The sequence below is a fragment of the Pezoporus flaviventris genome, unplaced genomic scaffold, assembly GCF_033815535.1.
Source record: "Pezoporus flaviventris isolate CSIRO_AGI_PZ_B2104156 unplaced genomic scaffold, CSIRO_AGI_Pfla_v1 ptg000097l, whole genome shotgun sequence".
Lineage (NCBI taxonomy): Eukaryota > Metazoa > Chordata > Aves > Psittaciformes > Psittacidae > Pezoporus > Pezoporus flaviventris.
Window position 1 is genome coordinate 7378360 of NW_026892645.1, and position 125517 is coordinate 7503876.

At 44.4% G+C, this 125517-nt stretch overlaps 1 protein-coding gene across 1 annotated transcript; it reads left to right on the top strand.

The window, feature by feature from the left end:
* Window positions 1–6567: 6567 nt before the first annotated feature.
* BRINP1 (BMP/retinoic acid inducible neural specific 1) lies at window positions 6568–93128 on the top strand. The gene is made up of 8 exons (XM_061476480.1): window positions 6568–6855; window positions 33539–33806; window positions 66155–66345; window positions 71452–71621; window positions 72922–73027; window positions 79004–79240; window positions 84726–84948; window positions 91448–93128. The coding sequence occupies exons 2-8, from the start codon at window positions 33589–33591 to the stop codon at window positions 92586–92588; spliced, it is 2286 nt and encodes a 761-aa protein (XP_061332464.1). The 5' UTR covers window positions 6568–6855; window positions 33539–33588; the 3' UTR covers window positions 92589–93128.
* The last annotated feature ends 32389 nt before the right edge of the window (window positions 93129–125517 follow it).

Sequence of the window (125517 nt, forward strand, 5' to 3'; positions counted from 1 at the left end):
CAGAACAAGTAGCAGTCTTTGCTTTGGGAAGCATCCAAATAAAATAAACAAAATGGAGTTTTTATGCACACTCTTTAACATGCTGCTTGGAAACTGTGGCATAAAAGCTACATTTACACCGTCTAGCAGCTGTGTTTCACGCTACATGCGAAGAGCCTGGTGTTAAGCACCTGCACAAGGTATGCTATGGCTTGTTCTTAGTTTACCCAACTGTGTTTCTAGAAACTGATTGAACTTTCCTGCTCTGACCACTAACCAAAATAGCACGAGAGGCTGTTTAGGCAGAGTTTTTGTAAAGCATTTTGGTGTGTACCTCTCGAGTGTAGCTTCTGAAAATCGATTGCATCAACTTTTTCTTAACAAGATGAAAAGTCAGTATTGTATGTGAGAAATAACGTTGCTCAAGGCATGTGGTTACTGCATGGTAACAATAACCCCACTTCTCAGGGTGCCGGTATGCACCAGCTATCAACCTTGTGACTCACTGCATACCTGAGGCAAAGTGCAGTTATCTCAGAGTAGCAGCATGCTCTAAAACATGTCATTCCTTAGTGCTTCAAATTCAAATTTTCTCCCAAATAAATAATAAATGACACCCAGGGGGAAAGGAGGAAGGAGGGGGAATCACTTACTCTTCTTCCTATATTCAATACTTACTAGATAGACTGTTTTGTCCAAAGATAATGATGATAGTCCATTCTGACCTAGACTACTGATGATAAAAAAGTGCAGTGTGGTTGTACGAATCTGTTGTAACATGCCAGACTCCCTTCCCTGGTGATTTGGATCCTTGGGATCAAGAAAATGGAATTTAACCTCTTTGTTGTGTGGCAGATAGCCAAGTGGCTTGAGCATTAGTTATAATGCAAAGAGAATAAGACAGAACCATCCCTTCCAGAAGCTGAAAAAATTTGCTCTTACAATTACAATACATCAGCATCAGTTTAACAGTCATGCAGTCAGATGTGCATACATGTTATGAATTGATTTGATGCTGGGGGTGGTACGGTTATTCTGTACCAACGTCTGATCATGCAGCCTTAGCACAGTCCTGTTGATGTGCACTGGCTTCTCTTGGGTAAATCAGAAAAGAAGCACTGACCCTCTAACTCTCATGGACATGCTTCAGAATTAGTTTAGACTATGGATGCCAGTGGCTATCTGCCTCCTCCAGCAACCCCTGTTAAAAGACTGAGATCTTTCTCATGCCTGCTTTGCAAACATCAGGAGCTTAGCAGTGCCCCTTGCTTTACCATCTCCTTTGCAATGAACAGTTTTAGGGCTCTGGGAGTTATGAAGCAGACTTAAGGACATAGATATGTTGGAGTGAGAAATAAGGGGGGAAAAAGCTCAACTGAACATTTTAGTCCCCTCATTTGACTGCGTGGGTTTCAACTACCAACACCTTTTTGAGTGGTCTGAAGTGCTGAGTGATTGCAGATAGAAGCAGAGAGAGGCTTGAAGCCTTCTGTGCAGTGTACAGCTCATGATGGGTTGGGAGTTACAGGTGGTTCCCCTTTGAAAGCCTTAGTCCAAGTTGAGAAGGAAACTGAGCTGCAGATGATGAATACTGGTACCAGACAATAGTAACAATAGTGAATATGAAAGATCGCTAATAAAGCAGTTGGATTTGTGCCGAAGATGGGAAAATCGGCAGATACAGATTCATTTGGTTGACTTTTGTGCACCTCGGCAAGCTCTAGAGGAAAATATTCAATTCCTTTAGCTTCATCCCTCTCAAAGTAAGGAATTCAGTCTAAGTTGCTGATTTTGTTCCCTTGAGAGTCAACATACAGTGAATTTCAGAAGGAAATTCATCCCATATCAAAGGAGTGTTTTATGTAACAGGAAGATGACTCTTGTAGAGTTAAAATTACCCTTTTCTGTTAACTGGAGAGGGTATTTAGACAAATACCTGAAGCCCAGCGCCTGGACAGTTCTAATTCCCCATTAATTCAATGGATCACATAATTTTGCATTAGTTAGCCTTGGTCAGGACCCTTCACATCAATGACAGTTGGAAGCAACCTTCTAAGCTGCTAAACAGTAGTTCTCACTGTTCTTTCTTCCTAGTACATTTTCCTACAGCTGACCTCATAGTGACTGTTCTCATCCTCAATGAGACACAAACCACTATTACTCCTTTGTCACAAGACATCTGCTTCCTACCCAGGACAAGTGGGAAAAAAACTTAAAAAGGTAATTGGAAAGCTAAATCTCAGGAGATTGAAAATCCCATTCTGCAATCCCCAAAAACTCACAGCGCTCAGAACAAGTATCCTGAGTGCTTAGTACAGCTCACGCTCAATTTTGAAGTTGTGGCATTTCCTCCTTTATTGGTTTGATGCTGGAAGGAATTTATATCAAAAGATAAACTTGGGATATGTCAATTGAGGAGCAGTGCAAAGATGGAGAAGCACTTCCTTGGAAAGTTTAGTGAGTTCAAAGCCTTTCAGGCTTCCAGAGCTGCACTGAGGATGATTCAGTTTAATGCAGAGGAACAAGCTATCAGAAACTCCTGTCAGATATAAAAGCCAAAACCATTCCCAACTGTTTCTTCCCACTCTGCTGGGACCTGCCAATGTTTTTGCTTAGCTTGGCAGGGGGTTCCAGCCTTCCCTCCAGCCCCTACTCAATCCTTGACTCTTGCATTGCGGATGGTGGAAACAGTTTCTGCTAGCTCCTTGCCTCTTAGCCCTGATGCTTAAGCCCACTCCCACACTTCTTCCCATCATCCATCAAAACAGCCTGGCATTTTCCTGGCCACACAGCCCTTTTTATCACCCATCCTGCCTTGTGAACAGTAAGACACCCATGTTTTAAGGGATACCAGCAGTAAATGAATACAGTTAGTGTTTAGGAGGTGGATATCTCTGCAACCAATGCAAAGCACAACCTAAATGAGATCACTACTTACTGTGATATTGTTTGCAGAGGAGAAAAGGGAAATACATTTCACAAGAGACTGGGAGAGCTCCAGAATATCAATACAATGTTCACAAAGCAAGTTTAATCCATTTGTAGCCTGTGATAAACAGTGAAGTCTACGAAACCTTGACAAGAATACATTCTGCCCCCTCAAGGAGGGCAACACAACAGGATATGTGGAAAGAAAAAGTTTGCTGGTAGTGTAACAAGAACTCAGGGTAGGGCCATCAGCTCATGGGACTCTAAAGCGAGTTTTTGCAGCTGTATCACAAACATAAGTGAAGCATTTACTGTATGTAGTTGGCACTCTTTTTGCACTAGATAATGGCACTTTGTGCTGCCCTGTCTGGGATGGAGTCAATGGAGTCAATGTCTTTTATAGAAGCTCACATGGTTTTGTGTTCTAGATGTGTGACCAAAACAATGTTGTTAACATGCTGGTGCTCAGCTGTTGCTGAACGGTGTTGGCCCAGCATTGAGGTCGTCTGCTTCTCACCCTGCTCCTCCAGTACATAGACTGGGGGATATGCAGGTGGTTGGGAGGGGATGTGACCAGGTGGATGACCTGAGCTAACCAAAGAGATATTCCATGCCATATAACAACATGCTCTGAAATAAAATGGTAAAAGGGGGAATTTTAGTTTGGTTAGCCATATTTTGCTTGGGAACCAGCTTGATATTGATCTAACTATGGAAGATGATGAGTGATTACCTTTGCATCACTTGCTTTTTCTTTCTCATCTTCTAGTGCTCCTTCAGTTATTAACATTTTTTTCCCCTTGCCCTTTTTTCCCTTTTTCCCCTTTTACTCACCCTTTCCTCTTCCCCCATGGGGAGTGAGCGACTCTGCAGTGTCTAGTTGAATACTGTAGTTAATTCACACCCACAACACATTTGGAGTACATGGTGAAAACCCATTTTGCTCATCTTTGTGGCAGCTGTTATATGAAAAAACATGAACACTGTTTTCTGCTTTCTAGATCTGTTTCATGTGATGTCTTCCAGAACTTCTCCTAGACAGTCCAAATTACTGTTTTCCTATCCTTGTCACAACCGTAATATTGGGGGGCCTCATGCTTGCAATTGGTAGACTCTTTTTATACCACGTGCATTGTGATTTTCTGCTCTTCGTATCTTCCTGTGATTGACTAGCTTCTATTTATTTCATGGGAAGAATATTATAGCTTGGAAAAATCGAAGCATTGCTTTTAAGACAACTGTTGAAAGAAGAGGAAAAGATAGTGAGGATTTGACATGCTAAAACTGTTAATAGCTTAAAGTCCTTACTGGAAGAAGAAATAGAAATTCTTGTTCAATGGAGCTTTGCTGATTTGGGCTGAAGATCCAGGTTTTGTTCATTGCAGGGAGAAGGAGAGTTGCAATACCCAAGACTAAAGAGAGACCACTGAAAAGAGAAAATTACTGAAGTGAAATAATTTTGTTTTTTAAAATGACATCCAGAAACCTTATCTTTGACACATAAGAACAGACACACAGTTAAATATGCTGTAACCTGCTTAGGTTTCCAAAGCAGCAAATTAAACCAGTGGACTATGCAGTGAGTGTCCATTCAGATGAGCAAAGCTCATTGAACACAACAATACTGTAAAAGAACATGTTGAATACTCAATGCACCAAATAATCCTCTTTTGATACAGAGACAGTAAAAGCTGTTGGGAGAGGAAGCGATAGTGTATGTATGAAATGGGGGAATAGAGAGAAAACATTCTGGGACAGGAAAATGATGAGCAGAACTACTCTTTGCTTTGTTTTGTGTTTTCCCCTTGTATTTTTATATTGATAGCAACTATTATTTCCAGGCAAGATACTGGTCCTAAAGTTTGTTGACTCTGAACAAGAAGAAGGTGTTACTTTGTAGAGAATATTTGAGTTGTTTTCTAGGGTCATGAAACCTTTGGGTGCCTGAAGAGCATTGTATCACCTGTTTTCTCTCATTCCCTCTTCATAGGGAGTATGAAATATCAGGCTGGGTGGTGCTAAGTCCTGCTGGACCCGATCACACAAGGGCCTTCTTGGATGTAGTGAGGAAAGACACCCAGTACAGTTGCATTAGTTGAATCAATAAATCCTGGCTAAGTCCAGAGCTTGCTCATGGAGCCTTTGCTTTGATTTCAGACAGCCTCATATAGGATGGAAAGATTCCTCTTCCATTTTTGGCAAATGCCACAAGCACTAATGGAGCAACACACTAGTGATAACCCCAAACACCATTTATATGTTTAAACAAGTGAAAAGTGCTTGTTTGTGTTTTGCATAAGATCTGATCCTTCAATCTTCTCTGCCATGGTGTAAGCCGTTCCTTTGTGGCCTTGTACCAGGGGAATCTATGAGAATCACTTCAGCCTTTCATTTAAGCCAGTGTGACAGAATCAGGGGTGGCTTTACCAGCAAAGGTGCTTTGTGGCTGACTAGTCACTTGGAAAAAAGTAAAACTACTTTGGGTATACTGTAACTGCAATAAACTAAGCTACAGCCCTGTTGGTATAGCTTGGAGTCCGACCAAACTTCTAATTCTTCTTTGGAAAGATTTGCTGAAGATTTAGCATAAGACAATGTTCTGTAGTTGCAGAGAGAAGGACGTAGTGTCCTTGCAGGCCAGGGAATGGAGATGAAAGGAAGGGTGCCTCCTGTTGCCCTCCTTGCCACCCCTGAAGAAGGTGGTGGATTTTTTTCCCTCTGTCAGCACAGCCAGTGCCTGACTTGTCCGAGGGGTCCTTGACTTGAAGCCTCACACAGTGGCAGGAGCTGTGAAGTGCTCTGCCTACGTTGGGTGGCCTTTACTGAGCTGCTGAGGTTCGCCTGGGTGGGCCGTGTCCTTGAGGCATCCCCACCTCCATTCCCTATCTCAAACCTTCCCTGGGGGGCTTTTCTCACCCCTGCCGTGCAGACCCAGCCGAGCAGTCGGGACAGGAGGCTCCGGGGATCGCCCGTCCCCTCCCTGCTCCGCTCCCTGCCTGCTGCGCCCGTCACCGCCCCGCCGGGCCGCCGCTGTCCGCGGTGCTGAACCACAACCGCACTGCGCTGCTCGGGGCTGTGGGGGAAGAGGCGGCAGCTCCTTCCCCCTACCGCTGAGGGAGGCGAGACCCCCCCAGGCGAGGAGGAGACGGGGACACCTCGTTTCCCCGCAGCTCCCTGCTCGGCGGATCGGGATCCGTGAGGGGAAAATCGAAGGCGAAGAGGGAGAAATAAATATTACATGGAAGGAGCTGCCTAGAATCCAACCAGTCCCCTCCCCAAATCCGAGGGGCAGACAAGTTTAGATCCCCGTCCAGCGGCCCTTCCCGGTGTCATCCTCCCTTTCCGCGGCTCAGGCTCTGTCTGGCCGGAGCTTAAGTCCCTCCTTTTTGCTCCCCATCCCGCCCCTCCCCTAATTATGTACAAAACACTTAGAATAAGATGGCCAGGCTGGGGCTCCTCCCTGCTTCCCTCTTCCCCATTCATCCTCTCCAGACCGCTCCAAGCCCCTCCCCCGGCAGCAAGCCCAGCCTCTCGCTTCCCTCCTGGAGCCCTTTTCATTTTTATTTCTAACCCCCTCTCCATTCTCCCTGCTGCCTCTGCTCCTTCCCCCGATGGCTACGAACTGAGCAGCAGAAGAGAGGGGGGGGCGCGGGAATAAGGGAAGGGGGAAGGAAAAAAAAAAAAAAAACAAGGGAAAGAGGGGGAAGAAAAGGATTTATTTTTATTTTTTTTTGCCTCTGCCCTTAATGCCCGCGATCTGGATCAAGGAAGGGGATTTTCTGTCTGAGCATGAAAAGGACTGCTAGAGCCCCAGGATTTTCACGCCTGCATTATCAGCCCAGCACCCAGTATGCGAGCTGGACACAGAAGCTCTCCCACAAGTTCCTACCGAGCCGAATAAAACCCACGGGCGATCAGATCTCCGCCAGAGAGGGACATTAGCATCAGGTAAGGCGAGCGCTGCGGCTGCAGCCCAGCACCGGCTCCGTTCCCGACGGGCTCCCTGGTCCTGCTCGGCCGCGTTGTGTAACGGCCCCTCGGTTCCCCCGGGCCCCCGGCAGCGTGGAGTTACCGGGCAGAGGGATGCACAAGTCCGGCAGCCCGGTTAGCGAGTGTGTGCGGGAGCGCGGGGCCAAGATTCGCCGGTACCGGGAGCACCGGTTCCTACCGGGAAAGGCGCAGCCCCTGGGGGCTGGCCGCGAGTGGGGGTGAGAGGCAGCCAGGATCCATCTGTATTTCGGAGTATCGATACAGCCCGGAGCGGCTGGGGGGGACACAGGGACCCTCCCCAAGGAGATGGTGTCATCGCTGCTTAATCCGCTGCTCGGGTTTCGCGAGTGACAAAAGCAAATCGCGCACGAAAAGGGAAGTCTGGCGCCTTGGATCCCACACTGGGCGGCTCGCCTCTACTTTCGGGGGGGAGGAAGAGATGCCGCGGGTGGGGGGGGAGCGATGCCTGGGGCTGCATCTCACAGCGCAGGGGGTTGGTGCTCTCCGGCTCAGCTGCTTATGAGGCTGGTGAGGAGCGTAACTTTGCCTTTTCCAGTCCGTGGGGGAATGGGGAGCCCGGAGGGCACCTCCACGCCATTGCATCATCCCCGGGGTCCAGCGTAGCCCGGCTGTTATGATCCGGAGAGGGGAGGCTGCCGGTGTGAGTGTGTGGCTTTGAAGAGTCCTCCCGTGCATTTACTTGCGAGTAGGGAAGGGGAGGGGTTGTCACTTCCCAAATGCAGTCTTCGCTTCATGGAGAGAAGCAAGTGCTAGGAGTCTTGATGTATGGATTTAGCCTTGTGATTGACATCTGCACTAGGGAGGACAGGAGGGTCCTTCATGCTTTACCCTGGCTGCTCATCTGGGTGCATATTAATTCGTTAATGGCAGTAAAGCTGCTTTCTTAAGAGTTGTAGAGAAGTGTTTTGGGAATGGTGAGCAGGAGGTAGTGAGTGAAGGGGAGACGAGGCTTTGGTGTAAGAAATGTGAAAGGGTTATATATTTTTTTCAATTCCTTATAAAGGAAAAAGATTGATCAGATCTGCGTGTGAGTGACAGACAGACAAACCCGGGCTCTCTCCCTCCCACACACCACACAGACAAGCAGTCGCGCTGTCCCTGGCAGGCATGTACACGCTAAGCACACAGGACACATGCTGCCGAACTCGCGCAAGTCTGTCCCCCCCCCCTCACGCTTCAGCGCAGCATCTTGGTCTCGTTCTTTCACCGATTCGAGGACCTGTTCAAGCTCTGCAGTTCCCCACACTCAGACACGTATTTGACCTACACAGGAACACACTGTAGCATGCAGAAATAACCACATTGATATTCTTATGATCTGAATCAAACATTCAGATGCTCATATGAGCATACACACGCTGTCTCCTGTGCAGGTCTCTCAGTGTGTGGTTTGCTCCCCAGCATCATCCTCTCCCTCATAGTCAGTTCCAGGCATTGATTCAGGGTTTGCTTGACTCTCAAGCTCTTTGCAACTCAGCAGAAAAAGCTGCTACGTTTTGTGTGTCTTCGTCTGTTTTATGGCTCTTTGCATGTTCCCAGGACTCAGTGCTGATTTCACTACTCGAAAGGCAGGCGAGTGGCAGGCAGGGACTGGGGGCAGCGGTGGCAATCCCAAATCCATCACACCCTCTCTGATCAAGAGCTGGAGTCTGTGAGTATGGGAAGGGCTCTGCTGGAGCCACACTGCTTCTCTCTGTGTGTGAGCAAAACCACATACGCGTCTATAGCTAAAACATACAGTGCTAGGCTCTGCTTCAGTCTTACTCTGCTTCAGAGCAAAACCCTCCCATCCTCTGAGTGCCAACACCCCCGAGCCTTTGCAAGCCCCTTTGGTCAGAAACATCATCATATGTGCAGGGGGTTGTTGTCACTGGTGTTAGATGTATTTAAGTAACACCCCGCTCTGACCTTCCTCTTCTTCCTCTCTTTCTATGGGGCCTAGTGAGGAGGCTGTGCAAGGATAGAATGAGGCTAAAGTCTGCGTTAAAACTTCAGAGGAAGAATGTGTGGGGAATGGGCTTGCTGTAGGAAGAGCGTATCCCAAAAGAGGTGGTGGAGGGTGCTCTGTGTTCCCTCCTCACCTCTGCTGTTTACTATATTAAGAGTATGTGTAAGGCTGATGCTGAACCTTAAGTGAGGACGGGTCTGCCAGGAGACAATCCTCACTGCCGTCTGCATAACAGAAACGGTTCAAAGCCAAATCCTCCCGTCCTCGCTCCGGCAGAAGCCCCTCTGCCTGCCTGGGGAGCGCTGCTCGGGAAGGCGCTGCAGAAACTGGCTCCAGCCCAGACCCGCGCAGCCGTGCCTGCCTCCAGGCATGGATGTGTGTTTCCAGAGTTTATCCAAGGCTCTCAGCCTACACCCTCGATCCAGCTGACGCAGGGAAGGCAGGGAAAATTTACTTGGGGGGGGGGGGGGGGGAATAAACGGCTGAAGATGGGAAGCGAGGATGGAGAGCGCCAGCAGAGCCCGAAGCACCACGTTCGTGGATAGGGAGTAGGGGAGGGATTTCGGCACCACCACCACCCTTTCCTCCTCCACCGCGCAGCGCTGCGCTCCCGCGGAGGGAGGCGGGCGGCACCTCCCTGGCCCAGTAGGGGGCACTGTGGCTCCATGCAGCGCCGGGCGCGCAGCGGCGCGGAGCGGGACCGACTCCCCCCCGGCCCCGTGGCGCTGGAGCCAAGCGCCGAAGATAATAATAGTACGGGGGGGAGCGGTGCATAACAACGGGGCTCTCTTCTCCCAGGGGCCCAGGTGCAGCTGAATGGTCCGGGCCAGATCCTTCCCGGCCCTCTGGGGCGTGCGGGAGTGCTGAGGATCTGGCCTGGTGCACGCAGGAATCTTTTACCCGGTGATGAAATGCAGCTACTTCTGGGACAGAGCCCAGCAGCTTTTCCGTGCCAGCCAATACTACAGGGGAAGTGAAAAATCACTTCATGCATTGAAAGTGCAGAGATGAACTTAGTGAGGCAGAATATAAATTACCCAGAGTTAAGTAGCTTGTGCCTTGTGGCTTGATTTACACCATCCCTCTTGCAAAAGTATCATGAGATTTTTAACAGCCACAAGGACCTTGGTCTGTTTGCTTCCAGAGCAGCTTCCCAGAAGGAGAATATCCATGCATGCACAGAGATCTGGCTGCTAAACAGACCCATGGATTGTGGTCCTATCCTGTGAATCTTCCTCTTGCCTGGAAGATGGCTGCCACCCAGAGCAGGATCCTGAGTTACTGCATGGTGCTGAGCTGGGTCAGGGTAAGATGTGTGTGGTACCCCAGGGTGTTCTTGGATGCTGGGGAGGTTTTTCCTTGCTTGCTGTGCCACCGCACTGCCGTGGCCAGCTGACCCATGGGGACTGGAGCTGGGCTGGACAGGGCTGCAGCAGGCTTATAGCTTGTAATTGGTGTGCAGAAAGGAAATGCTATCAAGCAGAGAGGCCTGGGGAATAGGAAACTGGGTATATCTGCCGGGTTCTTGCGTCTGGAGAGAGTCAAACATGGGCAGAGAAGGACTTGACAAATGAGGTGACATTCACTGGGGTTGGGGAGTAGGTATAGGGTAGCTATGCTGACTTGACAGGCTGAGCTGTGCCGTTTCAGGGAAGAAGTGCTAGGACTAGTGAGAGGGAAGAATGGGAGAAACCGCAGAAATCAGAGGATCAGCTAATTTAGATTGAGCTGAAGATAACTTCAGAGATGCTGGACCAGATCCTAAGTGAAGATGTCATAAACTGGGTATAAACATGTAATTTTGAAAAGGAGCTAAAAGTCAGACCCAGGATTCCTCCTGTGGTTGGGTTGGGGAGTTTAATACAACATATCTAAGCCTTTGCAACCCTCTGCTCAGTGAGCTGTTTCTTTGCAGCCTTGAGGCAGGACCTGCAACAGCATCACAGGGGAGAAAGATGCTTATTTATTTTTGCTATTTGTTCTTCTGAAGTCATGTGCTCTACATCCATTTTATTGTTGCCTACAAGATGCAGCTGACAGAGCTTAGCTATGCACAGCGCTGTTGCTGTGCCTGCTGACAGGCCCCTCTGGAGCACAGTGTTGGGTGAGTACCACAGTAAGAGTGGTACCCATGGCGGTACTGATGCCTCTGCAGCTCTGGCTGTGGCATGCCTCTAAATGTAGACATAGTGTTCCCCAGTGCCCTGGACTCATATGCATGATTCTCTGCTCCTGCTTCAGGAAAACAACTAGTTGCACTGCTGATAGATCACCTCTTACACTGGCAATAGAAATAACAGTAAGTCAGAGCAGCAGCAACTGATTAGAGTAAATAATCTACAACAGCTTCAAACGGTGGCCTGCAGAGGAGGAAGGAGTGAATAGCCTTTGCCAGACTCACACTGTTGTTTCACTGTTTATTTTGGTGGTAGAAATGCTGGACAGACGTAGAAATTCAGGTGCCAGGAACACCAGTACGGCTCTCAAGCCCTAGGACAAATTCTCTCTGTGGGTTAGCAGTGGGCACTGTGCAGGGGAATATTGCCATCAGTGACATCTTTCCTCCCAGAGGTTCACAAATGACATTAAGCCAGCTCTGGGCTGACATGTACCAAGCAATGGCACAACAGCTTGCAAACCAAGCCATGCGAGCTTCTCACATGTAAGAGAAGCTCTAGAAATTACAATTTGCTCCAGGGTTTTTTGCTGGAAATCGGAACAGAATATAGGAGCAGAGGGAGCTCTCGCACTCCTATCCATCCTTCTGCACTGCCTGATTTCCAGTAGAGTAGCTCTGGTTCTTCCAATGTCTTCATGCTTGGAACCTGTCTCGCTGCTATCCTAATAGAACGTGTGCTCTTTCACCTGGTGGTTATAGAAGATAAAGCCTGAAGCCTTGTGAGAGGTTGTCTTACAGCTTGGACTTTAATATCTATGCATATTACAGCTGAAATATGTACAGTGAGTACCCATGAAAAGCTTGGAAGCACTTGCTGTAAATCATCACAGCCTGTCGAAGCCAGCAAGTTAACTGGCTTCATGGTGAGTGAGGATCTCTTTCTTAGGGTTTGATTTAGAGCATGATTTAGAACCTGGCCTCTGCTCTAGACTCTGCTGTGTCCATCATGAATTTGGATGTAGTTTTGGCCAGAAGTCCTGAGTCGGCACAACTGATCCCATTTAGCCATCTCTTTACCCTCCTGGAGCTGCGTACGATGTTGTCAGATACATTGCTAACATTGGAGACCTTTGTTGTAATTTATCCTCTGCAGTTGTGAATGCTGCCTCAACAAAGCTGCATGGAGGATGGGGAGGGTGAGCCTTAAAACCATTGCCTCATGTGGGCAGCACATTCCAGGTGTAGCTTCAGGACCAGAGGAATAAATACGAGGGACTTGTTCAATAGTTCAGAGCAATAGATAGAAAATTGCAAAGAAATTAAAACAGAGGAAGGATGGAAGGGAATGAACTGCGACCCAAGGGAAAAGGCTGATGATTCTGGGCAGGCAGAGAGAACCGGAATGAGCAGGTGGACTTGTGGGATCAGTGGAGCGGACAGCAGTGAGGCAGGTACCAGTGCTGGAGCAGTCTGCCTGCTTTCGGCATGTGACTGCTCTGCAAGCAGGTACAGATGGTGAGCGGGTAAGCAAAGCCTTTGGACATATGCTGGGTTACATATGTGGCTATGGGTCTCTCCTGGCTCACGCCACCTCTTTGCCTAGAGAATGAGGATACTAGCGTTACTGCAGACACTTCTCACACTGCTCTATGCTGGCTGAGATTTGCAGTCAAAATCAAGGGTGTGTTTCAAGCCAGCTGGGAAAGCTGAGGATGTACAAGGTGAGACTGAAGAATGCTTCAGAGATGCTGCGAAAGTCCAAGTCAAGAATGAGCAAAGGGCAGCATAATGTTTGTGCTGAAATGGTGAACAGAGATAAAGAAGCAGCAGCGAGGATACATGCAATGTAGCCTTAAGACCAGCAGCTATTTCTAGAATTGCTTATGTCATGTTGTCCAAAATCAGAGTAGCTTCTGCAAAACAACTCCAGGCTTTGCTGTTTTATGCCTGAGAATGCTGATAATGTGTTTATCTGCCATTTCCACACTCCTAAAAGAGAACTAAAGTATTAGAAAATGATGGTGGGCTGCTTTACTGTATTTTAGGCCAGCGACTAGATAAATCTAATCAGCCAGGGAAAAGGCACCAGTTAGGATTCTCCCACAATTTGTGTGATTCTGGCTTAAAATAGCCTAATAGGGGTAATATGAGTTCTCGTAAATATTTTGGTAGAATCCTTTTTGTGCATTTAGTAATGTATATTTATCAATCCTTTTATTTGCTTCTTGAGGGAAAAGAGTTAATGTTTAAAGACAGCGATCAGAACTGGATCACTGTTGCTCTGCATATCTGGTAGTGACATGGAGGAAGGAGTGATATGTTTTCATGGTGGAGCTGGATCAGGCCTTATTAAGACTGGGAAAAGCTGGGAAGGGGTCTAACCAAGAGAGCAGGACACTGAAGGGATTAGAAGGGCATGGATGAATGCAGTCGCTCCTGGGATAACCTTTAAGCTGTTTGGGGACATGCAAAGTCAGTAGCTGTATCGGGATTGTCATGTGTAATGCCACTAGGAATCTGAGATCTTGTAGGTATAACTATGTCTTTATTGAGCCTTTTTATGTTTTTAGTTTTCATACTGCTCTGCAGCAATGGAATTACTTATGAATTGTCTGCAAAAATATTTTGTTTGGGATATTTAGATCTGTTACCACATGATTTCCTTGGGTGCCTCCAACTTCCTATGGGCAGGATAAGGTGAGAACATTTCTCACCATCCATCTCTCCCCCATTTGTGACTGGGTAGGCATCAAATCACTTCTGCAGAGTATGCAATCCAGTACTTGTATATTGCTGAAAGTGTATCACATACAGGCTTGCTTTCAAACGCGTGCTCAAGTGTCGCTGGCCCGTGCTATCATGACTGCAAAGGTCCTGATCCTGCAGTCTGCATCACACAGATGAATTTTTAATTACAGTCCCATGCATATAATGAAACCTGTTTCCAGGATCAAAGTCTAAGCAACAGCAAATCTGTATATATGCTAAGTGCAGAGTGAATCATGTTTATGATCTGCCAGAGTTCAGCTGCTTTGTTCTGAAAATGCTGGTCAGGAAGGCAGAAGAAATATTCCCTGGTATATTATAAAGACTAACATATCAGAGGGAGAATCAATGGAGATTGATGGCAAATTAGATGGACACTTGAGACATTAAAAGGAAGGCTGGAAAACAGAAGTGATGTTATAATTGAACCATATTAATATATTTTGAATTGCTTTATAAATACTAACAAGTTAAATAAGGAAAGCCTGGAAATAATAGTTTAGTCTGGGAAAGCTAGGAGTAAGAAGGGACTTTTGAATTCTAATATGAAGGTTAGAATAAAAAGTGATTAGAAGTATCTTAATGCTTTGATGATACAAGAACAAGGGGACACATCAAAATTAAAGGGCACAACTTTTAAAGCAAATTAAAAGGAAATAGTCCTTTTCGTCAGTGTATAGTGAAGCTACACAATTCTCTGCTGCAGAATGTCACCAAGATGAAAGTCTAGTTGGATTTGAAGTGTAAAAGGCTACGTAACTTGGTAGCAATTAATAGCACTCACAGCTCTGCAATCTGGGACAATGGTAATCAGATCTCACACTTCAAAGCAAAAGATGACCATCTTCTGGGGTCAGGAAGGACATCTTTTCTCTGCATAGAAAGAAGATAATATGGCTGGCCAGGTAATGTGACTGGGTATGGTCGATCCTGCTAGAAGCTAAATCAGCAAGAGATTAGCAAATAGCTTTCTGTGGGTGCTGGATTAAGGTATTATGAAAAGGTTTTCATCAATGCCAGACAGAATATCAATCCAACAATCTCTTCTTCTGTGTCAACTCCCACAAAAGTAATTTCACTGATTACAGTAGATATTGAAGTAGGACATAAAATGGGTGGTTATAAGCAGCAGCAATGACCCTGAGCCACTCGTTTCAGTTTTCTCTATCAGCATTGTGATCTGCAGGACGGTGCAGAGCTCAGATGAGCCTGGAGTCTCCTTGTGCTTTATACTGTACAGTCCAGACAGAGGAAAAGAAACAAGGAATGCTGTCCATTCTGCTCAGTATCAGAGAAAGTGCAGCACAAGGCTCAGGGATCAATTCAAATTCTATTAGGGTCAGTGGAAGTATTTCAGTTTGCAGGAACAGGAGGTCTGGCTTGGCCTCAGCAGAATTGGAAAGACATCGATGGTAAGGTGATGGAACATGTTTAGAAAACAGGACATTAAATATCACAGTAGGGTATGCTGAGCACTTGGAAAATCAGCCTCCAAGGTGTTTGTAAAATGTCACCTGAAGGAATTTGACCACGCTTACATGGGAAGGATGAGACAGAGAGAAGTCCTGTGTGCATTAAATCTAGATATTTAACCAAGCTAGCCTGGTAGAAATAACAGTGGAGAGAGCTCAGTTATGGAGCCAATTAGTGTCCAATCTCCCCTCCCCACATTTGTTCCCATGCACCAGAGGGTCCCTCAGTGCCTCCCCCACGTGGAGGTCCACCTTCTTGTGCTGGGCACAGTCCTGCATCCTGTCCATGGTCTTCCACCATCACTGGGGCCTTCCTTATTGGTGGGAAGAAGGAAGAATCTGCCTTCCTCGATACTCTTTCTTTCATATCAGCCATTTTTTCCTGTTGATGAAGACACGTTTGTGTGAAGAGAGAACAGGCTGTTGTGTATAGACAGGGGTATTCAGCTTCTACAGGTGGTACTTGCTGAGAGCCACTTGTCCAGTGGCCGTAAGCATCTCCAGGTGAGCAGAGAGCAGATTCCTCTTCCATGGTGTCATCTGCACTGGGGCTGAGACGGGTAATAAAACTGAGTTTCCTTCAGAAAGGTGGGAAGGATGAAAAGCTGTTGGCTATGAGGAAAGCCTAAACAGTAGATGGAATAAAACCCTGAGAAATGTGTGACTGGTGGTGGGTGAAGGAGGGGGGAGCTGGAAGGTAGGAATACCAAGTTTACTGGCAAGGCAAGTGTGAATGCTAAGATGAATTGCTACATCAGGATGAATGATTCCTTTGCTGCTTGGGGTGCAAACAAGAGAGAGATGTGACCAGCAGGTGCAAATCTGCCGATGAGGTGTTGTGTAGGTGTGATGATTGCTGTGCTTCCAGGCTTGGCTGGAAAGGGAAAGGATGGACAGGAGAGCTTTCATTCTGCAAAAGGCATGAGAAAGATGCATGAAAAAGAAAATAACTATGAGGTAGGATTGCAGTTTACCTGCATTACTGAACGATTGATTTCTGATGAAAGGAGCAGAGAAGGGAAGGGAATAAAATTTTATAGACGGCAAGAATGGGATCAGAGCTTTAAAATGGCAGTTGTGTGTTAGTATTCTTGAAGGATTGGTTTAAATGTGACTGCAGAGACCAGTGCTAGTTCCTGATTTCCAACCATCTGCATTTGAAAGAGAAATGAACCCAGCAGACTGGCCTCAGTGAAATGCAACTGGGTTTCCCCATGAGAATCGGAATGGTCACTGCATTTCAAGTACCTGGAAGACTTAAAACACTGACAAGGCTGAAAGGTGGGGCGAGGGTTGAAAGGAAGAATGGATGACAGGAATAAGTAGATTGTAGACTAATCTGGATAATTCAGGGTTCTGTAATAAAACTGCATGGTGACAGAGAGTGAATAAAAGACTGTAGTTATATTATGGTTTACGGAGCACAGGACAGATGTCTCTCTAAGGAGGCTGTGATAAGGAGTGGAAGGTAACAGTGGACCGAGAGCAGTGGCTGTTTCGGGATGGAACAGCACTGTGTGAATAAAGCAGCACTGTAGCACGATAGTTCAATCCCAGTGCTCACTGACATATTATATATGACCTTGGGCAGGTCACTCAGGCTGATACCTTTCAGAAAAGCTTTTTAAATGCATGTGTCCCCATGCACAGGAACTGAATTTCTTGCAGTCAGTGCTGCGGTCTGAGCCCTCCAGCTCACACTGTGGATGTGAGCCACCCAGAGAACTTGGCTTCAAGTTTGGTATGAGGAAAAATGTGGGTTTTTCTTTCCTTAAGGATTTGGCAGCCTATGTCCTCAGGAAATACAGCCCCCCAAAGACTGGTGTTCAGCAGTGCTGAGTCTTTACCTTTCCAGCGCTGGGCAAAAGCAACACTGGATTTCATCCATTTCTCCTTTACCCCAACAAAATGGCTCAATGTTTAGCAATCTGGCCTGAATTCATTTCTCTTCTCATTGCCTAAGATCACTAATGAAGTTGGCCTTTTACTGGAATATGTAAGGGAAGAATATGGTAATTGTATCTTGTTTCATTCTGTTGCACACAGATATAGGGCTTTGACTTGCATAACACAAAATGAAGTGTGCAAGCGTATGTGTGCACACACACGTGTGCATTGTGCTTTAATAAGCCTGAATCAAACCTGCTGTTTCAGTGCAGCATATTAGTCTTTTTACCAACTTCAGCATTTGCAGTAAATAGCAATTAATGATAAAGCTGCTTACATTAAAAAGAAGAGCAAAAGAGGCTGATAAGTCCTTGTTACCAGTAGATTCTCCTGCAGTGCTCCTCATTACTTTGGTTTCAAGTTTGAAGCCAGAAATCTTGTCCATGGCACGTTTTTTTTCCCCTCCCTTTCTCTGCTGCTCATCCAAGGGAGCTCTTCTGTAGAGCCTTGAGACCAGTGAATTACAGTCCCCAAACCTATCGTGTCTCAGATAACAGGGACATCGTGATGCTGGGGGCATGACCCTCCCTCGGGTGCCATAATAGAGGTGGACAGAAGGCCTGCAGACAAATACACACTCTGCTGCCCTTGCACAGCATTACTGCTCTTCTGCAGACCTCCATAAATAAGATTTGAAACTGGGGAAATCAACAGGAGAGCTGAGAGACGCTCTGGATTTTATTTTTATGTGTAATTTTAAATTTCTAGGCTCTTGAAAGGATGTGAGGGCTGATTTCCAGCTCAGTAATACACTATTTTTGTAGCAAGATGCTCAGGAAGCATTTTCTGTGCCCCATGTGTGTGCGGGTTTGATGGTGCTCTATCTTCTGGGATAGCACTGAAGGACTGTGGAAGATGACAGTAAACCATTGGAGGGTTTGTGCTTGCTCATATTGCCCACAACTGATGTTAAGAAAGTAAAATACACCCAGAACTGAGTTTCTTCTTAATGGAAGCTTGTTTTCTCCTGAAGAAACCCCAAAAGCAAACTAATACAAATGCAATGCTTATGACTAAGGAATGAATGCAGGAGCCAAATTCTTTGGCAACGTAGAAACACTCAGATATTTATTTAGACTGCTGGCTTCTAGATAGGGGCCTCATTTTCATTCAATCCAGTGGATGAAGGAAGCAAAGCAGGTGATGCTTCCCTGAATACCTCTGGGACAAAGATTGCTGGTACGTGGTTGGGAGCAGGGTCCTGTGCTTGAGAGATCAGGAGCAGATGCCAGATGTTGTCTGAGGAGCAGCAGCCCTGGTACATGCTGTTCCCATCCTTGCCTGTCTGTGTCTCATCCAAAGAGCACTTTGGTGGTTTGAATCAGGGATGGCTGATTGCAGGGAGTTCTGCTTTTAATTTTGCTCAATGTCAGATGGAGTTGGACATCATATGTTCCGATTTGCTGTACGAACCTCAGGCTTGTTTGGTTACATGTTAGAAAATGAAATGAAATAAAAGGAAAGCCAGAGAAGTGAAAAGAGATAATTCAGAGAAATAGATGGTTAAAACAGATGGTGTGACTGTAGAATAAATCAGGAAAATACAGCTATTTCTAATGGAAAAAGTAAAACCAATCCCAAGATTATTTCTTGGGAACTTTTCTCTCATTTTTGATACAAGGATTTGTTCATTTATTTTTCTGTAAATCTAATTATTTCCCTGTAAGTTCTTCTTTGAATGCAGAGAGCAGAGGACTATGAAATCATCAGCTTAAACTCAGACTTTCAGCCTTGCTGTGATCCCTCATGTTGCTATGAAGATCTGACAGGCAGTTATTGTAATTCCTGGTAGGGATAGGTGAATAATCATTTTTGGTTTTGGGTTTTTTTGTCAGTCTGAAGCAAAAAAAAAGGAAGAGGGAAAAATGAATTTTAGCTTTTCAAACATAATTGACATGGGGGAAGAATGAAAAGTCTTTTATATGTGGGACTAAAAGGAAAGGAGAATAGAAAATCACTTCTAAAGTTTAAATGATGCAGAAATGCATAACTTTTTCTCATAACTGTTTTTCACTTTATTTCCTTCTAGATGCACTTTGTAAACATTTCAATCTGAAGCATTTAAGTTAAGGAATAACTCAGTCATGTACCTTGATTCTTTTGAATTTTCCCCAATCCATTTTTTGACAGTAACTATCTAACAAATTCAACCTGAATTAATAAACACTGGCAGTCAATCCCCAAGTGCTTCGCTGTGCCTAATTTAACTATGTGTTTAAAATGTCTTGCGTCTTTAGTGCCTATGATTGCAGTTTCCTTTATGCTACACCCAGTTAAAGACAATTTGTATCTCAAATAACATATACTCAAAGGGTAGAGAGCAGTGGGGGGGGAAAAAGGAGAAAGTAAAATGATTTGTCTGAGTAAACCAGTAGCAGAAGCATATAGAGAAGACTATAGTCTTGACTTGCATTCCCCTGCTCTCACTAGACTGTGGATTAATTATAAATCTTTCTCACACATAAAATTTTACTCATACTTCTGCTCCTGCACTTTCTCATTCACACCTTCAGTTCTGTGTTACTCTTAATTCAGAGTTCTTTACATTCCAGTTTTACATGCTTTCCTCTTTTCTCCTCCTCTGCTCCTCGTGTAGAAGGTTACTAATGAAGTGGCAAATGTTAATAAGGTGTCTTGGCTGCGCTCGCTGTGATGGATAAATGAGCATGGTGGGTGAAGAAGAGTAGCAAGGAGGGATGGAAGACAGTAATCTGAACTGATTTCAGACTCCAGCTGAAGGTATGCAGGAACACAGAGGAATTGGCTGCATGCTTAGAAACCCCCAATGCAATGGGAGCAGGAAGTCCAAACTGAATACATAAGCATTTCTGAAAGGTTGGGACTTGTATCCTCAGGGATACAGGGACCAAAAGGAGAGCAAAGACTTGTAAGACTGGGTGATGTGTACGTGAAGAGGAACCAGCAGATTCCTCCTCTTTGCTGTGACAGGACCTCAGATGTGGATCTCTTGCTCTTGATTTATCTGGATGAGTTTGTGCACAGGCACTAGAAGCCCCTGTGCACATCTGAGTAAACTCAGATGTGAATATGCATATTCAATCAGACAGGGGTTACGGGTGCTCTCTGCGCACTGGGCATTGCATGCTGGCAGGGATTACACCACCATCTGCTTGGTACGATGCACATCACAGGCTTGGTACCTGAATCTGGGATGTTGTTGCAACTCCTGCTGACTTCTTCAAGTCTTGCAGAATAATGTTTTTGTCACTGGAAACTCAGTTGTGTCATTAATGGACAAATCTGGACAGAAGCTATGGATTTAGTGGGGAGAGGCATTTAAGGGGCAGATAGAAGAAGCTGAAGGATCCATGCTTCAGGTTGATACCTATAGTTCCCTGAGGAACACAGACCAAGCCCATAACAGCTAGTGGGGGAAACTGTGTTGATGCCATGGGAACAAAGACGCTGTGTAGTCTGCAATCCAGGCAGGAGGAGGGAGAGAACAGAGATGTAAATTAGGAGGAAATTTCCTTGAGCTGCTTTGGTCCAAGAATATTATACCAAGAATAAAATGTGCAAGAATAGCTGTCTGTCATTGTAACAGTCACATTAGATGTGATGGATAACTTCAGGCTATGTGTTCCTGAGCACAGTAGACTCTAAATACCCTTCTTTCTTTAGAAACTCCTTCCAAACACCTTTGATTTCCCAGGGATAAGCCAGCTAGCTGTATTCCTGTTCTGCATTTGATTTTGCGCTCACAGAGTATTATTCATCTAGCTAGCTATTTATTATCTAATTCCATGGCTGCAGTTGAGGCAAGTCTGTTTATTCCTTTTCCACAGCAGTGTCTCTTTCTCCAGCAGCTCTTACTAGCTGTGAGGTGCCCTGGGGAATGTCAAAGCAGAATTAATTACTCATGACCAGCGATGGAGGTGTTTTTTTGGCTTTGGCTTTGGCCAGCTGATTGCACAAGATCTTTATGGGAGTCAGGCTGTTGAAGAAACAAATGTGACACCTGCTCTGGATTGCTTTCAGACAGAGTCACTCGGGGAGGCTGCAGAGGCATGTAGGATCTATCGAGCAGCAGGGAAAAGCTAACAATCTAGCCAAAGTCAGCAGTGTGCATGCTGGTGGAAGGGACTCCTCACTTCCTTTGGCAGGACACCATGTCAGTGAAACTGTAAACCACAGTTTAGTGTGTTCTGCTCCGTTCCCAGCCTGCAAAGGTGTGAGTCTTTCAGTGTCCATAAGAAAGTCTTCTGTGCATTCATTCTGAATGTCCTCTTTGGAGCAGGAGGAGTTGTGAAGGCATCTGACACATGCTAAACTGGAAGTCACTCCATCAGCATGCGCATGAGTGATGGCAATGCTGACCGTTCGCACAGGCTGTGCTGAAGCAGCAGTGCTTGTTTTACAAAGCGCTCTGAATTCTTCCAGACCCTCTTCTTCTCCCTTGTAGAGCCCAGTAGAGCATGTGCTGTTCTTCCTGGTCAGTGATTTCCTCCTGGCAATGGAGAAAGGTCAAGTGTCCATGCCAATTCTTCATCTGTCAGCAGCTTTCAAATCATCTAGCAATGAAGGGCTAATGATTTGCAGTGTCTGGCATGGATGGGCACTCTCTCCCTGCAGGAGCATTCCTTCTTCCTAGATAGAGTCTCTCTTGTTGCTTCAGGTGATGAAGCGTTTCCTTCAAGGATTCTTCCAAAGGGGTGATTCAGTGCTCAGCTGTCAGAGTGATGGGGTTACAGTATTAGAATGCGCTGATGACCAGGGATAAATTCAATTTTCAAGTAAATAATCCACAGTTTTCAAAACATATTATCCTCAAATATCTTCTGCCTTCAACTTGTTCCATTGTTGCCTAACACAGAAACAAATTGAGGCACTTTGCTCCTTTCCCACCCCAGAGATGAGGCCATGTGTACAGAAACATCGGCTGGGACAGAGCCATTTGTGGGGCAGGGAGGTGGAAACATCGGCTTTTAATGGAAGTCTCAGGCTCCAGCACTACTCACTATTAGCAAAAAGCTGTAATCTGTAGTGACAGCCCAGCTGGAGCAAGAGTAGCTAACCAGGCACATCTGCATGCAGAGGTGCACGTTGAAGCAGCTGCGTGGGGGATTTCACATTCCAAACTGCAGTGTCTGGTGGTGGAGGCATATCCCTTTAAGAGGAAAAGCAGACAGAAAAGCTCCCTGCTACTTCAAATAAACCTCCAAAGAGTGGGGATGCTTCTCCTTTCTGTTCCCATTGCATAAACCACTGTGCTCCCCTGCATCACCTGAATGGTGGTTGGCACTAATCCCTCTCTCCAAGGGGAGGTGGCAGACTTGCCATGGAAAGGAGCAGCCTTTGCTCCTTATTTAAACTTGGTTTTAGCCTGATGAAAGGGAGGAGAAGGGAAATGTGGTCATGCATAGCCATGCACTGCCTCTTGCTCCATGCACAGCCGTAGATCAGGGCCCTGCCTTTGTGCATGCTGTTCTCTGTATGCACATTTAGAACAGAGTCTGTCCTCTCACGTTCAGCCCTGCGAAGAGGCACCAGCAGCACACAGCACTCAGACTTCAGCACTGAGACCTGCTGCCCTCCATCTCTTATTGAACTGCAGTGAATGCACAGGAGCCGTTGGGGACATTTTCATCCATGAAATGAAGAATCAATAGAGTTGCCTCATTACAGGCTCCGCACCACTGTTCTCTCCTTCCTCCCCTTTGCCACTTGCCTTGCCCTGTTTTTCAACCCACTTTTACCACAGACTCGATGGTGTGAATTCATGGGTAGCAATTCCCCTCTGCTATGCAGAGGAGCAAAAATCTGGTTTAAAAGAAGAAAAGGAAAATCAGGTAGACTTCTTTTAACCAGCAGAGAAGTTGGTTTTCTGATCTGAGGAGGGGAGGGAAGCTGTGCTATGCAGTCATTGAGCTGACGGAGCTGCTTGGAAAATGGACATGTTTTTTCCTTGGGAAAAATCTTGCCTTCTGATTTGTGGTCGTGCTTTTAAGCTCCAGTTTGGATGAGAACCATGCTCCCACAAAGCTTTTATGGCCTGAAAATTCGAAAGCAATGCTAACTTGAGACCTTCATTATTTTCTGTTTCTGTGGTGCTGAAGAACTAGAATGCTGTAGGAAATATTTAGCATTGTTTAATGATAACACATAAATAAACAAATAACAAATATTTTCTACAAGATGCAGTATATTTGAAATATATCAATACAATACAGAATATGTAAAAATGTCAAAACAAATTAATTGAAACAACATAAAAATGTGTTTCTCTCCTCAAAATGAAACGTTCCAGTATGACTGAAATGGAGAGAATCAAAATGATTTGTTTTGACACCTTAGACATCAAAAAGTTTGTCAGAATTGACACGTTCCCATGCAACGTTTCGATTGCAAGAGAGAGGCGTTTTCCTGCTAAGAACTGTTCTGTCACAATTGTGTGACCAGCTCTACTTGCAGTCTATCTAAACAGACAAACATCACAGCCAAGACTCAAACGCTCCAGGTGGTCAGAAGATGGATTTAGCACAGAGCAGAACAGACTCAAAGAAGGAAATAAAGAAAACTCTCAGCTAGCGATGGTCTTAAACTCGGATACCAAGCTGCTTTCATGTTTGAGATGCTCAGACCTGCATGGTTTCAGCCTTTAATCCTAGCAACGACTGAGTTCCTTCAGTGTTCTAACAAATCCGTGCTGCAGGATTGGTGTGCTGATGGAAGATGCTGTTTGTGATGGTGGAATGCCAGTGCAGATCCTTAGTATCCTGTGGTATTTTTCAGTTCTTGGCATTGGTTGGGGTCTAGCTAGTACCAGTCCTCTGTGTTTGACAGATTAATATTGATAAGTATGTGATGGCTTTATTTTCCACACATCCCTCTGTCTCAGTGGAAATCCACTAGGGATTAGGCTGAAATGTAGTGTTTTGGGCAGATTGGCTCTGGGATTCAAGGCTGGTGAAAACCCCTTTGGCTTGGAGTTCTCCCACCTTCATGATACACAGATTTTAAATCTTCCCATTATATAAATGCATTTTCAGGTTAATTTGAGCTTCTAATTTAATATACTATTCCAAATTAAGAGTTAATATGCTATTTGATTATATTTTTGCAATGAGATCCAACCCAAGGCTCATTGACTTCAATAGACCTTCCAACAGAACCTGCGGCTGCAGAGCCTGCCTAAATGTGTGCTTAGAGAGGGAGACCCACGCTCAGGATTCCTGGCTTCTGTTTCAGAAGCTGCAGATAAAATGGTGTTATTACACATTCTGGCTCACATGTCTAGCCTGAGTTAAAGTGCCTGTGTGTTAATGTGTGTGTAACTTTCACTATATTGGAAGGCAGGGTGATAGAGAGACCTGGGCCCAGGTGTTTTCAGCCTCAGACCAGTGTCCTGTGCACTAAAGGAATCTGTCCTAAATACTTAAGAGATTCCCACAACACATCTCTAAGTCACTGGGCATCATCTATTAGGTAGTTGCAGGTGTATAAAGTCCATGGCAGTAACCACATATCTTCAGCCTGCAGAAGTCTGAGACCTTATGAGGACTCACCTTGTCTCTTGAGTATCCTTGCAGGGCTGTTGCTCAAGGGTCTAAAGCTGCAGGAGCCTGTGTGTCTAAATGCACAGCGAGATTCTTATGGCCATAGCAAATTCTTCATTCTCTCAGTGTGGTAAGAGAGGTGGATGAGCCCAGGGATAGAATTTGCAGTCATCAACAACTTGGGGTCTTTTTTCTTTCCCCTCTTCAACTGCTTCTGGTTCCCTTGGCTTCATCCAGCGTGAATGGTGGCAGAACCTGGTGCCCATAGGAAGCGCTCAGTTAAATGATGCTTTTCATCCTGGCAGGCAGGGCTGTCATTATCCAAGCAGCAGGAGCTGTACCAGCAGAAGCAATAGCCTGTGGATTTTAACCTGTTCTGCTCCTCCAATAAGAGCTGAGGAGCACAAAAGCCCCAGCTTAAGAGCTAAGCTCCTTTCTGAGGGGTAAGAAAACCAGGAAGATGGATCATTTGCAAGGATTGTTAGGTAACCTCAGCTTCCTAGCATACCAAAATCAACAGCATTACCTTGCCTATGGAGTGAGATTACTCTGTGTGACAGTGGTGGTGAAGTCCCTGCCCAAGAATGAATTTCAGAACAACAAAATTGTTGTAAAGAATGTTAGGTGTGGGATAACAGTTGACCTTTAGGATCAAATGTTACATTATTGCTCTTCAGGGCAGTTTTGGCATCGATTACTTTTTTCCTTCAAGCTTTCTGCTTACAGGTCCTAAATGTTGCAATGAAAGGTATTAGAAAGGCAAGTTTGGGACAGAGAATGGAACAGGCTTGAAAGCAAAAAGCAGGGTTTCTGGACTCTGACAGACCTCTTTGAACTTAGTTTTCAGATTACTCAATTCAACAATACGGAATAGTCTGATTTTTGTTTGGTTTGTTTGGTATAGTTCACAGGTATTTCTTTTTTCAAAATGCAAGAAGAGCACTAAATGAATTTGGACATTGCAGAAAGCACAAATTACAAAATAAATTTGGCTCAGTCAAAACACGCTGTTTAAGAAAACACTTCATTTTGATTTTGAATGTATAGTACTCAACATGTAATGAAAAACAAAACACAATCTTGAACCGAGCCTTTCCAAATGGAACACTCAACACATTCTGTTCCAAAGAAAAGCTGACTTTATCAAAATGCTTCTTTTTCCCCCCTTTAAATCAACAAATTTCTACCAAGTGTTCTGCCTCTGATGAATTGGCATTTTTTGACATAAAATGAGCAGTCCAAAAAAATCCTAAGCAGCTCCATGGCAAGTCCTAGCTAATTCGGGAATAGTAGCGTGAAGGTGCGTAGGAAGGGTACTGCAAGGAGATGTCGCATTGAGCTGAGACTTAAGAGATTCAGGTTGAATTCCTGAAGCAGTTAGAAAATGATCTGGGACAAGCCATTAATCAAGCCTGTGTCTCAATTCCCATTCTGCAGAATGGGAAAAACCAGCATTTCCCAATCTTTTAGAGCTGCTGCAAGGATAGAAACCTATTAACACTTATGAGATTACAGGACTTTGATATGAGGTGTATAAATACTGAGGAAGACAGAGGACAGAGCTGCATTTTTTGGTGTAATTTAAAATGAAATTATGGAGAAGTGGCTTAGCTTGGACAATAATTTAATAATAGTAGGAATAATTTCAAGTTCAGGGCAGTGTTTAATAGAAATCACTGCTCACCACCCACCATATTTTTTTTTAATAAGCAGCTCAGAAAAGTGCTATTTATCATTATTATTACCATCTATATTCATTCTATCTCTGCCACTTCACAAATGAGAGGAGTTCCTCACAAACATCTCCAAAGCTAGCTCATTATCCAGCCTCCCTATTTAGAACTCTCATTTCTGACAATAGCTATCACAATCTTGCCAACAGTAGGGCTGCTGGTGTGCTGACACCACTGCTCTGAGCCCGCTGAGCAGCATTATCTCACTGTTCCCTTGTGCTCCCCCATCTGTCCCTGGCCATCTGGTGTCCTTGGTCTTCTGATTAGACTGCAAGCTTTTGGGGGCATGGACCACCTTTCTGGTGTCTGTTTGTGCAGCACCTAGCATGATACCTGTTCCAGTCTCAGATTCAGCAGGGCTGTCTTCAGAATGTGATACTTCACCACGTAAATCAGTGTGTACATGCATAAGTTCCTTTTAATTTAATTCCCAGTTCTACTGAGCACTGTTAGATGGATCCTCTTTCTAAGCAAATCCATAAACCTAGTGCCTATGGATCCTGGATTTCAGAGTGGTGGCTTTGGCACCTTGGCTACTGGATTTATGATGAGGACTACCTGATGTTGTACCTGATGGAGGTTACAAGCCTGCTGCAGTTCTTTGGTTTCAAAGAGCCTCTCATCCTCATCAAAACAGAAACAGCAGTTTATAATTAGCTGAAGTGTGGGGACAAATGAGCTGAAAACAGGTATTTAGTTGTTACCAGTGTGATTCTCACCTCGATAGAGGCACGGAGTAAGTCAAGTTTCTGCTCAAAACCTGCTCCCTCTAGGCTACTGATTGAACTGCATTAATAACAAAGGATTTGTAGGATGTTTTTGGTTCACTGAATATTCTGACAAGTTGTGAGCACAGTGTTGACAAACTGAAAGGAAAAAAAAAGCCTTTTCTCCTCTAAATCACTTGGGGTCAAAGGAACTATTTTCATCAGTGTTCTCCCTTAAGAAGCTGGAAAGACAAACCAGAAGGAGAAAAGGGAAAAAAGTCTGATAGTTTTAAACGGAAATTTGGAAATGTTTCCCCTTGGTGCTCTCACAGCCAAAACACTGACATCTCCCAGTCGTTATTTTTTTCAGCCTGAACAATCTGGCAAAAAAGTGAGTCCAGGGGTTGTGTTGGTATTTTTGGTGAGATATTTCGTATCCTTTCTCCTTGCTTTTCCTCACCCAGAAATGTTTCAGCTGATGAGTATCCTTCAGGTCTAATCACTCAGGCATATTTTAAACTGAACTGGTTAAGAGTGAGTGGAAATGTAGGCACTGGTCAGTGGAAAATAGCCAAGGTTTGGGGAGGGATTCACCCATCACTGCCTCAAATGGAGAAATCACGCTTCCACCAAATAATAGCTTATAATCATTCAGGATTTTACAACGTTGCTTGCCAGAGACATCCAGAAAGTCAGAACCACTGCTGACTTGCAGCTCCATCTCTGACTCTAGTCAGTTATCAGCCCCTGTAGTTTGAGCTATAGAGACATGTAGATCAGAAGCAGCCAAATTCTTTTTTCCCAGAGCTCAGGTTTATCCACAGAAGTTCTTATGACTTGACAAACCTTGACAGATTTGTTTCCTGATCCTTTTCCATCCCTGTTCCCTGTTTTCCCCTGGCCCTGACACAGAAAAGATGTCCTCAGCTTGGTTGGATCGCTGACCACTGTTTCCAAAGGACAGTTAAAGCAGTTTCATGGGCAGTATCTACCTCCCAGCACTTTCATGAGCCATCTCTGAATTAGGGGCAGGACATAAATATTGTCACTCCAGTTGCACTCAGTGACCTAACACGAGTTAAATCCTAAAGGTGTAGGGCAGTAGTTACCTGTCTAGCAGGAATGTGAACGTACAGTTAACTTAAAGAAGGGGTAGTTGAATAAAATCTAGAAGAGTATCTCCCAGACTTAAAATTAAGGATGCACTTAAGCTGTTTGCTGAAATGAGGTCAGACGATTGTCACTTTGCAGGGTCGAGCTCTAAACTAATATAAGCTGTTTCATCTCTCCCTTGACACTTCAGTCTTTTACTAATTTATCAGCATCCTAAAGCAGTGTGTGAAGTTGCTGCAGAACAGAAGTGTTTCAGATACAAATAGCGATTGTTAGCCTCTTCCCTCTGGTAAATGGCAGCAGGCAGAAACCTCTCTCAACCTGCCAAGAAACAAATGTGGGACACAAGAAAGAATTATTGGTGCATGAAGCTTAAAGAGATAGGGGACTTATTTCTTTACTGCAAATAATGTGTTCAGTAATTTCTCTTTCCTGAGTCTGCATTCCTGATGGAAAGAGTTAACAACACGAGGAGGAGAAAACAGAAGGGTTATGTGCAAAATCAACTTGAATCTAATAGAAGGGATGAATGAAAGGTACAGAGGTTAGAAGAAAGGTAGAAAATCCCAGGAGGCAGAGGAGTAGTGAAGTATTCACAGCAAGTGATGGAGAGTCAGAGCTCTTACGTTCTGCCTTTCCTGTTTGTAGCAGTCATTTGGCGCTACACAACCTCCCTTGTATGAAACAGACCTTGCAGTATCATTCTGTGCAAAATCTATCATTCTGAGCTATCCCACTGTATAAAAATTACCTTTTAAGTGGCTAAGTAGACACCCAGCTCTATTCCTTTCTTCTTGTTTCAAGAAACAATGGGAGTAACAGCACTTGCCTGCCTTACTAGAGTGCTGAGAGCTTTAATTAATGTCTCTAATTCAATTTGAACTCCTTGGATAAAAGGCACTGCCTTGTGACAGAAAAGGTATTGCCTAAAATAGAATATAATTAACACAGAGATATCAATCACGGTGAAATTAAGTGTACATTCAAATACAACTTGCACTTTACAGAAAGTACTTGCCTATTTTTCCTCCAAGAACCCTTAAGACTCACAAGACAAGGAACGTTTAATGTTCCAGGCTGGATCTGTATTAGAATAAGGCCATCTTAAACCACCCAACAAAATAAAAAGGGTTGTAACAGAAACCCCTATTTGCACTGATGGATGTGCCTTTGTGATGGACGATGCTGGAAACCGACTGTAACGTGAGTCAGAATCAGTACATCTAACATTTTCTTCTCCCAGTTCTTATTTACTGTGAACTGCAGCCTATGTCTTAGCTCACCCACTGATCATGTTTATTAACAGATGTGCTAATTGCATGATCATATTTGCTGACATGAGCCAGAAGGACCCAGATGACTGCATTGCTCTGTAAGGCTCCGGAGTGGAAATGGCCTTTGTAGCTTGTATTTTTGTTATCTGCTGTATTACAAACCTTCCTGTCACCTCAAGAGGGTTTTCATTCATTGCTTATAGGGCAGGAACACCTAGTGAGCTGTGGGGGCAGCAGGACTGCCTTTTGTTAGGTGCTATAACCAGATGATGGCCTCTCCTACAAGTTTGTGGTCCAAGTAGTCAAACGTTATTGTGTTTCTATGCTGGAAAGCAAGGCAAAAAAGCATGGAAGGGCATTGCCCAAGATCATAGAAGGTGCAGAGCTGAGCAGAAACCTAGATTCCTGGATCAAAACCCAGTGTCTGGCTCTCCCAAGCCTCCCCTTTTAATGCAGAGATGGCTTTTACTTAGTCTTGGCTCTCCTACCCAAGCTGTATATACTTGGAGACATCACCTCCTTGCCCCTTTTTCCCCATCCCCTTTGCAAAATCCCCAGAACACACTGCACATCAGCTGAGCCCCATAAAGACACCTAACAAATTAATTTCAGATTCAGTCTTGTTAGGAGTTAGATTGAATGCACCTCATATAATATTGCCTTAGACGCAAAATAATCCCACTTTAGTAAGCTTTATAGCTTCCGTGGGGACCAGCCCCATGGTGTGTATTAATCTTTAATGTGAAACAACATCTCTACAGCAGCTACAGGGGGGAAAAAGATACTACTAAAAAATTAAAGTTGATGGTGTGATAGTTGTCTAGACCCAACTGTGCTCTACCATCCTTCATTGCCTCAGGCACCATTCCCTGCTCTCAGCACTGATCCAGCTTCCAGACTGGAGATGTGTCCTTTTTTGCTAGCGATCTGAAGGCATGTTCTCCCCATGTCTTAACCTGTGGTTAAGACCTATCACAACTCATATCATCCTGACACTAGCTTCAATCTAAAAGGAGAGGAAAGGGGAATGAAGACGTGCGTGGGGGGGATTAGTGAGTATCTCCTCTCTTTTATAAGTTGATATTTCCTCAGTGTGTGATGCTCTCATGTGGGAGGACACATTGGGACTTCTCTGAAACACGTTTTATTTGGTTCTTCTTATAGTTCAGTTCACACTTGCACTGCCTGGGAACTGGAGGGGAGTTATCACTCTATTTAGGTATGTGAAAGCTCCTCTCTTTGCAATAGAAATTCAATAGAAAGTGAAATGTTTAAAGCAAAACTGGTCCAGGCTGGCTGATGAAGTAAGTAGTTTTGGATGAGTTTAATGAACAGACACCCAAGCAAGTCTGGACAATGTGTACTGATAGCTATCAGAACAAATGTGCGTACCCATCTAATGGCAAATATGCTGAGTTTGCATCTGCTTACTGTGATGGGACAGTGTTGCAGATCTGCAAAGAGCAGCAAGGCAGAGAAGTAGCCTGGATGGAGAAGGAGGAATGGGTTCCTGAACTGGAATTTGGAAATCCTGAGGGTGCGATACAGCTGGGAGCATTTCCCAGTAATCACCTTGGGATCATGACCAGTGTGAGTGGAAGAAGAGATATAATGTAGTTCACTTGGAATATTCTTTATTCTTTTCAGTGTGGGAATAGAGCATATTCCTTTATCCCCAAACCCTGGGTTTGTAAGGTAAAGTAGAACCGATCCTTTCTGAGAGGAGATGGGCTGAAACACAGAGCTGCCACACTAATGGGTGCAGTAAGAGTTAGTGCTGAAGGGCACTATAAAGTACATGCCTTCAGAACAAGAACAGCCTCTTCAGTCAGGAGCTACAGGTACCATTAGTTTTAATAACAGTAATATTCTATTGGCATTTGGAAAGAAGTTCGAACAGAACTTCTGCCCAACAGAAAAAGCGAACATTCGTTGACTTTCCCATACTTAACGTTTTTCATTCCTTCATGTAATACAACAGCTGAGTGTCGTTTTTAACCAGACTTATACAACTCAGCTTTGGTAAGTGCTGCAGAGCACACTGCAGCTCCACAAACACATGCTGTGCACACGTGCAGACTCCCACACACGCACTCGGCACTTGTGCTCCCTGTCACACTCCCGGCACAGGAGACCTGGATGCTCAGAGCCATGGGCTGCAGCTCTGCTGTGCTCCTGGGAATAGATCCTGATGCAAGAGACACCCATGCCAGCAGATGGTGATGCTCTCTGGTCTACACTGCGCTGCTTACATCAGCCATCTCACATTCACATGCAGTGCTACAAGTGCACATGGCACCTCTAGCACACCTTGGTTTGGCCTCTCCTACGCTCTTAGCAAAACTTGTCATCTTTGGGGCTCGCAAACTTTTAGTTTGAGGGCTTATGGTGGACTCAGACTCAAAACCAGAATGGTTTCTGGGGATGTACAAATAATCCTGACGCTAAATTTCCTTGTAGCAGAGCTTTGCATAGCCGAACTTTTCCTGCTTCAGAGAGTAGCAACAGTCTCTCTGCACTCTATTCTGCAGAAATAGAGGGTATAACCTGTCCTGAGGACAACTTTTATCCAGGTTTTTGCTCCAGGAGTGGGGGATGCAGCCTCAAGATCTCTGTGCCTGCCCAGGTATGCCCACTGTGCTGGCACATCCTTCACCAGACTCAGCGAGGCAGCCAGATGGACAGGAGGTGGGCAGGAGGAGGAACATGTCCTGTGTATGGAGATGACTTTTTCCGAGCAGCATCAGCAACAAGCAACACAACCCAGCAAGCTGGGATGCTGCTGCAGCCAGAGTTAGGAAGTAGAAAGTGAGGGTATCCATGTCAGGCGTGGGGTGTCATCTAAGCAAGCTGCTCACCTTCCACCAATAGAGCACACGGCTTTGTTCAGAGAGGGGCATTGTGCCAACAGCATGACTGTGGAGGTGGATGATCTAATGGCTGAAACATTGCGAATAGGAGTCAGGAGATGAGGGCTCTCTTCCAGCTGTATCCGTGGCTTGCTGTGTAACCTTTGGCAAGGCATTTCACCCCTCTGTTTCCCTTCCCACTCATCATATGTCTTGTCTATTTAGCTGTTAAACACGTCGGGGAGAGGAGCTGGCTCATAGCAGGACTGGCCTCAGCCATGATTTGATGTGGGGGTGCAGTGGAACAACCACTCTCCCATCATATGAATGACAACATGTCCTGCACCAGGTGCTGTGAAGCATCCCCTTAAGCTGCCTAGTAAATCTGCACTGAATATGCAAGTTCACTGTGTCACCTTGCGGAGCCTTGATCTTGCAAAGAGCCTGGAGGTCCTCCTGTAATCGAAATAGCAACAGACCTTGTTCCCCCTCTACCAGACACACACCTCCCAAACACACAGGCAGGAAAGCAGGTTGAGGTGATTTTTCTCCTTCAGAGTTTGGCAGGATTTCATAGTCGTGTGTGTGTCTGTGTGTCCGAATGTGCTCCTCACTGGAGCCTGGGTAATTATTTTGTTTTATTTCTCTTTTTGGCAACACTTTGAAGTAAGAGCTGGGCCTTCATAGATTGCTCGGGTTGCACGGAGTATGGATTACAGATCAACAGACAGGCATGAAAGCAGAAGACACGTTTCTCTGGCATGGCATTAAAGGGACAGGAAAGGGGTAATTGTAGCCTAAGGTGCAGTCACCTTCTGCGCCCAGCTTCACTTGCCTCTGCGACACTGCAGAGAACTTCATGAGGGAAGTGATGGAAAAGCTGGGGTAAGGATGTCTCAGGTTAGGACCTGGTTATTTCAAAGGTGATATATGCTCAGGAGGTTAAAGACACCACTTAGGTACATGAATAAAACACTGCCAAATACCCTAAGCTGTAACACAGGCAGAGGGAAGTCTTTTAAAACTTGATTTTTCATGTCTGTTTTCACCCTGAGAGACAGTTGTCGAAGGATCAAAGCAATTCCCATTTTAAATTCTCTCTTTCTCTCCCTCCTCCCTCTCCCCTCCATTTCTCTCTCTCTTTCCTTCCTCCTCTTCCTTCTCTTTTTCAACAGGACTCCACAGAATGGAGCAAGAATGAGAGGAAAAAGGCAGACAGAAAAGCATGAACTGGAGGCTTGTTGAGTTCCTCTACCTCCTGTTTATATGGGACCATATACTAGTACAGCCCTCCCACCAGGACCCAGCTGCTACCAACCAACATGTCTCCAAGGAGTTTGATTGGCTTATTTCAGACAGGGGGCCTTTCCACCACTCACGGAGCTACTTATCCTTTGTGGAAAGACATCGTCAAGGATTTACAACCAGATATAAAATATACAGGTACGTTGGTTTCCTACAGCACCTGGAGCTTGGATAACTTGTTAGGTGGTGGGAACTCAGTCATTTCCATGGGCTCAAGGCTTGTAGTCAGTTTGAGACACATCATTGTCCCTGTTTCATCTGGAAGCGCTTCTTTTGTTCTTCATGGTCCTCAGCTGGCAATGAAAATTGCTTCAAAGACTCAGCATTAGCTCTGATAGGGAGATGAAGGTAATACCGTGACAAAAGGGACCAAGGGTGTGGGTGTACTTCATTTGTGATGATGGATAAGTTCATAGCCAGGTTCACAAGCATGTTTGTCAGACCAATGTACCAATGGGCAGACCCCAAGCCTCTGTAGTCATAGATGTGAACTGCCAATAGCTTAAGGTTCACATGAGTGAGAACAGACATAAAGATATCAAGACACACATCAGTATGGCAGTTCTCACACTGCTGAGAGTGATGAGCTTTAGCTATGTACTGCCTACCACAGACCTTTGCAGATTATCTCCATGTAGGAGCTGGACTTGCCCCAGAACTGTGATCTTGGTTTAAGAGACTTACAACTAAAAAACTCCAGAGGATAGGCAGAATCTGGATTTTCCTTTGCCTTCTAGGTTTTGAAGCTTTTGTTGTTGCTTGTTTCCAGCTCTTCTTGCCCACTGTGATATCCAGAAACATGCTTTTCATTTCTCATTTTAACATGAAAAGCTGGGGCGCCCATATGAGCCTCCTATTAACACAGCAAGTGCTTTGGAGTGAAGGGGAATAAGCCAGCAAATGTCATGAGATTTGTGTTAAAACCTAAAGAGACTGCAAAACCCTCATAGACATGTGCACATTTACATAATTATATAGCCCTGGTGTGTTTCAGAAAGACACTTGCAAACACAACTGTTGCAAACTAGTAGATAAGAAAGCACTAGTGAATAGCCTACTGGCAGCATGCACGCAGACACACATTGGATGATGACTGGGGGGAGCAGGGAAACCACATGTGTTTAGGCTGTGTTCCCCATGGGCAGAGAGCCAAAAGCACTTGTAGAATAAGAGTGATGTGCAAGACATCATCTATGTGTGGGGAAGAAAAATGAGATGTGCCTGTCCCATGGCCTCCAGGGAGTGCAGCATCCCCTCCCCTCGCACCAACCTGCAGAGCAAAGGCAGGTAAACATGGGTTGAAGATACTGTTCTGGCTTGTCCTCTTCATTCAAAACAGCTCAGGGGGGAAGACAGCCCCAGACCTAGATACCATGCTGCCATGCATCCACTAAGGGCATCTCACTGTCTTTGCTTGCCCAGAGGAACAGAGAAAACATGCCTTTTTCAGACAGACTTTCTTCCTATGTGTGGATATCCCCAGCTCTCCTCCTGCCCTGCCTAACACCAAACACTGTGATAGAGACTGCAAATCTCTGCCCCACACAATGCCCCTGGTAGAGGCTCTGCCCGTTGCTAAAGAGCTATTCAGCCCTGAATACCACCTCACTGGTCCACAGGGGCTGTAGTGGGAGAGAAATGCATGCAATGTATGTGTTCAGACACATCTATGAACTGTCACTGTAGGTCAGGCCAGAGATCCACCAAGCCTGGGATTCTGTCTCCAAGAATCACGGAAAAATGGGTCTGGAAGGGCCTTGAGAGGTCATTTAATCCGCGCCTCTTCCCCAAGGCAGACTCAGACATACCTGTGTCACATCTGACAGAGGCTTGTGGGCAACCTCAAAGGTTTCCCATGATGGAGAATTCACACCCAGAGCAGGGAGCCTGCACCACGGCTTTGCTGTCCCCACTTTTATAAAGGAACTAAAATGTTGTTTGTACGTGAAGCCTGTGATTTCTAGTTGTATCTGCTGTGTGGTGAGGAGCAAATTCCCCTTTAGTTTGTAGGAGGCTGGTAAGAATTTGAAGGCTTATCTTAGTTAAGGGTGACCTGAATATACAGGAAGCAGAAAGGGATCTCTTTCTCCATTTCTGTTGGATATTGCTAAAGCAGTTGTAGCATGAGGAGGAGACAATGTCCTCCTTCTTCCAACATGGAAGAAAATGGGCAGCAGCATTCTACATGCATAGGAGACACAGATGGTCACAGTGCTGGTACTTGCAAAAGAAACTGGAGATGAGACAAAGTCCAGTGGAAGGAGTTAGGAAAAGAGTTTAGAGACACAGGGGAAGACTGCAAGGGCACTTTGGGCATCTCATGGCCAAATATCATGCACTAAGCTGAGGGAGGGAGCTGGGGGCTTGGAGAAATCCAGCCACGAGTGTCATGGTTTGAGCTGCTGGGAGCTGAGTGCTTTGGAAACACTCTCTGGGGTCTATCTTCTGCTCCCACTGCAGTCAGCTGAGGAGGAGGGGAGAGCCTCATGTGCTTCAGCAGATGGAGCCAGAAAGTAGGTGGCTGCCCAGATGATGGAGGGTTGGTTGTTTCTAATACCCTACCCTGTTGGCAGAACTGGTCACTTCAAACCTGGTCCCATGCAGTTTTTGAGGGAGCGTTAAAATCAGTCTGGTTATGGTGAATTTAGTGGAGCCACAGCCAATTCCAGCAGTTGAGAGCTGGATTCAGAACATGCACCCCCTCCTCCAGAACATATCATTTTACTGAAACCCACAGGGGTAAAATCTCATTTTGTGGGATCCTTAAATTGACTTGGAGAAGCTGTAAAGCTGTGGGGATTTTGTCAACTCTTTAATTCCAACACAGAAGCTTCTTTCCTACCAAATGATGTCTCTCAATTGCTCTTTGCACTAGACTAGCCCAAGGGAGGCACATATCCTACATTAAGGATATTGCTCCTTTCCTTAGAAAAGCAGCAGATACGACACATGGGAGTTTTCTGTGTACTCTTCTCTTTCAATGTTCCTTTCCTCCCATACTTTTTTGGGGGTGGCTGGTTTGTTCTTTGTCCTTTGGTCAGACAGTTCCTTGAGGCACTTGTGATTTAGTTGAATGAGGTTTAACCTGACCACTGCTTTTCTAAGCAGCAGACCTCAAACCAGCCAGAGCAATCAAGGATTTGGAGTGGAAGTGAAATCAGGCAAGAGGACCTCACCCATTCCTAATTGAAACACTGTCATCTGTTTAGTGGTGATTTCCCCAGTGTCTTGCTGTGCCGGAGCATGGACACAACGCATTAGGGCCATGTCATTTACACTGAAAACCCATACAGATAAAGCCACTGTCAGTGCTACACAGAGCAGAAGGCAAACCACAGTATTTGTTCATTTTTACAGGTGATGTTAGAAAGGGAGCGACACCAAACTAAACATGAAACCCTCAGAACTAAAGTCCAGAAGTCTGCCAACAGCAAGCAAAGAGCCTATTTTAGTTAGCCAGGCAATTTTACATGCTGCATAAGCAGAACTGCTCTGGCACAGCAGAGCTGCCAATATCTTTTCATAGGATGCCTGAATCCAGATCTATCCAAAGGCTTATTCCCTTCTTCTGTGTATTTCATTTTAGTATATTTTAGGTTCCTTTCTCACAAAACTTAGACCACTGATTTTTCTGGTATCCTCAGTCAAGGTCTGCACTTTTCATGTGACATTATGAGGCAAGTAAAGGGAGAGATGTTTTATATGTTAAATCATGAACAGTAGGGGCAGATACAATTGCATTAAGGAAGCACATTAATCAGCATCAATTCATACTAATAAGGCTGGTTTAGGGGGGCCTCTGGCAGGAAAATGCTGCTTTGATCATTATCTGTGCACTCTGATGCTAATGCAGATAGGATGGCAGATGCTGAGAGTGGTTTGTGGGGCGTCTGAATATTCATTATCACTATCCTGGCTGTTCCTAGTCATGGGAGCCTTGGGTAGTAGGTACTGCGTGAAGGCTGGAAAACAGATGAAGCTCAGCTTGGCTTTGGGACTAGGGCACTGCTCAGCCCAGAAAACATTCCTGTTGCCACAAGACAGTAGTTAACAGCTTCAGTCCACTTCTTTGAAGTATACTGTCACGTTGTCGTTTCTTCTTTTCCCAGAAACTGATTATTTAGCTATAAGGCAAAGCAAAAGCAACAATAAACTGAGCACTTGAATACACTCTGCAGCTAGACAGGCAGAAGCACTGACACAGAGGCATTTTGCTAATGATGCTGCTCAGTTTAAGTAAGTTCTAGAAAAACAAATCTTTCATAGGAAAGAATGAGTCTTTGTTGTTCAATGTCAGAGGTAAGGCACAGGAGGCAGAGAGGGAAGAGGTGAGACGGTCTCATCCAGCTGAGCAGACAGGCTTATGGTTACACTGTCAGGGTCTATATTGTATCTGTATAGATTATGTGTATCTATAATCTATGTTATTGCCCCAGGCTGAGGTGTGGCTGTGGGTAAACTCACTTCTCTATGCCTTGGTTCCCTCCCCACTCCCTGAGAATGAGAGATGACAGCACTTGTCTGCTCTGCATTGCTGGGCAGACTTAATTAAATGTTGCAAGACGTTTGGACATAAGGGACGACAGCAATATAAAATGGATGTTTGCACAGGGCTGGAAGGGGAATGAGCAAGAAAAAAGGTGGATTTTCTATGTGTGGGAGTTTAATTCCATTTTCTGCAATGCAAGTAGGAACCAGGAAATCTGGCTCTCCGTGTAGGTTAGCAGGGAGACCCTGGAGTATAAAGAGGAGATCTGCTCACCTTGCACTTCTCCTGCAGCAGGATCATTTAGAGGCTGCCTAATTCCATGAAACTTGCAAATACACTCTGCCAAATCTGGATAAAATGAATTAACAGATTCCAAACGCAGTAGAGGATGTGACAACAAACCAGTCAGGCCTGTCCCATCCCTCCGCTTGCAGAGTGACAGGACAGAACTGATTGCTTACGTACGCTCGTTACAGTAAGGTCCCTGAATATATAAAATGGAAATACAGCTCCTGAGACAGGAAGGGTTGTGAGTATGTGAGTAACTGGATGCACAAGCTAGCTATAAATAGGTTGGAATGATGCCTAGGAGAGAAAAAAAAGCTGATTTTCCTCCCCTTAAAGGGTTGTTTTATCAGGAGGATGGTGCAGGTCTAAGGCAGGTCAGTGGAGAGGTGAGGGGTGCCTCTATGCGTAGTGGTTTTCAAGGCTTGGATGGACAAAGCCACAGTTCTGTCCACTCAAGGGCTGGTGATAGTCCTGCTTCAAGTAGAAGCTGGATTAAAGACCCTTAGGGTCTCATCTAACCAACACTTGGGTGATTTCCCTGTTTCTCCAATTCAAAGTGGACACTAAACTGTGTGCTCATAAAAGGATTGGTACTGCTGAGCGCATTCAGCCACACTGGAGGGTTTTATTTAGTCCTAGAAAACTCACAAATCGTGGTCTCTTAAAGTGTCATTCCCCTAGCAAAGAGGAAGAGAATGATCATAAAGTGAGGATCTTTGCTGTGCACGTAACACAGCCTACAAATGACTTAGAAATACATGTGCTGTTCTGCTGCTTCAGTTTTCCCTGAGAGGAAAAATAAATAATATTAAAAAAGAGGACAATCTGGTCTCACAAAACTTTCTAAGTTTTATGGCACCACAAGTTAAAAACAATGAGCCAGATTCTCTGTGACATAAAGGAAAGTTCACCAATTTACTGCCTGGAGAATCTGGGATAGCATATCCAGCATTGCCCAGGGGCTTACACAGCTCCAGGGGTTAGAAGGCTGCTTGCCCTCGCTGGCTGGGGGAATGATGAGCTGTTATTATTTGCAAGCAAAAGCCAAACCTGGCTCCTACATCCAGGCACAGGACTTGGACAATGTGGTGAGCGAACGTGAGGCTTCTATGGCTGGTTTTAGCAGCTTCTATTACAGATGTTTTGCCTTTCCTGATCAGAACTTCCAGGCAGGTTGCATGTAAACCTCTGATTTTCACAGCTGAGGAACTGATCTGGCAGAAAACTATGTTGGGGCTCTCCAGTCTGGAGAAGAGAAGCTGTGTAGAGACCTCTGAGAAGCTTCCAGTATCTGAATGGAGGTACAAGAATGTTGGAGAGAGACTGAAGATCAGGGACTGTAGTGATAGGACAAGGGGTGATGGGTTCAAATTGAAACAAGGGAAGTTCAGGCTGGATATAAGGAAGAAGTTCTTTACTGTGAGGGTGGTGAGGCATTGAAACAGATTGCCAAAAGAAGTGGCAAATACTCTATCCCTGGCAATGTTCAGGTCAGGTTGTATGGAGTCTCAGATGACATGGTTTAGTGTGAGGTGTCCCTGCCCATGGCAGGAAGCTGGAACTAGATGAGCTTAAGGTCCTTTCCAACCCTGATCATTCTATGATTCTATGACTGTGTGGATGGAAGTAGGAAGGGGACTGGTGAGACTGCTGTTTTCAGCAGCAATGTGGATTAAAGTAGTATTAAAGTGGTTGTGAAAATACACGCTAAGTTTTGGCAGGGACAAGATCTAGCAGAGCTGCTTCCACTCTTTTTTCAGCACATCACTCCACTCCTCATTGACTCTTTCTGCTGTCTCTCTATTGCATTGAATTTAATCTACTGGTCACTAGAGCTGTACAAATAATTGATTTTGTGGTTCACTGGTTGTATGGAACGAAAAATAACATTAAAAATGGGTTGATTTGAAATGGATATTTGTAAAATGGAAAAATCAAAACATTTCATTTTAGCCTCAGTGAGAAGTTTAAGCTTTGCTCCTTGTTTTCATTTTATTAATCCAGTGAAAAACCTTTTCTTTTATTGCGATTTTTAAGACATAATATCTCATCTCAAAACACAAAGTCAAGCAATGCCAGTTAAAACATGTCAGACAGGAGACATTTTGATTTTGAGTGTATTTTGTTTAGCTCTTTGCTCTTCAACTTGCTCAATCAGTTTATGTTGAAATCTGCAAGTACTCTTTCTGTCCTTGAAATAGGGAAGGAGAAAATAAAATAGGCTGAATGTCCATATTGATCACTCTGAAACTCTTTGACTTCCCTTGGGTTTGGCTTTTAGCATCTTAGAATAAAGAAGAAGTAATACTTTCCCCAACACTGCTGGGCAAGAGAGGCAGAGCCGTGGTGAGCGGTAGGATTAAGCTTTGATGTGCTTGTTCAAACTGAAGCTGGATGCTGAGATCTGGGTGCCACTGGCTGAGACAAACCGTGCTCTACATGTGCAGTCATAGCTCCTCTCTCACACACATACCCTGGCAAGTTTTCAGTCCTGTTCCAGTTATTTGGATGCCTGAAGCAACCAAAAAAGCACCGTGAAGGTTCTTCTCAAACAGCATTAAGGTGATGCTTTGCACTGGTACAAATTGATAGGCACTGTTAGGCTGTTTAATCTTTGCTTTGGCTTTTTTAGTCACGCTGGAGTTCTGCTGACAAGGTTTTCCTATTAGGTTTTTATGCTATCTGTTAAAGGGGACATCAGCTTTTATGTTTCACAGTCAGAGCAAGGCTTTTTTAGGGGAGGCAAAGCAGGAATTGAAGGACAGAGGGAGCTGAGATGAAAGGAGGCTCTTGCCTCTGTGTGGAATGAACAATGGAAAGCCGTACAGCATTGCATGGCAAGAAACAGGAAATCTCCATAGTTTACATTATGCATGTGAACGGGTGATGTACATTGGTTTGTAATCAGTAGAAGCCTTGTAAATAAATGTGTGTAAACCCAAAATTTAAATCTATTTCCATAGTGCATGTAAACAATGAAGGCTTCCAGTGTTCTCCTCAATGGAAATGTTAATCTCAAAAATGACATTACTACAAGTTTATGCAACTTTACAAGAGAGCCACAATTTACATTCCTGTCTCACCAGCTCTAACATGGCAGTTTGGCAAACACAGGCCCTTCAGTAATGGGTGTAAACCAGCCAATTCCATCACATTGCCTCTGCTTTAGCCACCACCTTCATTATTCTTGCACTTCAGGGACCAGTGTTATTACATTCCCTGCATAATGCATCTCCCTGCATAGGGGAAGCTTATAATGTATTTGCATAAGCAGAATAATGGCAGGAGTAGGGGATGACGGGGAATGGCTGAGCTATACAGTGCTTTGTCCTGGGGCTGTTGGGCTGAGCAGACAAGGAGCTTGACTTCATTGGGGCTGGAGGAGCAGCTGCTCTGACTGCATTTGGATGCAGATGGTGAGGGCTTGCAAACAGCACTGGCAGCTGCAGGACTTGACAGAAGCACACACCTCTCCTCCTCTTTGATATCCTTGAGAACAGAGGGCAAAGGAAAGGATAAATGGCACCAGCCTTTGGTATGCTCAGAGCTGCGAAGATATGAGAACAGGACATCTGGCCAAGCTTTGGGGAAGGGCAGGCCCTCATCCCAACGAGGCAGTGCAAGTAGAGAATAGCGCAGAAGCTGTAGGGAATGGTGCCGAAGCAATGCAGTTGATAAGCCTGTGGTTAGGGCTGGCTGGTTCCCCTGGAAAAAAGCATGCGCATGAGCTGTATGTCTAGAAAGGCATCTCACTGACTGGTTGCCCTGCCTGCTGACCCGGGTAAGCTCTTAGCTGGGCTGGCTGAGGGTTAGTGCAGTTCTTTAGTGCAGTTCTGCAGTTGCGTGCTCCAGCACAAAAATCCCCTTTCTGAATCCAGGATGAAATGGCTTTAAATTGAAAGAGGGTAGATCTAGATTAGACATCAGGAAGAAGCTCTTCCCTGTGAGGGTGCTGAGGCGCTGGCACAGGGTGCCCAGAGAAGCTGTGGCTGCCCCATCCCTGGCAGTGTTCAAGGCCAGGTTGGACACAGGGGCTTGGAGCAAGCTGCTCTAGTGGAAGGTGTCCCTGCCCATGGCAGGGGTTGGAGCTGGATGAGCTTTAAGGTTCCTTCCAACCCAAACCATTCCATGATTCCACGATTCTATGAAATATTTTAACCATGCTCCCAGAAGAGGCACAGGCAAATATTTTCAGTCACTGAACCTTTCCAAAGAGATCTGCATCCCGCTGGGCTGTGAAGAAGCTGTCCACACAGTCCCCTCTGGGACTTGCTTGGTGGGGAATCTTTTCCCCTCTGCATAGCACAGGGAGGGCTCTGCTCACATACCTCCCCAGGCTGCTCCCCAGCATGCTGCAGCAGCAATGACTCTGCACGTTCAGCTCTGATTTCTTCAGACCAGCAGACTGTGGTCCAGTGGCTTGGGAGCATATTTTAAAGGCTAACAAGCCGAGGAGAAGCCTTCACTGTTTTTTTTTTAGCACATTATTAATTCTGCTTTCAAATCAGGCAGATGCTTATTTCAGCAGAGAAGCTGTTGCACACACACAAAAAAGTCATCCTATTAGATGCATGGGATAATTTTGTTCTGGCACCAGTAGCACTGGGAGATGGCATGACCCCCCCTATTACAGGGGGTTTTCTATTTCTGGATCCATCTGATGTTTCCCTTGGGTTCCAGAAAGTAGTTTTTTCCCCTTTCTTTTTTGCTGATTGCCACCCACCAGCCTCTGTAAATGGAACAAGATGCATCCCACCGGGGCAGTCAGAGCCATCCGGGCTGGTTTCCTGTGTTAAACTACTAAACTGCAGGTACAGAAGCCAAGGACACCTCTGAAAAGAAACCCAGGAATCAGCTTTGTCTGCAGCAAGCAGGGAGAAGGGTTTGGGTCAGCTCTTTGTGCCAGAATCTCCTCTCCAGGTGGTGTGAAATCAAATATGCCTGCGTGGAGCCAGCAGTTCCTCTGTGTGCTGCAGCGCACGTGTGCCTGGTGAAGGAGCTGACGCAGTACGTGGGCAGCTTGGTCCATTCTCAGCATCCCCTGTAGAGAGCCCTGGGCAGTTGGTACCTTCTGTGCTTCTGGAGAACAGGATGCAGGCGCTACTTGGGCTGCCAGGTCTGAGCACTAGGGATGCTGTCACTGGTGACCAAGCCTGGCAGCTCTGTGTCTCGGGTGATCAGACCCCGTTTCATACCCTCAGGCTTCCACACAGTGACCACAAAGTATTTACAAGGAAGCTGCAGTGAGGTTTCCTTCACCAAGGAGTCATGTTTGCTGGTTAAATACACCCCATCTGATGAGAAATGCCGGGAGGGAAGGGAAGGGAGGAGATGGAAACGGATGAGAGCTGCAGGTCACGGCAGTGTTTCCATTCATCTGGGCTGCAGGCAGGTGCTGCCTCCTCCTCCTCCTCCCTCCCTGCCAGACTCCTCGCAGCTGCCTGGCTCTCAAGCCGCTCTGTTTCAACAGGACAGAGATTCCCCCATCCCCATACTCTGTGGCATGGGAAAGCCTCCAACCTGCTCCAGCGCCTGCCCTGAAAGGCGAAGCAAGCCTTGAGGTGTGACACCGGCAGCTGTGAGCAGGGCCAGGCTGGGGTGTAGCAGAGGGACGGGGTTCTCTAACGTATCTGCTATGCTTCTAAATCAAAGTCCCGCTGACAGCACAGAGCACTAAATGCCTGCCTGGGGCTCTGCTCCTACAGTCATGTGACGGCATCAGAATTTAAGCTTTAATTAAGAAACGAGTGCAGGGAGGGAGGAAAGAGTCTCTAGCTCTGATGGCTGCAAAAGAAAGCTTGGAAACATGACCCGAGTGCAACCAACATCTGCTTTAATGTGCAGACGGCTCCCAGCAGAGGGGTAAGGAGCCGGGAGAGAGAAGCCATTACATCCAATTCCCAATCAGGTCAGGCCTGCCTGTGCTTCTGCTTGCAATGAAAGAGCTTGCTTGGAGAAGGGAGAGTTTCCATTAAAGCTGTGCTGTGGCAGAATTACACCAGTTACACCAATTACACCATTACACTCTGGCTGTACATGGCTCTCATGCTGCCTTGTAGGGCTAATTTTCACACACAGCCTCTGCTTGTGGACAGCCATCATCTAGAGGTAGCAAGAGCCAGCTCCTGACTCTGTGCTCCTGCAGGCTGATCTGTAACAATGGTGTGCAGCACTTTTTAAGCAGTGACATGAAATTGCCTGCTCTGGGATTATGGCAGGAGGTGTTTTGCCTCCTTAGTCCAAACTGAAGGGACTGTTAAGACCATGCAGCATTCTACCCTTCAACACTTGCTGGCCTGAAACCCAATGCTGGGCTTTCATGTGCCCTCCTTTTCAGTAGGGGAAGGGAGCAATTGGAACAACTAGACTCCAGTCTGGGTACTCTCCATCTCTCAGAGATACATCTTTGGCATGATTCATTGGATAACTATGCTCTCAGCTAGCATACCAGGGTCTGAGGCTCAAATATGCCTGATACTGCAGCAACCTCTCATTCCCATGAATGAGTACCATGAATAGCCTGTGAAAGAGCTGTTCTCCCTATAAATTATACCTGGGATCTATCTCTGGTACTCTGACTGACTTAGTGTTAGATCTTGCAAGCATCTGGATGCTGACACCCCTTACTGGTGTGGCTGCTGATGTAGTTTCTGCCATAGAAGTGCCCTTCAGCAAGGTGCAGACTAAGGTTTCATGGACTGGCAGTGACTAACAGGTCTACTGGAGCACAGACCGGTTTAATTTCAGTAGGGGACCATCACAGTGCACTCAGGGGATTGAGCCTGGATGAAGGCACAGTCAACGATCAGTGAGGCACACTGCCCCCCAACAGCTACCTGGAGATGGAAGAAACAGCACTGTGTTGAGAAGACAAAGGTGTTTTCATTGTCTGTGCATCCCTGCCCAACATCATTTTGCTTTTCCTTCCCTTCAAACTGGTTCTTTCCCTCCCAGCAAAGGAAAACCTGCCTAGTGAGTAGTCTATGTTAAATATTTCAGTGTTAGCTTCCAGCTCTTGAGCCAAAACCTAGAAAGAACATTACTTTTTACTCCTCTCCGAATGTCTGGGGCTTTCTCTGGGGAGCACAGGCACACAGCCCAGGTAAGGCGAAGAAGAGAGCTCGGTGCACAAGGAGAACTGTGTGTTGCATGGATAGGAGCAAGCAGGAGAAAGAGGAATAAGAAAATAAGGTTGTTAGCTTCATCTCTGGTTAAAACTAAATTGTCTCCACCAGACTAACATACTCTCCCTGAATTTTGTCTGCCTCCTCTCCGTTTTCCTCCCTTTGCCCCCTTTTCATGCATAGACTGTGAAAGTCTCCGATCCCCTCCTCATTCCCATAGACTCCAGACTGTTTCTTGGGAGTATTTGATATCTGGGTTATACCAATTCAGCAGGTGAGCGTTGCCGAGTCACAGGATGAACTATATCTCAAGACTATTTAATGTCTCTTCAAAGCCCACACTTTAAAAGGCCTGTGATTATGTAAAGAGTCTCAACTCAATTTTTAAAGTAAGTTTACGGCCTTTATAATTGCAGAGGAAAACTTGATAATGTGACTCCTACATACTCAGAAAGCAGAAGGCAAAAAAAGGAAGAAGAAGGGGGAAAAAAAAACAACCCAACCCCTAAAGTTTATCAGATTTTAAAAGTCTCATGAATTTTAAAACCAATCTCTTAATTCTTTTTTGGAGCCTGACTCATGATTTTCAAACAGTTAGCAATATGGCTGTAGGGATTGTAAGGCTGGTTTGTTATCTTATTAGATAACTTACATAAAATATCCAAACCCAGAGAGACTCTGAGATTGAATATTGCACTTCAGTACACAGCTGGAGAGAATAGTGTCTTTTTCTTCTGTATAGATGCCGAGGATCTCCTCTTAATCCAGGTCTCTAGTCACTACTGCAGCATAAATATTTCCCCAAATTATATTAGTGCTAATCATATGAATGAGAATAGCCATAATATTGATCTTCATAATACTTAGGTTATTAAATTTGAGTTTGAAGGTAGTTTTGTGGGGCAATTCATAATAGTAAATCTCCTCAGCATGCATAAGCAGGGAAAGCAAGCCACAGAGCAATAGCATTGCAAACCCAGAGAGAAATATATTCTAGAGCCTTCCATCCTACCACAAGTCTGCACACTGAGCAGGCATGTGAATAAGTTAGCAATATCAGAACGGAAGTTGTGCTAATAATTTGATAATCTCAGGTGAAGTAATTGATCTGAAAGGGGAGAAAAGCCTCTGGATGTTGAAACAACTTGTTCCAATGTTTCTATGAGGTATATGCATCACCCAGGGGCATTTTATTCCTGGAGTATTTACACACACAAACTCAGGGATGCTGGTGTTTTGAAATGAAGGGGGATTACCTTCTACATACATGTTTATTGAGGCTGTCCTGTTCAATTTAAGAATCATACATACCGAAGAGGTAGGGAGGCAGCAGAGCTCACAGTGCTCATAGATGTTCACAGAGTCTCATTGGTGCCTCTGTGCAGACAAGAGGTTTGAGACTCACACAGATATTAGGGTGGCTGAAGCTTCTTGCATGGCCTATGGTGGATTAGAAGAAACCTGAGCAGACTTTTCTGTGAAATAGCTCCATAATAGGGGACAGAAAAAGCCTCCCCAGCTCATGTAGCATCTAACAAAGGAGGAACTAAGAGTGTGGAACAGGCTGAATGCTGCTACATAATAAGCTTACAGCATATTTGCCAACTATACTTGGACTTAATTTTCTCCTTCAGAACAGTCATAAATAGGTTTATTGTTTTCACTCCTGGGGACTCAGATATTTTAAAGACAGTGCTTTACCTCCCTGCATGAACACATCAGCTCCACTGGTGACCGTCTCCTATACAACTGTAGATGAGCATCTGAAGGTGAGGACTTTATATGCATTGCTGGTGTCTAATAGCTGGAATAGGAATATCTCAGCTCTCTGTCAGAGTCTTGCAAGTGTTTGTAGAACCAGGGTGGGATTTTCACTCATGGTAGTGGGTATTGTGCACCAAGAGGGGAGCAGATCTGGTAAAGTTCTACAAGGATGGAGGAAGGCAAGTGCCAAGCTGGCAAAGTCTTTGCATTTTAGGTGTAATAAAATCAGCTCAGTGAGGTAGAAGAATGTTTGCTCCAACGTAAGGTTTTGTCAAACTCTTTGATATTGTCAGTAATACAGTGTTTCAGGTGATGGATTGGATTCAACACAGTTTTGAAGTCTCAGCCTCTCTGGTCACTACTGACTATGGTGAAAAAGAGAGGTCCAAGAAATGAGCTGTTTTGACAGGAATTTGTCTAATGAAAACACTACTGGCTGTTCCAGAGTCTTCCAGCATGGGAAAAAAAAAACAAACCAGATTCTGCAGCCCTGAAAATTGCTGCAAAATGGAATAAGCACCCAGAAAACTCCAGTGACTACTGAAGAGGGAGCTCGCCCAAATGTGAGCGATTTAAGCTTTGTCTGGATACACAAAACTGAAACCCCTACCAATTACAGATGAGTTATCATCAGGTGCCACAGGGACAGTGCAAAGGGGCTGAGTAGTAAAGGATTAACCAGTGCACACAGAAGTATTGAGCAAGCCACTACTACCTCTTATTGTGCTTGTGCCAGTGAAAATTCCTTCTTTAGAAGAGAATATTCCATTTTTAAGAGCTCTCAATTTTTCATTTAAGAAAGAGACTTGGAGCAGTGTCCAATCTGTAATCAATCAGTCTGCCTTTGCAGAAAAGCTCTGAGGAAGAGCTCCTGCTCTTTGGTCCTTTATCTTCTCTGGGGACTCACAGAAATTATATTTCTCAATGGGATTAAGAGGGAGGTAGAGGGAGAACTGAAGCCAGGGCAATGCTCAACTAAACCTTATGGACTGCAGTGCTGTATGCAGTAACCTGCCGTACTAAAACTATCCCAAATCACACCGCTTCTGTCTCCAGTCAGATCAAGCAGATAAGGTTGGCCCACACTTAAAAAAGATGTTTAAGCATTTTGTGTGGGTACTTAACTGCCTAAATGCCAAATACCTGTAGATTTCAGTGGGCATTATAACATAGAATCATAGAACGCTTTGGGTTGGAAGGGACCTAAGAGATCATCTAGTTCCAAGCTTTTGAACAGGATTTCCCACAGGCCTAAATGAGGCCATCAGTAATATAACCCATGAATGTATTATCCCTGGTAATGAATCACTAGAAATACACAATGATAAAAGGAGGAATAACAGGCACAGCTCATCCAGGGGTCTCCAAGCTCTTTGCAGCCGTTACTTAAGAGTTCCTTGTGATCACTAAGGAAAAGGCTGGGTTTTGTTTGTTTGTTTCAAATGAATACATTAATCATTAGTAAAATATTATGCACTTCATCAAATCTATTAATCACTTGCTATTTGTCGAATAACAGCTCAGTCATATATTATCAGAGCGAAACATTTATAATGTGTGTATATCTAGTCATCAGATGATTTATTCAGGCTTTTGTGGACTGAGTTAGTTATTGACCAGTTTAAAGCACTGCTCCCTTGGGATGCAGGGACATGTTAGGTTGTGCTCTTGGACCATCTTTTTTGTCGTTCAGCATCTGACTCCACAGAGTCCTGTGTCTGGGTTTCCTTTTGACACTTATCTCAATAAACATAGCTAAAACTCTCTTTAGCCAATGCCAGGTCTATCTGAAGTAGGAAAATTCAACTACTAATTCAAGATCGAGCTATGATCTGAGTTCTCCATGTTCTTGTAGGACCAGTGCCTAAACCCAACACCGAGGTCCTCATCCCTTCTGAGATATCTCAACTATTTAAGTGTCTCTCCATGTCCCAGTTGCAGGAAAAGAGGTTTTAGGGATCTCGGTTCACTGCTCTGTGACAGACCACACAGTTTCGGTCTGGGAAAGAACAGAGGAGTCCTTTACCAGGTCCCTCCCAGCTCCCTCTCCCATGCCAGCAAACTGGCCTCCTTCCAGAAGTGCCTCAGCAGAGCGAAACTACGTGACTGTCACTCACTGACTGCCCTTGTCATCCGTGACCAGCATCCCAGGAGGCTGCAGCTTCTTCCATGCCTTTATAGGTGTCAAACACACAGCCTCTCCCCTGGGTTTTATTAGGGAAGCTGATGCCAAATCACCCAGCTTCCTCCTACTCGATAAAAAATGTTTATAACCCAGTAAATTCTAACATATCAGCAGCTTGTTACAGAGGGAAAAGGTCACTGGGAGAGAAAGGAAAGGAAAAAAAAAGAGTGCCCTTCCATCAGAGTCTCTGGCTGGGTGTATATGAAGGAGGCAGAGCCAGGAAAACATCTTTCGATATGATAAAGTCTCATAATAGAAAATGTTGCTGCAATACAGCCCTCGTTTCTTCAGATAAATATTTAATATAGATCACTGAAGATTAATCGAGTACAGAAAAGAGTTTTTCCTATGGCTGGTGTAAAGAAAACATCTTCTTGTTAATTTATTATGGAACCTGAAAAGAAACAAATCCTATAGAGAGAAATGCAGGGTACAGTTTCCATAGAGAATCAGTGCACCACACCAGGATTTATTTAGCGTGTGGGCAGAGGACTTCCCAGAACCAGCTGCAGCTTGGCATTCATGTGATAAAAATCCCAGTGTAGGAAGAAGCCTCACAGACTCATCCGTGTTCTGCTGATCTGATTCCTGCAGATCCCAGGGTTTCCAGGAATGGTGAGACTGTAACACCTATGGGCTATTGAGAGTGTGCTCCAGCCTGGGTGAAGGCTGTATGATGGCACTTGTACCATCCCAAGCTGCTCCTCCAGGAAAGGGCAGTCAGTTCTCTAGGAGTAAGGTGATGTTCCAAGCTTGCTGTGAGGAAAGAAGCTCCCAGTCTGATCCTGAAGGCTGCTTGCTTTGGCCAGAAGTCCCCATAAGCATCTCCCTGACAGCTTCTTCAAGGCATTGTGACCATTTCACTGTGCTCCTGACTGTATCGGGCAGCAAAGAATCCATGGTGTTGGTGTGAGATTTCCATCTCTCACAGTGCTGGGGCGTGCTTCGTCGGCTCCGTTGTGATGGGTAAATGACAGGACCTCTTTGCTACCTACAACACCGTCCACAGAAACTGTGTTCCTGACCATTTTGCAGCATTAAATAGGACAGTTACAGAGAGTAAGTCATAAATAGCAGCAGAGGCAGTATGAGGGAGAAAATAGGAGTCACAGGCAAAGGAGGAGAGAAAAAAGATCCTATTTCAGCTGAGACTGAAAGGGAACAAACAGTCGATGAGATGAAGAGCTGGATGGGGGTTCCAGATGGCCAGCCCCACTGACGTGAAGCCTCTTGCACCACCAGCATCTTGTGATCAGCTTGTGAAGGAGGGGGGACTGCTTGCTCTTAGATGAGCAGTGGATGTGGGTAGGAGAATCTGGCAGATCTGTCTGTGCTCAGGGATGGGGGAAATAGAGGAGCCCCCTCTCAAGTGCGTGTTTTAGAGACCAGAATCAGCTCTGGAGAGAGGGAGGTGGTAACATTTTCCCACCTCTCCAGCAAGCCGTGTCTTGCTGGAGACATCATCTCTACAGGTGATACTTTGTTCTGCTTGACCTTTTCCTGTGGACACCTCTCCTGTTTTGGGAATGTTCCTGTCAAACAGCCTCAAAACAGTAGTCCACATGTTCAGCTGTCCCCAGGAGAGAGGCCAAGGGGAGGAAGGTATGAGGAATCCCACCAGTCATATCCCACTCATACTGCTCTGTGCAGTGCTAGGAGGCATTCAGGAAACATAGCTAGGAAGAAGATGGAAAAAGCACGGTTTGATAAGGATAGTTGTCTTTATTTCTGTGGCATAGGCAACTCAGAGTGTCTCTTTGCTGCCATGCCTAGCTGATCTTGCAGGATACCTCTCTTTTGGGTCACATGGAAGGTGGTGGAAGGACAGAGAGGATTTAGCATCTGGTATCCCAACCCAAGGAACACCTAACTAGAAGGACTTCACAGAGTCACAGCTTCCTATCTCCCACTCTACCAGGCACAGTGTTTTGCTGTTTGAAGAATTACAGTCCCAAACCTCTAGGATAAGATGGGGAGGTCTTTTTGCAGACCACAGGCCTTCGTAACAGAACCTAAGTAACGACCGAAAACCTAAGTAATAATCCTCTAGTTCTACCACAGGCTGCAGAACTTGCTACAGGTGTGATTGAATGGCAGGCTCTAGCCTGGGGCTGTCTGGTGGAAAGACTAACAGATTTTTAATAGCTGCAGGGCTTCTTGCAGTCATCTAATACAAACCTAATCTGTGTTTAGAACATTTATTTGTGGCATGTGGCACAGATTTGGTCAGGAGAACTGCAACAGCTAAACCACCCCCAGGCTACCCCGTGGCTGATCAAGGGGCTCTTCTCTCTGCATACACCGTGACTGCACTGCAGTTTGGCCCCTGTCACCTTGGCAGGGGCTTTGCCACTCTGCTTGTCATGCTTCATATTCCTGCTGCACTGAGCCACGGATATAATCCGTGGAACACAAACATGATTTTATAATATGCTTTCTATGCAGCCAGGATAAAATGCCAAAGAGAATCAGAAGACAATCAGTCAGTGAAACTCTGCGCTGCTGATGAGAGCGCTGTTTGTGATGGTTCAGCACCCAGGAAGATTGAGGCTTTAAATGCAGCCACCACCTGCCCTTCCAAACATGGGGCAAGGAGAGATGGGCAGGCAGGGAACGAGGCTCAGGGAAGGGGGAATACCCGGTACAGCTCCTGTTCGGAATAAGCTAAAGCAGGAGCAATACCAGAGCCGCAAAAAGACACCTTAGTACGGAGCCACTGCTTCTTATACCTGGACATCAGCAAATTAGCCAGGAGCTGGGCTTTGTGAGAGGAGCAGAACAAATGGGTCTGCTGCAGAGCCAGCATTTGACATAAACATGCACTTATTGTGAAGGCCTCTGGGTGATGCTCTTGCACAGGGTCATATAATTGATTCCTCCCGCTGGAGGCAGCTTTAAGACACTTCTACCCCCCAGTATCAGGCTTGCAACAGCCCCTGCAGTGGACAAGTTGAAGTTTACTTTAGGTTCTGCATCCTGCCACAAGAATATGGTCTGTAGGATGCTAAATCTGTGCTGCTCAGCTCAATGCAGCAGCTGGGGGAGAGGAAAAAGAAAATGAGGGCTGGGAAACATGAAGAAGGAAAGGAATTCCACCAAAGAGCAGGAGAAAGAAGAAAAGTGAGTGCCTTGCTGCAGAGGGGAGTGCTAAAAAGCATTCTGCTGCTCGGAGAAGGTAGGGATGTAGCCCAGGGATAATTACGTAGCCCATGGTGAGGAGGCATGGGTTTCTTCCCCTTCTTCCTGATACTTCCTTGGGCACTGGAAGTTGTGATGTTCCCATTCAGTAGCAGGAAACAGTAGAACCAGCTCTCTACCAGACTGCACAGATATATATAGTTATTTATTTTTCTCCAGTAAGAGTTGGGGGATTCATACTCGCTTTTTTCCTGTCTCCTTTAAGTACTCCAGGCTTGAGTCATATAATTGTATAACTCACAACTTCCATTAAAAAGAAAATAAGAGTAGGCTGTCTTTTAGGATTGCAAAGAAAAGCCAGAAAATACGAGTCTTTAAATCTTAAACCCCAGAAGACAAATAAACAGCAGTGCAGATATTGTTGTTTTGTTCAGTAGATAAATATATACATATGCATGTGCTTCAAAATGCTGGGGTCCAGTTCATTATGCCTGAACAGAGGCTCAGATGTGCAATAAAACATAATCCTTCATTCAGCCATATGTGTGGCTTTCGTTAGCATAGGAGATGATGCTTTTACTTTGCCCAGTCCTCACTCCATAAAATAGATATGAAGGGAGTTCTCCTGCAGCATCTGATCCCCCCAGACTGTTTCCAGTATCTTTCCTTGGGGAGATCATGACTTTAACTTAACACATATAAAAAAGCCTACCATGAAAGAAAGCACAGACAAGAAGGGAAGAACCAGCCCCACAGACACTCCCACCCAGACTCAGCAAAGGATTCCTGAACCACGATGAAAGTGTAAAGCAGATACCTACTAAGCCAAAATGAAAACCAGAGATCTAAAAGTCCTTTTTAAGAATAACCCCCTTTACCCTCTGTTTCACTCCTTACTAAACTTAAAACCCCCTCCCCACACAGCTGAGCTCATTCTCCCCTAAATACACTTTGAATGGTGAGGTTATAAATCTCTGCAGCTGGCCCTATCTTGCCCCATAGGAGGGAGTTTTGTATTCAGGGGAAAGGGACTATGCCCTTTGTTTAGCAGCAGGACTCAGTTCCTGCCCGTAACCATAAGTTTGGGTGGAGGAGTGTAACCCTGCTTACAGCTTAGGAATCTGCTGGGCTTTGGCACTGCTTTTGCTCGTGGGGTTGGATGCTGCTTGCACTAAAGAAGGTTTTACTCTTAACTTCTTCAAGACCTGAATTTCATACCCGGACTTTAGCACGTGAGTGGATTTTACCACTTTAGTAGCTGAATTGAGTGACTTGTGCTCTGTGCATGTTGTGGGGCAGTTTTCACGTAGTACCCTTTCACTGAGCTCCCTCCAATATGCAGCAGATTTTATGCCCACAGCATATGCCCCTTTCAGCTATTTAAGATGTATTTGAGGCTTAGTTAAGAAAGGTGGCCTTTTTTTCCATAGAATCACAGAATGTATCGGGTTGGAAGGGACCTTAAAGCTCACCCAGTTCCAAACCCTTCCCATGGGCAGGGACACCTTCCACTAGAGGATATTGCTCCAAGCCCCTGTGTCCAACCTGGCCTTTTTTACACTAGAAGAGTCTCCTGGCTATGCTATATTCATAACACTGCAGGAATTCAGACAGGCACAACCTGCAGTGGTACAGATTAGCATTGCTGGAGGCCTTGGAGCTCTTCAGCCTTTTCTCCAAGACTATCTGGCATGTTCTTTGCTGAACGTGTTGAACACAACAGTCAACAATCAACACAACCTTCCCAAAGGAAGTGGTTTGCATTTCATTAAATTGATTTCAGTGTCTTTGGGGTCCTATTACCTCATAGACGATAAATGCTGGGCTGTGCAGTGGATCCTTCTCACTTTTGCTATAGGTAAGGTTCAACACCAACTGTGGCAAGGCTCTAACTCATTCCATGTTTTTCCACGGCTTGCACGTGGCTCTGGTGTCCTCTCAAAGGGTTGGGGTTTGGGAATCTATGCGTGGTGGTTTTGATGGGTGCGTACTTCTGCTCTGTGACTCTTGGGTTGTGTTTGTACATTGCCATCACCACCCTTAGCCTTACTGACTGTGATGGGGAAATGGCAGGCAGAGAGAACCCTGAGCACAGGCTAAATGGGCAGCAAATTTAGCCTTGACCCCACCATCTCCTTTAGTCCTTGCTCATGAAATGCTTTGGCCTCTGGGTTAATTTTGTCTGTGATTGTCCTTTATGCTGGATCTCTTCCTTGGAGAAGTTGTACATCTCCTGCTACCTTCAACAAGTGATAGCTTCTCTGTCTACAATGACACATTTAAAAGTGCTTTGAGAACCATGCATCAAAGTCACAACTAACAGCTAAGGGAAACGTGACTCATGACTGGGAAATTGCTAAGCATGTGCGTGAACAACCAAGTGCTTCACAAACAAACCCAGCAAACAAAAGGATTTGCAGTCACTACTCCCTGTTCCCTGGATAGGACAGGGCAAAAAGAAAGCTTTTCCTTACTGTTGCACAAAAAACATGGTTATCTTTTTATTGCAGCCCACTTTGCAACATGCAAAGAGACTGCCTTTCTTCAGGAGGTTGTGAGTTTGGATTTTACTGTAGTCTTTTTATTGCCTCCATCAAAACATGTCTGAGTTGGAAATGGCATGACTAGGAATGAAAATTAAATACATCAAACCTGATTCTTTTTGAAATGAGGGGTTTGAGCAACCAGGGAATGTTCAAGGCTTTCTCACTGCTTGTGTTCAGGGTTGGGGTTTTTTTTTTCCTAAAGCGGGCTGTAGTCTGAGGAAATGGGTCACCTTTTTCCTAGAGAAAATTTCTTCCATTTTACTGTAACTCTGAAATGGCACAGGCTTTTGGGGACAGAGTTTGGGGTTTTGTCAGTCTTGAACAAAGCACAAATGTCTCTCATTATGGATGGCTTGAATTTTGCTGCTGTTATACTCTGCAGCCTAATTATTTCAGCTCTTCACCTCTTACCTTCTGCCCTTCGACAGTAATTTCAGGCCCAGTCACCATCTGAATCCTATCCCAAGAGGGGACAGTCTCTGCATATACCAGCTGTGTATATCCCTGCTTGCTGGATGTCACTGTTAAAATAGCAGCCCTTGGTGAACGGCCTGAACCGAACAGCACAGCTTGAAAACCAAAAGGCTCTTGAGCCACAGCTCTTAAGGTAAAGGCACAGAAATGGATGAGGAAACATGAGAGGAAACCAGGTTTCTCCTAAATCAACTTGAAGGAAATGTCACAACTATAGGAATAAAGTAGAAAGTGTCAGTGTGAGAAAGGACTGGGGTTTTATGATGTCAAAACACTTTTTCTTCACTTGCATTTAGACTTCCACCATGTACTTGTGAATGCACTATTGCTTGCAGCAGCATGGGTGATAAAGCTTGCTAGTCCTCATCACATCTCCTGAGTTATTCTGAGGCTGTGACCATGTGTTGGATCTAGGTATGGCTTGAGGAGCAGGCAGTGATGGGTCTGTCCCATTGCATCTCAGCAGGCCATGATTTCCCTCCACGCTCTCTACATGCAGCCTGCATCATGCCCTTCCATCTGAAGGATATTCACTGGCAGGGCAGGTTATGGATGCCTTCACTTCACTTAACCTGGACCAAAGTCTCTCATGTGGCCTGCAGCAACAGATCCCTGATGTAAACAGGTGGCTTTGCCAACTGCTGAAGTCTTTAGGCATCCAAGCCACCCACCAGCACCAGCCTTACATGATCACTTATGTCTCCATCAGCTGAGAATGACTCAGGGGCAAGGGGATGAGTGAGATGGGACAGCTTTCCCATTTTCCCATCACTGCCTGTCCTTGCTGAGCCCGCAAGCGTGGTAGCTGTGCCCAGGTGGCTCTGCCAGGATGGCCTTGAGGGCAGAATAGGGGATAGGAGGGGCTTTGTATTTAAACATCACTTTTCTCGTTTCCTCCTGAAACCAGTGAATTTGAGCCTTTGCCAAGTGAGCAGCACAACTGACCAGAGGGAGGGTGATGTCTCCATTTCCTAAGAACAGTTCAAGTTTTGAAACATGGCTCCATGCTGTGTTGGAGGAAAGGATTGTGCTTTTGGAGTTAAAAAAGGGTAATCAAGGCTAAATTCCTGATACTTGCTCTCCCAGCATTGATAAATGCTGTGCTTCATTTGCCAGTTGAGCAGTAGCCAGGTACCCTTGCCTGTAATGTGAGAAATTAAGGTTCAAGTCCACATTTCTCACAGTTATTTCATCTGAGCTGGCTGTGAATCATGGTAAGTCAAGAGCAAAGCTTGGGGTTATAGTGTCAAGGGCTGAGGTTATCAGCTTGCTACAGCTAAAAGGCAAAAAAGCCTGTAGTCCACACACCTATATCTTCAGGAAGTAAAGCAAGTTCAAATTAATGAAATTACTTGTTCCAAATCAAGTTCTTGTTATAGCCTTTTATTTGTGCTGCTGTGTTCATACGAACACTGGTAGGCAGTGAATATAATGATGAATTTTGGGGCAGGGGTCCATGGAGTAAAGAGTGCTCACCATGACTTAGCATGGGACAGTCCTCCGCTATGAGATTTTAGGTGCACTATAAATGAAAGCCTTTCTGCTAGTCTTGCATTTTAAGCTTGCTTTTAGAAGTAACAGGTTTAAATGCTTTCATGTACTACTTACCCATAGGAAGAGGGAGTTTAAACTTCAGGAGTTTAATCCTCCAACCTACTAGAGTCCAAAACCACCAATGTGAAAAGGTCTCTCTTGGTTATCTCACCCTCTTGTATCTTACCTTCTCTTCCAACCTGTTGTTGGCTAAAAGCAATTGACTGATGTATGCCATGAGCTCTCTAGACAAGGACTCTGTGTCGAGTAAAGCAGTGCACAAGAAGGGAAATGGAAGAAGTGTGGAGAAGAGAACCTGAGATCATACAGATTATCCCAGGTTTCCTCAAAACTCTCTAAAATTCCTTCAGTGAATCATGTTGCTTATTCCATCTGTTGCTTCAAGTGTTGTTCTTTGAAAGCAGCTTCTTGACAGCTCCTTGACTTCCCAGCATCTGCGTGATCCTGAATTCTGAGTCAAACTCATAGAAATCTAAATCCAGGAGATCATGCTATGAAAATGCCAGTGCTGTTGTAATCACAACTACAGAACCCAGAATGCCTGGTTCGTAGATGTGTTTCTCTAGGCTAGCTCAGGTATTTTCATGGGGAATTGGTCTGGCTGTATCTCTTGTGATTTTTACCCTGATTCATAGTGAAGGAATGGGTGTCTCTATTGTCCGTTGCAGTGCTTGGAGCACAGGACCCTGCAGCCTGTTAGAATAGCTTCCTCAGTAGCTTAATAAACCATGTCTGGTTTAGGTAAGCTTTTAGGATGAAAACAGCAACAGGACAGAACATTTCCTCTTGCTGATAATGTTTGTTAAGCTGCAGCAGTGCTAACAATGCTGGGAGCTCTTGTAGACATGTCACTCCAGCTTCCAGCAGCTGGTATCAACCACGATGTAAATGGTAGTGGATTAGAAGTGCCTTCAGCCCAAAACTCAAACCAGCTGAAATGGTGTTAACAGTAATGGGAACCACTTAAAGCAAGTCTCCAAGGGTGGACAAGGCTCAAGTAGGCTGATGTTGGAAAGGGTGTCTCTAGAGCCTAGGGTGGGTGCTTTTTTTGCAATGAAATCTGCCCAAAGAACACTATGGGGAAAGTTGAGTGGAATAAATGTCCCACAAGTAGGTTGCATTGTAACTGAAGGGTGGGAAGAAAGGGAATTTAGCAGCTGGCTTGGGTGAAATGTGATAACAGATGAATAGATGGGAGATGAAGGTAGCTGGTGAGTTAGCACAGTAAATTCTAAACTTCAGAGTAATCTGAGGCTGCATAAACATGTAACTTGAAGATGACTGATTGGTTCAGGGGGTAGTAACCTACTCTACCACGTTTGCCTGTGATTGATCACAATGTTGCTGTGTTCAGATTTGAAGTCAGAGCTAGGAATCGTAGCCATGGCCTGGCCATGATCAAATTTAATAATAAGCAACCTTTGCAATGATCAGATTTAATGGCCTGTCTCTTAACTTGTACTTACCTGTGCTGAATCACTCTGCTTTGACTCTCTAGTAATACATTTATTCCAGCTTCATCTTTTTTTAAACAAATCAATGTTCTCAGCACCCAACAATTACATGTTGCCTCCCAAGAGAGACAAATGTAGTCCTATCCTAAGCAAGAACACAAGACTCAGAGTCACGTCTGCCTGATTGGTTTTTAATTCAGTGCTGGAACAATCTGTTTACCTGATGCTTTCAAGGGCACAGGAAATCCTCCTAACTTTGAAGTCATTTCTTATTACTTCTTGCAAACTTCAGGTCATTCTGGATCTACTACTTGTCCCCCCTCACCTTCTATGGAAATAAACCCTAGAACCCTCCAAGTTTTCAACCATAGTTCATGTTTTTAAGGAAAATATTAGAGATGAAAACTCTGTTTGTAGCAGGAAAATCCAAAGGGATGAAATTACAGCCTAGAAAAAGGGAAGTAGTGAGGTTTCAGACACCTCAGACCAACACCAAACACATGGCCAAAGCATGTAGACCAAGGGGAAGAAACCACAACAAAAGATTCATCTATTGTCCTTTGCAAGCAGTGAGGTGAAGGAGCAAGTAGTTCAAAAGCAGTGTTTTATCAGCCCTGTGATTGAGTGATCCAAACACTGATAGTCTTCTCCTTGGGTTCGGTCTTATCACAGCAAATGTCCTTATAGAAGTAAAACTGCTGCAGCCAGCACAGCATTTATCAATAGATCAATAGTCAATTTATTTATCTTATTCACCTGCCAGCTGTCATCTGCTTGCCTGTCTGCTTGCCTGCTTGTTAAGCTGAAAGCCTGACAGCATTTTGCATAAGTGATTCCTTTTTCATATTTCTCTGAAATTAGATTTCGGTGAGGGATTTTTTTTCCTCTCTCTTTTATGGCAGAGCTTCAGCCTCTAATTTGGAACTAGTTTGGATCTACGGACTGGAGTTTTCTTAAATAGATTAGGGGGGATGAGTGCCAAACCCTCACAGGAAACTAATTCTTGTAGGTCCTTTGAAAAGCTCAGCTTTGAAGACTGGCTTCTTCATGCTGGCCTAGTTAGAGAGGAGGCCAAACTGCAGAGGAAACTGCTAAAGGAATATCACACCGTTCAGCCTGGGGCTGTCTGGCATTTTGAGGGCAGACTAGAAATAAACCATCACTGACCCATCATAATCACAGATACACACCCCCCCTTACAGACACATTAAGGCAGCTCTGGCAGTAAAAGATAAGCATTATAGTGCTGTTGTCATGCTCATATCCTGCCCCGATGGTGTTGTTTGCAGAGTCAAGGGCTCACAGTAACCTGGAAGAGCTATCACCCTGAGGACTGGAGATAACTATTCCTTTGTGCAGCCTATGATCAGGACAATTGGGCTAAGAAAAAGAAAGACAAAGACTTCCAAACCAACTGCTTTGTTGTAGCAGCACCCGGAATGATTCTGGAAGACATTGGGCCAAGTTTCTGGTGTGAATACAAAACTTGCTTTTTACCTGGGCAAGGCTTAAAATCTGTTTTGCTTCACATTCATTCTAACGGCTAATAACACTTGTTTGCAGTGCACATAGGGGTGTCTGAAAATGTCTGTCTTGACGATTGTGAGATGCTTGGATGAAAAGAAGGTGCAGAGACATGCCTAGGCACATGCTCTTGTATATACACCAAACGCCAAGACAGCAAGAAGGCTCTTGGAGTTCTCTGTCTCTGGCTGGGGATCGTAGTGACAGCAGAGTCAATAATGTGTGCAATATGCCAGGTAGAGGACATTGGGATGTTTGTATCTTGTGCTGTCACTGAAGAGGGTGCTGCCTTTGGAGAGGCTCTGTCTGCTCATCACCTACGGGAGCTGTTGATGGCGTTTCAGCTGCGATCTATAAGAAAGATAAGTGCTGAACAGAAAGGAGCTGCTGCCTTTTCCTTGCCCAGTTCCCAGGGAGCGCTAGGGCTGCTGCTGTTTGCTCAGTGTGCACTGTGATTGGGATGCACTGACTGCCCTGCAGGCAGCCCATCCAGCATCAGGAGGTGCTGGGGTGTTCCAGTCAGCATGACAGCTACAGGCTTTGCTCAGTGCCATCCTATTCTGCTTTTTCCCTTTTCATACAGACTCTGTCTCGAGCATTGTTTAATGCATTTAATTTCTTTCTGGTTTCGAGTGCCAGCCCCTGAGGTCTGTGCTGAACTTGTTTGTTCACTCACATACTTTAGTTGTCTTGGCCATTTGAAAACGGGGAATTTAATTTGCTCTGATGGCCTCTCTCTTTCAGACTTCCCTCCCTGGGTAGCGATGCTCATGCCCTTGGACTCTCCTCATCTCTCTGCTGGTGCAGCAGTGGTTCTGGGTGATGCACCCATTCCAGGCTTTTGGCTTTTCCTCCCTTTTCAGTATTTTCTCCTGCTTTTTCCTGTTTCCCTGGAGGAGTCATAGTGACACTGAGACAACCCTGGTGGCCCCCTCTCTCTGATGTGTATGGCCTTGATGCAAACTATGAAGGGGCAAGCATTTTCTCAGCTATAGCCATATACAAATAAAACATCCCCTTACTGTTACAGGGAGGAAGGGCTGAAATATGCATTTCCTGAGGCAGTACTTCATCCTTATATTTCCTCTCCTTTCCCCCTTTTGGCATTAGCACCACCTACCCTTTCCAGCCATTAGAAGAGTCGACTCTTCAGTGCTTTCACCAGAAGAGAGCAGACTCTCCTCTGCTGACCTGGAATGCATTTGCCTGGGCACACTCCACATTAGTATGGGCTGTCTACACTGGCGAGACATTAGAGCATAAACATCTGCCTCTCCCCCCACTATTCAGACGTTAGGTCATAGTTTCTCCTTATCCCATCTCTGCATCAGAGATACAGACTCTTCCTCCTCCTTGCTAAGAGGTTTATCATCTCTCCAAAGCCCTTAAAAGCTTCCCCACTGGCAGACATTCAGGTCCTTGCTGGGGGTTTCCCCTGAGGGTCAGGAGACTGTTCTAATCTTAACTGTATCATGGAGTGCCATCATAATCCTGGTCAAGTTTGGCAACTTCTTCACCGGGAGAATGAGCAACAGTGCACTGTTTGTCTTTATAAGTGCCTTGAGACCTGTAGAGGCTTCACCTGTGCTTCCCAGGCAGTGGCATCAAGACTGTGGTGTCCCTGATGGCACTGAGAAGCAATGACAGTGAAATGGGGTCTGAGAGTGATTTCTGAGAGGAAAGATTTCAATGCCTTTTTAGACACAACATCCCTGAATCCAAGGCCTTGGTAAATCATCCAAAGATTCCCAGATTGAAGGAATCAGTGGAGACAAATAAGAGTGCACTTGCCAGTGCCATGAACTCAGTTTGGGCCAATAGCAGCTGCTTCTGCAGGAAATGCAATTCAGTCCCGCATTGCAAGCTAATAGAAAACCTGTTCTTGGAGGTGTTTTATCACAGACTTCAGGAGTTACAGGTTGGATCATTCCAAAGGTCAGAGCTATACAGTTCACTGCAAATATACTTCACCTTTTTTACCACCTCAGTAATGCTAAGTAATTTCACTAGACATATCCATTAATGTTGTATATTTTCTGCCACTCTCTACCACTATCTTGACCTCAGGTGCATATTCCAGCACAGAGTTCTATAGGTTGTGTGGAAGATTGCTAATATTAAAGGCTTGCTTTCAATATGCAGTCCTCTAGAACTGGGGAAGCCAAGCTTAAAGTGTATTTTTGGTCATTGATCAGGAAGCTCCACAATACCAGATCGTTTGCCTGAGCAATCCCAACCAAAGGAAGGATACGGCCAAATGTTATGCAAAACCTTGGAAAAAAGCTTGGAAAATATCACTAAATAAATTCAAATAATACATAAATTATAGGTAATGGCAACTGGCTCATGGATATTCTATGAGCAGAAGATAAACATCTAAGTTAGTTGCATAAATTATTCATCATAACGTATTTGCTCAGCTTTTCTCATCAGCTATGAAAGGCAGACATCCAAACGTTAGGAAAGTATAGCAGAACTGGGCTTTCACCTCAATGATATGCCCTAGGAGCAGGAAGCCCCAGGGAGGGGTGACATATGTAGGAAGTAAGGGGGAGCACAAGTTGTTTTAGATGTGGATTCTGCTAAAGGCTTCTCTTCTGCATGAACAGGGACTGGAATTGTCTCCTGGCACCAGGCAAGGCTGAAGATATGGCAATGATTTCTTTTGAACTCCTCCTTTTCCCTGCTGCCAGTGGTATAATCAGATGCTGTTGGACCTCATGTAAAAAAAGAACCCACTTCCCCTTTGAATACACCATTTACCATGTTTCCAGTCTCTATTCCTACCTTCTCCCATCTTCATTGTTCACTGCTTTCCTGTTTTACAGGAAGCAATAATTGTCTCTTTGCAGAGAAGCACAGATGGCATTTTTCCTATGTTTGCTAGTGATAATCTTTATGATAGGAACATGGGAATCTGTATTTATTATAAACCTTGCCTGTCTTTCAGCACTCAGATATACCTCTTCCCAGACCACTCCTTCCTTATGCGAAGAGGATTTCCTTGTATAGTTAGATCTGGGATTGTAACACAAATTGGGAATAAGAGCAACCTCTCTCTGTACTGTCAGACAGAAGCTATTTATCTTTACTTTTAAGGTTTTATCTGTCTCAAAAATCAAGTGTGGGACCCCCAAACATATCCCTTCCACACATTCTAAGTACTGGGATTGGACACTATTCTGGGATAGCAGATGAAACTCCCTATGTTCTACTCCATACAGTGAACACATTAGTGATGTACTGATTACCTGCAGACAACTTTGGAGCCAATGGGCTGTTTTCTCCACTCCTTGTAGTAAGATCCTGGTGTAAAGGTTATTTTTGGGTGGGTTTTTTGGCCTTTTTTGATGTTTTTTTTTAGTTAAAACCAGTGTTTCTGTGGATTTCAAGGTTTGACACTAATGGCTCTTTGGATGAGGAAAGAAGGGTGCTTTGTTTTGGCATTTTTACTTGCCTTACGAAAGCCTGGAAGCGACAGAGGGGGCTTTAGCTCAGGTGTAAAGAGGTATTTAAGTAACAAGCTGGCATTTTCCTATTTTAATGAATGCAGCTACTGCTGGGCAGCCTGGGGTGTTGTGGTGGGTGCAATCTAAATACATGCATAACTGCATTAAGTAAAACAACCTGATGCACACAAAGTAGGATCAACCTGGGGAGAAAAAGATCTGTTTTGGGATCCTGGCTTTGTAACTTAAAACATCTTCTAAATCTGCCTGCTTACCAGGTTCTCTACCTACAAACTGGGACTGCTGGTGCCGGGTGACACAATTTGATCAGAAATGCAACGTATTGTCAATCCTATTGAAATGGGTCAGACTGGGTGTCATGGATTAACTCACAGCACCAAAACAGGGTTGGGCAATAGCATCCCACTGAGAATACCAAGTCCAAGTGAAGGTTTCCAATTAGTTTTTTATTAATTCTTAGGTTACAGCTTGAGCTGGGTGCCTCTGAAGAGGGACCTCTACTCCAACTCATGCCTCTCATACCTGTACCACCAGCACCCCTCCCCAAGTCCAGCCACATAATATTGGTCAGTCGTCTCTCATTTTCTTATGGGCTAGCCTTCTTCTGAAGGTACTTTGTTCTCTTGGAATTGTTTCCTTGGTCCTTGCCTTCTTTATCCCACTTGTATCTGCTAAATCCAGCTGGTTCTGTGTAAGCAGCATTAATTTCCTCATAGTTTACTCTCCATCAGCTTGGGCAGCCGAAGTCTTCAGCTACTTCAGCTGCTAATGTTAAGCTACTAATGCTAAACAGGACTATTCGAGAGAATAGTTAATCTAATTTCTTCTCTAACACTGGGATAGAGTTCATTTTCCCATAGTAGCCAGTATGGGGCGATGTTTTAGTTTCGTGCTGGAAACAAAATTGCCAATCCAGCGATGTTTGTGCTGGAAACTGGTGCCAATCCCGGGATGTTTTTGTTCCTATGGAATCAGCGTTGCCAGCCCCGGGCTGCTGGGCTCCTGCTGAGCAGCGCTTGCACAGCCATTCACACAGCGCTGCTCTGCTCCTCGCACCCCATCAGGCAGCTGGGGGGGGCACAAGGGGTTGGGGGGGACGATGACACGCAGCCAGGACAGCTGATCCCAAATGACCAAAAGGGTATCCCAGACCATATGGAATCGTGCTCAGCGTATAGAGCTGGGGAAGAAGGAGAAAGGGGGGATGTTGGGAGTGATGGTGTTTGTCTTCCCAAGTCACTGTTACATATGGTAGAGCCCTGGTGTCCTGGGGATGTTGAGCACCTGCCTGACTATGGGAAGTGTGAATGGATTCCTTGGCTTGCTTTGCTTCTACTCTGTCTTTATCTCAACCCATGAGTTTTCTCGCTTTTACTCTTCTGATTCTTTCCCCCCTCCCACTGAAGGGGCAGTGAGCAAGTGACTGTGTGGGGCTCAGTTGCCAGCTGGGGTTAAACCCCAACACCTACGACTTAAAGCTTTGTCTTAAACCCGAGCTACAGGAATAAGTGAATGAAAAGTGACAGAGAAGCTTGTGACTTGATTATTTGGGAGAGAGCTTAAGATAGAGCAGGTGCATTGCAGGAGGGGAGTTATAAATAATATCCTTGCCTTTTAAGAAGGCCTTGCTCAATAGTTTTCAAATGACATTAACAGGCTTCTCACCTTTTAGGTGCTCAGCTGGTGATGTTTGAGGCCTGTCTTTTAGATCGCAGATGGGCAAGGTTTTCTCTAGGCATTTCCCTCTGTGTTGTTTCAGAATGGATACCTGCAATAAAGAGCTGCTTTTGCAAGCATCACTTTTTGCCCCCTAGTAACTCTCAGTTTAAAAGGAGGGATTTGAAAATCACTTTATTTGATTTACAAAAGGAAAGGAAGAAAACCAAAACCTCAATTTTCATCCTGGCCTCTGCTTATATCTGAATTGATCCTTTTAGGTTGTATTTCCGAATGATCTTTTGCTGTACTCCTGGTGCTGAAAGATTAAGATGCTTAGAGAAAGTGTTTCCTTTAGCTTTGCTTTGCAAAAGCATGCCATGAAGGCTTGTGGACACAGGAGTATAGCAATGATCAGATTGGGCTAGATCTGCAGTCTAACTGATAAGCTTTTCTGACCCAAACTAGGATTTACTGCTTTATGGAGAGGTTTAAGACCACAAAGTGAGTGTGGATGATAGGGCCAGCCTACTTCCTTTGCTGGAAGGGAAATGCAGCCCTTTTCCACACATCTCTGCAAACTCTGAGGCTACCTCCTCATCAGCCCAGACCCTGATCCTTAAAGTGTATTGTCATTGTGCAGTAATGTCTCTCCTTTCTCCTTCTCCTCACCCTTTCTCTTTGTCTAGCCATGTGTGTGTCCATGCGGGGATGCTCAACAGGATTGTCCCTTTCTCCCTCCTTTCCTGCCCCCGGTGGCTCTCCCTTCCCCTCCAGACTCAGAGCCTCACCCCTGTTGTGTTCCTATGTTGTCGCATAGGGAGTTTGCCCGTTGGAAGGTGAGGAACACAGCCATCGAGCGGAGGGACCTGCTCCACAATCCACTGCCCCTGATGCCTGAGTTTCAGAGGAGCATCCGTCTCCTGGGCAGGAGACCCACCACGCAGCAGTTCATCGATACCATCATCAAAAAGTACGGCACCCACATCCTCATCTCTGCCACCCTGGGAGGTAGGTGGCAACCTGGGCGGCTTCCTCACATGGGTGGTGGGGTGGTGAAGGCATTGGGCAGCACCTACAAAGCACCTTGGAGGATGGTTGGTAGCATGGAGCCAGGATGCAGCTCCAGCAGCTGAAGCCTGTCCCATGGTGGGAGCATCCCTGGAGTAGAAATAGCCTTTGCAAATGAATTCACAATGTGATGTGTGTGCATTCAGCATCTGTGGTACGTGTGCACTGGTGCTCCTCTGACAACAGCGTGTGTGTACCGGTGTGTGTCAAGATAAACTTGCTTCATTTAGCTGCGAAGCCTGTCTGTCATTCCTGCTCCTCTGTCCTTCATTTGACAATAGGATGTGTGATCCCTCTCCTTTTTCTTTCCAGAATGAACCCAAATTTAGGGGGAAAATCATCTTTTCTTGCTGGAACTGGAGGAATTTTAAACAGCTCCAGGAAGAGGGAGTTCAAGGAGTTGGGCAGGGAATGTGTGCAGCCAGAAAGGCCTGTGCTGAATACATAAGTGAGCACAGTAATGTGGGGTAGGCTCTTGAAAAAACAATAGTTGAGTAAAACTCAGTGTATGTGCAAGGACTGCAGAGAGGCTTGTGTGTGCAAGTGGAATATGTCAGTGATGACATAAGATACAGTGCTGTAGGGCCATTAACCCATGAGTGTGCACTGCTATGGGTGCTGCACGAACATTTCAAGTACTGAGTATTGAAAACTGGGTGAAAAATAGCAGCTCCTTGATAGCTGCTGCTGATTTTTCTTTATCTCTTGTGTTATTTTTGCCATTCTTTACCCCTTTGGGGTGTGTATTTAAATGCTTTTCTTTTGAGAACTGCTGTCTGTTAAGAGGGATTCTGCAGTGCAAAAGGGTCTTAGTTTTAGTACACTTTGTTGCTGTGGCTTCTTCTAATGTACCTGACCCCCAGCCTTGCCACTTTGAGAAGTTTGCAGTGAACTTTGAGGGATTTCTGGCCATCTGTCTGTTCCCAAAGCATTTTGCAGACACTGGGGTGAGACGGAGATGAGATTAGATGTGTGCATATGATTCATACACAAATTAGGTGGTAGGTAGATTGGCACAGTTCCACTGAAGTCAAATGGCCTCTCATGTGGCAAACGTCCTTCAAAGGTCCTCGGGCTGCTTTTGCAGCCCAGGCAGTCAAAAACATCCCTCCATCTGTAAGAAATGTGAGAGAAAGCAGGTTTCCATGCACTGAAGGGTACAGGTGACTGCCTGCATCAGGCCTTAATGAAGTCTGCATAAAGATAAACTGCTTTTTATTGAGGAAATCACTTTTCAGGACCATATTTTACAAGAGCCAGCCAAGTAAAGACTCCAGTAAAGCATTGAGAGTGGTTTTGTGGGTTTGCTATTCTTTCCATCGCATTCCTTTTTCTTGCCACTCGCATCCATGGAAATCTGAAAGAAGACCTTTGATAGTGAAATATATTTTTAATTTTGCCTGGCTGAGGTTGTGAATTATTCACGGGGGTTTGTTTCTTCTCCTGAGTTTTACAACACAACACTTTTAAATATGCAGAGGCTTGTAACGAGAACTGGTGGTGGAGAGGAGTGCTAAACGCTCCATCAGCCCAGAGCATGGTGAGCAATGGGAGGGGAGGGAAGAAGGATTTATCTGGGCAATGGCAGTCCCAAAGAAAATGTAGATGAAGCTGGGCATGCATTATGCAAGGAGGACACATTCTTATCACAGGCTGTGGGCTAAACACCACCACCGGGATATAAAACCAGGCATGTCCCGGCACCCTTGTTCTCCCAAGACTTTATGGCTCCTCAGAAGAGTAACAATGATTCTGCTTCGGATTACAGTGGTTTTTAATTTACCTGATGTCTTATTAGGTTGCAAAGGAGTGACAAGCACACAGGAAATTGTTCTGCTTTTAAATGCCAGCTGTTTCATGGTCCCCAGGAGGCTGGGTGATGGATCAGGCCAGCCCACCTCAATCCAGCAGCTATTTTCACACCTGGCCACATGAGGAACAGCTCTGATGCCTTTCAGCCTACAAAGCAGTCACATCCCCCTTGGGTCCAATAAAACCCAGCTCTGCTCCAGTTTAGTTCTGACAAAGGAATTGGTGAAGGGTCATTTTGAGGGCACCCATGCTCTGGGAGGAAGCACACAGAGCTGAGAGGCAATTTGCAGGGAAAGCCCTAAAGGAAAGGCAACTTTGAACATAGCATCTGCTTAATAAATGAGAAATTAAGACTTAATAATGCAGCAAAAATCTGTTAACCTCTCTTGATCTAGAGTGCTGCTTTCTCATGCACATGCTCCATGGGGATGCTGTGCTTTTCCACATCTGCACACATGCATGTGGAATAGGTTTCCAGCAATGGTATTTCTGGTCAGCACCCTTCACTCCTAGGGGCATTATTTGTCCCTCAGGAAAAGCATCAAACCTCATAGTCCTTGCTTTCCTGCTTTCTTCCTCTTACTCTCACTGGAAGGGTCCAAACACCTCAGAGAGGGGATAAAATGACAGTTTTTTTGTGGGGAAATCACTGATCTGCACTGCCCTAGAGCACAGGTTTATCCTCTCTGAGGTCAGGAGCTGTTTCAGTTGCTCATTGCTTGTTTTGTGTCGTCTAGGGACAGAAAGCAGGTGGATTTCCTGGTGATCTGAAACCAGTGGTGTTGCCTAATGTGATTCAATGCAGGATTCTTGGTTGCTCTGTTCAAGGCACCTCCAATCCCAACATTCTTCTAGCTAAAATGAACTAGTCTGGAGTGAAAAGCTTCTGATTTTTGTGCCTTGACTATTAACAAAGGTGTGACAATTTTCCAGAGAAATCTGGTATTTTCCATTTACTGGTGGGATTAGAGTTGCTGCCTGGATCCAAGAGGTTCCTCTGAGAATTGCAGCTAGGGGGGGATTATCCAGGTCTTCTCTCTCCTGTCACAGCCTTACAAAGAGGTGACAAAGCATCATTTATGTCTGCTGCATCTCCACGCTGTTAAATGCTTCTGTTACATGCAAGATACAAAACTTTGGGCTTGTTCACACAAAATCAGCCTATCTTTCCTCAAGCCTCTTAGCTAACTCCTATTCAGGCTTCCTTTTGGTGGCAAACAAGTTTTCTCATGCAGATTCACAAAGTCTGACCTTCCCTCAAATCCTCCTGTAAAAGTCACCTCAAAGCTGAAACCTGACAACACATCAACAGTGGCTGGGCATCTGGTGTGTGGTGACCGCTGTTTCTTGTGCTAATCACAGTCATCTTATTGCCTTGTGCTTTGCTGCCTGTCTGTTGTATACAGCTGTTGTCTCCTCAGATGTGTGGAGTTTAAATACTCTGGGACAGGATCTATCTTTCTGCTGTGTGTGGCTAGAACCTGATGTGACAGAGCCTTGATCCCTGCCAAGGCCTCCTCATGCTGTTCAATGTACAATGATGATAACGGTGATAAAGGAATCAAAGCGGCTCATTTTCCAGGGAAAGTGTATCTGTGAGAGGTAACAATGAGGATGCTGTTACTACAACAGCTTTGATCACAGGCAAAGGATATGATGTTATTCTAAAGAAAATATTAAAGAGAGAAAGTTTTCCATGCCAAACTTCACCACTTTAGCTCCTGTGAAGCCAATTAAAAGATTTCAACTGATCGATTCTTTTGATGAAAACTATCTTCTTTCCACCAAAAAAAAGTTCATTTTTCATCTTAAAGCCAAAGGCTCAATCCTCAGCATATCAATAGCTTGAAAAAAAAACTGAAATCCAATAAGAAATATTTTGATTTTCAGCCAGAATATTTTGGGTTTATTTTCAGGCATTTGGCTTCCAGATGAAAGCTGGAAAGTATCCAGGAAAAAAAAAACGGGGGGGGGGGGGGATTTTTTGCATGTATGCAATAAAAGAAATTATTTGGACAAATCAAACTACTTCAGCTAATAAGAATTTTGAAGAAAAGTGCTTGCTCTCTAAAAAAACACAATACGCAAAAATGCTGAAGAGCAAAACATTTCTTGGCTGAGAAAGTGGTAGAACATTATTTTCCTCTTTGACCATGCTATCATTGCCAGGGGCGATGTATTCATCAGTGGTTCATCTATCAAATGAGAACAAGTGTCATTCCTCTCATTAAGAGAGCTATGTAGAAATGGCAGAAATTTCTACCGTGGGTGTCTATTGTCTTTGTTAAAATCAAAGTCACATGTTAAGGGTGCAGGATAGGTTTCTACTCTTTTACGCCTCCTATAGTGCCAGCCTTATGTTAAGGATGAGCTGGATTTTAGTCTGGCTCATCCAGCACAGAATGAACTTTTGGCTAAACATTGCTTCTCAGCTTTATGTCCTTTTCTCATCTCTCTTGTTACATTCAGGCTTCTGCTGATGTTTAGGATGGTTGGGGCTCTTTGGTATTAGCTGTTTCACTCCCACAACAACTCCATGGTTACTGGTTCAAAATCACCTCTTGTCCCTTACCTCATAGAATACTCTTCACTCTCCACTGAAATTCCCTGAATGAGACTCTAGGAGAGGAAGAAAAGCAGAAACGGTGGTTGTTTTAAATTAGCTTTCTTATTTGTTCTTTCTTCTGATTGCTCCCCTTCACTCACTTCCTTGCCCTCATCCTTTCACATGCTCACTGGAAGCTGAAGAGTTGCATCTAGCGTTTATCCTCTATACCCACCTACATAACTGTGTCCTAGTGGCAACTTAAATCATTAGTAAATCCTTCCAGATATCAGGTCAGAGACACCTGCATAAAATTGGTCTTCTCCCATTGAGTGTGCATCATTCTAGGGGTGCTGCCCACAGAGAAAAGCATTCCTAAAGAGGGATGAGTGCTCTGAATCCTTTCCAGCAGTTGTAGTAAAGCTATGCTGGCTAACAAACATCCAGAATGTTATCTACTCGATTCAGTGGAGCTGATCTACAAGTGTGGTAGCCCTGGCCTTTCTGGATGAATAGAGAAGAAAGGTCTTGTATACTAACTACAGTGAAGTTCTGGTACTGGTGAGGAAAGGTGGATGCATTTAAAAGTGCTTTAGGTGTTGGACTTTTCTTTCTCTAGGTGCCACATGTTCCTGTTCAGCTGAACCTCCACAGCAGCCTGAAATCTCCTCCTTTTCTTTCTGCTGCAGGAGAGGAGGCCTTGACCATGTACATGGACAAAAGCCGCCTCGACAGAAAGTCAGGAAATGCTACCCAGAGCGTTGAAGCGTTGCACCAGCTTGCTTCCTCCTACTTTGTAGACCGTGATGGCACCATGAGGAGACTCCACGAGATCCAGATCTCTACCGGAGCAATCAAGGTATTGTCTCCTGCCTTGGGAAAAGAAAGAAGATTGTGTGCCCATACTAATACTGTAGGGATTTGGGCAGGACTTTGCTAGTCCAGTGTGATGTCTTTTTTGATCACAAGTTGTTTTGTTCTTGCGCTGAGTTCCTGGGTAAATTGTTCTCTTATTGACCTTACTGAAGAATTTATTTCCCTAGGGTGAGTAATAACTGGAAAGAGGAGGGGGTATTCAGTGTGATAGTTGTGTAGGATAGGAAACTTCCACTATGTGTGGTGGCGACCTCTAGAAGGGAGAGAGGGAACAGCTAATCCAGATCAGAGATGGAGCTTGGAAGGAAAAGGCAGGTCTGTGAAAGGGGCAACCACATCCGACCCAAGAGTATTCTCATCTTGCGGGTGTAAGACTGGTGAACATCTCTCAGGTGAATTTACTACAAGAAAAGATGAAAAACTCAGTGTGGCATTACTGAACGGAACGGGCTGAGACAGCTTGAGGGTTGCAGCAGGACCGAAGGGAAGCTGCTCAGAGCATACGAAATAGAGAAAATAGCTCTGCAGACAAAGGCTGCCTTCTCTGAAAGCAATCATCCTATACTGGGGAGGGATTTTATTGTTGCAGAGTTCACTCCAGGGAAGGAGATATGGATGGAGTCATCATTGTTAGCCATTTCTGAAAGGTTTCAGCTCTGTGGTGTCTCATGGCTGAGTGTGTTCCCTTTTGGGTGGGAGATTGTATTGAGATATTGAAACAGTGACAGTAGATAATCATCCTTTGTGAATTCAGGAAGGGCAGCTCTCCTCCGTGTCTGGAAACCAACAGCAACCACAACAGCAACCACCACAGCAACAGCACCGCAGGTCATCTGTGCCTCCATCAATCCTCAGCACAAGGATGGTGTGCAAATACGTTGTTGGGAGCACTAGGCACTGTAGTGGGCTGGAAATCCATCTCTGTAGCTTGCTTTCCAATAAGAGAAGCCAGGGAATAATTCCTCTACTGGCTTCTGATGTTCTCCAGTGGAGATCCTCTGTGAGAAACATCAATCTGCAGGCCCTCATTGCCAAGCCCAGAATAATATGCAGTACCATAAAGAAAGCAGACACAGTTTGCTCTGTTTTCACTTTTGAGTGAGCCAAACATGAGCTGTGTCTGTCCAATGTGGGGCGGTTTCTTTTCTGTGTTAGGGGAGATGTATTTTGGATTGCATCAGTTGCTGATAAGGAGTCACTATATTACAAGGTCTGAAACTGCCTAGGGAAGATGTGGTGCTGCAGTCAAAGGGAACACTCTCTGTTTTCTACATCCTCCATAGGTAACAGAAACTCGGACTGGCCCCCTGGGCTGTAACAGCTACGACAATCTGGACTCTGTGAGTTCTGTCCTTCTGCAAAGCACTGAGAGCAAACTCCACCTGCAAGGTAGGGCACAGGAATAAGGGAGATGGATATAGGGATGGAATGGGGGATGAAATTAGAGTGGGGGGAGAAACCTTTTTGAATAGCATTTTCAACTCCTCTGCTGTGATTGCTGCCTTCACTGTAAGTTCCTTGAAGCAAGACTGGTGGCTTCATCTGATGCTCAGCACAGCAAAGCCAGAGCTTGACAGGGACTGAGCTACAGGCACAAAGAACTGCAGGCTGGACCTACTGAAGTGCCTTTTGTCATTCAATTTTGATGGACTTATGCATATAATACATACACCAATATAAATACATGTGACCTTTTCCTTTAATGCTGAAGGGGCACTCTACCCCATCTCTCTCTGTCCCTCCCAAATTGCTGATTCGCGTGAGAGGTTTGCAGATCAGCTTTTGGGACTCTCTAATGACCATAATCTTTTGGAAAAGTCATAGAGGTTTTATTTGGATGCTAGAAGCCATGGCTTCAGTCCCAGTTGGGGAGCTGGTCCAGAAGTCAACAGATAGAGGTCATGACTGAATTAATACATACATACATGCTGGTTAGCAAGAAGTCAACTTCAGCAGAATGAGGAAATTCACTGGGTGTGTAATTTACTAAGGTTATTCCTAAGTTTTTTGACAAAATAAGGAAATGTGGGATTTAATTGCTCGTTTGCCCATCTGGTTTTATTTCTGGAATCCTTGTACTTGCACCAATTTTAATTTTTCAGATGAATGGGCTACATTACATCTTCCGCTTAGAGTATAATTTGGCAAGTGCTGTTTTAATCTTGGTTGCACAGAAAGTGGGTTTCATTTACTGAGTCATGTTGTGGATATATTGTTGTTGTTGTTGTTGTTATTCTCCTTTAAAAATAATAGGCAGGTTGTTTTCACTATTCCTGTGATTATCTAAATCATTGAGTTCTGGTTCTTACCTAATTAACAATAAGTGATTTGAGGCTTTTTATATACTGCAATGATGGCTGCTGGTAATGAAAACTGGAGCATGACACATCAGATAACTAGGTAAACAGTTAAATAAGCAGACAGCTGGGTTTATAGGCAGACAAAGTGATAAGTAGGTGAATCAATACATCCCTATCGGCTATTTGACTCTACAAAAGAAGAGAAAAAGCAAGGTGCCTGAGAGGGGGAAGGAGGTGGAGGAAGAGGGAAAAATTAGGAGATGAGGTATGTAAGGTAGATGAGGCTGTGATTTCTGATGGGAGTAGACAGAGACCTCAGGGGTCAACCACACGTTGCATAATCCAGTGAAGAGAGACCAGACCCAGCCAAGGTATACAGGGAGGAAAGTAAGAACTCCTCCTAATAGAACAAAATGACCTTTAAAGCTACACCTGAGTTTTCCACCTAATCTGAAGTGTGGTTCTTGGGATAATTACCCAGGATCCTTCCTCTGCTCTGAGAGGCCTCATTAGGAATTAGTCACAAGGCTGCAGGTAATGGATCGTGACCGAGTCTCCTCTGATCTGATTAGCAGCTGAGCATAAGCTGCTAACAGAAATCCATGTTTCTACCTTCGTGTCACTCCAGCTCTGAGGCTGGCTCAATAAAAGAGCAGCTTCTTTGTGACAGGGGGAATTTCTGTTTCTGCACTTGCTGCTGCCCAGCCCTGAGAGCTGTGGCTTCAAAGATGTGCCCTTTAGGAGATGCAATGGCCAGACCCAGAGCTAAGCTACCTTCCTGCTGCACGTAGGGCTCAGAAGGTCAGCCAGCCTGGAGATTTTGAGGGAGGACCTGGGTGTTTGCACAGTGCAGGGTGTCTGGTTCTGCACCTATGGTTACACAGACTGAAAAGCATCACTAATTTATAAACCAGTATCCACATAGACGCAGCATGTATCTGCATCTGTGTTTGGAGTATATATACAGGTGCATCACAGTATAAATATTATCACATAGTACATATCACAGTAGCTTAGGTTTCCCTTTTTCTTACCTGGAGGCAGGTCCCCTATCCCGTATGTAAGGAGGGCTGTGTGGTGATGCAGCTTCTCTGAAAGGGATGGGGGGGATCCTGTGGTGGGCCAGTATCTCCCAGGTGACTGCACTTCCTTGCACTTTGTATCCCTCTGTCCCTGCTTCCAGTGTTGCTGATGCACGAGCTGCCTGGGAAAGGAGTAAATCAGAGCATAGCAGGGGACGATGCTAACAGCTCTGCAGTGGTCTAGTGGGAAACAGGAGTTTGTTTCCTGGAAGAGTGTCCTAGGCTGAAATTTGAACATTTGAGTGGAAAAAAAAAATGCATCACTTTGAAAAGTTTGGGAAAATTAAAATTCCAGAGGTGTATCCTCTTGGACACTGTGACAGCATATGTCAATATTGCAACATGGCACTATTTCAACAAGGTAAAATCCTTCTGTGCTATTCCAAAGATTCTGACATTAAACAGGAAATAGTGCATATTAGGCAGTTACATCAAATGTGGTAATAGAATATTAAGATTTGCATTACAATTAATACTAAAGCCTTTGCCAAGATGAGCAGAGCAGTAATGACAACACAAAACAGTCCAGCTTTTCAGTGAAACAAAATGAGGAAGTAGAAAAGAAATACATTTAGACCTTTCGCTGTCAAGAGTGCTTTTGGAGTCAACATGCTCTCACCAAATGCTTCAATGAAACTGCATTTTCAACAGAGAACTCTTCTGTGGAAAATGTTTCAAATAGCTCCAATTTAGAGCTGGGGAAATTTACCTCTTTTAATGCAGGAAGCCTTTTATACACAGTCCAAAGGCAAACATCTCTCTCTAATAGTTTTTCTAGGTGAATTAAGGACACGTCCCCTTGTGAGACACTTCATGTTCTGCCTGTAGTTATCTAAGGCAAACTTATATCAAATCTGTGCTGCTCTTAATTTTTAAAGGGGAACTTCATGCTATACACGGTGGCAGAATTCCTCCTTCTGATCAATGTTACCTTAACACTTGTCACCAGCACACCTACCTTCTGCATCTCTTATCAGCTCCTGAGCCCATTCCTTATGCACCTCAGCTTGGGCTGAGGTGTTCATCCCATGAAAATGGTCCCAGTATCTCAGCCTGTAAGGTTGCCCCCCTGCTTGGCTGCTGACATGAGGTTCCTTTATCAGTAACCTTAACAAGATTTCTTCTACAAAGAAATTCCTGGCTGGAATATCTGTGAGTCATATGTGCAGCTTTAAAGTTAAGGCTTTCGCTTCGGAGTATGCACACTTGTGTCTGGATGAGCAGCTGGATTTGTGTGTCACTAGTTCCTGCTCTAAGCACATATTTGAATATATGCTGCTTGTTAAATGCTACAATTAGCTGCCTGGGTTCCAGCAGAGCTGCTTACCTGATTAAAGTTCAGTATTTATATATAAGTGTTCTTTTGAATTGGTGCTAAGTGTATGCAGGGATGATTGCCTTTTAAATCTGAGATTATTTCTTAAAGAGAAGATCCTGGAAAGGTTTCTTTAGAAACCACGAGTTTTATGGGCAAAAAGAGCATCTGCATGAGGCCTCTGTAATGCAGGATGAGCCTGTGTCATCTTTTGGAGGTTACTGGGTATTTGGTTACTGGGTCTGCATGTGCTGACATACACAATCACTGACCATTGTAATTGGCAGTGCTTTCACTGAAACTTTAGTTGCCTTTTTTTACCCCCATTCACTCCAGGAAAGACACAATTAACTCGAAAACCACTTTCATTTGTAGCTGGGACAAACAGCCTGTCAGTTTAAAATTCAAAGAGAAAACAGGGTGAGCAGAAGAACCTGTAATCATTTGGGTTTCATATTCAAAGGCTGAGGCCAGGGCAGGTTGCTCCTCTGTGAACCAGAGAGTGGAAAGACTTATTCATAGGACGTGGACCATTAATAAACAGGATCAATGCACATCAAGGAGTTCAACCCCCCTTTCTTGCGAGCTTGCAAGCTCAGTGACCACAGCAGCCTTCAGGCTCTCCAAACCCCTTTTGTAGGTCTCCATTCTCCAGCAGCCCTTCACTTTTTTTCCATCCTGAAGGAAAGTTCTTGGAGCTTGGCAGGTGGGACCATCCCTAACATCAGTGTGAAGGTGTGAAAAGGGACCACCCCTGTGCGGTGGTTGCTTCAGATAAACCCCTAAAAGAGATTGAGCTTCAGTGCTTCCTGAAGACCACAGGAGGAAAGCTGAGCTTTTTGCTGAGAAACATCTCAGGAAAGCCCAAATGACCTCAAAATGCTGATCTTATTTGACAAGTTTTGAGGTGTTCACAGGGATGCTGAGGATTAGGGTTCAGCCCCTTGCATGCTTCCTCCCTTTCACACACCACAGAAAAGGGAGCAGGATCTACGCACACGTGATGCTTCCAAATTCTGGGTTTGAAACCCCTCTGCAAGTGTCACAAATGTATTCATCTGCTGAAGGTTGTTCTGTGTTCATTCTGCTTGGTGGCTGCCACCATTCCATGCTCTGCTGCGGATTAGGTCAGACAATGGGGCAGTTGCTGCCACCAGGCATGGTACTGCCATGTGCCTCCTGTTATCACCATGTGCCCTGGCAATAGCAGGAGTGGAGAGGAAGCAGAGGTCCCTGTGCCTTCAATAGCCTCTTGATCTCCCCTGTGCTTGGTCTTCCAAAGGTTCCTTGTCAAGGCTGAGGTGTCTCTGTGGAACCAAAACAAAAGGGTAATGGGAGTCCCAAGGGCACAGCCCACTGCTTTCCTCTTGCTTGGGGTGACCATGACCCATCACAGAGATGGGCCTGAACTCCTGAAAGGAGTCACAGCCCCTTTTGCCCTTCCTGTACACTCTCATCCTCTGAATTATTGTCTTATTTTCATTCCACTCCAATGAGCTGTCAGCAACAGATACAATAATTCAGCACAATAGAAACACCAACAGATGGGTAATTGACCCGCGTGCCTTCATTACACCGGAGTTCAGTGCTGCTGCTCAAGCCATAAATTCCTATATCTGCTCTTCCAAAATCCCTGGGCCTTTTATGAGGAAGACAACTGGTCCAGGCTTCCTGTGAATGCTCTCTCAGAGTTACTGTCATCCCTGCCTCACGCACCAGAGACACTGACTGAGTCTGACAAACAGGACTCACCAGGTAGAAGAAAACAGCTGTGGATCCTCAGGGATACCTGTAGGGAGCCTGCAGACAGGGACTGGAAAAGTACAGGCCAGAAAAACAAGCACACTGCACACAGGGCAAACGCTCACACTGTTATCATGTCCTCTGATACCTGAGCAAGTGTCCACCTACACTAATGCCTGCACAGATGGATGGATACACAAACACTCAGATGGAGAAAGAGATATGGGGATAGAGCTCTCCAGTAATGTAAATCTTCAGAACACCACTGAAATCACTGGCACTAAATCCATTTGCACTTTTATAGGATTTGGCAAGTAGCCTTCCTAGCAGGGAGTAAGCTGAAAAGACTCAGGTACCCAGCTCCTGTATTTACACCTTGGGAGCTGGGCACTTAACTCTGCAAGGGCCTTTTCTAAATCCCTCCTTGTATTATTTTCCTTTCTCCTTCAGTGTGTAGTTTCCTTGTTTCTGTGGTACAAAACCTGTTTAGTCTCTCTCAAAACAGGTCAGAACAGCATAATGCTGCTCATCACTTCTGAACTAGCATTTTGTTGCAAAGTATAAAACCCCCACATATAGGAATAAAGGTGGCTTCATATTCAGCTGTTTTGTATTACACTGGGAGCCAGGACTGGGATGAAGGGGGTACACTGGGTGCTGGGGAGAGGGGAGTTACTTGTCACCCTTCTCTCACAGAGCAGATGGGCTTTACTCCTAGCTAAGTCACTCCTTGCACTGGAGACGTGCAATTTGTACCCCACCTTCCTTACTTGTGACAGCTTCAAGAGAAATATCCCAGCAGCTTTTAATTCCTCAGCATCACTTTCCCAAGCTGTTAATGAAACACATTTTGAAAGCAGAACAGGTACCTGAAATGACTTTTTTTTTCTTCTTCCCACATCCCCACCTCTCGTTTCTATGCCAGGTCTCCAGATCATCTTCCCTCAGTATTTACAGGAGAAGTTTGTCCAGTCTGCCTTGAGCTACATCATGTGCAATGGCGAAGGGGAGTACATCTGCCGGAACAGCCAGTGCGGCTGCCAGTGCGCAGAGGAGTTCCCGCAGTGCAACTGCCCCATCACTGACATCCAGATCATGGAGTACACGTTAGCAAACATGGGCAAGACCTGGACAGAAGCCTATAAAGATCTGGAGAATTCAGGTAATTGAGCATAACTCATGTTTCAAGCAAAGCATGTCAGATTACACCAGGTCAGGATCTTTTCTTCTCTCAATCTAATGCTCCAGTTTAGACAAAAAAGTAAAGGGTATTGACCCAAAAAATGTGATGTTATTCTTGAGGGAGTGCCTTTTTTCTCTATTACACACACAGGTAAAACCACGCACCACACATAATTCTATGTGTAAGTGGATACTCTCTGTGGAAGAATTTGTTTGATTAAAAATCTGATTTTTCATACCAAACCACCTCAGAATCTCTCTTTAATAGTTCTACAGAGAAACTTCCACAATATGAATGATGCAGAAATTGCTTTTCAGATTTGCATGAATGATTTATTCTGCTTTGGTGAAAGGCAATTCAGAGAGAGAGAGCATAGGCCAGATGACACCTCATTTGAGATAGAGAGGAGAAGGGAAAATTACTTCTCTCTCCTACAGTGCCAGTGTCCCCTGATGTGAACGTTTCTCTTCTCCCTCCATTTTCTCCCAGTGTGTCCTTGTGGTGTCAGAGAAGTTTGTTCCATGTTGATGCTGGCAACACCCATTGTAGGTGTGTTGTAATAGTTGGGCAGTAAGCATTCTCAAGGGTTTGAGGAGCAGCCATACCTGTGCAATTATAGCCTTTTCTTTAGCAAGTGGTCTCCTTACCCTGAAGCCACATGGGCACTAAGCAGAACTTAATCGAGAACTTATCCCTGTGCTAGCTCACACCTCTTAGTGTTAGCCAGCTACTTTCCAACCCATTTTCTTTAATGATTATGGTCATAACTGTCTAGGTCTCCATGTTAGGAAAGAAAGCTATGAGGAAGGGACCATCTAGCTCCTTTCAGTTCTTCTTCAGAAGTCTCCCAGCAGCAATTTCTTTCTTCATGTTGAAGGTCATCACAATCCCTTTAATGGTTGAAATGAAGTGGCCTATGATGTTTCCTCAATGGGCTGTTGAGGACTGCTTCATGCTTGGATATGTGAACCCTGCTGGTGTTCCTACTGTTGCACAGATTCTTATGCCCAGCTCATGCTGTCAACTAGGTGTTCATCTGAGCAAAATTAGAGTAGTAGTTAATGACGTGAGGCTGACTGCTGTCTTGGCAAGTTCCACCTCTACACTACGGGGATCCACAAGGCTGGGGCAGTTCCAGAAGCAGGTCACTAGTGGAAGAGGTCAGTGGTTTTCTGAGAGGTTCATGGATGGAGTAGGTACCCAAGAGTAAACCAGAAATGATGCTTTCAGAAGCTTCTGCTTGCTCAGTACTACGCAGATTAGGATTCCTGGCAGTAGCTAGTTCTGGCACAGGGTCTTCATGCAAGATGCTCAAGAGCCACACATGGCCACCACTCATCAAACCCCTTTACACTCCCAGGGGATCTAACCCAGACACTTAGAAGGGGAGAGCCCTATGAAGAGAGAAGACTTACAGTCCCACAGTGATTGTTTTACTGTTACATTCTGTACTTGTTGCACTCCATCTAAGCAAAGACTTAGATCTAAGCAAAGATAATTATATTCAGTCTCCTTCCCCTTGAGATTTAAACAGGGGAAGGTGTTTTTCATTTGCTGTGTTAAAGTGACACATTGCAGTGCAATTCTCTGCTGTGCTGTAGCCATATTCCATCCAGGGTTGGAGGCTTTTCAGGGCTAGATGGAGTGATTATCTTTATGTTTAAAGCTGCTGCATCTCATTCATCACTTTGTTGCATCATGCGTGAACTTATCCTTGGAGATGAAAGTGGCTACCACAAAAGACTCTAGTATTAGTATTTTGCTGCTTTTGTTTTAATAAATATTCCCAATAACTAGAGGATTTTCTTCATTATGAAGAGCAGAAAAGAAATCTCTAATGACATCTGAAGGCTTTTCCAATAAAGTGGGCTGAAAGGCACATGAGTGCTCTGAAAACAAATGCCATTTGTGCAGGAAGCTGCAGATAGCCTGAAAGATCTGTATTCTGTTTCTGATCTATGTTGGATTCCTCTATCAATTTGCAAGAATCCTGCAGGGCAAATCAAGAGGTGGTGTGATTTGGGATGGTATCTTCAAAGTCAAGAAGGCTGCAGTGAACTGATGCTGCTTTAAATCAGCTTAGGAGCTCTCGGTCCTGTGCTTCATTGCTCATGTGTAGATGGAGGAAAACAACACTACCTTATTCTTGACATTTTAGTATGGCTGGCCAAAAATTTCTGCATCAGGGCTGTGATTCTGTGTTTTAAAACAGCCTTTTGATTAAAAGTCAGGATTTGGTTTTGGCGTTTTTTGCAGTATTAATTGCTTTCTGATGGAACAGTGATTTTTTTTAACTGAAAAGACAATCAGAGGAGAAACTAAAGTTTCACTTTTGAAAGAGATGTTTGATGTGGCCGTTTCCCTGTGATGCTCTCCAGAGGCTGGACCCTCTGCCCTGTACCATCTGTGACGCTGAGTCATTGCCATGGGACTGCCTGCAGGGACAGGGTGACTCAGCACAAAGAGATGCCATGGGATTATGGGAGATGTAGTCCTGACCACCTTCAACACTTTCTGAGCAGATAACTAGAACAAACCCAAATGCAAACAGATGGATTAATTAATTGGGAAGTCTCAGGGTTAAGAATGAACTATTCCCAGAAAGGCACAAGACTTAGCACCATGCAGCCATAGTCTTGAGATAGCTCCAGAGAGAGTTCTGGAGACATGAAGAAACTATTCATTGTAGAAAGTAGTTTCCTTTTTTCACTCCCCTCTTTATAAAACCAACCCCATCCAGCTTTTCTTCTGCCAGCTTTCTTTGCTCATTTGTTCTCCCCCCAGCATTGCACTGCAGTATCAAAATGTGCACACTGCACTGAAATTTCTCCCTTACCCGTCTCTATGAAAAATGTAGCACATTCATCATCGGAGGGAAAAAGAGCTTGGTCTTTTGCACAAACAGGATTTTGAGGGAATTGATTTATAAGGGGGGGAAGTGAATGCAAGACTTTTACTGCTGAAATGTACCGCGAGTAATCAGCATGGTCAACAGAAGCAATTATACATGATGATAGTTTCAGAAGACCACTGAAGAGGAGAGAATCATTTTCTGGGAGGAGAAGGGCATTGAAAGCAGCATTGCAAAGAGAGTGAAAACCTGGGAGATGATTAAAAACAAAGTATCTCTCCATTATCTTGGGGAAAGAAAAGAGACAAGCAGATCTCCTGTGGATCTTGATAGTGCAATGATGGTGATTAGTTTTATTAGGTGCTCAGTTTCACCATGTGATGAGTATGACATGAACATCCATTTAGCATCTATGTAATGATGGTACTGACTAACACAGAGATATTCTTTGTTAGGCAGTTAAGCATGAACTGCAAGTTACTGAATAATAGGAAATCTGTTAGACAAATATCCACAAGCTTTGTATGATAGACTGTAAATTATCTAGTCTAATTTTCTTCAATACTTCTATGGATTATTTTTCTTTATTGAAAAGGTATCAGCCTTTTCAAGCTTTCATTTTCTGGCTATTGTCCTCTCTTCTGAAAATGAGATGAAGAAGTTTTAAGAAAAGATCAGGAAAGGAAGAAAAATGATGTAGATAACGTACAGGAAAAGATGGCTGCATTTCTTGTTGGATGCTTTGTGGAGTGTACAGCAGGGCTATAGTTCAACCTCCTTATAGAAGTAAGACTACCATCAGCACTACTAGATCAGGTCAGCCATGGCTCTGTTTAGCAGTCTAAAGTGTTCTTCAACATTTCTGAGCAGCACATTGCAGTGCTGCATTACCTCCAAGTGAAGAAGTTGTTCAGTAAATCATTTGAAGTGCTCAATCGGCAATCTATTGCTCCTTTTTATATCAACTGTAAGAAGAGTTTCTCTCCTTCATACGTGTAAGTAACTTTTAAGCAGTTGTAGGCTGTAATTAGGTTGCCCCTTGGCCTCTTTACCCGATTTAACAAGCGCAGCTTCTTCTGCCTGACCTTGTAGGACTTGTGGCCCTTGACCACCGCAGTAGTCCTTTGCTGTGGCCTCCCAGTTTCTCAACACCCATCTCTAATTGGGTGGCCCTAAAGCTGTCACAGAAATGCAGATGCAGCCTTAGCAATACTATGAAGAGGGGAATATTAACTTCTGCAGCCTACTGGATTTAGTCCAGTATACAGTGCTGCTTCCAGTGAGAACATAGTGTTAACCCACCTTTAGCACGGTGCCAGCCATAACCCCCAGGACCTTTCTAGCAGCTCTTATTCAACTGGTTGTTTCCAAGCCTATACTGATGCATGGGATTTTTCTCTCCTGGTTCAAAACTGTATTTACCTTTATTGCACTTCACAGGGGTTTTGTTGGTCCACTCATCACATTTCTCCAGTTCTCTTTGTGTCAAACACAGCTTTCTGGTGTCAAAAAATGGGTTATTTTCTGATGAGGAAATTGGAACTGTCTGTTTTTTCTATATGAGGATACTCCAGCCTGATAATGAGTCTAAGCAACACTACTTCTCAGTTAGGAAGGGGTGGTCATGAACAGAACCAACCTCTCTATATATTTTGTAATGAAAAAACCTCAAACAAACCCAACATAATGTGAGGGGTTTTTTGTTATCAAACAAAAGCAAACAGAACTAAAGTGATCACAAACCAACATTTAACAACACATATTTGGATCAATTATTTTTTTCCCTTTGGCTAAAATTGACACATTTAGTTCTGACCTTAGTCCTGCAAATTGCTTGATTTTATTTTCATTGTTACAGAAAACAACTCATTTAACTTCAAATGAAGTAAATGAGAAAAGAAGAACCAAATGCTCTTTTTGAAAGATGAGAAGCAGGACATTGGAACACAATCAAAACCCTTCCTCTGGGGACTTTTATAAAGCCCTTTTTTCCTCTTATTTTAACACAAAGTGATTTGACTTCAGTAACAAACATCATTTTAGGAGCAGCTAAAACACAATTTAAATGAGAACTCTTTAACTGACAATGATTACAACTCCCTGCTTTTTGCTCATAACCCCTAAACTATGATCCCATGCCCCAGGGAATTTATTCTCCTTTTTTTTTCTCCATGCGTTAAATGAATTGTTTCACTCTAATACTCTCTGGGTTTTGGTTCTCATGTAGGAGCAGCAACAGCCATGGAATTAGTGGCATTGCTGGGGAAGAATGTCAGACCAGTGAGCTAAACATAGAATGGTTTGGATTGGAAGGAACCTTAAAGCTCATCCAGCTCCAACCCCTGCCACAGGCAGGGACACCTTCCACTAGAGCAGCTTGCTCCAAGCCCCTGTGTCCAACCTGGCCTTGAACACTGCCAGGGATGGGGCAGCCACAGCTTCTCTGGGCACCCTGTGCCAGTGCCTCGGAACCCTCACAGGGAAGAGCTTCTGCCTAATGTCTGATCTTAATCTCCCCTCTGTCAGTCTAAAGTCATCCTGTTAATGAAAACCTTTGAAGCTTTGTTACAGTTCAGAAACCTTTGTATTTCTCCACATTTTTGTGTGTTCCAGATGAGTTTAAATCCTTCATGAAAAGGCTACCTAGCAACCACTTCCTGACCATTGGGAGCATCCACCAGCACTGGGGGAATGACTGGGATCTGCAGAACCGCTACAAGCTGCTGCAGAGCTCCCTGGAAGCCCAGCGCCAGAAGATCCAGCGCACTGCCCGCAAACTCTTTGGCCTCAGTGTCCGGTGTCGGCACAATCCTAACCACCAGCTGCCTAGAGAAAGGTATCTTCACCCTTCATTGGGGATGGGTGTCGTGTGAGGGGTGACTGGTGGACTCAGGCTTGTGCTTTGACCTAAACCCAACAGCCTAAGTGTTTGGGTATGGGATGTGCTAACATAGAGGTGTGAGGGGAAATATTAAAGACTGGGAGTGTGTTGAAACCTCTGGACGTGTAAGTAACCTTTATCACACACCTAAACACATTCACATCCCTTCTGTGTGGTCTTAGCTACCCAGATAAAGAACACCCACTTATTTTGTGGTATTCTGCAGGAATATTACAGGGCTAACAACAGACAGCCAAGCAGACTAAGCTGCTTTTTAAGCGGTTTTGCCTCATGTACTGCAGCCAAGCTTTAAGCCTCCATTTGCTGCTGAGATGGATATCCAGAGCACAAGATGTTTCAGCCCATTTTGGAGTTGTGCTCCTCAGTGAGTGTAGCCAGAGTGAAAGAGAAGCTTTAGTTTTCATCTGGAATAAATCGCATCTCTTCTACAAAATGCAGAGTGACCCCACAAACCTGTACTGATCAGAAGCCTACCAATCTCAGTAGATTACAGCTACAGCAACTATTGACTGGTATTGATTGATTGATTAGGCTTTGATATCTAATACTGGCCTTTTGGGGCTCGTTTCAGCCCTGACCTATAGCTCAGTTTACGTTTGCTTCTAGTCATTTTTTGGAGACTTATATCAGCAGATTTTAATAAACATCTCTTGATGTTTCTTTCTACATTGTCTGAAATAACACTGAAAGTCTTGGAATAAAGGAGTCCAAGTGCCTTTTCATCCATGTTTCTCTTGACAGGATTAGGCCAATATTGGGGGTAGGGGGGGAACTCATTTTGTATCTCCTTCATTACCTAAATTCAAGAGAAAATTAAGTTATTGACTGCTGTCCCTTGTTATCCTCCAGCTCCCCGGCCACTAAACACACTGAGCTTTCGTTTCACCACTGCGCAGCTTAGGAAACTCTTCCAGGGTTTAACATCTCTTTAATTACCAAGAAATCTCATGTTTCTGGGCAAAGACTCCATAGACTTACTAGGGATGAGGAGAAATATCTATTAAGTTTAAGAAATTAGGGGAAAAAAAACCTTTGGAAAACTTCCTAAAATAGGCCCATTCCTGCCAGCTGGCTGAGCTGCTAGAACCAAGCCAAGTGGTGGAGGAATCGCAAGCACATCCAGGCACAATTCTGAGTTGTACCACAACAACAACAAAGCGAAGCAGCAGTAAGCAAATACCCAGCCAACCATGGTGCTGCAAAACATTCAGCTAAATACATCTTTAGCATTTCTCTTCTATTTTAAAGAGTCAGCCACGCAGAAAGGCAGCCTCCATCTAATACTGCAAAATCTGGGGGAAGGAGGATGAAGTGGCTGATGGCAGCTGGGTTTTTAACTGACTGATGTGCTTGATTTGTTTAAGTCAACACCAGCAGGCATATTATCATTTCCTTTCTTATTTGTCATGCTGCATTTGTAGCAAGGCAGGGGAGCAGCTCAGTAGATATGCAGCAGAAGAGGTATACATTTCACTGTGCCTTTCACCAAAGCCTGGAAATACTCTAATTTCCTAATTGTTACTGTACAGAATGACAGATGCTTATCAAGCATGCCAGTGGCTTTGAAAGGATGGAAAGGTTCTATTTAGAGCAAGCCTTTCTCTTTTATAGCAACCTTGCATTATATATTCAAAAGCAATGGAAAAGAGAAATACAATTACTGTTGATGGTCCTCAGGGAAAGGAGGGGGTGGTGATCCCAAGAGAAAGAGTAGGGATTTTGGCAATTAGGCTGATTCTCCATGAACTTTGCAATAGCGAGGAAGGCTATGAAAATACGTATTTATAATGGCTATATTTACAAATACATGGTTTTTAACATATATACACATAAATATTCCTGCTTTTGCTTAAAAACCACCTCTTTGCAGGCAAGTTTGTTGTTTTTGTTCCAAGTCTGAAAAAGGAAGCACCCCTCAGCTGTTAAAACATCAATGTTGAATGAGTACCTACGGCTGCATTATGGATGTAAAATATAAATAACATCCAAAGAAAGGGGGGCTGCTACATGTTCTGGGCTCCAGCCAGATTGTCATTAGTTAAGAGTACATCATGCAGCTGCTGACAGTAAAAATAGCTTTTTTTTACTTCACTGTGCCACACTGAAAGCCCAAAAGTACCTCCCCAGCAGCTAGTGCTGGTTGGAAAGAGGAAGGTGAGTTTGCAAAGAACTTGCTAAATCCCTACCTTTTACTCTAGCAACTAAAAAACTAGAATCTGTCCTTCTGGCTCCAGTTTCTGATTTTTTTTTGTTTTTTTTTGTGGGGGGTTTTGTTTGTTTGGGTTCTGGTTTTGTTTTGCTATGGTTTGTTTTTCTAATGAGCTCAGACACCATCTACAACAAAGTGGTAGCTTTGCCTCAAGGGTCACCCATCAGCTTCTTTCCCTCCCCAGACCTGATTCATCCTGAAGTCAGGAGGAAATAAAATTGTTCATCACCTTTTGGTATAACCTGACACTGGCCTGCAAAACATGTCCTTTTTGGCACAACACATAGGTTTTAAATGGTGAAACAGCTCTTTGTGGTTACCTGGCTCCCCATTCCCACCATTGCCAGGGGCCTTCCCTGTGAGGGTGCTGAGGCGCTGGCACAGGGTGCCCAGAGAAGCTGTGGCTGCCCCATCCCTGGCAGTGCTCAAGGCCAGGTTGGACATAGGGGCTTGGAGCAAGCTGCTCTAGTGGAAGGTGTCCCTGCCCATGGCAGGGCATTGGAACTGGATGAGCTTTAAGGTCCTTTCCAATCCAAACCATTCTATGTGATGTTTGCATGTCTCCAGTGAGCACCAGCAAGAAAATAACAACAAAATAACTCTCAGTCACCACTTTCCCTGGATGTAGTTCTTTTTCATTTTAGTTTTGGAATGTAAGATATTAAAGCTGAATGCAAAATTGCTTGACAGTGACCTTTGAAGACTTAGTTTCCCTTTTTTTCACTTCCACATGCTCTGGTACTTTACACTTTGAACTAGCAGAGGTAGCAAATATTAGGCAAAATAACATTTGCAATGATATGAAGAGGGAGAAAGATAAACCAGTGACATTTTAATGAAAAAGAAAATAATTAAAATGTAAACCAATGGCTTCCCTGCTGCTGGCTTTTAGCTTTTGAAGTAGGTCTTTCCAGCTTCCTTCTGCCCTGACATCCCTTGGTTATATTCACATAAGCTGAGCCATCACAGGGATGTGTCTTAGGAAGTTTACCTCCTGTCAGATCGAGGGCTGTGACTGAGTCTCCATATATTCTTATCCTGCCCCAGTTACAAGACAAAATGGGATAATTTATACCACTTTTCCTCTCTCTCATTTTCTCACATTTCCCATTGTCATGTTTGTAGCCGATGCCCAGCTCTGCCCTGGATGCTGCATTTTCATTTAATTACATCCTTTATTGCTGCCATCAGCAGATGGTTGGTAGGCTCCCTTTTTTTTTTTTGTCCTACTTGTGTCTTTGCTGAGTGCTAAGACATATATATCCACCAAAAAAAAACCTCAGCCGTCTTTCTCTTGATCTCCTCCCATCCTTCCTCCACAAAGTGGACCTGGGAAAGAGGAAAATAACTGGTTTTGATTGCAAGATATCAGCTGAGATTCCCCTGTTAGTGTAAGAGAGGGATGGAACGATAGAGTTTGGTTTTTTTCCCCTCAGACAGACAGGATGTGATCAGCTGGCTCCAATTTTTATTGTGCCCCCTGAAGTCCTTGTCCCATGAACTCAATGGTATTATCAACATGTCAAACCTGTGTAAAGCATTGAGCCAGCACTGCACAAATATGCTGGGAATCCTATGCAAGAGGAAATCAGGACAGTTGAGTTCACCTGCACAGAGCTGGAATTGGGATCTGGGCATGGTGGTTGTTCAGCCTGTGTTTGGCTGTCATTTGCATATGCAGCTGTATGAGGCTGTTGGCAGCTGTATGAAAGTGGTGGCAGCACATGTACAGAAGCACAACTCTGATAATACCTCATCAAACCCATCTCAGAAACCACCCTTAGGCCTATGAGCAGCCATTGCTACCTCATCTGGAAACCCAGTCCCACAAAAAGCAACAAATGTGGCCATGGGGAGAGCTATAGATATGAGGGAAATACTGCCCTTACCTTATAGACAGGGCTAGGGATGCTAAGAAAGTACCTGATGGAGCTGGACATTTACCACCTCTCTGCCACCAGCTCTCTGGCTCAGCTCTTCATTTCCTTTGTGCTCCTGGGCTTCTCCTTGTCTTAGTATAATTTACATTGGAAGTGGGAGCTAGGGATGAAGTCTGGGGCTGTAGGAGATATTCCCTTCAAAGCAGTCTCTGATTTTCATCATTGTCATCAAGCCCAACAATGGGAAGAGGCAGCATGCAGGAACCTTGTGCTTCCCTTCAGCAGTTCCCCTAACCCAGTGACCCCAGGCAGCCTGTGTGTATATATTGGAGGGTTGCTTTGGTTTTAGTTTGTTCTCCTCTTGCTTATGCTTCTCTAGCTCCAGGCTTAGACTGCTTAGAAGTAAAGAAAGAAGCTTTCAAGGAGGTGCATGGAGGAATTGAGGTGGGTTCACAGCACCTTAGGGAGATTGAAATGTGGAATCAGGGTGCCTTGCTGAATTCAAGTGCATTTGGCACTTTCCAAACAGGAACTGTGAGGCTTCAGACAGGGTAAAAAATATTTGTATTGCTGGGAAAGTGAGAAAAAATTCACTGATGAGCAGAAGGCAGAGTCCAGCCCCCAGGGGATGGTTTGGAGGGTGCTTGTTGCTGTCAGCAATGTGTTTTGCAGACACACTGTGCTGCGCTGTCTCTCCCTGCTGAAGCAGAGCTGTCCTACAGACCAGGAAGAGCCATGTGCACTTCTAGGGACCAGGACTGTTGCTGTCTCCCTCTGCAGCAGATATTTATAGGTGTCACTGCCTTGCTACCAAGCTCCCCATCCGACTTTGTCTTTTCCATTAGCAGGAGAGCTCCTGTTAGCTGTGGATAGGGAAAAAGACCCAGGCAGCCCTGTATCACAGGAGGAATGTGAAAGTTGACTCTTCCTACATTCAAGGCTTCACAATTTTCCTGCTAATTCACTGCCTTTTTCCTCACTAATTATTTTCCTTTCACTCAGTTTCTTCCTGCCTCTTTTCATTCCTGCCTGTCCTGTCTTTCAGTTGTTGCTGCTGTTTCAGTTTCCTCCTCTATGCCTATTCCTCCTGCCTGTGGTATTTCTCTCTCATTTTTCCTCCTAGCTGCATTTCCCCCTCACCCTTTCTGCTTCTGCCCCTTGACTACTTCTTTCCTTCCAGTGCTTTCCTCTGTTTCCACTCTCATCCCCTCACTCGCTCCCTCCCCCTAATCATCTTGCTGTTCTTTGCTGCTGTATCATTTAATGCCTTCTTTGATACAGCCTACAGCTTAATGATTATTCGGAGGTCAGGCGATGCAGGTGCCATGAATTTCTCTAATCCAGCTCTGAGAGCCTCTGTCCATAATCACTCCTCCTGTTCTACAGGGACTGAATCCTAATTTGTCATTAGTCAGTCCTCTCACTGCAGCACTACCAAGAACTTCTTGCCCAGAGGAGACAATGAAGTATTCATTAGCTGGGGGGTGGTGGAGGAAAGGGAGGGAGAGGGTGGCTGAACAAGGCCTTCAGCTGAAGGCTGCTGAGAAAGGAGTCGCTGTGCTGAGATTTCCCCGGGGCAGTGGGAAGGGGGAAGAAGGGGCCACAAGGCAGCATTGCAAGGGACTTAAACAAAGGCAAACGTGGGTTACAGTGTTATTCAACAGGAGTTGTTCCAGGGCTGCAGGATGGGAGGGGAGGATGCTGATAGAGCAGTTTGGGGAGTGATGGGGCCTGAGGATGGGCAAGTATAACTGTTTTACAGAGAAGAGGTGGTCAGTTATCAGTGGACTTTTAAAAGGCAGACTGTTTTAGCAGCTTTGTCTCTATGCACCCTGACTTCCACCCTCTTTTCTGCTATTCCTGAGCTCTGCACTGTAAGCAGAGGTTACCATTGGCTTTGCCTCATCCCATTACATTGGAGAATGCAGGAATTGCCAGTGCCATGGAGGGGAGTTTTCTCCTGCTAGCCTAGGAGTTGTGCTGACCTGTGATCTCTGATAGCACCTCAGCCTCTGGCGTGGCTTTATCAGCTCTATTCCCATGGCTGAAAACTGTCACTGTAGAACTGATGAGATCCTTGGCAGGAGACTGTGCTAGTCTCAGCTCCTAGAGCAGCATGAAGAGAGAGACTTCAGTTGATCAATTCTAACTTCCAGCTATTTCTTATAGGGCTTGTGAACTCCACCAAGGAATTAAACAGCAGATGAATGATTAAATCTAGGGCATCAATGTTCCTAGAGCTCTGCTTCAGATGAATCCCTGAAAACACTGTGGTTCTAGTAAGATGCCAATAACACTCTATGAAACTCTACCATGCTAATGGCTTTCTTCTTCCTACTTGCAGGACAATACAGGAATGGCTTACACGGGTCCAGTCTCTGCTCTACTGCAATGAGAATGGGTTCTGGGGGACCTTTCTGGAAAGCCAACGGAGCTGCGTTTGCCACGGTGGCACCAGCCTGTGCCAGCGCCCCATCCCTTGCATCATCGGAGGCAACAACAGCTGTGCTATGTGCAGCCTTGCCAACATCTCTCTCTGTGGCTCATGCAACAAGGGCTATAAGCTTTACCGGGGTCGCTGCGAGCCTCAGAATGTAGACTCGGAGCGGAGCGAGCAGTTCATCAGCTTTGAGACAGACTTGGACTTCCAAGACCTAGAGCTGAAGTACCTGCTGCAGAAAATGGACTCTCGCCTGTATGTGCACACCACTTTCATCAGCAACGAGATCCGCCTGGACACCTTCTTCGACCCCAGGTGGCGCAAACGCATGTCCCTCACCTTGAAGAGCAACAAGAACCGGATGGACTTCATCCACATGGTGATCGGGATCTCCATGCGAATCTGCCAGATGCGCAACAGCAGCCTGGACCCTATGTTCTTTGTCTATGTCAACCCCTTCAGCGGGAGTCACTCCGAGGGCTGGAACATGCCCTTTGGGGAGTACGGCTACCCACGCTGGGAGAAAACCCGCCTCCAAAACAGCCAGTGCTACAACTGGACCCTGCTACTGGGCAACCGGTGGAAAACCTTTTTTGAGACTGTCCACATCTACCTACGCAGCCGGACTCGGCTGCCCTCTCTACTGCGTAATGAGACTGGCCAAGGGCCTGTGGACCTTTCTGACCCCACCAAGCGCCAGTTCTACATCAAGATCTCAGATGTGCAGGTGTATGGCTACAGCCTGCGTTTTAACGCCGACCTACTGCGCAGTGCTGTGCAGCAGGTCAACCAGTCCTACACGCAAGGCGGGCAGTTCTATTCTTCCTCCTCTGTCATGCTCTTGCTGCTGGATATTCGGGACCGAATCAATAGACTGGCACCTCCTGTGGCCCCGGGGAAGCCCCAGCTGGATCTGTTCTCTTGTATGCTCAAGCACCGCCTGAAACTCACCAACAGTGAGATCATCCGCGTGAACCATGCTCTAGACCTGTACAACACCGAGATCCTCAAACAGTCGGACCAGATGACAGCCAAACTCTGCTAACCCGGACTTTTCCATGGACATGTTGGTGATTGATCCTTTTGCTGTAAAAAAAAAAAGTACAATAAAAGAGAGAAAAAAGAAATAAAAAGAGGAAAAATTAAAAAGGAAGAGAAGTGGGGGTAAAGTAATGGGGAAACCCGAGATTTGTAAAATGTAATTAATATACAGAAGAGAAAAGAGGAAATTCTTCATTTGTTGAAAAACTAAGCCCATTCTAGCAGCTGTATAAAACTGTCAGGCATGTTTGTTATTTCTATAATCCGTCATAAAAGGGGAACACCTTACTCTCTCTTGACCTTGGGGGTGTTGCTTGCTACTCCTTAGGGGCAGCACAGTAAATAAAGGGAGGAGCAGAGGGAGGGGTAATCTTCTGTAATGAACTGTAAAGTTTTCTGCTATGCAGGTGCCAAGACAAAGAGACAAAACCAATCAAAGCAAAGAATCAAACAAGAGTTATATGTAAATGTAAAAGAGCTACCATTATTCCTATAGTGGGAGTAAATGGTGAAAGATAAAAGATATTTCTTCTGTTGAGATTTATGCCAGCTTTATGTGGAGTTATTCACACAGCCTCTGCTGAGCTTTGCTGGAGGACAGAAGGTGATGGCAGTCCTATGACAGGAACACTAATGCCTCATTGGTGAGAGGACATGTAAGAGGTGGAGGGTGGGTGCAGCTCTCAGGTGGCTTCACTTTGGGATTTCCACCTTGGAAGGCTTTTCACCAGAGGTAGTGTCTCAGCATTTGCTGAAGAATGGGATCTGGTCCCTTTGGTTACTTTGGTTCATGCCTTGCATCAGATGCTGCTGACTTCAGTGATGCCAGAGCTTAACCCATGGAGGACCAGCACCTGTAAATCTTCAGGTACTCATCTTTAAGGTATTTCAAGAGTCCCTAAACCAGAGAAAGCCAAAATCCTATGCCACTTTGACAAACCTAAAGGCAAACATACATTTGGCTTTTTGCCTCAGGTTCTGAGTTTTCCAGTAACGCTGGGAAACCTTTATCACCACAAACACCAAAGCACCAGAAAACACATTTCCAAGGAAACTTAGAGGCATTAAAAGACGCACATGTCCATTTTTTATTTGGGGAAGGAAAAATCCCTTTTACTTTCTTATGTTTCCATGGCTGTGAATGAAATCCTTGTGTCACTTACACTTTCTTTGTCTAAAAATGTAAGTCCAGAAAACAGATGAGAAAATTTTATTAAGATACCTGGAAAAGCATTAAAAGTGAGGGGTGGGAAGGAAAAGCACAATAACCAAATAGACCCTGAATCTGCAAGGATAAAGAAAATTAAAGAGAGTTATCAAACAGAGCAACTAAAATAACTAAAAGGTGGGTAAAATGTTGTGGAGTGTGTGTTTGTGTGTGTTTGGATTTAAAACAAATAATACATCAAATGGAACATTTGAATGTAGGATAATCTGAGATGGGTAATGAAGCCTGAACACAGTTGGAGGTGAGTAGTAGGGTGTTTCTCTGAATCTTACTCTGGCAGTGTTCAAAGCCAGGTTGGACAGAGCCTTGGGTGACATGGGCTGGTGTGAGGAGTCCCTGCCTGTGGCAGGGGGATTGGAACTCGATGATCTTCAAGTCCTTTCCAACCCTAACTATTCTGTGATTCTATGATCCCAGGGAAAACCATGCTTGAGCAGGATGGATAGTTCTGATCCGAAGTCCAAAACTCAGATCTGGCTTAAGACTTAACAGGTTGATTTAATTGAGATCAGGAGTCTTGTAGAAACTTCGACCTTCTTTCTTTGAGGTCTTTGGCTCCAATTCTGAGAATAGCATCAGAAAGATGGAACGAGCTAAATGCATTGTGGTGTTATTCATGTGACAGCAGGGATTTAGACAATTCAGTTTGGCTTCAGGTTTAGTTTAATTTGTGTGGTTTCAGTTGATGCTCATCCAAGTTTCCTGAGGAGGAAATGGATACCTTGAGAAAAACACACATTCACTGAAATCTTCTGCTGAACCAGCAATGGGGGCATGAAAGAAACTATCTGGGTAGGCTGTAAGAAAGCAAAAAGGAATCCTAGCCACATAAGCACACATTAGTCCTTGTCTGTCTGCCAAAAGGTGGTGAAATGCATGCATCTGTTATAACAAAAATGTTTCTAGGAACATCTATTGATTTCCATCAGTAGTAACTTTGTGTTTTCCCTAACTTGCATTGTTATCTTTCTCTACCAGTCAGTCCATGCAACAGGTTGCACTTTTCCCAGTTTGTTTGTCTGATTGATTTTCCTTTGGTTGGTCTTTGCTTTGTGCAGTAGAGGTTTGTGCTTCCCCACCAGTCAAAGAGGTTCCTTTATAGTTGCGCCATTCCTGTGTCAAGATTTCTGATAAGAGAAAAGTCACCAGCAAGAGTATGCATGGAACTTAGTTTTAAGCAAATAGTAGAGACTATTCATGGGAGATGAATGTCAGATTTGTAATTATGAGTGGAAATAATGTTCCTGACAGCTACATCTATCCAAGCAGGGAATAGAAACGTACTGTTTAATTTACATGTATGACCCAAAGAGCTGACACTGAAAAGAACTATAGTTATTGCTCTAAAAACACTGAATACTGCTTATGAGAAACCTATAGCCTAAGATGCATTCTGAATTCAATGAGATTCCTTCATGGCTGGGAACAGTGACCGTGCTAACACAAAATGAAATTAATCTGATCAATTGCTTTCCTATGAGATAAGTATAGAGCTCCCATGACTGGAAGCCAAAGAAGTTGCAATTAAATCTCAGATCTCGTGGGTAACTAGCAATACATTAGCTAAATCTTGCCCCATATCTGTGGGAATGTTAGGGATCAAATCAACTGCTCTCATATATTGTTACTAATGCTTTGGGATGATCAGCCCTGAGTATTACTGGGCTTCAGAAAGGGGGCAACACAATAAAACATAAACAAGATATTGGGTGCCAACACCACATTAAGCCCTTCCCCAGGTAAAGGAACAGTCTGTGACAGCCAGATCCAGACTCAGACCCCAAAGGTTTGTTTTAGGTTATCTGTGCAGTCAATAGAAGACGTGGAGGCATCTGGCATATTTCTTGATAACAGAAAGCTGAGATCCCCCTAGAGAGGACACACCAGTGCTATAGTGGTGTTAATGGGCTTAAAAGGAAATTATATCTAAGTCCTCCATTTGGTCAGAAAAAGATAGTTTACAGCCAGTCAGTGACTAGAATGGAGCATAATTAATAGAGGAGAATTAAGTGGAGCTCAGAGAATCCTTTCGCCAATAAACCCAGATTCACTAAACTGCATGATCAGTAGGTATTGTTATAGAGTTTAATGATAACAGAGACATTTGTACTTTGAAATATGAGTAACCATTCTCTGACTGGTACAAGACTGAAATTCAGCTTCCTCCCTCTGTACAAGGAGTTAGGGACTAATCCACAAGATTGTCCAGTTCAGCTAATACAGGAAGGTACTTGTCCCTTGCTGTAATTAGATTAAGGACTGCATGAAAGCTGGAGCTTCCAAAGAACCCAGAATAAAAAAGGAAAGCTAGATGCCAGCTGCCCCAAAGTCAAAGCATGGCAAAAGCAGCAGGTAAAGCAGAATCTACCTGCTTCTTCCCTTCAAATGCAGAAGACTTCTGGGATCAGTTTCTTCAAGTCATATGAGAGAATGCACTGGGAGCTTACTAAGAAATTGCTTTTTTTAAGTCATTCAAAATTAGACTTAGCAGCCATGTGGCAGAAAGCAAAGGACGTCAGTGAGTCTTATTAATATGCTGATGCTACAGCTTCAGAAGTGTGCAGAATGTCCATTTGGATCAGGGCTAAAAGCACAGCATGAAGTTCCCATGGAAACATGGGGAGGTAATTAATTAGCTATCACATGATGACATCAGGAAGAAGCTGGACCTCAGCAGCTTTGCCCTCCTTAGAGGCAAAGGGCTCAGCCCCAGTGACCCCCAGTCAGACCCAGAGACCCCTCCACAGCTCCAAGAACAACCATGTCCTGGAGCAGAAGTGTCTTCTTGGAGGCACAAGAAATGGATGGCCAAGTAACAAGGAAGGGGTGATGAGGGCAGAAGGCAGGAAAGTAAAGGATGGAGCCACTTTCCCTTCTTATTTCTCTCTTCCCGGGATGCCTGTTTGCTCTTGCATAAAGGAATACAAGAGATCTGTTGCTTTTTGGGCTGATGGGACTTACACCAGTAACCTCAAAGAAATCAAGATGGACCATAAGGCCCAGAATAACTCTATAATGAGTACGCATCCACTTGGGCAGGCTGCACCTCTGATTGGTGAATGCCAATGCTCCCTGGTTCCATCCTGCTCCCTAGAGATGTCTCTGGCCACACTAAGCTAGGAATGCCTGTTTCCAAAGGGAAACATGGGCAAGTGAGAGACACTTATTGGCTACTTGCCCAAGCCTCCCTCCAGCATAAGAATCTTGTAAGCAAGCTATGATGGACTTCAGCTGCCATGTACAGAATGTTCTTTTTAGCTTTTTCGCCCACTTACTAAAACACCACTCAGGAGGACATTTGGCAGATGGCATCTCCTGTGCCAGGGTGTTGCAAGATCCCTAGTCTGGCTGCTCAGCTCCCAGTGCTGAAGGAGAAATGCTGGGTGGCAATCCAAACCATGTGATGCTGTCTCCAGCTAAAGCACATTCCTTGATGAATATACCCTGGTGCTTGTCGAAAGGAAAAAGAACAAGGATTAGGGGCTGCAGTTCCTTGTCTGAAAGCAGGAACAGAGGTGGGTTGTCAGTGGGGTGTGTGTTAGGGGAGAGGCAGAAGGGAGACAGATGAGACAAGGCATAAGGAGATCATAAGGGAGACATTTCCATGTTCTTTCTACCCCACGATGTTTGAAATGATACATTGGATCTGCTGGGCCCAGTCAGATTCTAGACCTTCTTGTCCAAGATACTTTTTGTAATCCACATATCAATGAACATTGCTTCACATTTCCTTTGCAACTTCTTCCAGTAATCTTTTCGCCATAGTCTAAAACTGCTTCTCTTAATGTCACCAGGATCATTATCCTTCTGTATATTAAATAAACATGGGAAACAGTGAGGACTAAAAAGCTATATAAAAACCTTATTGGAAATTTCAGTTCTTCCTCCTGAATTTTCAACTGGCAAGAGATGGGTGTTTTGGACAAATACATTCTTCAACCAAAAATGACTTTCCTTTTGTGTAAGAAGAAAAAAACCACCAAATGGTACCAGTCTGTGCCCTTTGGATGCGCAAAACAAACCTTCTCGCATACAAGACTGGCCATATGAATCCTGATCACAAGAAACCAGAGAGCAGTGGTACCAGCTCCACACCTTCTCAAATAAATACTGACAAACATACCACCAGCCACTACAGTAAGCATGGATCTCACCATTGGAGTATCATAGAATAGCCTTTCCAGTCTGAGCTGGATTAAGTTTAGCAGGACGCATGAGATGGGATCTAGCTAGCTAAACATCTTAAATGAGCTTAGTGTTACTAAAGACATCTACAAAGTGGTCCCAGACACACCATTTTGTATCCCCATCTTTAGTGTGTATCTGCACAGCAGTGTAATCAATGGGTAGTTCCTGCTGGCCTCCAATACTTGCAATATTTGCAAGAAGGAAATGTGACCTTGTGTAGAGACCTAGAAAAAAACAGGCCATGGGTCCTTCCCCTGGAGAACCACAAAAGGTATTCCTAGAAAGAAATAATCATGGCTGGAGAACCTGTGGAGGAGTGAGATCTGGTTAGGTGACCCCGAACAGACATTGGAAGGCACAAAAGAAATTGCATTACTGACCTTACTGCTTGGGGAGGACCCCTTTCACTCCCCAAGCCCATCCCGTCTCTCATCACCCCCTCTTTTCAGTTTTGGCTCAGTAATGAACAAAACCAGCCCATGAGCTATTATATATAACACACATCCCATAAATGCAGCTTAAAATAATATTTTAATGCCACAGAAAAAGTCAACCAAAATGAACAAAGCAGCAAAACGAAATGGGAAAAGCACACAGACTCACTCTGTTTATTAGGGATGGTTTTGCCAGTGATAAATTGCTGCGAGTTGCTGTAGTTTTTTACAACACAACAGCTTCCAGTAGAAAATGTCCAACTGAATTATTTCAACTAAAATTTGAAGGGAGGCCTTAAAAAAGAGAGGTTTTAAAGTCAAGCTTTTCTGATTGAAACACATGGGATGGATACTACTTTTTGAACTATCCCTGTTTTATAATACTGTCAGTCATGTTGTAAAGAACATAGCTTTGTTTAAATAGGAAAGAAAAAACTGGGATGATTTTCCAAAGTGCTCACAGATGTCCTTGAACAGGGTGTACCAAGGGGAGCTGAAGGTCAGGAGTTCTCAGAAATGCTGCCAGGAGCAGAGGAAAGAGCACCTGGATAATGGTATGATTTTAACTTACTAGCTTGATTTATTAATAGATATCTATTCATATTTTAGTTATGAATAATTATTATAATATTTATAACTATTGATTTATCAATATATTAATCTATATTGTGACGTCTCATTTACAATCCAATTTTCATTGTGCTTGGTCCTGGGTATACATACAAATAATACAAGCTTGTCATTTAAATAGATACAATCATTTTAGGGGTAGCCTGACTTTTGTAAGTGAGAAAGGGAAGCCCAAGAAGGACAAATACTGCCTTGCTACGGCAAAACGTGCATAGGGCTGGGACCAGAGTTTGAGTCTGTATTTAGACGTTATCAATACCGTAGCCGATTTCGGTTTAAAGTATATTAAACTGAGTAAGCGATAGCAGATCAAACAGCGCTGGGTGCCCTGCTGACTCCTCCGCTCCGCTCCAGCCGCGCACACGCGGTCCCTGGGAGGCGGTCCTTTATCTTTTTCGGTTCAAGGTCCCAGCCAATCCTGTCGCCCCTCCTCACTCGGATGTTGACATGGCTCTTCCCCATTGGTTCCCTTTGTTGCAGGGGGTCTCATTACCGAGAAGTTTCGGGAAGCTCCCAGAGGCTTCGAGAAGCTTCCACTGCCAGCCTCCTCACCGCCGCAGGCCCCTCCTCTTAAGCGCTGCAACAAGACACCGCTTCGAGCCACCCAGCCCCCTTTTCTCTCTCACAATCCTGTGCAACAATGCAACTGACCTCCCCCCCATTACCTACAGAGTCAAAAGGAGTATTGTTTCCCATAGACAGCCACAGAGAGCCTCTCTCCCCCCAGACTTCTTGATGAACAAACCCCACACATTACAGACTGACCACTGTATGAAGAGAAGGCGAGACAACAGGGCAGGAATGGTTATTCCAGGTATGCTTTTATTTCCACTAACAAACACATTCTGATGTGTGAGAGTCCCACTCTCATGTGCATTAGTAATGACCTTTAGAAAGACATAAAATGACATGCTGCGATGTGGATTTTGTTTCAGAGTTGTGACATCCCAAATGCTTAGGTCAAGCCTCAAAGAACTGGCTTTGTCTGATTTGGTGCAAACAGAAGCCTCACTACAGTCCGTTGGGGTCAGGCTTCTTGACAGCATGCAGCATCTCCCTCTGAGTTGGGCTGTGGTACAGTTTAGGACTGAATCTTGTTCTGCAGTGTGATGACAGGATTACATTATACAAACGTCATGCATCCAACTGCTGAGATCTGTGTTCCAAACTTCCTTAAGACATTTAAACTCAGAGTCCTTTTAAGAATCATCCCAGGATGAGAAAGCAAAATGTGGATATTGGCTGGGTTGGATTTAAGGCACTGCTTCTGATCTTCCTGTGTTTTATAAGCAACATAATGAAGGGAGTTCACTCCTGACTTACTCGAGGATACTTGGTAACTCTCTCCATACTTTCAGTCTCTTGATATGAAAATCATGTTCATTGCTCAAAATCAACTCTGGTTGAAGACTAATGCAAAAAGGCTCAGCCTAAGGAAGGAGCTTGCTAAGGGAATGTAGATAAGAAACCCTTGCGAGTTGCTTTGAAAGTCAATAGACTTGGGTTTAAACGGATTAGTGAAGGGCTCAGTCCTGCAAGGTGCAGTGCATGATGAATTGCAGCACTGGGTGTTTGCATGGATGCATGAAAGTCAAAGGGACTGTTCAATAACAGTTAAAATCATGCCCATATATTTTTCTGGCTCGAGTTCAGAGTTCTCAATAACTGGAAATGTGTGTCAAGCTCTGGGGGGATCCCATATCTCAGGGGTCGGAAGGCCCAGGGATCCCAGTATCAAAACCCAACTTGCCAGCCCGAATCACTTTTTAAATCTCAGTGTTTGGGTTGGATTCAGCAAGCCCAGGCAGCTGTGATGGAGCATACACAGAGCCAATTCAACCAAGATGAACACTTACATTGCACCCTGGAGCACCTACATTGCTTTTTAATGAGAATTAGTATCTCTGATGCAGCACTGGGGGACCACAGTCATGCACCAAGACCACAGAGCAGTGGTTTTCTTCTGCCCTCTCTTCCCAGGAAATGCTGAACAGGAGCCATTCCTTTTGCTAGTCTACATCTATTCCCATTTACAAAATGCTTTTTTACCTCTCTGATATTCTTTATAGGATGAGCAGCATTTCCTTCAGGTCAGCATTACTTGTGTGTTTATTACAGGATTCAGTTAATAAAAATCAAGCAAATTTAGAACAAGAAATAAATTACATGGATGTGAGAAACTCGTGCTCCTAAAAGTACTGGTTTAAAACATGAAAGAGGTCAGAAATAGATGTTGAAAGAGTTGCCTATGATCACATCATTAGTCCAGGGCCAAAGCAAAGGACATACCCAGAGCATGTCAGTGGTCTTCAGAGTCTGTACCTACAGAACCAAGAGTCAACGGGGCAATTTAGGGTTTGTTGAAAGGATGAAGGGAGCTAAAGGGCCAAACCCACATGTCTATTGTGTGGCTACTTTATCCACCAATTGTAGAATAGCTCAGATTTCTCTGAAACATCAGGTATTGGCCAGAGCCAAGGTATTAAACTATTAAACTCCAGGAAACCCGATTGTGCTAACAAACCTGGCATATCCCACCTTTCTGTGCTCTCCTGTAAAGCAACAATGCCATTTCTCCCATCATTATGCATCGCATATCAATCTGGCTGTTCATGAACAGCACTGACCTGAATCTGTCACTTTACAACAGGCTTCTGCAGGATTCCAGGTTTCCTGCCATATATCTGCTTTATTATCCATGGAGGGCTGTAATAAGCTGATTAAAAAACCTTCCTTCTTTTTTTTCTCTGAAGACTTAATAGATACTTTCCTGACACCAGTTAAGTATAAAATAAACCTGAAGCTTCACCCAAAATACATTATGCAAAGAAATCTGTCACTATATAAAGCCTAAACCACACAGGGCTCCCTGTACCAACTCCTCTCTGCAGCGCCTTGGCTGCTTAAGAGGGAGTCCTGTTGTGGCAACTGTTAATTCTTTAAAAGCCTTGTGTCAAACCATCCTTTCCATGATTCAGGTGGTGCAAGACACTGTTCATCCTTAGAAATGCAGCTTTCTGGAGCAATGTTTTCATTCTGAGGAGGAAAGTTTTAAACTTAAATGGAAAATGCCATTCTTAAAGTTGAGGGTGAAAGGCTACATCCCATCATATTTCAGCTCAGAAATCTCAGGACAGCATGCTTGAAGGGGAACTCTGGTAAATGATTGAAGGAGACAAGGGCTTCTCGGATGGGTTTTGATTACTTCGTGCCAGATGAGACAGAACTGGCCAAATACTAAAATGGAAATGAAGTGTTTCAATAATTTCCCATTAAAAATGTCAACAAAAAAATTATATTTTGCTGAATTTGCATTTCTGTAAGAGAAAACTGTTCAGCTGGGGAAAAAAAAATGGTCAGCTCTAGCAGCAGAGCTGGTTATGAGAAGGGAAGTTCATCACATCTGGGCTAATGGGGTGTGAAAAATAGACACATAGACCTTTCTTACTGCTCCTGAGTGGCCTTGGAGGAAGGAGTGATCCCAAATTACTCTGTCTCCTGTCTACACAGCTGCAATCTGCTGATCCAGACAGGGCTGGGATGCTGGGGTTTGCTTCATGATCAGGCCAGTCTGAAAAAGGTGATGTCCATCACGCTTTCCATGGTTAACACTCTGTGAAGGTAATCAGCCATGATGGGAAGGTATCACACAGCACCCAGATTGGCTTTTCCCTTTATATGTATTCCTACTGTCCCAGAAAGTGATTTTGTCTGTATACATTTTCACCTCCAAGTGGTGGATATAGGAAAGGAGCTGTGTTGCAGAGAGGACCTGCTGCTTACTGCGGGCCATGTCTTCAGGATGGCTGGTGGCGATGTGAAAGAATAAAGTCTGTTCTGATAGTGGTGAAGAACTGTCCTGGATAGAGGCAACCAAACTTAGATATCTAAAATAGATGCAGCAGCAAAATACTATGTAAACTACACTAGTGTTTAAATTAGAGGGACCAAAGTGACTGCTCTAAAAGGAATCAGCTATTGTGTGTGACTGCCAGAGGATAGGACCTTGGATGAAGTGGTGGCACATATGGTCAAGCAGAACAGTGGTTTTTTTTTTTCCAAATAGAAGGCAGAATGATGATGATCATGTGCAATGTTTCAAAGCACAACTTTATCACTTAGAATCCAGCTTAAAAGGGAGAGAAAGTATTTTGAGTCTTACATCTAAGCTATTGATAGTGGCAGGGTTTTACAGCGTGCACTGCACAATCAGTGGAAAAAAAAGCCCTAGATATTTCTGTTAATAAAAGCTCGTCTTTTGAATCAGTTATCGGGTTTTTCCTCTTGTTGCAACCACTGGCCAGCACAAGCTGAATTGCAGTGTTCTTTATTAACCAGCCCTGCTTGCTCCACCTTAATTAGTGCGGACCAGTGGAGTTCAGGTGAATGAGGTGAGCATTAGATGCAATTTTGTCATTGATGTTGAAAAGACAACCATGCCTCAACTTTTCTCTCTCTAAGTACATGCCTTCCTTTTGTGAGATGATCAATAGCACATCCACTGGAGGAGGGTGAGCAAAGCACCTTTCAGAACTGATAATTGTGCAGGATCCAAATCTTTTCTAATAAAATCTTTCAAACCCTTTACAAAATTTCTGCTGAAGGCCAGCTTTCCTAGGAGACCTGTAATTATTGAGAGCAAAAGAGAGACGAGATGAGAGTTATCAACCTTTTTCACATAAATAGGACCAATTCAAGCAAGGGACATGAAAGACTGGATATGGACAATCAAATAAGAGTAGAGGAAAAAAAAGAAGTAATAATAATAAAAGAACAAGGATCAATATCTCTAAGAAGAAAAAAATCGTTTAATTTTATACAAACCATAAAGTGGACACATATTCTGTGATTTCCCAGAGGTCTTCTGGCTGGTTCTGTTTTCTTGTAAAACCCACATCTTTACACACCGCATCCACAGCTATCTTAGCAATACAAAAAGTACATGCAGACTGCAGGATATCCCCAAAGATTTATTCCCTTGATGCAGCTCTTTCTGTTCTTTTTCATGTTTCAAAGTCAAATATTTATCATTTGGCGTCTTCTGTGTTTTGCTTTGATCCTTGAAAGAAAGAAAAAACCTCTTCTCATTGCCCTCACTTTGGAAAACCATGAAGGCAAAGACAGGGAAGATGCAGTAAGACAATCAACGTAAGATAACAGATAGGAAGATGGCTCCAAAACAGTCATTTTCCCCAAATTATGGCAACAGGTCAACATATTGACACATTGAAAAGCTTGGCATTCAGGAGGGAAAAATACCAGTTCAGGCTGAGGGAGACAGTCAGAGATCTTCCCTTACCTTTGAAAGCATGTGTTTTAGATTCAGAGCTTCTGGCATAGCCTGATTGATGCTGAATCACCTTGAAGATTTGTCTCTTTCTAAGAAGAGTAGAGATCAAATGGTATGGTCAGTGCATCCCATGCTTTTGTCTGCAGCGTTAGTGGGGAATGTCTGTGGGAAGCCTTTTCTAAGTTCATCCTGATCTAAAGGTGTTTTCTTTCACCTAAATTTGCCTGGACCATTGTCCAGACTATGAAAAAAAGTGTTATTCCTGTCTCTTGCTGGCAGTGTGATATAGATAGCTGGTGAAGCTGTGGGATAGTGTGCAAAAAGAGCCAAAAGTGAAATTAAAACCCCAGTGATGCCCCTCTCACCATAGACAAACATACGCAGACTCCTCAGGCAGCTCTGCCTGTGTCTGCTATCTCCAGTATGGAGATTTGTTGCACAGGGCTCTGATGGATGGGGGCAATGCTCCTCAGGCAGCATCACTGCACACTGTTCCATGTGTGGCATCCCTTGATGATGTTTCAGACAGATGTGCATCCCCCCAGTCCCAATGTCCTCCAGCCCTTTTAGAAGTCAGCCTGTGGTTTCTTTTCACACATGCCTGCCTTTGGAGGCTCATGTCTTCCACGTAGTGTGGAGGTGAGAGGAGACCAGTCAAAAAGAAAAGGATGAAAAACAAAGCAAAGAGGGTGGCGGTGGTGGGGAAATAGCAACAACTTAGCAACAACTGAAAACCTCCTCAAATCTCCTTAGGAGGATCAGACTCTCTGAGGTACCCTCAGTGATAGCAGTAAAGACAGCAGGTGGAATAGGAAGGATAGAACTAAAACCATTACACTGAAAACTCATTTGAAAGAAGCAAAGAAAGATGGGGCTGAGCCAGGCTGCAGCTCAGCTCCTGTTACTGCTGCTGTGGTGAGCAGTGCTTATCATTCTGTGGAGTTCAGGGAGCTTTCAGGTGATTGCTCTAAAAATACCTTATCTGCAATAGTTAAAAATAGTTAAAAAAGTTTCTTCCTTTCTATTTATTGACCTCCCTTTTTATGACCTCCCATTCCCAAACATTTCCCAAGTATTTAAAAATAACAATCTGCCTTTCTTCCAGCCTAATTTGATTAGTTTATATAGCTCTGTTTAACTGGATGCATACAGAAAACAGAGACCTAAAAGAGGAGCTTTGCATTTGCTGGTTAGTGTGACACACTCAGTCTGAACAATCCTCGACCCCTGTCTCTGAATACATTTTGGGTGATTTAGATAGGACCTGCTTTCTTTGAGCTATTTCTTTGTTGTCCTGGCAGTCCACAGCCTGAGAAGTGTGCTCAGGGAAAGAGAGACTTCAGATGGAGCAGCAAACTGAAATAACTTTGTACATGGGTTAATGGCTGCATCTTATTCCTGTTAAAGCTTTTCCTTGCTGTGCCTTCTCTTGCTGTATGTATGAGCAACACTGCAAGGTGCCTGGACAATGTGCCCGGCCCCATGTCTTCTCAGATGTTGTGCAATTGTTGCCTCTCATAGCTTGAAGTGGCCATTTATTTCTTCATTTTTCATCTTCTGGCAGCAACAGGAAGCAATCTCGAACTCTTCAAAGAGAAGGGGCTTCGTATCACTGCCACTTCAGACTGAACTGACTTTTTAAGGCAACAGATACTTTCTTTAAACATTAACTTTCGTAAAGGAGAAGACTGTGTTGTGGGAATCTGCAGGTGCTGGCATGGAAGGGCGGGCTGTGCAGGATGTCTGTCCTGATTTGATTTGGAAGGACAATTTAGAATTACATTGTTCATCCTCTGCTAGAGACGGGGTATTATTTAGCAAGCAATAGCATCAAACTCAGGGGGAAATACGTACATCACAATGGATACAGATGCACTTCATTTAGTTTAGTACTTTCATGTTCCTCACTTCGTGATTGGGGACGCAGAGAACAGCAGCCACTTCGTACTGCAAGCACAGCTTTTTATAAGGACTTTGCAGTACCTTCTGCCCTATTAACACTTGCGTATTCTACTCCCAGGCTTAATTATTCATCTTATACCCAAAAGTGCAGCAATGATTAAACTGAAGAGCAGTTAGGCATTTTCAAATTGAAGTGATGCTGCAGTGCTGGAGAGATGCGTATTTCAAGGGTATGAGTTTGTCCCTCTCCACCTGCCCAGATCTCCTCTCCACTGAGCATTGCCTCAGTGTTCCTCCACTACTCAATCTTTAAAGCACCTCTCTTTGTTTCCCTCTCTCCACTCTCTCACAATTACGTCTTTAAGCTCTCTCGTGTCATTACCTTTCCCCTCTGTTGATTTGCCTCTGCAGCTGAATTCTCTCTATTGCTCTCTCCGCAGGCTTGGATAAAAGCCCATTGAAGACAACTGAGATGTTCTTACTAACTGTTGGAAGATATTATTGAAAGGAGGAAACGTTAAGTATAACAAAACTTCATTGCACTTTTCTGCTTGTGGACTGGGGATGGGTCAAGTGACCTTGTTTCCAACAGGCTTTAGTCTTTCTGACTCCAAGAAACTTGAGCAAACCATTTTTGGAAGACAAAGAAGTGCAGATTCTGGATGAAAGCACAAAATAGTCCTTTGAAGGCTACTCACCTTTCTCTGCCTTTATGAAAATAACTTGAGACAAATGCAGGTAATGGTGAAGATGGTTAATTTCTGCCAGTAAAGTTATGCTTTCAGTTGGAACTAGTCATTTAAGCCATGGAAAGAGAGGCTGTTACCTTGGGAGGATGAGTCATCCCACCCACTTTAGACACTGTACATGGGAAGAGGTGACTCATTTTCTGGAGATGCCTCCCTTTCTCCTCACAGCCTGTAGAGGAGGGCTAGATCACTGGCTTAGACATCTAAAGTTTCACATAGCTACAGCGGGTAAATTTAATCCTCACTTTGCTGAAGAAGACACAGGTATTACTGTGCTTCATGGTGAAGCACTGTGATGGACCCCAAACCACTGTTGTTCTGTGAATCCTGCAAGTGGAGCTGCCACAAGTGGGGTACAGGAGCAGCACTGAAGTAACTGCTGCCCATCAGTGGGTCAGCTCAGGTTCAGGCTGTGGCCTCGGCTGGATTCTCCTGGGAGCCAACAGTGTTGTGGGTAACTTCATCCCAGCTGAAACCAGGACAAACAGGAATACTTTTGTGTTTCCTTATACTAAGTAGAGGGTGAGCACTCAGAGTCCAGCTTGATTTCAAAACCCCCTTCTCTCTCCTTTGTTACCCCACTTGAACACTGCTCCCCATAGGCTGCGGTACATTCTTGCCACTGAGCTTCTCATCCTTAATCACTTGATTGTCTTTTGATATCTCTAGCAGGCTTGGCTTATTGTCCCTGACACCATTAGGACATCCCAAGATCCTGGGGCAGGTGGGAACTGACTACAAGACCTGGTTTCATTTTCAAATACACCTCCAGCTGGGCTAGCTAAGGCCATGCTTGCTGCTTCAGAGTGGAAGTACCCAGCCCAGCACTTCACACGCTTATTGGAGTGCAGCCAGTTCTCTGCTGAGAGAGTGTGAGAGCAGTGTTGAGATTTTTCATTTCCAGAAAAGCACATGATGGGAAAGAAGTCAGGAGTTGTTCTTGTTCTCTCTTGTAGTTTCTCCCTTGCATTTTCGTTGAGGGCTGCATCAGTACATTCATTTATAAGACTGACCCGAAGACAAATGTGCACAAGCTTTTGTTGCCTTCCTACTGCTATCTTGGAGGCAAGGCTCCAGTTTTTAACCATATGACACAGCCAGATAAGCCTTACAATAAAAAGCAAACAATGCAAGGCCAGCCCCCGGCCTCCAAGCCCTGATCTCCATTTGTTCAGCATTTTCCCAGGAGGTTGTTAAAGATACCTGTGAATAAGGTTGAATGCAGAGAGTCAACTTTGCTGAAGCAAAGAGCACAGCATTCTGGGTTATTAAACCATTTGTCTTACAGCTCTGGGGAAAAGGAGTTTGCTAGAAGAAGTCACAAATGGACTGAGTTTGCTTGTGTCAAGCCTGCTTCTCTCCATGTCACTGCACCCCCGGCTTGGCACCATTGTAGCATGAGCACCAACTTCTGGGGAGGAGAGAGCAGAGACTGAGAAACTGAAGGAAAGGGTATGTCAGTAAAGCTATTTTTGAAGCTGTCTCCGGCTCTTGTCTGCATTATCTCCACATCTCCCCTTGACAGTATTTTTTCATTGTTCATGATAGGTTGAAGGGGTTTTTTTTCAACACAGAGTTACAAGAAGAGTTAATACTGTCAAAAAATTCACTTTTAGAGTAAACTATATTCTCCATGGCATGGTAATACAATATGCTGTTAAATTCTTTCACTCAGAAGGGAATAAAGGATATTTGAGCATAAATGCATTATCCACAAGCCACAATAGCACAGCCTATCCCCCTGTGGATAATGCTATTAGTGCTACATTTCAAATTAAAAAGCATATGCTCTTCTTCTTTCAAAAACAAGGGATTGCTGCCCACTTCCTTCACTTGACTAAACCCGAAAGCTTTTAAAGTGATAAAGCAGCATTCATTTGATAAAAACAACCATCTGCATCTGATTTAGCCAAGTGTTTGCATTTAAAGACAAATTGCTGGTTAGGGAAAAATTAAATACAAGCATGAAGGTTGACTTGATTTGACCACAAATTGGTATCTACTATCCCCACCAGTACTAACCCTAATTTTGACACTAAATCCTGACCTTCAATAGCAAGTCCCGATCAAGGGTTTTTTTAATCATTTACTCACAACCCCTCAAATCAATGTGTTCCCAAACTCACTCTCTTCCTTCTCAACCCATTAGTCTGTATTAGTTAAAGTGGGTTGCTTATTAAGTTTTTTATATCTTCAGAATAATTTGGAAAGACACCAAGGTCTTAATGTACCAGATTTTCATAACACAACGTGATATTAACAAACATCAAACTCCATCAATGATCTGTGCAGCAGGCATCCTTAAAGCATATAATTAAGATAACAGAAGATAGCATCAGGCATAAAAAGAAAGCGGAGGAGGGAGCATGCAGTTTTCTGAGGCCGCACTGGGATCATCCCACTGAGGTCAGGATACAGGGGCGACATGGGAACACTGGAAACGCTGTTCTGACAGTGCCCTGAGGAGAGATGAGCAGGGTGAGAATTCAAATATACAAATGTTCTTGAAGAAATCGTTATGTAGATCCTAAGGGAAAAGTTCTCCAGTGTTATAACCTGTCCTTGATTTTGAAATCAGTGAGGAATGCAACAATGGTAACAAAACCCACCTGATAGAGAGCGCTTTGCATTAGTAGGTCTCACAGGCTTTGCAAAAAGGGTCAGCGTTTATGAGTTCCACAGGGGAAATCATTGCGGTAATTCCTGTGCCATTCTGCTGAGGACCCCGCGAAGGGGGATGTGCTTGTGGCCCTCACAAAGGCCTCATAAAGAGCTGTTAAAGACCTGTTAAAGACCGAACAAAAGTACTGACAAAAGCCCTTGAGAGCTTCCAGCCACAGCTACCAACGGGGCTAAGAGTGGGGTCCTCAGCCAAGGAGGAGCTACGGACTGTATGTGACCACGGATCAGATTCGACCGGGGCAGGAACAGAAGTGGTCCTCCTCGGAGCAGCGGGTCCTCCGTTATTAGGTGAGTGATTGCGCATTTTGGATCATTTTCCGTAAACGTGAAGAATTAATCGTTGAGTCAGCAGTGTAGTGATGAGTCCATGTGGCATCCTCAATCTGGAGTTGATGTTGGTGGAGCTTTAATTGAATTTGAACACCAGATTTCGTTTGGTTCGGGTGACAGTGCTTATAGGGGTGTGTGTGCTGTGGAGGGCAGGAGAGGCGCTAGGAAAACACACAACAGTGAACCCAAAAATCATCGTTATCATCACTTTGTACTTTCAAGAATCATCCCCATCTCCTGGGCTATTTCTGTTCGGTTTAGGGGGAGCAAAGTGGGAAAAGTACTTTCTTTCCATGATCAATTTTCACTGGGAAAAGGCTGGATATTTTCGTGCTGGGAAGTGTGGTTGTGACTGTCTGCTGTTCCTTTTCCCGGCAGAGCTGAACACATCCATACAGAAATGAACATGTATATTTAGCTGTTAAAAAAATAATATATTAAAATCCCAACATATCATGATAACAAGTTTATTTCCCACCAGACACTTCCATCTATTTGGGCAAAACTTTCTGCATTCCAAGACAATAATAGACAAGCCCAAATAGACAAGCTTGAAGTATTTTAAATGACATCAGAGAGATTACAAAGCGTATTTCAGATGCATAAGTAAGTTCAGGCTATTAAACTCCCCTTTCCCTACTCAAAACCCCCAGTGTCAGAAGAGTAAACCAATTTGTCACAGCTGCTGCGTAGTGCTTGTGCTGTTCCCATTCCTTTGCCAGAGGTCACTGAATGCTGTGTCTTAAAGCCTGTCTGAGGAGGAAAAAAAGAGTGCAAACGAATCGCAAGGAAGGAGCTCTGTCGTGACTAGTAGGAAGGCAAGGCGGATGCTGGCTTTTGGGGGAGCAGGACAAAAGACATACCTGGTCCATCCAGTGCAAGACTACTCTAACCATTTTGCGATCATTTGCTGCTTTCAAGGGCAAATGGGTACTACATATTTTGCTAGGGCCAATAAGTGAGATAGCAACTATATTTTAATGTACTGATACAGCAATTAAGTGAACCTGTGTCCATGGACAGCTGCTGAGGCTTCTTAAAAGTGGAGTTTTAGACAGAACTTCAAGTCTTTCCTCACTAGCAGTGGGAATGCACAGAAAACATATTGCTGTATGTGCTGGCAAGAGCAGGAAGTCCATCTGGGAGCATCGTTCCCTCTTCTATATCTATAGTTTGAGTTGCAAAATCCTGACCTGGCATGTTTCCTCTTCTAATCTGTTCCTTCACAGGATTAGATGGAAGTACATCTCTCTGCTATTGCCAAGGCAAAAGCAGAGGTGTTTCTTGGTAATATGGGACAGTAAGAACAACCAGAGCTTTTGTACCCTTGAGCTGCTGCCCATCATAGGCTCAATTAATCTAAAAAATGTACCACTGGGCTTGCTTTCCTCTGTAGCTTGGACAAATTTTATGGGGTTATAAAACTAGATCCTTTTTTTGGTATCCTGGAAGGCACAGGGCTAAGTCCAGCACTGTCAGTTTAAACTAGCAGTGCCTGCACAGCAGAATTCTGAAGACCTCTAGAGAAACAACAGCACAACAGATGCCATTTTGGCTGACCACAGAAGAAAGCCCTACAAAGCTGGAAGTCTTACAAATCTTCAGGGTCTACAAACCCAGTCCGTTCCTATCAGGAATGGACACTGAGACATCTGCTGCCTGATGAGCACTGGATTGGGAGAGTTTCATACAGGAGGTTAACAAACCTTTGGGTCCCACTTAACTCCTCAGCTCTGATGTGTCCAGGCTGGTACATGCACACTGAGTCACTTACCATGGTCAGGGTCAGTTCCATTGTACCTGTCCACTGCAGTGACTAATTTCTAGCCACAGATTTATTAGGCTAATTTAGCTTTAGAAATCCTTCCTCAATTATTAGTCTCATTTTGCTTTTCTGTGAGTTCTCCTCCAGGTGAGATCATCAGCTCTTCAGATATATTTGCCAAGCATTTTTTTTCCTGCAGTTGTTTTTCAGTGTCATAACTTGAATTGTTAAGCTGCTGCAGGTTGTCTGGCTTGTTCTGTGTTTGTGGTCTGTCTGGCACTTTGATTGGGGCCACTCTGTCCCTCTGTGTGGTAGACATATATATAAAAATAGGCAGTACATTGTTAGTACTCAGTACCCCATCTTCATGTTGCACTGGTTGCTTCTGACACAGCCCAGAGTTCACATGCTGTGGATTGGTCCCCCTGATTTCATACACGTTCCGCTTATCAAAGCTGGTTGTTAGGGCTAAACCTTAGAAACAAAGTCGAGTTCCGTCTAATATTCCCCAGTTGTCATTCCTAAACATAGGAAAAGGAGGTTCAGCCACTGAGCAAACAAGAGATGTATTAATTAGGCTGTTATTTCTGGAATGTGTTTTGAGGTATTTTCTCATTGTTATTTTGCTCCCTGTTGTGTAATGTCTGTGCCTTGTGACCCCACCTGACACTCTCACCACCATCCTTGCTCTTTCAAGGGATCTTTTATTGCCAGACAAAAGGAAATACATATGTTTGAATGTGGCCACCAGAGAGGTCGTTGCTAACATCTCTACAATGGAAAAAGACATTGCAGAATAAAGACATCATGGGTATTACCAGGAAGCCAGGTCCGGGCAGAGAACACTGAGGTCTTGTGACACATTACAAGGATTAAAGGTGGCTGGCCTTGACTTTGGCCACACTAGGGCAGATTCTTAGCTGGCATAAACTAAAGTGGTTTCCATGAAGAAACGTAAACTCTGACTATTCTATCCTGTGACTTCATTGCAGTTGAAGAACACGTGATGGAAAGAGAACTCCAAAGGTCATTGAATCCAGTCCCCTGCTATCTCAGGCAACCACACCACACAATCCCACTCGTAATCTGATCAAGCTTCATCATCAAACCAGTCAGGCTGCTGCTGCCACCCACTTCTGCTGAAGGCTGCTCCAGAGCTTCCTTCCTCTGCTGGATGCAAACCTCTTCCCAGCTTTCAAACAGAATTTATTAAATTGAATCCATTTCGACTTGCTTTCTGAATACACAATTTGACTCCAGCTGGGGGAGGAAGCAGAGGATAGTGGGGCTTCTTTGCATTTCTTTTGTTCCATAAATCTGGGATAACATTCCCCAGATGTAGGAAGCCCACTGCATAGATGATAGGTAGGGCTCAGCTGTTGATTCATACCATTTTCTCTCTGTGTGTGGCATGCAGGTAATGTCACTGCAGATACTGAGCTTTCTGCTATTTCATTTCAGTCTCCTCTTCAAAGATCGCTTTCACATAAGCAGAGCCCTTTCTTCATGGTGAGACTTACCCCAGGACAATTAATAGCAAGGAGACAATATCTATATCAGTTGTCTGTTCAAAATCCCAGGTGAACCACAGTAAATCTACTGGCACTTCACTCACAAGGGGTGCATAGGATCACCAGGCCAAACCTGAACATCATTAAACCCTGTGAGCTCCACAGTGTGTAGAAAGATGGGTTACTTCTGCCCCCTGTACCCTGAATGTGTTATGACAGTTTCACATGGAGAATAAGACTGTCCATTCAGGTCCATCTATCTGTGATGCTTCATATGGGGTGTATCACAATTTTGACCAACTGGAAGTTAGGGGCAACATTAATGGCATTGTGAGTATGGCTGCATCAATAGTGACCTGGAAATATCAGTCTGTGTTACTCTGCACCTAACTGGTGACTCAAGTCCTTTGCCTTAGCCCAAACTGGTAGCAGTGGGAGGTTACAGCCTCGTCTGTCAAGATATGCCCTGGGTTTGGATCCTCCTGAGAATGCTGTGGTTATGTTCAGTCAAGAAGGCTTCAAACCTTGGTGTACACATTGTTTTGCTCTCTGCACAGAAATAAAACATTCAGACTAGCACTGTCACCTTACTGAATATGAAAAATGCCAAAGGAAATATGCTTTATATATATAAAAAAAAGTATAATGAGCTCAACAAGCAAGATTTCTCTAGAGGGATGTGATCAGATGAAGGGAGAATTCACTTCTGGACTTCCATTTGTTTGCAGAAAATATACATTGTTTTGGTTGGGTTTTTTAGGACAAAAAATGACAGTGATTAAGAGATGCATTTTAGGAAGCTGATGTTCCTTCCTTCCAGGCACTCTGTCCCTGGAGGAGTTAAATTGGAAATCCAGAGAGGCTCCTGACAGTGGGGAGCTCAGAGGAGGTGTGGAGAGCATATTTCAGCAGTTGCTGGGGGTGGCAGGTAGTGATTTCAAACGAGGAAGCAGGAGATGTTTATAGTCTCTGCTCAGCCCTTGCTGGCTTTGAGCCTGCAGGGCCCAGGAATGGTTGTATCCATGGTCCCAGTTCTGCTGAAAGACAGTGGAATGGGTTGAGAGGCACTTTCCTTAGGAGCTTCCTAAGAGAATCTGGCCTCAGTAATAGGGTAATAATGGCAGAATTTAGCTAAACGTTTGTAAAACTCCCTCCATTCCTGCTGCTTCATCATCTATGTTTCTATTTATGATATCCACAATGTCTGTGTACATGAAAATAGCTGCTGCAGGCTAGAACATGAAAACCTAAGTTGTTGCTTTGGTAGGGATTGATCCTGTGAGGTACTGGGCATACTGGCTCTAGTTCTTTGCAATACTGAAGTACCTGTTCAGCTCTGAATATACTGTGAACAAGAATTAGCAGTTTGCAGGGCTGAGCATTCTGAGGATGAATCCCATGGGTATGGCTAGTAAGACCCAAAGCTGGACACAGGGTATTTGGCCTGAGGCCAGGAGTGTTATTCATGGTGTAGAAAGCCCCATATTACTCTCATGCATGCTCAGAGCAATGTCCTGGAAAAGAGGAGCTCACCTTTGGATGAAACACACCTTTTTTGGTGGTCACTGTAGTGTTATTGTACATTGTAGTTGCTGTAGTAACTACAGTATTAGTAGTTATTGTAGTGTTCTCTTACCAGGCCACCATCTACAGGGACAGCCCAGAATGTTGACACTTGCATGGGTGAGTGAGAAAAGCCTCTGAAGCACAGTTCCAGACTGCTTATCCACAGACCTGATCCAGCAACTCAATGAAGAATAAGGACAAAGTCTCTTTGCTACAATTTTCCTTCTTGTGTTGTCTTCTTCAGACTTATTTTGCAATCCTTTCCTTTTGCCTTCTCCCTTTTCTCCTTCCCATAAACCTTTGCTCTTCCACCTCCATCACCTTTGCACCACCCTTTTTATGTTAACATCATCTTACCCTCCTGCTCTTCTTTCTCTTTTTCCATCTCCATTTGCCATGGCAAATCACAGTCCCCTGTTATTCTTTTAATGCCATTCCTTTCTCTTGCATCTGTTCCAGTCCTTCTTCATCCTCTTTGCCTATCACACCTTTTCCCTGTATGGCCCCAGAAGCTTTCCCACTCCAGGGAAGAGATGTGCAGCAGCTGGCACCAGGAGTTCGAGCCCTGGTTATAAGGTGATGCTGCTTGGTTATGCTCTTCTGGAGCTCCAAAAAGAATGGCCATTTAACAAGGACATGAGAGCACATCTGCCCCTAACAGGCTTTGAAAATTGACTTTGGAAGCATGAAATGGGTCAATAAAAACAAGACATGAAATTGATGTCAGAGGTTGTATATATATGACAATAAATAGCTTCGTATGCTCGCATTTCTCCCTCAGTTGGGAGGCTCCCAGCTGCTGGCCAAGTAAATAGGCTCTGCAGTGTATAGAAATGAGGGGCAGAGTCAGAGCAGGGGATAAGAGCAGTTGTTGAAGGCAGTAGGGACACCAGCTGCTTATACCTTGCATGTAACCCTAGCCAAAGTGTCCATCATTAAGCCACACAAAAAGGTAACTATATTTGTATTTAATGGTTTTTTTTTACTGCGTGGCAGTATTTTGGATTATAAAATAATGTCAGAGCAGGAGGTGTACATAATAACTGGTAATAAAAGGCAAAACTGCTTGAAGATTTTTTCCTTATAGGCTTATTTTGTCAAGTATTGTTCCACATTTACTTTTTTCCCCTCTTAAACTGAGAAATAGATCCTCCTCTTGCATTGTGAGGAGCACCTTTTGAAGACAAGAAAGAATGGGAATAAAATAGTAAAACATAACATAAACCCTGGAGCCCATGCTTCTACTCCCAACTGAAAGGAGATTTCAAAGGGAAGTATTTGTAATTTAGATTTGTGAATAGCAGTGGAGACCCACTACTGACTCTCCCACTGAAGATGCTGAGGCTCTGTTCCTCTGGTACTGATGATGATAGAAGATTTGGGAGCAAGCTCAAGAGCACCTACCCAAAACCCCTTCAGCTATTTGGTCAAATGGATTCTCTAAGTCACTCAGATGACTCTGATCAGGACTTTACCAGCCTGCTTTCCTCATGCATCTCCTCATATTATCAGGAGATGCCAAGCCCTCCTACAGGGAGGAAACTCCCTCATGTTGCCTCTGTCATATGTTAAATGAGACTTGTGGCTGTGGCAGACATTTGGATGGTTTTATTTCTTCTCAGCACAGTGGAGAGGGGACAGCAGAGCCTGAGGTTAGACTTGGAGCATGGCTGTTGCCAGGAGAAAAGTGGTTCGACCAGCATCTCTGGGACCCAGCCTTGCTGTGTCACTCTGATGGCTGTACCTATTGCATACTGACACAGGACTGGCATTTTTCTTGCTTAAGCTTTCTCCAGGTGTAAATGACACTTGCTGCACCATGTAAGACTGTGGTCTGAAGGCAATCCTGTTGCTGTCCAAGCCTGACTATTGACTTCACTGGAAAGAGAGGCATAATTTGTGCTAGTTTTAAGTTTGCAACAGCTCAGTGATCATTTATCTTCTCAGGTAGCGAGTCTCCAGTGTCCACCTCCCAGCTTTCTCACTGCCAAGAGCCACTGGCCTTACTCTGCTCCAGCAGAAGGGCTCAAGGTAAACTGCATGCACTGATTTTAATTTGGATGAGGAATTAATTTCAGTAAGATCCCCATCACCACCAGCAGCCCCCTGTGCTTCAGAGATGCTTGAGTGGAGCAGTACTGAACATAGGGAAGATACAGTAACAGGGCCCTTGCCCCGCAGCTGTTTATTACAGGTGAACTCCGAGGGGTGTTTGGACTCTTCCTTTGCCTAGCAGAGGTAAGAGCATAGAAAGCTTTGGTGAGACCAGCCTGAGCTTCCAAATTTCTGAATCTATATGAGATTTAGAACTCCTGAGGGGTTAATATATCCAGGTGAGAGAGTGGACAGCTAACCTCTACCTATCAGCCACTTGCATCACCACAGCTGCAGCTACAGGAGATGATGTGGATCACAGGACACCCCTTCTCATACTCCTTGGGCTCCTTCCAGCCCCCTGTGCAGCCCCACGTCCAAGCTAGAAGTAACAGCAGCAGAGCTGGATGTGCTCTAGTATGAATGTGCCTTCCTCTAACATCTCTTGCCTTCAGGATAGTAGAGCTGCTGCAGCTCTTATCCTGCCCTTGCTACAGCAGTGCCCAGCATTCAGTACTTTGAAAACCAGGTGATTTCTGCAGTATCAGGAGAGGGGCTGGACCCACACGTTGAAACCAACGGTGGCAAGTTTAAAGACATTAGTTGAAACTGGGAGATACTGAAAGTGACTTTGTCTCACAAAAAGGACATTCCTGTGGTTGTTTTCTTCTCAACCAGTAGTCACCCTCATCCAAATCTCCTCTTAATGCAGGATATTACCGTATGTACACATTTTGGCTGGACTTCTGCTCACTTTGCTTGAACTCCAGGCGGGCAGGACCTCTACTAACTTCCCTGGTGTGCTGTCACAAGGCTTGTCACTTTTGCTTGTGCACAGCAGCTTCAGACTAGATTTTGTTCACAGGTAGGTAAATGCAAGCCTTTGCTCTTCTACAATGAGCTCCAGGTTGTATTCAAAGTCTTCACAAACTTTATTTAGGTGCCTTATAACCCCAGCAGTTATATTTGCAATCATCTGTAAGCATTTTCTTGAAGTGAGCTCTCCAGTCACAAATAGAGGATCCTAGAATGGTTTGTTTTGGAAGGGACCTTAAAGCTCATTCAGTCCTAACCCCCTGTCATGGGCAGGGATGCCTTCCACTAGACCAGGTTGCTTCAAGCCCTGTCCTGGGACTTGAACACTTCCATCATCTGACTCTAGGAGTCGCTGTAACGTGAAGAATACAGGGGCCCTGAGACTGTCCAAGTAGAAAAGATGCTGGTTAATTTTCCCCCCTCTTTTGTCAATCCTTTTGGTTTGAGATGAAAAGAATGAGAACTCTGGTGCCTCAACACACCAAAGCAAGAACCTCCAGGGTCTGACTTGGGTCATCTTTGAGAGAAATGATAAAACAAATAACCTGGGACTGACATCCTGAAAAGAACACAACCAAAGGAGCTCATGTGGAAGCAGGACAGAAGGAGGGATCTCACCAGCTGTTCCCAACACAAACCTTGTGTAATTAACAGGTTCTGTAAATGAAGCAAAGCCAATGTGACAGTCACAGCTGGATTGTCTTCTTTGCTGAGCTTTGTCTTCTTCTGACTAAGTGCAGACATCAGCATCCCTTATCTTTTGGGTGCCAGATGTATCTGAACCCCCGACTAGCTCAGCTCAGACCTGGCCTCCATACACTGTGCAACCTCTTGCAAAACAGAGTCTCTGCCCATTTGGTGTGACCTTTGATGAGCCACCCTGGCACTAGCAGCCAAAGGCTTCTGCTGACCTTGGGTGACTGGTTCTCCTTTCCAATCCTGTTATTGCTGTCTGTTGGATTGCCTGTTACTGCAGAGCTCCCTGAATGTCAAGCAGATAAAATGGGTTGGGTAGAAATGTGGGGAAATGAACTCATAGGCTATTATGATGGAATCAGGTTAGTTTCAGTCAGCTTTATCGCTAAGCCCATTGCAGAAGTCTGTGGTGTCCAGAGTGTTTCCTACTGCTGCTCCTCATAGAGATCTGATAAAAAGCAGGGTGAGTAGGAAAGCCAAGATTTGGTCTCCTTTCTGGACGCATGTAAAGCATTAACAACCCTTTTAGTGGCACGATGTGTATCTCCCCTTTCCTCCTACCTTTTCTCTGTACTCCTTTCTTTGTCCTCAACCCCTTCTGTGTCTCCATTTGCCAAGAATTCCTCATGTCAGCTCTTCTGTACACAGCTTTCTCTTTCCTGCCAAACTTTATTGTGTAGGAACTTCAAACCATACCTTGTATAAAATCACTGCAACCTGGAGGCCCTCACACTCCAGTCTGCGATTGTGCCAGTCTCAGGATGTCAATGGTCTATTTCAACTTTATCCCTCCATCCCTATCTGCTGCTGTGAGGAAGTTCACTGTAGTCCAATGGCTCTGCCTCTGTTTGAGCTGGTGGTGTCTGACATGGTCTCTGTGTGGTGGAGGGATGATATGAGTGCCTGGAAATGATCCATAGCTGAGAACAAAGCTTCACAGAATCACACTGGATGCACAGCCCTGAAGAGGAAAAGCAAAACCAAAGTAATAACTGCAGGAACCGCACAGAGGTAGCTGGTGATAGCAGTGAGTGAGGCTTAGGGTCTTCTGCACAGCCCTCATCTGTGCTGATCTCTTCCCTTCATTTCCATGCTTTCCTGCATCCCCCATGGTCTACCCTATGGTGTCTGTGTGTGTGTGTGTCCCCTGAGATGTCAACCTGATGATGTGCTGCTGATCCCATGAATCACAAAGCTCTTGAGCCCTTTCTCATCCCTTCCAAACACATCCTTTCACTCTGGATGATGCAGTGAGCTTCTTGCATATCTCTCTGTTGCCTGGTTACCAGGTTAACACTGATGACAAATCCTGGATGACAGTTTACTTAACACTGCTTCCTCCGTGATCTGGGCTCCAGCCTTCTCCTCTCCTACCTCCTGCAGTGTCAAGTCTTCAGATGCTCTTGTTCACAGTGTATCAGCCTCCTGCATTCAGTGTTCTGTCTATTCTATCCTGTAATCTCCCATGTCCTCCAATTGAGTTACCTTGTCACACTGTCACAGGCCAGGCTCTTGCAGGGAAGATCAACGCTTTTCCTCTCGCCTTGTACTAGAAAGAAAATATACCCATATGTCATTGATCCCCTACCTTATAAGCTCTCAGTCTTGAGGAGTGGTATCCTTAAACCCAGATTTCCTTCTATATTGGAAATGAAGGGCTTTCATATTCTTTAGTTTTAGGTCTTCTTGTGTTTTTGTCCTTTGTAGCATCATTGGAGCTGTTGAGTGAATGCACCTGATTTCCTAACCCTAGAACTTCTCAGAGAAGACAACTCCAATCATTAAAGTCTTCCCAAGCCTGGCCCCGTGTCCTCCTATTGTACCTCCAACGCTTCAGAGCATCTTCTACTCTAACTTAAAATGGGACATCAGTCACCCTACAGTTGAAAACACTTTTGGAGAGAGGTCTCAGAGGTTGTATGAGAGGAATTTGTCCAGCTGGCAAACCAGACTGACCGAACTATAGTTTATACTTCCAGTGCTGAAGCCCGGAGTTTTTGGATAAATCTGTGCTTAACTATTTATAATTGACCTTTGCACAAAAGCACATGAAATTTTTATAGCCTAAAGCCTCATTTATTAACTTTACTGGAGTGTAAAATATTGCTGTTTGCTATAAATTTGTACCAGGACAAACAATATATATGCTAATTAGTGGCTGTGCAGCCACTCAGGGGTGTATGTGCTCCCCAGTCATTTCCAACAGGCAACAGAGAAGAATGGAATAGACAAATGACAATTGAGTAGTTTGATACTCTCTGCTCAAACAGTGCAGTCTGAAGGGGTGAATTAATGGTGTTCATTATAACAAGTCCATTTCCTTTTCATTTCCTTTAGAAATTAGTCCAGGTAACATGCTGTGTCCCTGAGAGAGCCGATCAGAGGCAACCTGCTGGGATGCACCTGCAAAACTGATCACTCTGGAGTTCTTTCATCACTCCTTACTCAGCTTTCCCCTTCTTTTACCTTCCATCAGCCCACCCATTCATCTTCTCTGTTTTGCCTCCTCCAGCTGCAATTTTCCTTTTATCCTTTCCCTGTTTTTGCTTTTGCATCACTTCATGTTTCCCTTTTTGTTCCTATCCCTCTTTTCCTCTTCTTTATTTTTTTCATCACCGTTTCTTCCTATTGTCTCTTGCTTGTTTTTTCTCCCCTGCCCCTTTTTCTGCCCATATATTATCCTACTAGTACTTTCAGGATCTAGTTATTATATTAACTTTAGATCATACAGGGGCACATATCCCTAATGTTCATTAAAACTCGGTATGAAATACACCCCCAGGGAGGGAAAAGGAGAATGAGATGTGTTCAGTTTCATGTGGCTGAACCAATTGTTTTGTGGTTGCTTTTCATAGCAAAGAAGTAAGGTTATAGAGATAGAAAAAGGAGCTTGGAAACATCTCAAATGGTCCAGAATCTGCAGCTGCATCTGAAGATTTCCTGTTCCTGTGGTTGTCACAGGTATATCAGTATATACAGGCTGGAAAGATGAGTGGCAATGGGCTAGCAATGAATATGACTGCTCTCAATAGTTTTCCAGGGATGGGGAAATGGGAGGCAAATGGCATTTTAGGGATAGGTGGTCACAGATGTTTGATGTTGAGCTGAAATGATGTTCTTCAAAGGAATCCTCCCTTTTGTCCTATGTTCTGCACCAGTCCAGGTCACTGTCTGGAAGTAAGAAGCAGCAGGATGCTCAGATGGGGAGCATTCATAATAGTGCTCAATCATTGCTGGGAACAGCCGAAATCAAGGGAGGCACAAGGACACAACGTGATCCAAACATAATAAATAAAATGTACACATATTCCCCTTGGACACAGATTTGGGATGCTAGTTTTCATGGAATTTGGACAGTTTAAGGACTCCAACTGATGTAATTGAATTGTGGGAATTTGCTAGGGATTTTCCATCAAAATATTTGCAAAGAAGTATTTGGTTTCTATCAAAATGGGGGAAAAAAAAAATCACCTGAAAAATATCAGCATCACAGAAATTGCTTCAACATTTCCTTTGCAGTAGACAGGTATAAGCCCTACTCTGAAGCCCATGGGAGAGAATAATGTGCCCCAAAATATCATTATCATAAGGCAAACTGACATAACTGGAGGATTTTAACTTAATATTTAGAACATTTTTCAAACTATCTTTTATTTGCAACAAAATTCCATTAATGCTTAACTTTTCCTGCCATCAATCCTGTTGATCTATTGAGATATTGTAGTGGGACAGAATTCTATGTGTGAATCATATCTGTACCCTGGTATAAACATTAAATAAAAGCATCTTCCTAAACCCACAAACTTTCTGCTTCCTGGGGAATATGATAAACCCTGCTGTGAAGCTGTGCTTGGGTATTTGTAAAGGTAAATAAGCAGCAATATGCTTCATTAACAGAACAGTTGTGTAGAAAAAAGGACTCAGTTCATCAAGCTCTTTGAGTTTCTATATATTAAAAGAAAAAACCTCCTTTAATGATTTTCATTCCCTTATTTTACCCCATTAATTTTCACAGATTTGAAATGAACACAATAATGTACCCAAAGCTCCAGGGTTTTCCAGTTCTAACAGAAACACTTTGCTGAAACCACAGGTTTCACTCTCTTCTTATTTAAACAGACTTTCAGTGAAAGCGTAAGATTGGATGTAAGAAGAAAATTACTCCAATGAGCAGGTTATATTGTTTGGGGATGAAATCTCTATTATTATAGATACTTCCTTTTTAATGTAGAGGTGTTCCTTCCATACCTCAATTTACCCACAGAAGAAGGGAGGACATGACATTGGTGTGACATAGACTCATGGAATGGTTTGGGCTGGAAAGAACCTTAAGATCATCCGGTTCCAGCCCCCTGCCATGGGCAGGGATGCCTCACACTAGACCATGTCACTGAAGGCCCTGTCCAACCTGGCCTTGAACACTGCCAGGGCTGGAGCATTTACCACTTTGGGGAAGCTGTTTCAGTGCCTCACCACCCTCACAGGGGAGAACTTCTTTAGATCTAACCTGAATTTCCCCTGTTTCAGGTTGAACCCATCACTCTTTGTCCTATCACTACAGTCCCTGGTGAAAAGTCCCTCTCTGGCATCCTTGTAGCCCCCTTCAGATACTAGAAGGCTGCTATGAGGTTTCCACACTGATTTTCTGCTTCAGTCTGAACAGCCTCAATTTTCTCAGTCTATCTTAGTACAGGGAATGCTCCAGCTCCTGGTTATCCTCATGGCCTCCTCTGCTCCATGTCCCTCTTATGCTGAGGACACCAGAACTGCACACAGTACTCCAGGCAGGGTCTCATGAGAGCAGAGCAGAGTGATATATCTGAGGTAGATGGATTTGGATGGACTTCTTTCAGGTGGCAAGTGTTTGTGGAAGTGAGAGGGTGGGCTGGGAGGGGGTTATTACTTTTGTAGTCCAGCCTCAGCCTAGCTGAGCAGAAGTGTGGTCTGGGTAGTACTGACACAGTGGAGAGCCACTCCATCTCCAGGCTGTATTATTGCCAAGGCTTTAAACAGCACATGCAGGGTGGAGCAGTAAGGGAAAGGGTCATCATAAACAGAGATAACTGTGTGCAAACACCCACTGCCTCCAGTGATTACGTTTTAAGTTGCTGATCATGAAGAAAATGAAGGGCCAAATTGTCTGCTTATGTAGCTCATCTCAACTCCAACAGAGCTGTAGCGGGAGATATGGTGACTGTATCCAGAGAATGCCCAACTTTTCATGTTCAAACAGCGTGAGAATAGCTGCAAAAAATGCATGAGGTTTTTACAATCACGTTTTGAATTCTTGTTGTTGTGGCTTCTCTGTTTTAAATCTTAAGGATATGCTGGGATCGTGGTGGGGGGGAAGTTGTGGGTTGTTTTTGTTCTAACTGTATGTACATTAAAAAAGCACTACACGTTTTCTTATATAAAACCAATCTTTTTCCTTAATACAGGTCCCCAAGAACTGGGGATTGCCTGAAGGACCAAAGAAATTTAGAACCATTGGACAGTGGGATGAAGGAGGAGAAGGCCAGGGTTTTTGTATATAGTGCAGTGAGATCTAAGTACATTCCTATTAATCCTCACTATCATAGATGCTTTCTTCAGCTTCCTCTTATGGGCACTGAGTTTTACATGAAAGTAATCTGGAAATCAATGTGATCCTCTTGGTACTTCTTTTTCACAGCCTCAGAAGGGAGATGAATAACTTAATGACCCAAATTCTCACTTTCATTAACCACATTGGGCTGGCTCGAATCAGAGTCTTGCACTTGGCAACCCTAGCCCCTTTATCATGCCACTGACTCGGTATTGTCTGTTACATTAAATTCATCAATAAAGAATGTAAAAGATCTTCCTCCCACCCTTTTTATTGCCATATAGGAACTGCATTATTCACATGTCCATACGTTTGAACATAAAAACTGAGCTTTATGACAGCTTTCATTCCTTTTTTTAGGCAAACAGTATATCAATGAAGGCATCATCATAAAAATATTGACCCAGTTCATACCTGGCATAAAATGCCATTGATTTCAGTGGGGTTGTGGAATTTGACTTATTGCTATAAACATTTCCCATGAAGTCCTATTTAACAAAGTATCTGGAAAACCTTCTTACTCGTATTTTACATAATCACAGGGCAGTGGCAAAGCCATCAGGACATTTTCCTCTGGTTGTTAATGCTGCTGATTCAAACCTTTCTCCAGCCTTATGCAACCCTCCTGCTTCACCTCTTCCTGGGACAACGCAGCTGGAATTTGTGCAGAGGAGGGATGCAATGGACCTGGTGTGCAGACACAGGAAAGCTCCTTGTGCACAACTCCTTTAATCCTGCTTCTGCACCGGGACCACTTCATTCACTCCCTGCACCAGAGGCCACCGAACATGAGGCTGAATGTTTCATCACTTGCTTTTGGTTGCAGAAAGAGGCCTTTATATGTAGCTTTATCCCCCATCAAATTAATACTGACTACGACTGAGCCAGCTTCAGAGCTGGATGGCTTTTCTGGATCATATTCAATGCCTAACATGCCTGGCAGCAGCGCCCAGGTTTTAACTGTTGCGAGTGAAGGGACCGCTTGCCTTGACTAGCCCCACACAATGGTTTTGCTGCCACTGCTAATATTTGAACAATGTGTTTGCCAATTATGTTAATACAAACAAGTCCCCTGGATCCCAAGGAAAAGGCTGTGCAAACCCAAAGTGAAAGAGATACTGGCGGCCTGGCTGCTCTGCAGGGACTTGTGCTACGAGGCAGGCAGAGGCAAGACAAGGATAAGATGGAGTGGTGAGTCTTCTGCCAGAGTGTGTTTTAGCTTGGCAAAGTGATGGGTGACTCTCAGAACTGAGTGTGGGATGCAGGTAGGTGGATGGGATAGCAGAGATTCTTGGCTTGTGAAACACCTCCCAGGAGGCAAATCACATTCCTTGGATTCCTTCAGATATATCCTTTCTCAAATTGATTTTGTCCAGGTGAAACATGAGGATATTTTACTCTTATTTTCCATTTCAAAGTGATGTATTCTCGTGTCAAAGGTTGACATCCTCGTGCTTCTTGTAGCTGC

Excerpts from the sequence above, each read along its gene's own strand:
- BRINP1 (XM_061476480.1), top strand. The coding sequence starts at position 33,589 with ATGAACTGGAGGCTTGTTGAGTTCCTCTACCTCCTGTTTATATGGGAC. Across the intron at positions 66,346-71,451 it reads CATCTCTGCCACCCTGGGAG|GAGAGGAGGCCTTGACCATG; the intron begins GTAGGTGGCAAC and ends TTTCTGCTGCAG. Across the intron at positions 84,949-91,447 it reads CACCAGCTGCCTAGAGAAAG|GACAATACAGGAATGGCTTA; the intron begins GTATCTTCACCC and ends TCCTACTTGCAG.